This window comes from Miniopterus schreibersii, assembly GCF_964146895.1.
Source record: "Miniopterus schreibersii genome assembly, chromosome: 6".
In the NCBI taxonomy this organism is placed as follows: Eukaryota; Metazoa; Chordata; class Mammalia; order Chiroptera; family Miniopteridae; genus Miniopterus; species Miniopterus schreibersii.
In genome coordinates this window covers 40,683,792-40,827,970 of record NC_138107.1, presented here as the reverse complement: position 1 = coordinate 40,827,970, position 144,179 = coordinate 40,683,792, and the positions used below count along the sequence as shown (strand labels likewise).

Below are 144,179 nucleotides of genomic sequence, written 5' to 3'. Positions count from 1 at the left end.
GATTGAAGGTATAGAGTCTGTGGTATCTGTGATGTACTTGGAATACCAGAGGCTGAGGTTAGCAAATCTGATTTAGGTTGAGCATATTTTGCAGAATAGCATAAATATCAGCTGAACATTATTTTTTCCTGCCCTGGTATATAATGTTTTTCTTCCAAATTCTAAAACAAAAAGACATAAAGGTATAGATTAGCATGATAAAAACATTTATTAAACTGTTTTTAAAAACCCTAGAATTTGAGGGTTAATCCCTTTCTGCTTGGTTAATCTTATTTTTTAAAAAGTGAAGATAAAGCTGTTTCTGTTATTGAAAGCTTTAGCAACTGGGGACTAGGGTTCTGTTTCAAAATCTTCTCTTTATCATAAAGCAAATTCTAAAATGTGGATTAACTTTATGCTCTTACATTCAGTAATCTTGTTATAAATGTTTCTCTCTGAATTAATTCTGATGTATGTTCACTACATAATGCTGAATTTTCATAATATATGAGCTGCAATACCAAAGCCCAAAGTGATGCTAGTTTAAAAAGGAGATCACTGTTAATTCTGAAACTTTCCTTATGGCTTTGTATATCACCTCAGCAGAAGTTCTCAAACTTTTTTGTCTCAAAACCTCTTTATGCTCTTAATTATTGAAGGGCCCAAATAACTTTTAAAAAATCAAGTTATATTCATCCATATTTACTGATTTAGAAATTATGTCAGAAAAAGTTTCAAAATATTTATTCTTTTAAAAACAAGAACATTTTAAACCCATCACATGTTAACACAAATACCATATATTTATAAAAATGACAATTTCCAAAACAAACAAAAAACATCAGTGAGAAGAGTGATATTGTTTTACCTTTGTGCAAAATTTTAAAAAGACTGGCCTCATAGGACATAGTTACGTTCTCCCGTGTTTCTTTATTTAGCCTGTTGTAATATCACGTGTCATGTAGTGTCAAGAAAATTTCTTTGAACTCTTATGAGAGGATGAGAGTGAAAAAGGCAAATAGCATCTTAGAATTACTATGAAAATCATTTTAACCTCTCAGACCCACTGAAAGTGTGTAGGGGCCCCAAATCACACTTCGAGAACCACTGACTTGGAATATTTATTCAGTGTTAATTATGGATGAAGATAAAACCGAAAATTACTTGTGTATAATCATATACATCAGGTAGGAATAATGACCTATACTTATGCAGCCTATTTTTCTGTATTATAAACTGTTAGTTCTGTTTGACAAATCATTCTTATGAGATACGTGGATTGATATGAACATCTAACCAAACCGTGGTCTTATTATGTCAAGAATTGAACGTATTTTTCTACATGAAAAATAACCACAAGTTTTGACTCAATGCAATTTTAAATCTCATTCTGAACTGTCTTTTTGTTTTTTTAACTTTTTTTAAAATAAGTATAGATTTAGAGGAAGTTGAAAAAAAATGTACAGGGAAGTCCCAGGTACCCTTTGGCTAGTTCCCTGCGTAACTATATAGCACGGTGAGAAACCCAGGAGACTGACACTGGTACAATCCACGGAGCTTACGCAGGTTTCACTAGCACCGCGTGCGTGTGCATGTGTGCGTGGATGTGCATGTGCGCGTGTACTTCCATGCAATGCTATCCGTGTGTAGACTAATGTGACAACTACCACATCAAGATGAAGGACTCCCTCCCCGACACTAATTACAAATAAGGACAGTGAGTCGCCTTAAGAAGATGATCTATTTAAAAAGGAACATTTATTGTTGTTATCATTAAGCCCAGTCCTACAGGTTGATGTGAGAAATGAGAAGACTCACTTCCTTACCTCTTCCGTAAAGACAAATTGTTGTTTTATACAGGGCTTTAGAGTGTGATGGGGAGCCGTAAGCAGAGGGCTCAAGACACTGACGACTCTTCGTAGCAGTAACGTTAAATGTGCTGGTGGTTGTTGACCGGCAGGCCGGTCTTAGAGCAACGTCTCCCCCGTTCTGCTTTGCAGGGGAGCCATGGATTACTACAGAAAACACGCAGCTGTGGTCCTGGCCGCGCTGTCTGTGTTGCTGCACCTTCTCCATTCCTTTCCCGATGGCGAGTTCACAATGCAGGGTACGTGACCCAACCTGGGTTTGCAGTAACAAGGAAAACACGTCTTTCTAGATGGACATCAATAACGTCATTAATTATATACCCACATCCCTTTCAAATGTGGTAAACCCTGGCTGCTGGATACGCTTGTAGATTCTGAACATAAATTAAGTTCCAAAAATGTACAATAAAAATGATATCTTACATATCTGTTTAAAAGCAGCCTGTATATTTTCATCTGAAATAGATTCCTGATTATTCTTTATCTGCGTTTTACAAACAGAAAATGTTCCTTATTCAGTTTAGCTCAGTTATTTTAAATTTACATTTCTCCCAGAAGACTTGAGAGGATTTTAACATTGTCTTTGTAGATGAAGTGTCACATCTGTTAACGAGTGAGAAAAACAAAATCATTCTTTTGTGCAGTATTGTTTTTTGCTGTATTGTTTTAAAAGTGTCATAGAGTAGCTGAGGTAATTCCATCTGCTATGACATTGTGAGCTACTATTGGTTCTGGTTTTTCTCTAGACAAGTGCTGATATTTTAATCCCAGATCCCAAATGCAGATGCCCCCTCTAATATCAGCCTCTCTGCTCTCACCAAGCTTTCTGAAGTCTGCCATACTTTTCTCTGTCAATATTTGCAGTTTCTATGGGAAAGAACAATAGCAGATTTTAAAGGGGAAAAGAGTTTGCCTTTAGGCAAAATTCTTTCAAAAGAGCATGATGGTTTCATCTGTCAAATGGCGTTTTCCTATAGGCGTGCTATTAGTATTGGGACACAGAAGTCTTGCTTGGAGAGAGAGAGAGACTATTACTATTGAGATTTTTCAGGCATTTCTGTAGAAATTGTTTTCCCATGAAAATAACTCTAATTAATATAAGTAGATATTATATATTAAGATTAACATATACAGTAGTCAAAAGGTATTTATTTAGCCCTAGCCGGTTTTGCTCAGTGAGTAGAGAGTCAATTGAGGACTGAAAGGTCCCAGGTTTGATTCCGGCCAAGGGCAGGAACCTTGGTTGCAGGCTTCACCCCCAGCCCTGGTCAAGGCACATGTGGGAAGCAACCAATGAATGACACATCGATGTTTTTTTCTCTCTCTCTCCCCCTCCATTCTCTCTGAAAAGCAATGGAAAAAAAATATCCTCCTGTGAGGATTAAAAAAAATAAAATATTTATATTATTTACTATGGAAAAAAGACTATCTACCATCCCCTAATAAGGAAAAATTTAGTTTCTTTTATTCTTTATTTTTTGTGTGTGTGTGTGATAGTTTGCCCAGAGTGCAAGCTAAAGGAAAACAAATACTTCTCCAAGCTGGGTGCCCCCGTTTACCAATGCATGGGCTGCTGCTTCTCCAGAGCGTATCCCACTCCAGCAAGGTCCAAGAAAACGATGCTGGTCCCAAAGAACATCACCTCAGAAGCTACGTGCTGTGTGGCCAAAGCATTTACCAAGGTGAGAATCTAACGGGCCCCAGAAACTTTCCAACCGTCCAACCAAAGAAATGCCCCAGAGTACATCCACGGGGTTTAATGTCAGAGGCGTCTGATGACACGTCCTTGTTGGGCATTAATACAGGGAGGAACTGCATTTGTCCCCTATAATAAAAAGAGCCAGCAACCTCGTGGGTACACGTTGGTTTTATTTAGAGTAAAGAGAATAGGGGCAGAGGTGGTAGGGGGCAAGCTGGGAGAGAGGATAGCATGTCACACAATGCACCCCTCACCTTTTAGAGTCCAGATACCAGAAAGGGAGAAAATGCAAATCTAGCCAGCATCTAGTTAGCTCAGCTGGCTACAGATAATTTTATTTAACATTTTAAATTTTGTCTATCTACCTAACTACCTACCTTCTTTTCCTTCCCCTTTAGGCCACAGTAATGGGAAATGTCAAAGTGGAGAACCACACAGAGTGCCACTGCAGTACTTGCTATTATCACAAATCTTAAATATTTTGCAAAGTGCTGTGTTGATGATGACTGCTGATTTCCTGGAATGGAAAATTAATTTGTTCAGTGTTTCTGGCCTTTCGAGATAAAACCTCCTTTACCTTACCACACCCTTTTTGGCATGCTTCAAGGGTATACTGTAGCTTTATTGCTTTTCTCTACTCTACAGGATAATCAGCAGTTGGTTCTTTTAATTTGGAATGAAATACAGCGTTTAGCATGACTGTAAAAAGCTGGTTCTGCTGGAAATAAAGTCTTTTAAATCATCGTTCTATCACTGAATTCTAATTTTTTCTTCAAAGTTTAAAGTCAGTTCATTTTCATAGAATTAGTTGGAGGGAGTGAGCCCATAGGTGAGCTGGAGCTGCATTCACTGAATGACCTGGCCCTAGAGAACCATGTCCCCACTAAGCCTTCTAGAGCAAGTTGTAAATCATTCAGCCAGTGGACTAGTTATAGACATTCCACTGGGATGAGGGAAGACAATATAACTTGTATTTTTATCCATTTTTATATCATCTATTTCAATGGTTGATGAGCTTTATAAAAGTACAGATACATTAATATGGTGATGCATATACAAAATTTACAAATAGATAATTATGCATATTTGGGGATGTACCAACTTTTTACTGGTAGAGGTTCTCAATTAAAAAAAAAAAAAAGAGAGAAAGAACATTGCCCTAGGGTTTGGGAAAGACAAAATCCTTCCCAGCCTAAAGTTTCTATCCATTTGGCTTATGTCTAGCAACAAAAGAAAAAAAAAAATGCATCTTATTAGTCCCTGGCAGCCAGGTTGTAACTGAATAGGGTGGCTCAGGAAAGGATATTACTGTCCTCAACTAAAAGTAGGCATTGCTCCGAAATTCCCGAGGCCTCAGCTCTTACATTCCATGTTCAGGTCTGAGTGGGAATGAATACATGGTAAGCAAAGTACCCACCGACTGTTCACTGATGGAGTACCAAGCACTTTCACTTAGTTCTATGCAAATGCTTAAGAGGTGCCATGCTTCAAAATCACATTTATTGAGCATTTATACTTAAAAAACAGAGATCGTCCTTACTTTGAGGACCATGGTTTTTGCTCATTAATTTATATTGGCTATGGTAGTGATCAAAGCCACCCAAAAGTTCTAGTTCTAAAGGAGCCTGAAATTGGGGGGGGAGGGGGGCAGCGAATCACACTAGTCACAGATAAGGTTTTCATAAAAATTTTTCAGTCATCACCAATTTGTCAAGATTCCATTTCTGAGTGAAAAATCCCTTTTTATAAGGTTGGTAAACACACCAGTTGTCAAGGTGAAAAATTAAAACGAGTGCATGTACTTTTTAAGAAACACTGAAATCCACATGAACATATTACTTCACTTGTTAATTCATTTATTTATTATACATTTATTTAATGTCTAGTAAGTGCTGTCAGATTGTTAGATCATGGGGATTCAGAGATATCAGGATTCTCTGGAAGATAAGATTGAGAAAATATAACAGCTTAATTTGAAAGAATAACTGTGCTGATCATTGGCTCATTCAAATATTTAACAAATATTCATTGAGAATTTACTATGTGTAAGGTCTTGAGAACTTGTTTTGGTGAGTCAGCAGGAGAGGAGATCTACTGACACACCTTTGACTGGAGTGCCCTTGTCCATCTGGGATCATCCCATTTGACAGAGGGGATGGAAGGAGTAATGAGAGAGGAAAAGGACCTCCTCATGATCATTCAGAGCAGCCAAATCAACCCTGGTGAGCACTAGGGTGAAATGTCTTGGCTTTATTTACCTCCCATCTGACCATGTGCCAGGCATGGTGCTGGTCCTCGGAAGGCCAAAGTGGCTAAGACACAGACCCTGCCTTGAAGCAATCACAGCCCAGTGAGGAAGAGAGACATGAACAAGGAGTTACAATCTAGTGAGATATCTGCTATGGGAATGATGAGGACTTTTGTGGCATAAAGGAAGGGATGGTTAACTCCATCTGGTGGTGTCCTTCACAGAGAGTTCATAGGGCAAGTGATACTTAAGCTGGGTCTAGAAGATAAGTAGATAGATGGAGGAGGGCTCATTCTAGTTCAAGGAAACAACATAGGTAAATGTCCTCAGATGAGAACCAGTATGACAGTCACAGAATTGTAAGAAGTCAGTGTGACTAGACTTCAGGTAGCTGGTTGGAAGTTTGGAGCTGCAGAAACAAATAGACACCTGCCAAGAAGTTCCTTGTATAACATGCAAAAGAAAAATGTGCATTTTATCTAGGACCCTACCTTCTCAAACTAGAGGGCCTGGGAGTTTCTGAAAGCCACACAATAAACATGTATCTTCTTGCTGGATCAATTTTCTTGAGGATTTGGGGAAATGTTATTTTCATTTCAAAACAAAAACTGATCTATTATAAAATAGAATGCAAAATTGCAAAAATGGGATTAAAAATTGTGACTTCAAGATAAATTTTATGTTGTAAGTGAGGCCTTCAGGATCCTGCTCTTCTGACCCTCCCAGACCTCCTGGGAACTTGTCCACACTTCTTACATTAGGAGTACTTAAGTGGAGGAGTCTGAGAAGTTCTATTAAAGGAATAAATGCTCAGCCTTGCACTTTAGAAAAATCATTGTTGCAGCAAGTAGAGGGTGATTTGAGAAGGTAGGAGACTGGACATAAGATCACAAATCGGGACCTTTGCAATTACCTTGGCAAGAGATGGTGATGGATTACTGGCAGTGAGGGTGAGGGTAAGAGGAAGGGATGGACTTGGGGGGAATTAGGAGGAAATAAAGAGATGATTGTGCGTGTGGCTTCTGGTTTTGGGGTGGCTGGTGGATGACTGGGCCAATAACTGGGAAATGGAAAAGTTTGGCATGGCAGCAGAGGGGAGATGACAAATACAGTTGGGGACCTACAGAGCTGAGGCTCTAAGGAGCAGGCGAGCCTGGCTGACGGGCAGCGTGGTCAGTGATACAGAGCTCAGGAAAGGACTCCAGCCTGGGGATACAGGCTTGAGGAGCACCGGTGGTCAGTGGTATCAAAACCACAGGAGCGGCTAGGACTGCTCAGGAGCCTGTGAGGGCATGAGGAGAGAAGATGCTGGACCACCCAGGATAGGTTCTGGACCAGTCTGGCTGAGAAAAAAGGTGCTATGTCTTTTGGGACAGTCAATTAGAAACTCTGATAGGAGCTTTATCTAGAGAAAAGATTATAATCTCAGATATATAAGCAGTGAAGAGGAAGAGAGGCAGGCATGGAGGCTGGAAATGGCACTTCAGGCCTATCTGTGAAAAATGCCTAAAAGAAGTAACGGAGGTAGAGTAAGCACAAGCTTGAAGGGTGCTTCTTCAAAAAATGTTCTGTCATTCACCTCACCCAGAAAGCTGCCTGAAATTCCCCCATTTGAGATTCCTTCCTTATGTCGAAAACACAGTATTTCAGGCACCTTCCTTTTAAGTAGCAACACATCTGACTGAGGCAACACGCTTGGCCATTAACACCACAAGGTAAGTTAACAGACCACCAGGTCTGTCTGCACTGGGGGTCCTGGATTCTGGTTACCAGAGAGAGAGGGTGTCTGGCAGAATGATAAAAGGCTAGCACAGAAGCAAGACTTCTGCTGCTTTGTAGTTGTGTCAAGAACTGACCATGAGAAGAAACTCCTAAGTGATCACAGGGATGTCACTGATGACGAGGGCTCAAGAAGGAGGTCAGTAAAACAGGAGGGCTCCTGTGCACCAGCCTGTGTCCTGGGAGTGAGAGGAAAGGGCAGGAAAAGATGAGAGAGAGACAGAGGAAAGGGAAGAGAGAGAAGAATGGGGAGGGTATACAAAGCAGTGGAAGGAAAACGTGCGAGAGGCAAGGCGGAGAGCCTGGAAGGGCTGCCAGAGGAGTCTGTAGCCTCAGAGGAGGCTGAACTGGGCCACAGCAGAGAGAAAGCCTTGACTCTCCTTGCTTCCACCTCCCCGCCCACTACTGTCAGAGGCTAAGTAATCACCCATAGTCAGGATCTCTAGCCTATGGGGAGGTTTTGTTCAAACAGAAAAAGATGCCCTCTCTGGGCAGGTGGAGCACCTGGAGTAAATGCTTCATAATTAAATGGCACAGAAAAGTGGATACCAGTCAGTCCTTACCCTTGGCTGGCACCTTTGTGTAGTACGCATACTATGCAATCTTCCATGACGGCCCTGCCCATAATCTCACCATCCTAACACGGCCATTGTTGCATTTTGGAGAGATTACATCTTAAGTTGGCAAGAATCTTAGTCGACATGGAAGATTCCAAATATTGATGTGTTAATTATCCTAATAATGCTGGGAGGCTTCTGGAGAAAATATTGCCCCAAACAGTTTTGTGTTGCTTTTGCCGTCTATGGGGAAACTAGAAGAGCTGCCCATAATCTGCTCCCGACAGGAAGGTAAAACCAAAGAATCCATGTGTAAAAGGCCATAGAGCTGACATGAAGGAGTTGGTTAGGACCACAAACCTCAAGAAATGCAGAGAGGTCCTCTTATTTGGCAAAAAAATTAATCGAAGCCAAACCACCTGACTTGAATACAGAACTTTTACTTTCTCAGAACTTTCTGTGCCTAATGTGTCATGAGTCTCAATCAGCCCCTTGTGGACCACACGTCAGGGCAGGTGGCACCACCTCCATTTGACAATTGGATAAATGGAAGAACAAAAAGCTTTGCTTGTACAGGGACTGAGCCTGCGTGGAACGTTGGGTCTCCCCTATCTCTTGTTTTGTGCTGCTTTTTTCAAATTCCAATTTATTCTCAAGGTAAAGAACTTATTTCCCCCTGGATACTGAATAGGAGGGCTCTCTTGGAGATTTGCCCAGGGTGAGAAGCCATCACATTAAAATAAATGAAGTCTGAACTGTGACTTGTCCATCGATGTTTGTCTGGCAGGCTGGACTTCAGCTTCACTCTTACAGCTCCTCTTGATGTACTCAGCTTCCTTCAGACACTTTTTTAAAGCTTAATTAGAAGAAACACAAAGAGATTTCTCTGTTCTGAAAACCAAGTAGGATTTTCATATTCTCCTATTCAAAACTGGATAGCGTACGGGATTGTAAATATGAAACACTGTTTTTACAAAGAACTGAAGATGGGTCTGAGTTTTTTTGGAGCAAAGAGAGAAGTTAATTATTACATCAAACTTCAAAACAGGAGACATAAAAAGAAAATAACTGGTGGATGTTTTTTAATGAATTCTGCTTCTGAGTCCCAGAAGAGCACATGCTCTGAAAAGTACTTTCCTACTGAACCTGACTTCAGGGCTCACCTGTCTAAAGAATTTGAAAGCTCAGGTTTGGGGAAGAGAGTGAGGGAAATGAGGATCAGGACAGAGTCTCTAAAGAGGTAGTCAAAAGTTTGGCACACAATTGAAAATTTGCAAGAATGTTTCCCACAAAGACATTCTGCTGTTTTAAAGCCATTTCCACTAATGGAATATTTGCAGAAAGCAGGCTAGGGGAGTGAGAAGGCAAAAAAAACTATCAATTTTCTCCAAATGCTCTTGATCAGAAAGTGTGTTTGAATTATAGTCACTCAATTGTAAATTATCTGTGAATAGTAATTGATTCTCAGAAAGTATGTTTGAATTATAGTCACTCAACTGTAAATTATCTGTGAATAGTAATTGATTCTCAGCTATGTTGATAGTAAGTAGAATTTCAGCATGTGCAATTTCCTTCTATGCGCTCTTTTCTCAATTGCAAATCATGTTGGGGAGAATTAGAAAAAGCCAGTATGAGGGGTAAGCTGGAAAATGGAGGGGAACTGGGAGGTAGAGCAGAAGTAGTGGTTTGCCCAAGACAGCTTCTGAGGGTTTTCTAGATATGCACTGCAGCTTTGAGAAGGTGAAGGGAGTGGGATGGGTGTGTGCCTAAGGGGTTGCTAGCAGATACTTGGGTTGAAGTTACGGTGGGAGGAAATAGGCCCTAGCCTTGGCTATAAGGGAGAGAATTCCTCAGCTGTCTAAATTATGGCTATTCTAGTGACCGTGTGCCCCTGGTACCGCTCTCTGACATGGGAGAGAATCATTTGCATGGGAAGAGGGGTCTCTGAGGTGCACCCCATGGTTCCTGAGGCTGAAGCCACTAGTACTCAGCCCAGCACTGGGAAGCTTGAGAGTGCCAGACAGAGGCTCTCGGGAATGCCAAATCCTCTGTCAGCTGCAGAGGCACTGCTGCTCCTAGTGGACAGTGTCACTTGGAGTTTTTAGAAGAGTTAGTGGGCGAGGTTGAGGAGCGTGTGTGCTTTTCCGGGGAGCGTGTGCCTGGCACGATGGGTCCACCTGACTGAGCACATTTGTCTTCATATTGATGGGACCCTTCCATTTGTTTGCCTCCAATGTGCCCTTTTAGTGGCATCCAGCTAGCTGCAGGGTGACAGCTCTAATGCATGGGCATTCAGCGAATTACAGCTTCAACACCACTTAGAAATATTTGATAAGCTAAAGTTGAAGCTCAAAATCCATTCACATTATTATACGAATTTCACTTGACATTTGTCAGTGAGACAAAAGGAAAAGGCATTAGGTCCTTTAAATATAATTTAAACTATTTTAAAGTTTGAATGGTTGTGAGGTAACTATTTTAAGAATTTTTTATTACTTACATGTACATCATTTATTTTATTTTTCCTGGTAGTGACTATCAAGAATTTGAAGGGACTGTCATTAAAAAGTCCTGATGATGAATTTCATGTTGCCATTTCCATCATAAAACCTGGCAAAAAGCTCAAATTTCCCACTGAAATATTGGAAAATGTTTTATTTAAAAGTTTTACATAAATCTGATACTTTGTATTTTTCTCATAACTATTCTTTTTATAAACCAAGCCTCATAAGGACATCCCCAAATGCCCTCCAGTTCACTCCATTTTTTCGTTGTGTGCCATGACATGGAAGGTTGGGAAACAATGGGATAGGGAACTAGATTTTTTTTTTTTAAAAAAAAGACTGGTGTCCATCTATAACAAAACACAGCATACACAAAAACCTCTATTGTACATTCAGGAAAGGGAGATTCTGAAATATATTTAGCAAGCTAAGGATGGAAAACAGAACTAATTATATAGTAACCTGTTAGTACTAGTTTAAGGTGTGAAATGCCATTAACATTACTTTCATTCGGTTTGCTGTCCTCACTGTTTTAAATAGTGAACACACAAATATTTATAAATATTTAGAAATGCTTTCCATAGTTGATTCTGCAGAGTCTATTTTCTCTCCTGTGGTTGAGAGAGGGGCCCCAAAATATTTTTTTCATATCTATGAACTTATTTACTAATGTGTCACTTTACTTGAATTTGAGAGCTGAGTTTGGATAGGATGGTAAAAATAATTTGCTATTAAGTCTTCAGGGAGTTCTGAGCCTTGTTTACAGTAGGAAAACTGAAGCAAGACTGGTGACTCCTGATCTTTGAAAGAAATGATTTCCCTCCACCGGTCTATGCACTATTTGCTGTGCTTTATATGAGGGGCTGCAGCTGGTCCCCTCTGGAGCACAAAGGGGAGAGGGCCCAAAGAAGGCAAAAGGCGGGTGGAGAGAGAGGGGAGCCGGGCAGGTCTTTTACTGGGCACTCCACGAACTTCTTTCTCACAGAATTGTACCCCATGCAAGTAGAATTTCAGCACGAGCAAATGACCCCCAATATGATGTGCTTTGAAGAAATGATCACCTCCACAACTTTCCTATGGGCACCAGCCAGTTGCATCACCATTTGAAGTTTTTAGGCTCTTTTACTCCAAATATCAGAACATCAGAAAAATTTTGATTATATTTTAGAAAAGAAATAATATACGTTTTCCTTTTAGTTGAATGACCAATTTCAACACAAAAATGGGGAGCAGCAATTTGTGGTGAAAGTTGGGGGTGAGGGAGGCCTTCCTAAAGGCTTATGCTTACCCCACACCAGGGATATTAAAATCTCTGAAATGCTCCTAGCTCCCCAGACAGACCCACTGTACCCCAGGTGGCCCCTTTGCTTGCTCTCTCACCTGCCCTTATACCCACTTGTAAGAGAGCAGTAGATAATTTAAAATCATAATGTCTACTTTACTGCAGAGTTTGTCATTACCTGAGGCTCCTTCTTACCATCTGATTTGTGCATCCCTTACTCTACTGTACTGAGTTTCTCTCTCTTTGTTACTGATCTGTTTATTTACCAAATTCCATTGTTTTTGTCTCTCTAACACTCTTGGGCTTTTCCTCCTGTAAAAAAAAATATAAATGGAACCACTTCAAAATGGACTCTGAGTTGCCATCCTGGAGGAACTGCCTTGCATGTCTTATGCCTCAAACCTCTGGAATGTTAAAACAGGGCAAAATAACCTTTGAACTGGGCCTAAAGCAGCCTTGTGTCCCAAACCACTGTTTGCAAAGATAACAAGAAAGCCGATATTATAATTCCTAGACTAATGACTACCAGACTGAAAATTCTGTATTTTGCATTTCCCCCCTTAACTCCCTTGATAAACATCTTGAGCATCAGCAAGAGAAAGCAGCATAATTATTGTCTTTAGTCCCTGGAGTTATAGCTTCACTCAAATTAGAGGAATTTCCTGATAGATTCATTTGTCATGTCACTTCACATTTTTATGCAAAAAAAGATGGGTTCTTTTTAATGCATGTTCTTTCTATTAGGACACAGGTAATAAAAACTCACCACCACAACTAACAGCTTCATAAAGTCACAGCACAAATGAAAATGTTTTTAACTTTACTCTTGACCCCAAAAATTCAAGTGTTTCTTGTCTGACCTTTCTCTACTGAGAAAGTAAAATGCTTCACTTAGTCACATTTTATAATCACTCTATTAATCAAAACATCAAAGAAGGCCTAGATGGTTATTTCAACTCAGAGACAGATGTTAATGGCACTCAGAAGAAATTTAATTTCCTGATCCAGGAATTAAACATACTGTAGTCATCTGCTTGGACTCTCTATTCCCCGTGTGACTTAAATTTAAGTACATTATTGAGTTTCCTATACCTTTTCCAGAAGCAACAGGCACTGATATCCATTAGAGAAGAAATTCAGGGCAGTGTGTCTGAGACATTTTGGATAAACACAGGAATGCTCTCCAAGAAGTCCATCTACATTCCCCCCTCACATATAGGTAGAGCTGTGTGACCACCCCTGGCCAATGAGCTGTGAGTGAAAGTGACTTGTCACTTCTGGGCTGGTGTGAATTCCCTTTGCCTCCTACAGGGACTATTCCAGGGTGATGTTTAAGATGATGGAGCCTCTATGAGCCTGGGTGTCTGACTATGTTTAGCAAGACTCCCCCCCTGCAATAGACGTGTGGCACCAGTGAAAAATTAACCTTGCTCTTGAATCTCTGAGATTTTGGGATTGGTCACTACAGTCCTGCTTACCCAGACTTGATCTACGCAGACACTACGAGGTATCAAAAAATACCCTAGGGCATGGGTTTCCTTGCTATGTTTGCCTCAGACCAATGAGTATTTGGAAGACCCAAAAGAAAACTCTTGGGTGGGGGCCAGCATGTAAATTAAAGGAAACACACATTTCATTTAACAAACTTTTCGGCCAGAGGACTCTGATACTTTATTAGAAAATAGCTCCTTATTCAAGAATGTTAAAACCATTAAAAAATATACTGTATGTCCCTTTTTGACCATTTCTAATATTTCTTGGTACTGGTTGTCTCCATTATAACCTTAGAGGTCGCTGGAGTGTTTTGTAGGCTAGCGCCTGCAGGAAAAATCCATCTGTTTGGTGCTCGGTGCCAACCACACTTTACTACCTCAGGAAATCCAGAAGGACCAAGTACCTCACACACAGCTTCTTAGAAGCTTCCACTTAAGTTTCAGGCTCTCCGGACCACAACGACAGACCTCTGTGAGCCTGGAGGAGTTCTCTCCACCTTTGTTTTGGGGGAAAGTTCCTCCAGTGTTTCTCATATACCAGCTCAGGACATTTAGCTACAGAAATAAATATACAATTTTGACAGTCCCTGCCCTCAGCCTGCTTATAACCTGCCATATAAACGAGTAAAATAACAATAAAACAAGTGAACATTTGGGGTGCAAAGAAATGCTTGAGTAGCAATCCCCCCCCAAGAAAATCAAGAATTCCTGCTTCAAAAAAATTACTTCAAGATGGGGGAAAGTAGAATTTAACCTCTGTCTTACATGATGCCACCTTTTGGCAGATGGGGGTGGGCAAGAAGGCATGTGGAATGGTGTGTACAACGGCATGATACGGGCACGAGATATGACTGGAGTAAAGCAAGGATGGGGGAGAAAAGCTTGGAAGATTGGCTGGGAGCAGATTGGGGAAAAACATTGGATTTTAGACTAAAAATATAAACCTTGAGTATCTAGATAATGGAGAGTCAAGATTTTTTTTTTTTTTTTTTTAATATGGAGAGTGTCGTAAACTGGGTGACATTTTGGTGGTACTGGTCTGTCAGTCAGCTGCAAGATTCTTTGCAGAGGTTGGAACCTGGAAATGAAGATGCTTTCATGGTAGACCAGTAGTCACATGTGGAGCGAGGAGGCAGGTAAAGAGGCTGTGATGAGAAAAGGGGGTGCAATCTGGAGATGCTGGCTCGATGATAATATAATACTCAACATTTATTGCTTCCTACAGTGTGCCAGGCATTGGAAACATTATAAGCAGTAACTCGTTTAATTCTCACAACACCTTATGAGATAGGTATTTTTATTGTTGTTTCAAAGATTTAAAATCACAAACGAGGTTAAATAACATGCCCAAGGTCTTACAGCTAGATTTGGGGTGCTTTCCAGTGATTGCCATGGGATGGAAATCAAGGTCAGCAGGGTCAAGACTGTCTGATGAGCCTCTCCACTGGCTGCAGAGGGGAGGCTGAGCTTATTGGGTGACATTGTTTTGGGAAGCCAGGACACGGTCTTCCTTCATCTTCAGATCATAGTGCTGCTCTGTGGGACCCATGGGGAGAGGCCAGCATGACCATAACCAGGACACCGTCCCTCAGGCTGAGTTCTTTAACTAGGACATCCTGAATCTCAGTGAAACATGTTTACAGAAAACGAAGAGCAGGCACTTTGGTGCAGAGATGAATTGAGCCAGGCACTACCTTTTTCTAGCTGTGTTTCCTTGCACAAGTTAATTAACCCTGCTGAAGCTTCATTTCCATACTTGCAAAGTGGAGATGATAATAATTCCTTCCTCATAGGATTGTCGTGAGTATTAAAGGGAGTGAGGAGGAAAATTGCTCAGCACCTGCCATGTAATAAAAGCCCATTATTTTAAGTGTCAGCTATTTTTTAATGACCAAGCACCACCAGCTATTTTGTTATTTCCTAACTATATCTTGTTAAATGTATATTAGGTAAACCAGCATAACAAATGGATACTGAAAATTGGAAAAATGTTAGTATAGTTACCAAAGAAAATGCTAGAGCCAGTTCAGACACACCGGATTTCCATCTTCTCTTTGTCAAAGGACCTTTCAGTACACGCTCTATAGATAATGAAAAGCTCATTATTCTTGCCCCTCTGCTTTGCAGCCCTTCCTTTCAGGAGTTTGACAAAGGGGGAAAGTGCAAGTTGCCTTATCTAAAACAGTGCAATAATTGGTTGTCTGAGCGGCATTTGTATTTGATTTTCCCAAGGGGATAGTTCTGGAGCCAGACAGGCCATCTGAACCTCAAGGGCAGCCCCTGGCCTTCTTTGCAGAAACATGTTTGACACATATTCATAAGATTCACACATACCCACAGTGTACACATGCAAAATATAGCTGCAGAGAGGCAAGCGCCTCTGTGCAACTGAAAAAAGCTGATTAAAAAAGTCCAACAAACCTCTGGGCAACGACCTCAATTCTGTCATTATTGTAACCCGCCAATTACACCCTCAGCTAAAGGAGATTGCACAGTATTGATCTCTGAAACTGCCTCAGCAACCTCTTTCCTCGCTGGCTGTTTCTTTTTTTTCAGTTGCAGAGATGCCTTTTTTTTCTTTTTAAAGATGGCCACTTCCTATCTTTCCATGTTTGTGTTTCTTTATGCATCACTACAAGAGAGAAAATATTTTAAATGTTTTGTGCGTGTGTCTGAAAACCAGTCAGTGGTCGCCTGCTTTATTTACTTGCTTTCTGTAGTTCCATGATATTTGTGGACTTTAAGCACCACCCAGTGGCAATGTGTAGTCAAACACTTAAAAAAAAAAAAAAAAGGAATTTGGAGATGGAATATCGGAAGCAATTGATTGATTTTTCTTTCAAATGAGTTAGAGAAACTGGTGCTTCAAAAGCAGGAATATGACCAAGTCATTACAATAACCATGGCTGTAGTCCTGACCTTTTCTTTCTTCTTGCTTTTGTTCCCCTGGTTATTTTGTGCCATTTTATTGTATTGTTGCTGCCATGTGTAAAAATGAAAACAAAACCAAGTTTTTGTGATGGTTTATAGTTCCTATTCTCTAGGGTTGTTATTATTTTTTTAAAAAAATATTTTTATTGATTTGTAGGGAGAGAGGAAGGGGAGGGAGAGAGAGAAACATGGGTTGGTTGCCTTCTGCACACACCACAGTCAGGGATCGAACCTGCAACATGGGCATATGCCCCGACGGGAAATCAAACTGGAGACCCCTCAGGGCATGAGACTAAGCTCAGCCAACTGAGCACACCAGCCAGGACCTGGGGCTGTTATTGAAATAGACATTTTAGTAGTTTGAAAATTGGATTGATATCAGTGACCCAAGTCTGCATGTTACGACCACCACTTTGTGAGGGTCTCTGAGAAGGGCAGTGGGACTCCAACGAGGAGAGAGCTGCCTGCTCTGTGCATTGCGGCTGGGCCCTGCCCTACCAGTCTTCTCTTGCTTTCTTCAGGACACTGCCTATCTTGTCAAGTAATCTAAATTTGCGTCTGCTGTACAGCTCTCACAAACTATTAGCTCATATCAAACTCAAATCTACATGGGTTTTTAGACTTGGTGCTAGCCCAGTGTCAAGGGCAAATGTCAGAAAGATCAAGCACGGGGCCTTCTTTTTACTCATCAAATTTTACCTTGTTGGTTTTGGTTCCAGTATTGTTGGGGACCTCTGACATGTTTTAGTCATCTGGTTCAGCTTTATATCATCTAGAAACTTCATCGATGTCTCAAGCTATTGACAGACATGTTGAACACGACAGAGGTAATAAGGGCCGTGGCAGCACTCCAGGCTCTGTCCAGGACCCTTCAATCAACATTCTAGGGGGTGGTTTCAGAGTGTAGCTGGGTATCGCGAAATTAAGAAAATAACCACAACTACACCATTTGGATCATCTTTTACATCTAGGCCCTGCGTTAGGCCCTTGACTTGTATTATTTTGAAGGTTCATGGAATTTATGCAAAACAGGAATTATTATCCTAATTTTAAAAGATATCAAGCAGAAGAATGGAGACATTAAGTGATATGCCCCAGGTCACACTTGACTTGGAAGTGACTGAGCTGGATTTGAAGACACCCCTGATTGACTTCGAGGTTATACACTTCTCACTGTTCCAAATTGCCTCACTGATTCATCTTCTGAAGGCATGGATCTCTAAAAGATAACCCATGGTCAAAAGAAGCAGAGAAATAGAATTATAAGTCCACAAAAGTTCAGCTCGAAACAATTAGTATTGGTGTACTTCATTGTGAGAGGAAGTTGGAACTGCGTATTCATAATCGTCCCTGGGAGTATGGCAAAGTCACCTTGTGATGAGAATGTCAGTCTAGCTTCTGCCAATATAACAAATGGAGTAAGTACCAACTGTTCATTATTGAGTCAAACGTTTTCAACTTTATTTAAAAAAATGTACGGCTCTCCTACAGATGAAGACTAGCAATTACCGTGCATCCTTGCAGCTCTCCTCACTCCAACGGGGATGCTTTTCATTTTCTGCTCTTACTTGTACTGCTTAATGCATGTTTCTGTTTGCAAGCCAGATATAGAAAGCTTTCATTGAAATGAAGTTTCTTTCTATATCTGGCTTGCTGAAAGGATTTTTGAAAAAGGCAAATGTCTTTTATGTGTCTAATGAAATGCCATATTGAACATTTTCGTTGTAAAATACATCATATATAGGGGAAAACTCTATAAAACATATGTGTACAGTCCAAAGAACAATATTAAAATGAGCCCCTGTGCCTGAACCCATTTGTGAGGTAAAGAAATAGTGTCATCAGTCCCTTAGAAGCCCACTGAGGTTCCCCGCCCTTCTCCCGGGGTAGTTATTATCCTTACTTGTGCTAATGGTTTGCTTGTCCTTAAGGTTTCACTATCCATGTACGTATCATTAAGAATACATAATTTACTTTGCCTACATTTGAAATTGATACATGGAAACACTGTATTTCATTACTCTTCTATAAGTTCCTTTTTTTGGCCCAACCTTGCTTATGAGTTCCATCCATGTAGCTGTAGCCCAGTCACCGCTGAAAAGCTTTTCACTATATGCCCGTGCCACTGTGTGTTCATTCATGCCCCTGCTGATGGACACAGTTTGGGGTTATTATAAACACTGTGCTACAAATATTCTTGTCTATGTCTCTTAGAACACATACCCCATTTCTTCCCTCTGGCAACTTTGGAAGTGCTCTGCTCAGGTGTCCTTAAGAGAATCTGCCAAGAGGAGTGCGGCTGATTCCCAGCCCCTGCTAGGGCATGTTCAGATCTAGTGGGTTCACAGCAGGCCACGCCTCAAATCCCCCATCCTGAGTTGCTCCCAGCCAATGACTGAGTGCAGTGTAGTACCAGACTGTAGGACGGGGGATTGCTCTGAGACAGAATTTAAATTCAGGGCCTTACCATCAGCCTGGCTGAGATTTCTCAGAATTACACTGCTGACGCTTTTCCTCTCTGATCGATCTTCCTCAGATCTCCTGCCTGGCCCCCAGTTAGGTCCTGGGCCCACACAGGGAAGGGCAAGGGGAAACATCTAAAGCATCAAAACCTGCCCTGCCCCAAATAGTCAAAATGGTAACACAAAATCATATCACATCTTGGGCCCTGGTGCCACAGTGTAGAAAGGAAGCGGTGATGTGGTCCTTATCTTCATTTACATTTGACCCATGAACTATTTGGGTTTGAACTGTGTAGGTCCACTTATATGCAGATTTTTTTCAATAAATATACATTGGCCCTCCTGCCCCCCCCCCCCCCCCAGTTTCACATCCCTGGATTCAATCAACCTCAGATCCAAGACCATATATTTTTTAAATTTTATTTTTTTATTGTTGACATTATTACAGATGTCCCCTATTCCCCCCTCCCCAACTTACCCCTTCCACCCAGCCCCTACCCCACCCCAGGCCTTCACCACACTATTGTCTGTGTCCATGGGATATGCATATATATGCATATACGTTCTTTGGTTAACCTCTTCCCAAGGCCATATTTTGGATCTGCAGTTGGGAATCTGTGGATACAGAGAGCTGACCATATGCATTGTTGTATGCCATTTTAGATCAGAGGCTTGAGCATCCACAGATTTTGGTATCCATCAGGGTGGAGGGGTGGGGAGGTGGGAGGGTGAGGGTGAGGGCTGTAACCAAGGGGCAACTGTAGTTAAGTTTTTGAGGAGTCAAAAGTTATACATGGATTTTTTTTTTTCTTTCTGATTTCCATTACTCAAAGGTCAGTGCCCTTAACTCCTGCATTGTTCAGAGGTCAGCTGTATTTGGTTCTGAAAGCTGATATTTTCTCACTGATGTAGAAAGTCCCTACATTCCCCTTGCAACCAGTTTGCCAGATGGTCTGTTCTGACTCATGTCTCTCCCTCCTCCTTCCCACCTTCCACAGATATAATACATTGTATGTTCCTCTAATTCTGAACCTTTTATGTCACACAAGCTTTTTATACCATCACACAGTAAGCTACATAATTTGCAGGACCCAGTACAAAATGAAAATTTGGGGCCCCTATTTTCAAAAAGCAGGAAAAAAATATGAAGCTCTTTTTCCTTCCTCAGTCTCTCCTTTCAGTTGTTATAGTGATTTTTGCTACTTAATGTCATTCTAAGTAAAGAAAAATTAAAATTTTAAATTGCCATGAATTCTATCATTCATCTTTACATTGTGCAATGCCAGTTTTGAAGTGTAAGCGTTTATCTTGTACGTTGAATCACTGAAATTGCACTATTTCCATTTTGTACTTCATTCATGCATCTATATTTCTTCTCTTCAGTACAGTGGAAACATTTCACAAAATGAACTCAACTTTTTTCTTTCACTTTTGGAAACACATTCTACCAACACTTCCTGCCTTCATTTACTGATGAATAAGGAAGGACTGAAATGACAAAGAACTATGAGATACTCTTTTTTTTTTCTTGCTTTCTTTCTGAGTCACCACTTTCAGCTTACGGGGTTGACTAACACAGAGAAGTAGAGTAAGGAGATTTTATGGGGGTCCTTACTCACTGATGTTTCTTAGAATGCTGTGGCCTCCTTTCTGTGTTCCAAACAAGTTCTGGTGGGAGCAGAAAATGTAGCCCCTTGGCGCTGTCAGAGCCCTACTCACTCTATTCAAGGTGTAACATTTATTTTGTATTTGCTTTTAGTCTCGCTGAACTTCCACATATTGTGGGTCCATTGGAACTCTGTGCTGTCAGATGAATGGTTTAGGCAAATGGAGCAGCAAGGGCCGGTGGACACTCGTGTGCTGTATCTCTGCTGCTCAGGCGCCTGCTCAATTGTCCTATTGGACTTTTCAGAACACAGGTTCAAAGATAAAATTAAGAATTTGAAGACAGTGAGATCAGAATATTAAACAAGCCTGAGTGCCATTGCTAAATTTCCAAAGGGTTATTCTTGTACCTTAAGTTCAAAGGAATGGAAATTAAAATTTATTCATAAATGCCAGATACCATGTTAAATAATTATAATTGATCTTACAGTAATAATAGTGTTGAAAAAATATAGATAACATACTGAATGTTTAGTCTGTAGCAGGTGTTTCATATACACCACAAATTATAAATCTCTCCAAATCCCTGTGGAGGAAACAGGAAACCTCATTTTGCTGAAGAGGAAACTAAAACTAAGACAGTTAAAGAGTGTAGGTCTGTTATTCTTGTTTGTTTACTGGAACCCGGGAACATGTCCCCTTTTATTTTAAATACATGTAAACTTAATCAAGCAGTGCCATCCGACGATGCAATCACACTCCACATATACAGAGGACACCCTCTGGCGACCTCAGCTTTTCTGAGTACAACCATAAAATAAATAAGAGGTTGGCTGGGCAGTTAAAAGATGACTTGAAGTCCTCACTTAAAGCTTAGAGACTTTACTCAGGGGTAACCATTTAAACACCTTAGTTTCTCCTTCAGGTACTATCTGCACAGTCCCTCATGTCCCCCCCCCCTCCCTTCTTCTGGAACCCAGCTATTGATTTACTATGTAGAAATCAGCATCCAAGTTAACTCCTTGGCCTTGATTAAATTTAAACACTCTATTTACTCAGAAATGTGCAGCTTAAGGGCACAGGCTCTGGAGCTCGGTGAGTTCAACTCCAGGCTGGCCCACTTAATTTGCTTGGTAACTGTAGGCGAAGTTACCTAACTTCTCTGAGCTTCAGTGTCCCCATATAAACACAAATAATGGTAATACCTACCTCATAGGATGGAGGTGCTTAAATGTGTAGAATATGTAAAATGATATCTGGCACCTAGTAAGCCTTCAATAAATATTAGTTACTCTTATTATATGTTAAGAATCTGAAATGTGAATTTATATAAAGGGTGCAAAGAAGGAGCAATTGTACCCTTAGTATAAGAGACAGATACAGCATCCCTATTGTCAAGATGTGTTTTGAAATGATCTGGATCATACATATACAAAAAGTATATGTTTAGAAAAGGAAATTTATACATAGGTGTTTGTTAAGCTGTCTGTTGATTTTATTTTTGATGCAATGATCCTCCCATTCCCCCTTATTTTTCTTAGATTCTTTGGAGGCAGCGTGGAGAACCTGGAACTTCTGGTCTGCAGTAGCCCTGAGTCCAATTCAATTGGTCTGGGGTAGAGTCTAGTCAGGCACTTTTATTACCCTTTAAGTCAGCCAGGTTTGACAACCACTGATTGCAGGACCTACGCATTCAGATTATTACTAGCAAAGCTGACAAAACCATTCTCTACCTCAGTCTTTTCATGTGTAATGTGGGACACTGGATGAAACACTTTTAAATTAATTTTTTAGATGAAGCACCCTAAGTTTGGCTAGCAACCATTTCTCTTCTTCTTGTGAAAATTTCTACAAACTTGACTCTTAAAGGTTATATAAGTAATTCATCTTCATTAGAAATAAAGGTAAATAGAAAAGAAAAGAACAAAAACTACTGTTGACATTTCATAAGCTTCCCATACTTTCAGAGTGAGTACATGTGTGTGTTAAATTTATCACTTTTATTATTAGTTGTTTGAGAGATTTTTAAAAACAATATCTGTCTGATATAGTAGCTGAAAACTGAGTAGAATAACAGCAATAGTGTGCACTGTTGGCAGGAATGTAAATTGGTGCAGCCACTATGGAAAACAGTGTGAAGGTTCCTCAGAAAATTAAAAGTAGAACTACCACAATCCATCAATTCCACTTGTGGGTGTTTTTCCAAAGGAAATGAAAACACTAATTTAAAAAGATATTTGCACCCCCGTGTCCATTGTAGCATTATTTACAATAGCCAAGACTTGGAAATCTTAGTGCCCATCAACGGAAGACTGAATAAAGAAAATGTGATGTATATACAATGATATATTATTCAGCCATTAAAAAAAAAAGGAAATCCTGCTATTTGCAACAGCATGGATGGAACTTGAGGGCATTATGCTAAGTGAAATAAGTCAGAAATACAAATAAAGTATGATTTCATTTATATGTGAAATAGTAAAAAACTCATAGATACACAAAGAACAGATTGGTAGTTGCTGTAGTTGGGGGGTTAACAGTGAGTGAAATGGGTGAAGGCGGTCAAAAGGTATAAACTCCCAGTTACAGAATATATATTGTAAGTCCTGGGGGTGTAATACACAGCATGACAACCATACTTAATAATACCCTATTGTGTACTTGAAAGTTGTTAAGTACACAATATATACATATATAAAATTAGTATGTTGTATACCTGAAATTAGCATCATGCTAATATAATATTACATACTTAGGTTATATTTTATTATAATATATGTTATTAATGTAATGATATATGTTAATAATATCTCAATTTAAACACCCTCCCAAATAGTCCACTTTGTTAATTTTTAAATATATATATAGTTATAAATAAGTAAAATCATAGTTAATAATCCGAGTGTAAATACAACTCCAATTTTAATAAATTTATCCTTCCTATTTCAGATGCTATTCACAACTCTGTTCTATTTGCGTTTTTAAACCTTCTTTTAACACCATCCACATGACCAAAGCTGCTCTTCTTGAGGCCACTGATGATGTCTATGTGGTTAAATCCTTGGGCAATTCTAAGTCTGCATCTTATCAGTAGCATTTGGCAGTGGATCATTTCCTCATTCTAGAAATGCTCCTTCATTCAGCTTCCAAGATACCACATTTTTCTGGTTTTTCTCCTACCTCACTAGCCACCTTTTCTCAGTTTTCTTTTGCTGGTAGATATATCAGTTTGGTGAGAAAGGATGAATTATTTAATAAATGATGCTGGTATAAGTGGTTATTAATATGAAAAATAACATTTCACTTCCACTCTTATCTTCATCTTAAATCAAAACAAAAAATTTCAACTAGATTAAAAATTTAATGTGTAAATATTAATATTTTGCAAGAAAATCTAGGTGGGTATGTGAAAAATCTAGGGGCTGGAGATATTTTCCCCATGACTGGAAACCTAGAAACAGTTAAAGAAAAGATAGAATATATGACTATACAAATATGGCAAAAGACACTATAAATGAAGTCAAAATGCAAGTGAAAGCCCTTGGAAAATATTTAGAATACAGAGAGCAGACATAGGGTTAATATTTATAATACTCAAAGTCTTCTTATAAATGAAAACAAATTGCCAAAACACCCCAATAGAGATATAATTAAAAGTATGAACAAACAATTCAAGGAAGAGAAAATTCAGATGGGTATAGCAAACATGAAAAGATTCTCAGACTCACTAGTGATCCAGAAATGGGAATTAAAGTTAACACCAAGATGTCATTTTATAATTCAGACAGATGGAAATGAAAAAGCCCAATAACACCTATTGCCGGTGGAGACATAGGGCAAAGAGTTCCATCATTCACTGAAGGTAAAAATATGCATTATTATAGCCTTTTCGTAATATAACATCTGGCAACAACAACAAAATTACAAATGTAAAATGATAAACACATATTATAAGTACAATACATATAAATATATACTCTGACCCAGAAACTTCGCTCCAAGGAGTCTATCCCTTATAAATAAAAGAACCACCACTTAAAATATCTGTGCAATGGTGTTTAGTGTAGCATGGTTTAGTAACAGAGAAACTCAGGAGCCGTAGTGCATGCCCATCACTCAGTAACCAGCCTGTGGAATTTATGCAGCCGTTATGAGGAACGAATTAGATCTACCTGTTCCAATTGACTTGAAGGGATTTTCATGAGGTAACCTGCGAAAAACAAGGTGCCCAAGCGTGCATAAAATAACCCAGTTTTTATTACACAAACAATTACAAACTCCTGTGCGTGTATACGACTGGTAGCTTTCTCACACGCTTGTATGAGAAGAAGCCAGTTGTGGGGCCTAGGCTGCTAACGTGGGCTGCGTGGCAAAAGGGAAGCAGGCGAGGGATGGGCAGCTAAGCAAGGAAGAAAGAAAGGAAAACGCTAACGTAAAACAGAAGTGTGTCGATACAGTCACATTTGTGCCTTACGCACATTTCTATATATTTATTTGTAAAGGTGAAATAAAACCAAATGTTATAAAACAAAGTAAGGTGGACTATGTAAGATTGTCCCTCCCATGCCCTTTGCTCTCCTCCCACCATTTTTCTTTCTCTTTCCTTCATTTCAATCTGCTTATATAAGTAACCAGTATATTTCATGGCTTGGTAGTCGCCCAGCGCAGACCTGGGAGTGGGTGGTGTGATGCTGGGTGTGGGGCTGAGGAGCTCAGCTGTCACATGCAGTCGAGACCAACTCTGTGAATAAAGCAGAGGCTGTGCTGGTTCACTGGGGACACGCAGTAGGCCTTCCTTAGGGTCCTGCAATCTGGTCTGAATGATGAACAGAAATTAGCTTAAACTGCCCTAAGCAAACCAGTGCTTCTTTTCTGAATCCTGTTTGAGAGTCTGTCTGGTCATTCCACATGGGGTTTTCAGTATGCACTCACACTGCATTCAGCAATCACCCACATTTCCTTAGCACTCAATGTATGCCCAACACCGGGCTAGGCACTATGATCTGTATAAAGATAAATGATGCCCACTGTCAGTTCTCAAGGAGATTTTGGGTTGTGGTGAGAGACAGACACATTTAAATTAAATGTGTAAATGCTAAAATTTACACATTTTAACAAAGTGATTGGGAGATGAAGGAGAGTGAGAGACCAGGGAACACTTTCAGAAGCAGTGACGGCTGGCCTGGCCTGGGTGGCTAAGGGAACAACACGAACAAGGCTTGGGTTCATAATGGTACCCCATGGCTTCAGGACTTGGGGAGCTGTCTGCTGTGTCTGGGTTCAGAGCATATGACAGACAGCAATTGCAGGGTTGTTTGAGAGCAGGCCATGAACACCTTTGGATTCTAGGCTAAAGATTTAGAGCAGGGCCATAATATAATCTGACTTATGTATCTTAGGAACCTTCATTTAGGTCAGTCTTTGGGATGAACTGAAGAATAGAGGTGAGGCTGAAGACGGAGGCAAGTAAGGCTTAAAGTTATGCAGCAGTCTCTGCGATAGACATGGGAGGTGATGGGACCCTGGACCAGGGCTGGGGAAGTAGAAACGGAGTAGGTAGGAAGAGGTGGACCAGTGGGGTTTTAAAATGACTTAAAGTAATTTTACAGTTGACAAAGGGATGAAGAGAAGGTTTGTTGGGAATAATTGAAATTTTCAGTCTGAATGAGTGGGAGGAAGCAGATGCTACTAAGTTTGGGAAGGAAGAGGAGCAGATTTGTGGAAGATGAGGAGTTTTATGTGAGGTGCCAGAGGGGCAATCATTCATTCACTCCTCCATTCACCCCATTCAACAGGCAATAATTGGGTGGCTACTTTGTGCCAGTTACATTTTAGGCACCAGAGATGTAGAATTGAACCAAGGAGAAAAAAACAATTCCCTGCTTTCAGGAGCTTAAGTGGAGAGATAGACCATAAACAAAATAAGTAAGTAAAACATATGTTGTATAAGTAGTAAGTGCTATGGAGAAGTGTAAGGCTGGGAAAGGGAATTGGGAATAGAGGGGTCTGGGCTAGTGTGCGTTGCAGTTTTAAAGAGTGTGGCCGGGAGGAGCTCATTACATTAGAGAAAGAAGTGAAGGGCCAAGGATGGAAGCTGTGAGTATGAAGGGAAATAGGGTTCCAGGCAGAGAAGATGACAGACGCAAAGGCCTCGAGGTGGGAATGAGCCTGGCATGTTTGAAGGACAGCAACAAAACTAGTCTAGGCCACTGCAACGACTGTGAAAATAAACGAATACACATGTTGATAAATAAAGATGTCAGACACAATGGTGGAAAAAACTGTCCGGAGTTTAAGAGGGAAATTTGAGCTGGTGATACAGATTCAGAATCAACTCCACAGACATGGAGGTGGAAGCCAAGAGAATGGGGAGAGAGGAGGAGGAAGGTGAGTGGAAGGCTCTCCCAGAGGTCTCGACTGTAAGATGTGGGCAGAGTCAGAGGAGCTGGTGAAGGATGCTGAGGGGGAGGGTGGGCTACGATGTTGTCCTGAAGACTTTGTATGAAATGCCATGAGCAGGACAGATTTAAATTTGTTTACTTAATTTATAAGCTATGATTATTTAAAATAATAGTATATTCAAAATTATTCTGGAAAATACCTTATAGATAGGGTCTTGTCTATTTAGAGTAAGGTTTGCCAGAATGCCAACTCCAGCATTGGCAAAGATCCCACCTCCCTGCAATTTCTGTCATTTCTCTATGTTTTCCTTTGCACCTCTTGTTATTAGCTTTGAAAGCAGGAGAATTAACTTACTCTGAGCAGTTACTAGGTAAGTGTAGATGGTTTTGTGTGGTTGCTGGGTGGCAAGCTCTGTGACACAAATATATACTCATAAATCGAGTTTGTCCAAAGCGTGGAGAATATCCACCTCTTTGCAGGTGCTCTATTTCACCAATCTGTTTTCCCTTTTCTCTCACCCACTCAACTGCAGCAAAGCACCTGAGTGAATTCTCATGTATCATGATCAATAATCTCTTCCTTACTCCTGGAAACATATCATTTTTTCTGTTTGTTCCTGAGTACTTTTCACATGCAATAAACCCAGCTGACATATGGTTCCATTGATTAAGTGTGTGGAAGCTTAGTGACTGAGGGTGCCAAAGGAAACTATCTATCAGGTCTAATAGATTGGATAGGTTTACTCAGAGTGCAAATCAACTGTTTTTAGATTCTCTTTATGGGCCAAGCAAACTGGTTAAATGTGAGTTATAGGCTCAAAACAGATGGTCTTCTAGTTTCCTCATTGCTACTTCCTGTGTTAAGGGGAAGGTGCTGGTTAAAGACATGTCATTGGCAAAACCCTTCTTTGGTCCAAACGCTGTCTTATTATTTATAAGCTGTGATCATGAGCAAGTTGTCTTAGCTCCTTAATCTCAACTTTCTAACCTATCTGCCAGAGTTAGGAAGGTTAAGTGAGATAAGGCATGAGAGAACATAACACAGTGTAGGCAGCTGTAAAAAGTTTGGAGGAGGTTATGTCTGCCAAAATAAATTCACACTCACCAAAAAGAAAGTCCAACAGAGTTGCTTTTCTGTCAGCCTAATTGCTGGGTTCTGAATATAGGGGCTATAATTATTCATTACGTGGTAAGTGTCCTGAGGGATTGAGTTTATGTCTCTGTAATAGGAAACCACAGAAATCCCAGGTTGATCAGACCTGGCTGGCCTTCTCTTTTTCCTTTGGCTCTGGAAGATTTTCTCTCATGAAGGAGGTTCATTGGATTATTTATTTTTACAGTGTGAACTGAAGCCTGTGGTCATGTAGCACCCAGTTCACTAACTGACAGGAAGTTAGGGTGTTTTAACTGTAGAAAATCTAGAGTATAATTTCTAACAACTTCCTTTTGCAACTGTCAGTATCAATTTCTAATAATCATGAAATTAATCTTAGTCTGTGCCCTCCCAGGATGTAATGAGCTATTAAATAACATTTCATCATTAGACAATGGGGAGAGAGGAATCCACTTTTCATTTTTCTTAAGTGTGTGGCCTTAAATATTCCTTCTCTTCTTCCCTCAGGAAACTTTCCTCATCCAGTATGAAAGAAAAATCACTGCTGTTTTAACATAAAGATTCAGTGCTCTTCAACTCGAGAATGTCAACTCTGTTTTTATTCTACTAAGCTTCTAGTTTTTGAAAAAGCAAATGGCTGGCCCGCATCTCACCGACCTGCCTACCAGACAACTGCATTTTAAAGGGAGCGGGTCTTCCTTTAGTTCATTTTGGCATCACGTGAGCAGAGTTTCTGAAACCCTGGAGGGAAAACAGTCTTCAGAGAAGGAGGGGCCCAGTGTCTCACTCAAGATTCCACTGAGACTATTAAAGCCCTTTTGTCTTTTAATTCCCCCAAATGAAATGAGCATAAAAGTGGCAAATAAGAAAAGTTAAGGAATAATAACCCTGTCTGAAGACTTAACTCTAAAAATGTGGCAAGGATTCTCCCCAAGATATCTGTCTGTGATGAGTCTCCACTTAAGTTGTCCGTTTTTGTCTCCTCATTGGCTGATGAGAAAAATGATTCAGTGTAAGTTTTGGTACGAAGATGGATTTCAGCTTAGAAAACTTTTGGGGGAAATCTATTCAAGTGACCTCACATTAAACAAGAATCGTCATCAAGTATGCAAAATTTTAAAATATCATATTATGTCATGTAAATTAATGCAAAAATAATTATATCTATAAGACTACTAAAACAAGATGATTTTTATCTGTGACATAAATGAATAGTTTATTTTGGATGTGCGACAACTTAGATTTATGACTCCCACCTTGTTCAATTTTGGAATCTCTAGTACAAATATCTCAGATAGTTGGGGGGCTTTGATTCAGGGTTAACCTACGAAACTGTCAAATTTCTGAAATTTAAATGCTCTTTTTTTTTTATTCACCCTTTAAAAAAAATTATTTATTTAATTTGTTTTTATGATTAGTTTTTTTGTCTTTTTTAAACTGTCTTTATCTTTATTGTTGAAAATATTACAGATGCCCCCTTTTTGCACCCATTAATCCTCTCTACCTTGTATCCATCCATTCCCAGGGCTTCCTCAGACCAATGTTTATGTCCATGGGTTATGCTTATAAACATGTAAGTTCTTTGATTAATCTCCCCCTGCCCACTCCCCCCTCCCCACCTTCCCTCTGAAACCCCTCAGTCTCTTCCATGCTTCTAGTCTCTGGACCCATTTTGTTCATCTGTTTATTTTGTTTATTACATTCCACATATAAGTGAGATCATGCGGTACTTGTCTTTCTCTGACTGGCTTATTTCACTTAGCATAATACTTTCCATTTCCCTCCATGCTGTCCCAAAGAATAAAAGATCCTTCTTCTTTACAGCTGCGTAGTATTCCATGGTGTAAATGTCCCACAGCTTTTTTATCCACTCATCTACTGATGGGCACTTGGGCTGTTTCCAGATCTTAGCTATTGTAAATTGCGCTGCTATGAACATAGGGGTGCATAAGTTTTTTGTGACTGGTGTTTTGGGTTTCTGAGGATATATTCCTAGAAGTGAGATCACTGGGTCAAATGGCAGGTCAATTTTTAATCTTTTGAGGAAACTCCATACTGCTGGATTCCACAGTGGCTGCATAGATTCCATACTGGCTGCAAAGATTCCACAGTGGCTGCCCCAGTCTGCATTGCCACCAGCAGTGTACTAGGGCTCCCTTTTCTCCACACCCTCACCAGCACTTGTCATTCATTGATTTGTTGATGGGAGCCATTTGTTGAATGCTCTTTTTTGGATATAGTGTGCCATCTGCTTTGTGTATTTAAGGAAACAAAGAAAAAGTCTCTTTCTACTTGAAAGTTTTCATTGTTTCACTAGGTTTCAAATAAATTTGCAAGTAAAAGATGGTGGACTTTTGTGCTTATATTTCAGCCATCAGTGTTTTTCAGCCTTTTGGGACACATTACAGCTGAATATTAGTAAAACCCAGCTGGTGAAAACTATTGCATTCCATGTATGAGACTATCTTGACTCTCTGAATTGGTTTCCAGACTGCAATACCATAATCCTCTTGTGTTTAGGAAAACTTAAAAGATCTACTAGCAATGACCAGTTTAAACAAGGGAACAGAGGAGTTGAATTGAAGGGGTGAGGGGAATAGTAGGCTGGTATTTGAAATCTTACGGTGTGTCAGCTTTTACTGAGTAAGGAACCACCTCACAACTTAGGGGTTTAAAACAACTCCCATTTATTTAGCTCCCACTTCTTTGCAGCGGCAGTTTGAATGTGCTGGGCAATTTTTCTGGCTCAGGCTGGCGCTCATGTACCTGTAGTCAGCTGTAGTCAGCTCTGCTCCTGCAGGTGAGGTGGTTCTTGGCATGGGTGGGAGGGCTGACCGGACCACATGACTTTTATCATACAAGTGGCTTGTTTGGGCGTCTTCACATGGTGACGGTACTCGTGGCAAGAGGGGAAGCCCCGATGCCCAAGTGATTTCCAAGCCTTTGCTGGCATCACGTTTGCTACCATCTTGTTGATTAAGGCATGTCCCACGGCCAAGCTCAGAGTCAAGTTTGAGGGCATGCAAACTGACATGACAAGGGGGGATATGAGTAAAGTGAGAGGAATCAAGTGTAGCCAGTTTTCCAACTTACTGTTTATGGTTTACTAAGTAAGATCAGCCATTGAACTAAGCGAGGAAACTTTGTTGTATAATTTGGCACAAACTAAAAGCCACCATTTGAAAAATTTTTGGAGATGAGTCAAAGGTAGGCTTTATGTGAAATAACAGATATGTTCAGCTAAAATGAATACTTTGTCCAAAAACCTGTGGGAATGCTGTTTGGATTATTAGACCACATGGAATCCAGTCAGAGGATAGTTACAAGCTCTCTCTGCTCAGAGTTATGTAGTTTGTACTAGAAAGTGCTGAGTCTTTGTTTAGGTTACAGCTTGGTTATCTTAGGTAAGTCAGTGCAATCCATCCAGTCCTTTTGTGTCTAGAATTTTAGTAGAAGTATGTGTTTTTAGCTTAACTGCTCTAAAATGTGTACATAATTATACCACAGCTGACTTTTAGTGAGGTGGTAGTTGTAAGGGCACACTAGAATGAGATACTGCAATTCTAAAGGGTTAAGAATTATTGATTCACAAGGCTAAAAAGCAACTTTTCATCACTGCCTAATATTATGCTGAGCCAAGTGCGACACCTGTAGCTCATTTCCAGAAAGGGGCAGAAACTGCTCTTAGGTTATAGGATTAAACTGGAAAAAAATTTCAATCATTATTCCACTCCCATTCTATCTCAGCCCACTCTACCCAAAACTTTGCTTTAGTACTTCAGAAAATTCAAAAGGTTTGAATTCATTTGGTTTTAAGAAAAGAAAAATTTTGTTCTTATTGTCTAAATAATCAGCACTGATGTGCATAACTCAAGTTAAATTGTTTCTTCCATGTAGTATTTCAAGTAAGAGCTTTCTTTTCTACAGTAAAACTTCTCTAAGTGACTCTTTCTTTGACTAGTGCTCAGTGATCCTTTCCACCTCTTTTAAGGAGTTTGTCAATTTTCCAACCTTTTTTGGATTTCTTCTTGCTTTCACATACTTGTTGGTCCAGAATTGGTTTGTGGTGTCAAGCATGAACAAAATGCCAGCTGCAGCACACCCTCGGCAATGAACATTAGTTGAGAAGATTGATTTGAAGTAGTGAAAGGTTTGAACTCAAGCCATTTTGGAGAGAAAAATATTTATCAAATTATGTTTCCACACTTTGTTGAACTCTTTGGATGTTTAAAAAGCAGTAAAAGTCAGCGTTGCCTGACTTGAAGGAAATTACAGTCCATTTCAAGACCCACTTATGAAAATTAACTAAGAGGGAAAGCTGTACTGTGTAGCAGGATTGAGTGGAGTGGATCTGCAAATTCAGAGAAGAGCAACTCCATAAAAATGAGAAGAAAATCAGCCTTTCTTCAAAGAGGTGGAACTTGAGGTGAAACTTATAGGAAGTGAGAGTTCTCAAAATGAAAGTGACTAAGGAACTGAGACCCTAAATCCTGGCTATTGGAGTCCTAAGCAAGGGAAGCATCTGTAATTTTTAGGTTCTGCTTTGTAAGAATCCTCTCTAATGTGTAAGGTCCTGAGGCACCAAGGACAGAAGGGGCAAAGCAGGGATGGACAGCTATGGGATGCCCAGGAGCCACAAGAAGAGTGGTCTGATGGAAGTAGGGGGTCATAGTGGGGAGGAATGGGAGCCAGTGGTGGGTACATAGAGCTGGATTAAGAAGGGCCTTGACTGTCCAAATGAGGATCTTGGGTGTGATTTCTATACATTAGGAAGTCAGGAATGTTTGAAAAAATATTTTTTAAGATTAGAACTTTGAATTTATAGTTATTTGACTGAAGATAGGCAGTGAGTGCTTGAAGGGACAGCCTGCCAAGCTGCCTTTATGATCAGATAAGGGTAATCAGAAACCAGCTTATTATTTATATACCAATGGCAGAAGTTAAATTTTATTCTCTGTTGGTTTTCCAATTCTTCTGCACTCTTGTTAATACTTGCAATTGCCTCAGTAATTCCTTTTGCCTATATGATACAAATGGAAGGTTCAGATTCTTCAGTGAAACAGCACTAGTTTCAAATTAGTGGTATCTGAATCAATAAATCATTACTTATGTTGAATAGTTATCTTAGACTGCTGAAGAGCTAGAGAACAGAATTAAATTCTGCATTTCTATCTCAGGCAGTCTTAGCATTAATCAGGGTGCTGTTATTGCAGAAAAGGTGTTGGGGACTGAATCATGCTCTCCCCTTACTCCCTCCACCCCAAATAAAATCATATGTTGAAATCTTAACCCCAGTGTGACTATATTTGGAGAAAGGACCTTTAAGGAGGTAATTAAGGTTAAATAAGGTCATAAGGTTGGGGCCCTAATCTAATAGAACTGATGTTTTTATAAGGAGAGGAAGAGATACCTGAGAGCTCTCTCAGTGTGAGTACAGAGGAAAGGCCATTGAGGACACAGTGAGAAGGTGACCATCTACAAGCCAGGGTGAGAGACCTCAGCAGAAACTGAATTTTCTGACACTTTGATCTTGGACTTCCAGCCTCCAGAGCTGCGAGAAAATAAATTTCTATTATTTAAACCACCCAGTCTGTGACACAGTAGCCTCCCCTTATCTGCAGCTTTGCTTTCCATTTCAGTAACTTTGGGTCAACTGCATTTGGGAAATATAAAATTGAAAATCCCAGAAATAAACAATTCATAAGTTTTAAATTGTGTACTGTTCTAAGTAGTGTGATGAAATCTCGTTCCCACTCTGTTCTGCCTGGGATGTGAACTATTCCTTTGTCCAGAGTATCCACGCTGTATATCTTCCCTGTCCATTGGTCACTGTGGCCATCTCAGTGATCAGACTGACTGCCCCAGTATCGCAGTGCTTGTGTTCAAGTAACCCTTATTTTACTAAATAATGGCTCCAAAGTGCAAGAGTAGTTTAAACTTTATCACAGGTATGTGTGTGTAGGAAAAACATAGTATATATAAGGATCGGTACTATCCGTGGTTTCAGGCATCCATGGGGGTCTTGGAACGTATCCCCCCTAAGATAAGGGGACTATTGTGCTTTGTCCCCTAGCAAATTAATACAGGTAGTAACCCTCAAAATGAAGAACATGAGGGCATGTGGGCCGTGGCATACAGCTTCTTAATTTGCCTTGTTGTTTATACTGAGTTGTAAGCATGGGATGTATCTAGGGTTGCAGGTTTCTATTAGAATTACATTAAACAGTGTGAGGTCCCAGATCTTGACTTTGGATCATTATGTACATACAGCTCTCAGGTGTCAGGGGATAATTTCTTCACAATACCATGGCAAGGACTATTGTAAATTTTGGTCACGGATGAGAAATTCACAAGATAATTTCCCTGAGGAAATCTGCACTTTTGTGCGGATGGGGGCAGTTATGCTTCTTAAAACGGAGTGTTGATTCACGGGCTCTAATTGAAGTTGGCGAGTGACTGATTTTTTGACAGTGGTGGGACAGACACATCTGCTTGCATAGCAAGTAGGTTTCCATTTGGTTGATGGGCATTAGTATTTGATACTATGCCAACAAGCTCTTTATGTTGAGCAAATCTGTGTTACAATTTGTATTTGAGTAATAGTTGGTTTCCAGGAAGAATCAATGTGGTTTTGAACAGCGATTCTCACCTACGTATCTTAGAACTCTTTCAGGTTTTCCATTCCCTCCCAAATCAGTTTCTTTGATTCTAAGGTTAAAGCTCATCTGCCAGAAACTATGTATTTTTTGCCACAGGATGTATAATGATAATGATAATGATGATGGTGATAATAATAATAATAGGTAGAACATTGATGATCTTCTCTGACCTAGCCTAGGAAGTCAGAGGATGATTTTGTCCTACTCTTTTGGTTTAGACAATCACCAACCAATCTAGGTACAAAGAAAGAAGACATATGCTCTACCTCAAAATGGGAGTAGCACCATATCATTTGGAAACTATGTTTTAAAATTGCCACCAGCACCAAAATGTGTTCAGTTTTGAATGTATTTCTTACCCCAGCCTATGTAAGTGTGTCAGTCTAGCATCTGAATTTTGATTTTGAATGCCACCAAAGAATTTTTACTTGTCCCATCTCTTTCAAGCATGGGCTAGCGTTCAGGGATGATTATAAGAGAGACAAGGCAGGAGATGGCTTAGCTGTTGTAATAGCTCAGGGGTGTGGGCAGGGCATGGAGGCGCATGAGGCATGGTCAAGAGCATGGGCTTTGGTGTGAGAAAGCCCTGAACCTCAGCTCTGCCACTAACTGGCTATGTGACCTTGAGCAAGCTACGTAATTTTTATGAGTCAACATATTTTTATCTGTAAAATGAGGACAATTATAGTCTTCATTTACTAATTTATTTATATAATTATTGAGCATCTATTTTGCACCAAATTTGCAGCATTATAGTGAGAGCTATGCATGAGAAGCACTTGTGTGATGCTTGAAACATGACTAGAACTCCATCCATGTTTTAATCATTATTGTAAGTATAGTAATATTTTGGCAACATGATGTAGATGAGGAGGTAGATGGACCTGTGATTCAGCCTGAGACCCAGTCAGTAGACCAGAAGAACCAATATAAAAGTCAGTATGAACCACAGAGCTGTTACCAAGGCTGATCAGATTCTGTGTTCAGAAAAGAAGTGTTGGTAGAGTCACGCAGCAATCAGAACCTCAGCTTCCATGGGCAGATAGGAGAGGTTCAATCTACTGGCAGAACAATAGGGCAGGGGATTCTCAATCCTATATGGACACGAAGTCTTGCTCCCTGGGGCCTATTAAGTATTCACTGATGTTATGAGTTAAATTGTGTTCCCCCAAGATCCAGATGTTGAAACCCTAACCCCCACTGCTTCAGAATGTTGACTTTATTTGGTGATAAGGCCTTTAAAGAGGTGATTAAGTTAAAATGAGGCAATTAGGGTCAACCCTGATCCAATATGACCAGTGTCCTTATAAGCAGAGGAAATTTGGACACAGGGAAAGACACCGGGGAAAGATGATATTAGGACACAGCAAGAAGGCAAGCCAAGGAGAGAAGCTTCAGGAGATATCAAAGTTGCTGACACCTTGATCTTGAACTTCCAGGCTCCAGAACTGTGAGAAAATAAGTTTCTGTTGTTTAAGCCACACCGTGTGTGGTGTTTTGTTATGGCAGTCCCTAAAAATGAATACAGACATTGGGCTGGGATGTGGGGGATGGGTAGAATAAGGGAGGCAGGTAGGAACCAAAAGAGAAGTTTGGGACTAAGAATTGGGGTTGACAGGGTTACATTGCTGAGTGATAATTTCAGATCTCAGTAATTATATACATGCCTTAGTTATATTTTGAAAATAGAAGTAGCTCTGACTTATGTTGAATGGAAATTGCTGAATTTTGACATTCCTAGGAAAAAGGTGTTAAATTTCAAAATAAATAGTGTGACTTCTTTCAAAATACGTATATACAGCCTCTTAGTGCCTTAGTTTTTTCATCTCTTAAATGTGGGGGATTGAGGAAGTACTCTCCGCAGTTTATTTTAGTTATATTATAATGTGACAAGCGAGTCACTGTTCATCTTCTGGCATCACCTCTGCAAACAGGAGAATTTAGATGCATCCTGTCTATCAGCCACTGGGGGGCTCCCTTGATCAAATCAGAACTTGTGTTAAAAGTGCCATACAGTTTCTGGACATTGTGTATCTGATTTCTTAGCATTATTTAGCAAAATAGAATCCTTATTGCATTCCATTATCTTATGCAGTTTTAGAGATTTTCTTATTTCACTTCCTTCCCCTTCCACTCTCTCCCCACTCCGTCAGTTTTGCAGTTCACCAAAGCACATTTTTGAGTATTATGTCATTTAAGTCTCATAACAACCTGAGAAGTAAATACTTTCACCCTTGATTTTATGGATGGAGAAACTGAGGTTCCAAGAGATTAAAAACTTTTCCTGATGTCACTCAGTAATTTTGAAATGTATATTTAAATCTAGTTTGTCTTACTCCATGTTCAGTATTTTTTTCAGTCTACCAGAGTAAGTCCCAATTTCTCTTTCAATGGGTTTGGATGACAATTTGCTAGACTGAGTTATATGACCCCATGTCATACAGAGTGTGGTCCTTGGGCCAGGAAAAACAGCAACATCACTTGTTAGAAATGCACGCTCTTGGGTCTCACACCCAGACCTACCAAATCAGAAGTATGAGAAATATCGCCCTGTACTGTCTTTTAACACACTGTATAGAAAATGCTACTTAAATGATCTCTCTCTTTCATTAGACTGAAATTTCAGTCAGGCAAGGGATCTGTATTGTCTACTTTACCATTGAATATCTATGAACTAGCATAATTCATGGCAGATAGAAGGTGCTCAGTAAATATTTGTTGAATGATACATGGATGAGTATTTGCTGGAGTAAGCACTGTTTGCTTAACTGAGTTGTTAATAACCAATGTATTTAGAAGGGCTCAACGAAAGAGTATTGCTAACGGTGGAGATGAATCAAGTGTGGAAGGAATATCTCTGATCCTATTGTTATTTCCTAGAAGAGATTTTTCTGCCCTGTTGACTGTGATTACGCAAAGGGTGGACAGGCTCCAACACAGAAAAAGCATTGGTTTATTTGTCAAAGATGACCCCTGCTCTAGTGCATTATATTCTCAAATCGTGAGTTTATGATCTGCTGCTGAAATTACTCCATGTTCCCCCGGCCATCTGAAACTTTGCTCTCTTCCAGCTTAAAAAAGTCATATTCCAGTAAGATCAACTGGCGTGTCTGCCCTCCAATTCTGTCTCTAAAGTCTAAAATACCCTCTCCCTCCCCTCCCGTCCCTCTTCTTTAGTACAGATCTCCCTTCTCGCTCTCTGGCTTATTCCAACACCCGTCTACCTGGTCCTCATTCTTCCAGCCTCTTTTATTCAAGGATGCTTCCAAAACTGCAGGTCTGGTCCTGTTCTCCTTTGGTTAAAATCATTGGACAATTTTCTGCTGCCTCAGGGTGAGGTCCAATATCCTTAGTGAAGCATTTAACCCTTCATGGACATGTGTGCCTGGCCAGCCTCCACTCCTGCCATTGTCCTTCCTACCCACACGCTCGCTGGCCACCACAGGCCACTTCTCATTCCCCGAACACCATCGGATCGCTGTACCTCCAGGCCTTCGTTCATGCCGTTTATCTGAAGAAATGGTCAGCCTAGTGAACTCTTATATCATGTGCCAGTTCAGATTTTCAGTGAAGGCTCCTCTCCCCATCTCCTACAAAGTGTGTATTTCTTTGCTGTACTTACATAGCACATTGTACACGTCTCTGTTATGCAATGTATCGCACTTGACTGCAATCACTTACTTGTTTGCTTGGCTTCTTCTTCCGATAGACCATATTTTTCTTAAGGGCTGGCTCTGTCTCACTCACAACACAATATGTTGCAAAACTTCACACACAGATGTTAAGAAATGTTTGTTGATTAAATGAACTTTATCTTCAAATTATTTTTTAGTAAATTCTCCCCAGCCCCTGCTGGATTTTAGTCGTTTTTCCTGTTTGATTTTTATTAAGAAAAAGCTCATTTCACTGGAAATATGCCCATTTGCTTGAGTATATTCATACCCACAACATTTTTATAGGCTGAAAGGAGGTAATTCTATCCCCAGGGTAGTTGTGACTGAGCTAAGCCTGGCGGGGTACATAGTGGTTGTTAATGTCACGACTCTGCTCCCCAAAGCCCTCAAAACACCCAGAGAGGCCACAAGTGGAAAGAAGGCCTGACTTCCCTTTCCAATCACACATGTGTACATAGAAACAAAAACAATGTTTTCAACCCCAGTAAGGAAAGCAGAAGAGAGGATATGAGCACAGGAAAGCAAGGAACAGGAGGATATGAAGCCATCAGCCTCATTGGTGATACTTAAGAGAGATCCTGATCAGAGTTTCCAAAATGTGTCTGCACTGAAAAGATCTTGCCTTAGAATGGCTACCTGCCCACAAACTCCTTCTAAATGGGTTACAAGGCAGCCCCTGCTCAGAAAAGCAGCTCTAGGTGGTTTTTTAAGTATAATCCACCATGTAGCACCATGTGACATGATATGACACGCGCACACACACACACACACACACACACACACACACATACTCAGCCCTCCCCTACCTGCAGCTGGTTGGTTGGGGTAGTTGGACTTATGGCCCCCAAACAGCCAGATCTCTAGGCTGGTTGTGTGCTATGAAGTGGTCTGGCACAGAAGCTCCCCGAAAACAAAAGGTGATCAGTTACAGTGATGACATTCTTGCTGCTCAAGAACTTGAACAAAAAATATACGAAGAGACAGTTCATTGTCAGTGGAAGCAAAAGTAGAAAGGTAAGCAAAGTGAGGCTGAAACAAAAAGAGCAGCTGACTTGGGTCCAGGTGCTGGAGACTGCCCTTTCATTCTAAGTCTGGGGTGACTTAGGTGAGACTTTACTTAGGCCTTTCCGTCAAACAAGGGTGTAAGTCAATCTTCGGAAGCATCAATACCATGCATGCATTCCTCTTGGCTGACAGACATTTAGCGAGTCCCTTTTGTTAATGATCTCTGCTAAGGTCATGGGAAGCTCTTTAACCAATTTGGTGTCTGTATTTGTTGGCCTAACGTTCACTTTGATATAGGGCAGATTCAAATCGGCCTTGAGCCTGAAAACCCTCATGACTTGCCATCACAGTTCATAAGCAGCACTTTCACCATGTTCAGACTTTTTCTTAAATAGCCCCTAGCTGAATTAGCAGTAGGCTTCTGAGCATCCCATGTTGATGCTGATACTCCTGAGTTTCTCAGTAGGTGGTCATATTGGCATTTTGGGTGGTGCAATTCTTAATTGAGGGGGACTGGCTTCTTTTTTTATTGCAGTAATACTCCCTGTCTCCTACCACAAAATTTGATTAGTATTCTCTGTTGGGATAACCGAACATGCCCACAGATATTCCCAAACACTGTGTAATGATCAGACATTTCCCATCTCATTAGTCACTTTTCCTTATTTCCTGATTATAGTCGATAATTTAGACAGAGTGCTTTTGCACGTGTAGCATATGGTGGCTCTTGAAAACAGAACATTCGTATATACAATGGCTGTTCTTTTCTCAGCTCTTTTAATAAGAAAATTACCTTTACTTGTATTTCTATTGTAGTCATGCTTCTTTTCACTAACTTTTCTGCTGCTCTCACTGCTTTTGCAAATACTGTCCATAATGAAGTTAAAATTTATTATGATTAAAAACTAAGCAACATAGCAAACACACATTAGCAGACTAAGACCAATCAATGTGAGGTTGAAACTAAAATGCCTTGTGCGAATGACCAGCACAGTTGTTGGACATTGCTCTGGAACTTACCTCATATATAATTATCAGAGTTTGCAAACTGAAGTTCATTAAGTATAGGAGGCCTAGATAGTTATCTAAAGCAGATAGTGGCAGCAATGTAAAGGGGTCCTTATTGCCACCAATTATAATCAAGGCATTTCCCAGGTCTACAAGGGCATGACTTGTGTCTAAGAATTCTTTCACTAAGTGCACAAATCAGGAAGTCTTAATTTATTAGTTAATGGAGGTGATTAAAATTTCACCTCTGGAGTTTACTTTTAATCTATTGATGTTTACACGAGAAAAACTGACTATATCAGAAGATTCTGTTACTTAAGTTTTCATTTAAAGGGGCAAGAATGGTCACTAGCAGCTAGTAATATTGGTTAAACAAGTAAACCAAACAAGAGATTTTTTTAATAAGTTTGATTTATACAGAAAATATATATAGATTCTTCTTTGTCAAAGGCAGAGGTAAGTATGAGAGAAATGCCTTCGATTGGGACTTACTAGTAAATTGGAAATGGGTTGTAAGTGAAAATTAGTTATGCGTCTCCTTTTTGCTTTTTATTTTCTTAGCTCCCTAAAATTTTAAAACTCTTATAATTGTCAAGATAATATGTGGAGGAGGATGAGAAAGCAAGTGAGTTCCTCATATAATTTTTAGAGATTATAAATAGTATAGTCATGATAAATGCTGGATTTTCAGCTAATGCACAATCTCAGTCAATTCACCTGTAATTTAAATCTCGACATCCTTGAACACAGATCACCACAAGCTGGGCACCATTTGACCTGCCCAGCAGTATCTGAGCAGCACATACAGAAACCAGTGTCCCCTTGTGGCAGAGATCGCTCCTTGTCCCCTTGTACCCACTCTCTCCTTCTTCCTTTTATTAGAAGGTTTTTATTTTTAGCAAGGCACATGGCTGCCGAGCTAGAGCTTCACTGTCCCATTCTCTCTTACAACTTGATGTGTCCAGGATACTAAGTTATTGCTAATGGAACCCAAGCAGAAGTGATGTGTACAACTTCTATAAAAAGAAATCGTATGCTCTCTTCCTCCCTATGGACTGTAATGTGGGTGTGATGGGGAGTCAGCTGTGACCATGCAGGTGGGGGACAAGCCCTGAGGGGAAGGCAGAACCACAGATGGAAGGAACCCGAGACCCTGGATGACTTCGTGGAACAAGAGCCCACTCTCTCAGGGCTGCCCTCCTACCTCTTGATTGTTGTGTGTGTGTGAGAGAAACTATCTGGTTTGAGCTACTATATTTTGGGGTCTTGTCTTTAAAAGCAGCTTTGCCTGAACCTTAACTAATAAAGAACATTCATTTATATTCAAATGAAAAGTCCATTTCCTTTCCATGTGAAAGCATTTCTTAGCATTTTTTTTTTTTTAATTTTTTATTTTTTTTAAACAACAACTGGGAATTTGGTGGGGAAAGGAAATCAGTATTGCATCATGAGATTTTAGAAATTTGGTTTTCTCATTGAGAGAAGATGGCATATTAACTTTTTTATCTTTCGGGGACATACTTTCACTCTCATTAACAGACATTTATTGGGTGTCTACTATGTGTAAAACACAGTAGGAGCCCCCAGGGATACAAAGATGACACAGACACAGTTCCTGCCCTGACGAAGCTCACAATTTGGTAGGGCAGACAGCAGGAATACACAAAAAAATTCACTACAAGATAGGATGTCTATAGTAATAGAGATATAAATAGGGTTTCAAGGGAGCAGAGAGCTGGGAGAGAGACTCCCATAGTGACTGTCAGGAAGACTTGACAGAGAGATTGCACTTGAACTACATGATGAAGGATTTGTGGAAGAAGATGGGAAGCCATGGGGTCAGGTTTCTGAAGCAGTGGGAACAAATATTAGGGGAGCTCAGAAAACCAGGAATAAATTTAGAAGGGTAGTTTGAGGCTGCATAGTGAAAGAGCCTTGAATATTATACTAGGGAATCTAAATGCATTTTATACTGAGGGGAAAATAGTAGAGGATTTTGAGTACTGCAATTAAAAATCCATGGTATGAGGGACTGGGGAGGGGGATGGGACGGGGTGCAATGGGTCATTGGGGAGAAAAAGGGGCATCTGTAATATTTTAAACACAAATAAAAAATAAAATAAAATAAAATAAAAGGAAAACCTTAGTGAGCTAAAAAAACCTGAAAAACCCATGGTATGTTCTAGGACTGTGATTCTTAAACTTTAGCATGCACCAGAATCTCCCGGAGGGTTTGTTAGGACACAGATTAATGGGCCCCCCACTCAGAACTTCTGGTTAAGTAGATCTTCCATGGGGCCGTGGACTTTGCATTTAACAAGTTTCCAGATGGTGCTAATGCTGCTGGTCTGGAGAGACCACTCTGAGAACCACTGTTCTAGGAACCACTGTTCTAGATGGAACTGGCAGGTATACCGGGGCAGAGTTGCAGGTTGAGTCCACAGGTAGGTGGATCAGATGAAAAGAATAGTTGAGGTGAGAAGACCAAAATATTGGAAAAGAAGAGGGCATATACAAACATTTCTGTAGAGGTGAATGGGCAAGACTTTAAGACTATCCAGATGTGAGAGACAAACCACAAAGAGAGAGAATCACATTTACCCAATATGAGTGATAAAAAGCATGGCAACCCTGCTATCTGAGACTGAGCAGGTGGAAAGAGGAGAAGGTCTGAGTATGGGGGAAGGATCATGAGCTCAGTTTAGAAAGGCTGTGCTTGAGGCACTGACCAAGCAGTCAGATGTTCACCAGACGTAATTCATGGGTCTGGAGTGTGAGAAAAGGAGAAATCAGGATTAAAGACACACATTGAAGAGCCACAGGCATAGAACTAGTTGTTGAAATGATGGAGGTTGGGATGGAGCACAAATATACAGGAGGTGAGAGCTGAGGACAACGCCTTGAAAAAGAAGGCAAAGAATGAAGAGGTAGAGAGAGAGCCAGGAGACTGACGTGTCTTGGAAGGCGTGGGCTTGCCCAAGAAAGGGATGGCTAGCAGTTTTAATGGATGTGAGAATGGGACATACATAAGGACAGAAGGAAGACCACTAGATTTGCCTATTGGCAAGTCACCAATGACTTTGGGGATACCTGTTTTGAAAGAACTGGGAGGGGCATACTCAGCTGGCAAGGGACAGAAATTCAGTGGAGGGTGAGAAATGGAGCAGAATGAGGGGGCTGATGATTGGAGAAACTTAGGCGAGAGATTTAGGAGTGACATGAAGAGGGAGCTTGAGGGGGAAGTAGGACCACAGGAAGTTTACTCCAGTGTCCGAGAGACTTGAGCAAATTAATAGGTGAGACTGAAGAAGAAGGGGTGGGAGGAAGAAAGGAAGGAGTGGGGAAAGAGAGAGAGGGGGGAGAGAGGGGGAGAGAGGGAGGAAAGAGAGAGAAAGAGGGAGGGAGAGATAGAGAGAAAGGAGCAGGATTACAGAAAAATTGAGAGGGGGGATAAATTTAAAGGCTAAAACATGGAGGTGGAGAGGGGGCAAATAATATCTTCTCAGTAAACAAAGTAAAGGGATGATCTGTGGAGACTGAAGAGATGAGGAGAGGCTGTGGGTGACAGGCAAGGAGCAGAGGTGTAGAGCAGTCATTTCCTCAGGAGTATACTAGAATTTACAAACTTTCAGTCCTTTCTGTCACCACTCTCAATTTAGTGGTGAGCTCCTCCACGTGACTTAGAGTGGTCACTCCAGGCCAGGGGAGGCTGAGTCAGGCCACAGTGTGGACGCAGGTCCCACCTGCAGCCTCCTGGTCCCAGGGTACAGTCTGGCCTGGATGCCACAGAGATTCCAGGAGAAACAATTCCCTACTCACTTCCTGATGGGTGGCCTTTGCTATAAGCATAGATTTTCAACTTTTAGTGTTTTTTTTTTCCCAATTGCACAATTGGTAATTTAATGAGTAACATCCTCCAACAAATTCTTCAGGTAATATAGTCCCTCATTTATCACTGCACCCCATTTAGCTGCTTTCAAAGTTCCCCAAATTTGACATGTACTCTCACCTTAATCCTGCCAGAGTGAGAGAGTGTGTTTGAGGCTCAGCTGGGACACTTCTTAGAGTGGGAGGAGACACCATGTGTCTTTTAGGTAGTATAGCAAACACTGATTATTTCTTATTTGCTTATGTTTCATATTCATAATGAAAGACCTAGGAAAGTGCCAGTGTATTCATTCCAGGTTCTTTTTAGAGAATGATGAAACTTATATAACCACGAACTGAAAAGGCAGGCTATCTGTGCTATTTGTGCTTGAAAGGAGTGAGCTATGTAGTCACAGTAAATGACTTTAGCTCACATCTGCAAGCAGCAGATGGCAGCACACCACTTTGTTTGTGCTTTAAGTAGCCATGCAATGCCTCCGGGATTTGTAAGCATTTGGAAGCATAACCACTGATTTAATGCCACATGAGGGCCAGTTACGACATGTAATTTATATGTAATAAGAAATTCCACAAATGAAGATTTATTTTGACATTCTTTCATTGCAGGGTCATCTGAAATGGCTAAAAAAAAGTATTTGCTAATTCACTTTATTATTACTTCTATGAAATGTCTGTTTTTGTACAATAATGTTTATTTGAAATTATATGCCACAAACAAGACCAGAAATAGAAAACAGCATACCAAATAACAAGCCTCAAACAAAACAGAACAAACAAACAAAAAAACACACAACAAGACCACACATACTTACAAACTCTCCTGAACCAACTATGTTCAAGAATTAAGAAGTTGCACCCCTTACCCAGTCCAGACATGAGGCTGGTCAAATTCACACCTGTTGGTTTTTTACGATCTAAGCATGTTCTCGGCACCTAATGAGCTTTTTAAAAGCCAGCTTAAAGTCTTCATTAAAACTTGTGTAGAGCAGAGGGTTAATCAGAGAATTAACATAACCAAGCCATGTAAAAAAGTCGGCCACTTCAGAGGACACGGTGTAGATGCTCAGACCCACAATCAACTCTTTGATGAAAAATGGGAGCCATGACAAAATGAATGCGCCCAAAATCAGGCCCAGGATGCGCGCCGCCTTACGCTCCCTGGTGCTGGAGATCTGCTGGCGCTCTCCGGGGTGATCTAGATCGCTGTCAAAGGGAGGGATCCTGATGGAGGTGTGGATCTTTTCAAACTCCGTGGTAGGGTCTGAGGTGGAGAAGTCAGACACACAGAAGGTCTGCGTAATTTTACAACTCGCAAATGAGTTTTGGCTGTCTGTGCTTCTGTTGCTTAAGTGCCGGCTTGACCCCCTTTTCTGGTAAAGGCTCTTGGCTGCATGGTAAATCCGGTAATAGAGAATCAGTATCAAAGTCAAGGGGATATAAAATGCCCCAAGGGTGGAGTAAATGGTGTAGATGACATGGTCGTGCTGGATGGTGCACTGACTTGGGGGCGGGCTGAGCTGGCGGTGGCTCCTCCAGAACAGAGGGGGCATGGAGATGAAGACGGAGATAGCCCAGACGGTGAGGACCATCAGGCCTGCCCTCTTGGCGGTCCTCTTCCTGGCGTACTCAATAGCGTCGGTGATGGCCCAGTACCTGTCCAGGGCAATCACACAGAGATGGAGGATGGAGCAGGTGCAGCAGGTCATGTCCACACTCAGCCACACCTCGCAGATGAAGTACCCTAGCCTCCAGCTGTCCATGACAATGTACGTGATGCTCAAGGGCATGACCAGCACGGCCACCAGCAGGTCCGTCACGGCCAGAGAACAGATCAGGTAGTTGGCCGGCTGGTGGAGCTTCTTGGTGGTGCAGATGGCCATAATCACGGCCAAGTTTAGCAACATGGTCAGGGTGGTGATGGTGACCAGAGTTATGGAAATGAGCATCTTCTCGGTGACGGTCTTGGCTCTCACAGCCACACTGGCTTCCGTGGTACAGTTGGTGATATTCATGTTTTCCCCGTTCCAGGCTTCACTGTGGAGAAGCTGTTGGCTATTTTCCTTCAGCTGGAAACTACTTAGACTTGAATGTCCCTCATTTGTAGGGAGGCTGTGATTTCTTCAGCTATGTAGTCTCCTGGGTTCCATTTTGGGTGGGTAAAGGGACGCACCACAGCATTTCTTCTGAATGAAGAGGTCCTGGAAAATAGAATGCTACTGGTTAATGAATGAAAAAGCCATATACTTTTTCCTAGAATATAAGATAATATGTTGGTATTCATAAGTTCTTTACATAATTTTGATATAATTTTATTTCCCTCTCTGAATATAAACTTCATCTTTACATTTACATTATTCTTCAAAGGTTACTTTTTTTTTAAGTTCCCAAACTCTTTCTGATGGCGATATTACCAAATTTAAGTCTATCTTTCCACCTGAATTTCTTTCTTATTTATATTTATTCTTTTATACACAGTACACATTTATATATAAAAGGCTTTTTAAATATTCATATTATATCATGCTTTGAAAATCTTGGGACCATTACATTAAAAAATTACGTTGTTCATAATAAGCAGCCTTCAAACCAGATTTTATAGTTTCATAGCAAAATATTCAACTCCAGAGACATTTTAGTGTCTCAATGGGTTGTTCAACTTTGTCTAATTATTTCTGACATTTTATATATCCCACTGTGCACTCCCCTGGAGAAAAGAGAAAAAAAGCATATCAGGTTACTTTGATGTTTATGGCAAATTGTTCTAAGAGTAATACAGCAAACCAACTGTGAAACAGCATCATCACCAAGCTCAAGGATCTCTGCATTTAAAAAATGTGTTTAGTTTTGGTTAATATTTCTGTTCTATTTCTATTATCTATCTATCTATTATCTATCTATCTATCTATCTATCTATCTATCTATCTATCTATCTATCATCATCATCATCTATCTATCATCTATCTATCATCTATCTATCTATCTATCTATCTATCTATCTATCTATCATCTATCTATCTATCTATCATCATCATCATCTATCATCATCATCTATCATCTATCTATCCCTATTTACTGGATAGCAGTGATTAAGCTGGGTAGTCGATGAGATAGTGATATTTATTGAATGCATAGCTGTAAGAGATTTTTAAAAAATAAAGTTAAAGACAATCAAAATCCACATAGGTATATTTACAGCCAATGGCTGCTGGTTAGAACATGCAAAATCCTCTGATTAGACTCTATGGGACTAGGTCCAAGAAAACTTTGAAGAAAAATTGGAGTTCAGCAGTTTTAAGAAGGGACATAGATTTATGTAGCTTAGGAGTAACAGACACAATGATTTCACCAAAAGATGAGGGCAGGAGCAGGTGAGGCATATGTGAAATGGGAGTGAAAGTGGTGAGGGTCTTTGGGTGGAATGGGGACAGGAAATCAGGGGGCAGGAATCGAAATCTGTGGCCTAAGTGAAATTTAGCTCAGGATTTAATTTCTCCTGCCCGTAGGGCAAAAGGGCTAATGGATGTCACTTATCCTTTAGATATAGAAAATGAAAGAAAATAATAATCATTTCACTAAAGACCAAAAGTAGGGCAATTGTTTTACAGTCTGTATCTTTCTGCTGTTAAATGAGGAACATTTTGCCTCTCTGTTTCCATTGTGCTTTGACAGTGTTTTCTACATATGTACCCAGTTTTGGATGGGTCTCCTGTTTCACAAATTCTTCCACGGTACTTGTTCTACCAAGTCTCCTCCTTCTTGTAAATTTGATGGATTTTTCTTTTCTTTCCCACTGGTACGTTGCCTTCCTTTTATAATCAGTTTAAATGTGCATTTACATTTGAGACCAGGCTTAAAAAGTGAAAAGTATGGGCTCTGGAATCAGACAGACCTGGGTTCAGATTGCAGTTGAATCAGGCGCCAGCTGCTTGGGGCAACCTCTCTCTATTTCTCCTTGTGTCCCATATGTTTCTCAATTTTACCTCTTTCTCTTTAATGAAATTAAATAAAGTTTTTTTTCTGTACATATCAATGCATAATTATGTTTTTCTTGTGTTCTTGAGGTTTGCTGCAATCAGTAGTTCTCAGTTAAAAGGCTTTCCAACTCAGACTGTAAGACTGAGCACAAAGAGCAGCATGACTAAGGGAGAGAAAACTTGAGAAATTTCCATTTGAGAATAGAGGGAATTAGGAAATGTAATTATTTTGAAAGCACGCAGTAAAAATAATCAGAATAACTCAGCTTCATACAACTTCTGAAAGTTGCTCTATTTATCTGAGCTCCCATCACTCCTAATTATAATTTCTCTGGTGACACCATTTTGTCCCTATTTTGTAAGTATTTTCATTTCCCCACCAGCAAACTATACATTTCCGGAGGTTAGGATGTATCCCTGAGTTATTTTTTTAACTGCCTCTAGTTAAATTAACAAAACCATTGCAGTTGCAGGCTCGGTCCCCAGTCAGGGCACATGCCTGGGTTGAGGGCTTGATCCCTGGTTGGGGGCGTGCAGGAGGCAGCCGATCAATGACCCTCTCATCACTGATGTTTCTCTCTCTCTCCCCTCTCCCTTCCTTTCTCTGAAATCAATAAAGATATATTTAAAAGGCAAAAACACAAAAACATTGCAGTTTGGTGGGAATTACATTGTTAGCTCTTTAATGTGACTTCCCGGTTTATTTTGTGCCCAAGCCTTGCAGACAGAGCAGGAGTTAAGTCTTCTCTCCTTGTGCTATCAGTCACCCCAAACTCCTGCGCATACCAGTTTGCCATCTTTTATTTCACAGCATGCACAACACATTCTTTTGAATGGAGGGGTGAGATCACCTGGGGAGCGATGACAGACTGAACAAGTCTGAGAACTGGGCTTGGAGCTCTTCGCTGCTCAAAGGCCAGGGAGGGAGGGAGGAACCTGCAGAGCAGAGACCAGCTACCCAGGTGGAGGAAAAGGGTGGGAGGTCATTCTAGCCCAAGACCGAGTGAAGAAAGTGTGTCAAGTAAGAGAAAGCGATCAGCAGTGTAAATACTGCTGACAGGCTGTGGAGGGGAGAATTGATCCTTGGACTGAACAATGCGAATGACACTAATGACCTTGACAAGAGCAGTTTGGTGCAGGAGGGGAGACGACAGGCTGAAAGTGGTTTCAAGAAAGGATGGGTGGAGAAGAAATAGAGAGTGGACAAGAGCAATTGAAGAGTTGCTGATAAGGGGAGCAGAGAAATAAGGTAGTGATTGCGGAGATGTGCGGTCAAGGTTGATTCATTTTTAAGGTTGTTTTTTTGCCCAAGCCGTTTACCATTTTCTTTGCTGCTACACTCAATGTCCTTTATATTGGGACAAAGAACATTTTGGAGTGAGTGAAATGCAAAAGAGGAAGCAGGAAAGCAGTGACAGAGGCTGCTAGTCAGTCAGTGGGGCCTGCACACCCCAGGTAAGTAGAATTCCTTGAGCAATTTAAGGAATCATATTAGAGGTAGTCGAAGAGGCCAAAGAAACAGCCATACTTAGGAAATGATCGAACCTCAATTGCCTTGGCTTCCTTTTAATCTTCTTAAGAAAACGTACATGATTTTATAGTCACTGCCAACTCCTTAGGAGGTAGTATGATTTCTAAATAGAACAGTGCTAGTTAAATGGTCCCTGAAAATCTCTGAAGTCTCTTTAGTTTTTCATGTAGTAGGGGAAGAGGGACTATATTAATACTTAACTCAAAATGCATTCTGCACAACCAATCCAAATATTAATAATAACACATCAATTGTTATTAGTCCACCAGAATGGAAAATTAACTAATAATCATAGTTTAAACGAACACATACGATCAGGAGTTGATGCAGGAACTTCTTGGGGGTTTGTGACTTTCAGTTTCTGCTCTACTTATGACATGGAAAATACCAGTGTAGTCTAAAGCCATATTTCAATGGCTTTTCATTAAAATGAGGAGCAGGAGAGAATAGCTCTAAACCAAATGGGTTAGTGCATGCTGCTCTCACTTACCAGGATGCTCCAGAGCTTCTGGTGACACTGTCCCAGTGAGGTCAGAGTTATCAGAGAGGTGAGGTCATGAGCACACTCAACTCATCTTTAATTTCACCATCTTATCTAGTCTTCTATTGTTTTTCAATAACTATTAATAATTCATCATATTCTTTGATTTCTTCTTTGTTTTCATTTTGCCCAAATTTCTTCAAATTTTTTTTTTTTTTTTTTTTAGAAAAAAATCTCCAATATGTGCCAATTTCTTTTTTTCCTTTTTTTTTTTTTTTTTTGTAATTTCAGGAGTGGCAACTTGCTCTCATATCACTAATTTTATCTCTCTAATTGTTTGTTAAATGAACTTCCTCAGCCTTCATAAAGACTTGTTGTCCGTCCAAGCAAAGGAAGGATGGGTAGTAATAAGTTTCTCGATTTGATCTTCGGTGGCAGCAAAGGAGGATTCAGAGTGTAGGATTCTTTATTCTCTTTTTCTTATTTATTTATTTAAATTGTGATGGGGACATAATGTGGTTAATATGAGTTTATTATATTCATACTAACAGGAAAGTATTATCATTGCAAAAACTCAAACAAAACAGAACATATAGAGTTTAAGGAGATGCTCATTTGTGTCCAGATTATATAACGGTTTTGTGGACATTTTATTTCATTCTGTGGTCTGCCTTGTAGTTTTTAATGCTGTCTTATGATAAGCAAATTTTAATTTTGATGAAGTCCAAGTTATCTCCTTTTTCTTTATGATTTGAGATCCTTGTGTCCTAAGAAGTCTTTGCCAACCTTAAGGTCACAAAAGTATTTTTCTATATTTTCTTTGAGAAGTTTAATAGCTTTTGCTTTATATTCCTGTCAGAGGTGGTCATAGAGAGAACATGACTACCGGTTAATAGGAGAGCTGGACCTGGGCAGTTGGAGGCTCCTCACCCCACCCCATCCTCAGAATGTGCCTCTGCCCACTATTTTCACAGCTGGAGCAATTTTTAAAGATGCAACCTTGAGAGAAAAATGTGTCATTGAGACCATCTGGATGATGTACGTGACTGAACCCCATTAAGGCCTCTATATAAGCTTTTAAGATTCTGACAGGCAGGTATGGAGACCTATTTGTCCTGGGGTCACCCAAAACAAGCTGCATATGTCATTTTCCTTGCTTATTAAGCCTGCCACTTGGAGTGGTTTGCCTCTTTCTCCTTACCCTCTGTTTACAAGTGCCAATTTCCTGAATTTTTGAACCAATTATTCCTGATCCGTCTTGAATAAAATTTTGCATTTGGATGTGAAGTAAGTGTTGAGGTTTATTTCCCCTCACTATATGGATGTCTTCTTATTTCAGCACATTTTGTGGGAAAGATATTCCCCATTGAAATATGTGTCAGATTATTTCTATGCCCTCTCTTCTGTTCTGTTGACCTATGGTTATGCCAATACAACACTGTGTTTATTATTGAGATCAGGTGATGTGAGTTCAACTTAGTTTTTCTTTTTCAAGATTGTTTTGGCTATTCTAGGTTCTATTAATTTCCATATAAATTTTAGAATCAAACGGTCACTTTCTATAAAAATCTTGCTGGAATTTTAGTTGGGATTGTGTAGAAATTATAAAATAATTTAAGGAGAATTAAAATTTATCAATATTGTGTGCCCTCCATCCATGAACAAAGTAGCATTCTTCATTTATTTTAGTGTTTCTTAATTTCTCTCAGTAACATTAGTAGTCTTCAGTGTAGAGGTTTATTTTACATACTTATTTAAATCTATCCCTATGTTTTAATATTTTTGATATTTTTGTAAGTGGTACTTGTATTTCAATTTCCATTTTTATTGCTTATATAGAAAAATACAATAAATTTTTGGATATTAATTTTGAATCTATAATCTTGCTAAATACCCTTATTGATTTTGGTAAATATTTTGTAGAGTCATGATTTTTCTATGAAAAAAATCACTTGCAAATGGCACCATGCTTTTAATTTCAGTTTCCACATGTTTATTTTTATGATATAAAATATAATTGAATTTCCATGTTGATCTTGTTTTATTAAATCTTACTTAACTCACTTATTAGTTGTAGGACTTTTTGGGTAGATCCTTGGAGTTTTCTACATAGATGATGATGTCAATTGCAAATTAGAATGCTTTCATTTCTTCTTTCTCATCTGTGTGCCTTTTCTTGCCTTATTAAAGTAGCTAGACCTTCCAGTATTATTTTATCAGTAGTGAGAGCAGATATCTTCATCTTATGTCTTATCTTAGGGAGAAAACATTTTCTTACTGACAGAATAGAGATCATTTTTTGGGAATGGAATGTAGGCAGAAGTAGTATGTGCCCCCTTTAGGCCTGGTCTACAAAAACTTCTAATGTACTATCCCTACGTTCAATCTCTATCCACCAGTTGGGTGGGGTGGAAGTATCCTGGGCCCCTGAATGACCAGAATATTAACCTCCCCCTTCTGGCTTGCATTAGTGATATGAGTGAGAAATAACATTTTATTTTATTAAACCACCAATATTTTGGAGTTTATCAATGAAAGGGGCTAATATTACTTACCTTAAGTAACACATCAACTGTCCCTGGGTGATTCGATCTTGGAAGTTTGGTTTCACAATTTGAAAAATGGAGATAATTATATCTACTTTACATATTTATAAAGAGAATTAAATGAGATAGCACTTGCCAAAGTACTTGCACATTTCCTGACACCTGAGAAGTACTCAATAAACATTTGTTCAATCTATTGTTTGCTGAGCACGCTCATGTGTTGACATACTAATGGATTTGCTATCTCTATATTGAACTAAGAAGTATTTACTTTTGTTTGTATCTTTGAATGTTTAATCTATCCCTTTAATATTTATTCTTCAGTGGTAAAAGTGATGAAATGTATTGCAAACCCAATAGGTATTGGTCAAAACATTATGTATTTGTCAGCCCACTTGACATACTTCCTTAGTAAACATTCATAGTTGGCTTGTGAATTAAGCTTTAAGAATAGTTTTTAAGAAAACCCATAGCCCATATATTACAAACTATGCCCATGTTTTTCTTGGATCTTTTGGATACACAATTGTATGTTTCTAAGCAAAGATGAGGAGGAAAAGGGCAAGTTATACAGGTAGTTTCCCCCATTGACATAAAGCTTATATGGAAAGCAGAAATATACCCCCTTATCATAAGTCAGTTCCATTCATTCACCAAGTCATTTTGAAGAGATTATTGTTTAGAAGACAAATCCAGAAAAGTGCCAAATACAAGAAGGTGGTTGAGAATTCTTTAATGAGGCCAGGGGATATAAGTGTAGTGGGTAAAGGGGGAAGATTGGGTAGGGAATGAAATCTTCAGAGTTAAATGCTTGAGTGGAAATAGAAACTAATTTAGAGGACTTGGAGGCATGACCTTGATACAATTTATTCGCCAAATGGTTTTACTACTTTGATGATGATAAAACAAAAGTTGGATATTATCATAATATCTTAAATAACTCATAAAGGAAATTTAGAAACATTCCCCAACTTTGAGGAATTTGTCTAAAACTTATATTCTTCATCAGGTCTTTCCTGCCATTAAACATAGTCATGTTTGGATAGCCAGCACACATCTGTGTTTCTGTGAACTCTGGTAAGCTTATTGCCTTGAGTTTTTACCTTATCATTTTTGCTGACCTAAAAAGGAGGGCCTCAATTTTTGTTATGATCACAACATATTCTGCTTCTCAGACAGCTACACAAATAATACTTAGTTTGTTCCATGAAGAACAAACTTTTGCTTTTTCTTTCGTTCTAGTTGTTGCCACTCCGTCCCCGGCTGTTGAACTTATTCAGCTTTCTAAAGCCTTCTTTAACTGTGGTTTGGCAATTCATTAGCTATAAACTCTGCCATGCTCCAGGCAGGAACACAATAAGATAAATTCGTAGTATCTATTTTTTAATAAACTTTTAAATTTTGGTATCATTTTAGGTTTATAGAAAGGTTATAAAGACAATACGGAGAGTTCCTGTATACTCCTCACCTATTTCATTCACTGTTAACCTCTTACATGATCATAGTACATTTATCAAAACTAAGAAAGCTGCACTGATTCATTACTATCAGCTAAAACTCGAGACCACATTTGGATTTAACCAGTTTTCCCATTAATGCCCTCTTTCTGTTTCAATCCAGGAAACCACATTGTAATTGGTTACTACATCTGCTCAGTGTCCTTCGGTCTGTGACAGTTTTTCAATCTTTGCTTGTTTCTCATGACCTTTATGGTCTTGAGGATTACTGACCAGGTATCCTGTAGAATGTCACCTTCTCAGTTTGTCTGATGTTATTTTTGATGATTAGATTGAGGTATGGGCATTTTTGGAAAGAATGCCATGGAGGTGAAGTGCCCTTCTCATTATCAGGAGTACATAATATCCATGACCTCAATGGAGATGTTAATCTTCATCACTTGGTTAAGGTAGCGTTTGCCAGGATTCTATTTTTCCCTTTCCCTACTCTGTTTTTTGGAAGTGAGTAAATAAGTCTAGTCCACCCTCAAGGGTGGGAGATTTAGCTCCACCACCAGGAGGGGGAAATATGTACATATATTATTTCAAATTCTTCTGTAAGGAGATTTGTCTCTTCTCCACCACTTATTTACTTATTCCACAATTTATATTTATATTTATATGTGTCTACATTTATGATTCAGTCCCAAGGGGATAGTAGCCACTAGTTTTGAGGAAATTACCTTTAGAAAAGTGTTTTTGATGCCTATTTACATTATTTATTTATGTCAGTATGGACTCAGGGATATTTATTTTTTTCTTTGGGTTATAATCCAAGACTACATTATTTGTGTATTGCTCAATTGTTCCAGCTTTGGCCATTGGGAGCTAGCTCTTTTGGTCAGCTCCTGTTGCATCATCTCTTTTATAGGTCTGTTTTCCTTTGTCCCCTGTGGACAGGCTACATCTCTTTAAACAATGATGGGGAAAACAATCTTTCTTGTGAAGTTCAGATAAGGTTTTAGTCAATAGAGAGTCTCTATTGCAGGCAAATAAAGCCTTTCAATATGAAGGATATCTGTAAAAGTGTTATTTGCTTTTCAACTGAGAATAATAAAAAATGAACGTTATGAAGTACCTGACATTTAAGCAAGCTGGTGCTTGAGGTTGTATTAGTAAATTTAAAAAAAAAAAGAAATGACTTTTTTTTCCCTCAGCTTAACAACATAACTGAAGTACTCAATTTCTCAGAAGAGATCTAGGCACCTTCTTGTGCTGTGCACAGATTTTTCTTTGAAATCTGCAGTGTAAGGTGCCTTTGTGGCAGACCCAATGAATGAGCATTTAAGCTGCCTTCAGGGCTAAGGTTTCATACTGTGCTTCCACTTAGGGAAGCATTGTTATCTTCGATCACTTGGCACAGCCCCAGCTGCCTCTAAAAGTACGTTCTACAAAGGGAGGTTTGCAAGTATCTGTGTTTTTTCTAAACATACTTCAGACTGAGAAGCAAGAAATAGTGTGTTATATGGAAATAGAAAGGTCAAGAGTACAGACCTCTTATGAATGCATCTCAGATCTATTGATGGTAGGTTGTGTGTCCCTGAAAAAGATACACCATGCCTTTAGGTCTCAGTTTCTCTATCTATATAATTTGGACTTTATTATTTCTGAGCATCTTTCAGGTCTAACATCCTATGATTTCTATGCTATAATTTTATGGTGGCTGGAAGAAGACTGTGTGCATATGTTTATGTTTCAGTTCCAAGAGAAAAGTAGCTTCTTGTACTGGGGAAATTATATTATAAATGTGCTGTTGATGCCCAATAAAAATGCCATGGATTCCTGACATTTATGTAGTGTTGTTATTTTTCAAATTTACCTTCACATTAATTTTCTGGTTTTAACATTAATTTTCTGTTTTTAACTTTGAACACAGAATCCTTCTGTCAAACACATACATTTATCCCTGCACTTTGACTCTCATGTTGATATTTAGCCACCTCTCTTTTAGTGGCTGGCTTTCTCTCGATTTTTCACTTGCCATGGGTGTTGTGTGGTCTCTCATAGTTATGCAAGTCTTCGAGTCGACTCTTTCAGACTGTCATTTCAAAGGTATTTGTATAAAGAATAGCCTTGAAGGACAGAGACTGGGAAAAGGAGGCATGTTTACTGTCTAGTATGATAAAGCATCCTGCCCCTTTTGGAATAAGCAGGAGGATGCTTACTGCCCATTAGAAAAGATTCGGTTTCCCTAAGCTCAGCATGCAACCTGTAATGCACTGACTGCATGCAAGAGTCATCTAGCCCTCTTTGTATCACTCTATGGGAATTCCAGCTTGGGAAATTGGTGCAAGAAAATGCTAATACCGTGGCTACTGCTATTGCTATAATAAAGTCCATACTCTATGACACAGGAGTCGCCTGTCTTCTGATGGTTCTATGAAACTGTGGCATTTGTTAGTTTACAAGTAGGGTAAAAATCTCAGATTTCCACAGTTAGATCTTTGTAGTATACTGCCCATTGTAAAGTTTTAGTGGGTTGTATAGAACCATTGGTTTGGGGATGGCCCTCTCTTGATTCATACTTGCCTTGAGCTTGATGAGGTTCCATAAAAAGAGCTGAAAACTTGGACTCCCAAAGATCTGGATTCAAGTATACATTTGGTCATGTTCTAGCTTTGTAACACTGACAAGTCACTTAGCATCTCTGCTTCTTTTCCTTCTCTTTTCAGTGGAGAGGGCCTACTTCACAAGGTTATTGTGAAGATCAAAAAAGATAATACATACCTGTGCTATCCAATATGACAACCGTACATGACTATTTATATTAACATTAAATTAAAAATCATTTCCTCAGTTATACTAGCACCACTTTTTAAATGTTCAATAGTCACATGTAATTAGATAAAATAGATGTATGACATTTCTATTACTGTCCTCAGTTCTATTGGGCAGTACTGACAAAGCTCTCTATACAGTGTTAGAGAAAGATAAGATTGGCTTTTTTGTTCTGTTGCTATTATTGGGAGGCTGCATGGAACCAGTTCACCTGCCTTCTTGTGGTGTTTTTTTTTCTCCATTTATCTTCATTGTTGAAAGCGTTACAGATGTCCCCCTTCCCGCCTCTTCCCATTGACCCCCTCCTTCCTGCTCTGGCCCACCGCCCCGGGCCTTCACTGCACTATCGTCTGTCACCTGCTTTATTGTTAACTTGTGGCAAGTTTTAAGACTCACATGTGCCGTGGAAAGCCCTGCTTTCTATATACAGTAAAAACCTAGGTGGAGTTTGGCAATAGAGGTAAGACTGGGAATGAAATCTAAGTCTCATTCCTTGTACCGGGGGCTGCACAAACTGATGTGTTGTTTTCTAAGGTTGCATCTAGGCTCAGCATGAGACTTCTGTGAATGGCAAGTGATATTTGCTATAGGTGTGGGAAGGCGCTAGAGCACATTAACCCTCTATATTTACTTTTTTGTCCTATATTTGTTTGTTTACTTTGTATTTGACCATCTTGCTTCAAAATTAAATGTGGCTTGGCTTTCCTTTTGTTTTGACTTTCCTGTAGTTGTATTGTCTGACTCTCAAATTTAGTGTTTATTTTGTCAATTTTTGCTTCCTTTTCTTCTTTCCTTCCTCAATATTATTATAATTAAGGATGCTAAGAGGACTTTTAATGTTTCTTTTTGTCCCTGATGAACTCTTTTAGTTGCTAAGCTATTATCAGCTAGTCCCTTCCAGGATATAGTTAATTAGATTTCACTAATTTCCAGCAAAGTGTTGAAAGAGTCTCTAAGGATTAGTAGCACTAATCATAATTTGAAAGTGCACTGATAGCTCTGTAAATATTATAGGATTATATTTATTTTTTCCTTCTTCAGCTGCTACAGGTGAAGTACTTCAGATATCATAGGAAAGGCAAATAATTTCAGAGCATATAAACTCCAAAGACCTATTTGTAAGGTCTTTTCTGACATTCCTTTAGGTGTTTGTTTAAATATCTAAGACCAAGTTGAGACTTCAGAGGCCTCAGGCATTTCTAACAATATTTTGATGTTCCTTCTACATGTAATTAAACAGTGATAAACAATATAAGGAATTATACACAAAGTTCTCACTTTTCTTTTAATTACCATTTTAATGTCTTTTAAGGACATATCAAGGATCGAATTGTCTCCAAAATTTTCTTTAGAGAGAAAAAAAAAGAGACAGAAAAGCTTCTATTTTTGGTGCTCCTACATGGAGCCCTTAACTGTATGCTTCATTTATTTTGGCGTAATCTAGCACCGTTTAGGCCTGTCTCCTACACTGGGTTGAAAGCACTATCCTTGTTTCTTTAATTTCCAGCCCAGCAAGTGGCACACAATCCATGTCCAATAAGCATTTGTTGAATGACTAAGTTGAAGTTAATTATTGTCACTTCACATATGCTGTCTTTGATGTAGTATCCAGAACAAAAAAGGTGTTAATAATCTACTGTTTGATGATGTTTATGGAGTGATGATCAGCTATACACCAAATTTGTGCTTCTCATTCCATAGTCTAGGTTTATCACTGGGGAGCTGTCATCCAATCAAGGACTACATTTTCAACGCCTCCTTCCCTTGGTTGATTTTGTCATTATTTCTCATCAGTGAAATAGCAGAAAAAGCAAGGTGTGTTACTTCTGGGCCAAGGCTTTAAAGAAGCAGAGTTGTTTTTCCATGTTTTCTTCTCTTATTGGCTGAATGCAGAAAATTATGAGGCTTTGAATGGCAGGGCCAAAAGACAAAGGAGTCCATCTGAAATCACCATGTAGAGGAGAGCTAATAGTCAATCAGTTCCTTAGTTGGACCCTTATCTGAGCAAGAAATAAAATTCTGCTGTTCAAGCTGCTGACATTTCAGGGATTCTTTGCTATAGTACTTAGGGTTACTCTAACCTATAAAGAACTGCAGTTAAGGCCTTGGCAGGGTAGCTTAGTTGGTTAGAGCATTGTCCTGATACACCAAGGTCTCCTATTCATTCCCTGGTCAGGGCACATACGAGAATCAACCAATGAATGCTTAAGTAAGTAGAACAACAAATCTCTCTCTCTCAAAAATAAGTCAATAAATTTTTAAAAAAATTAAAAAAGAATTGTAGTTAAGTGCTTAATTTAGTGTCCCTGTTTTTTCTTGGTGGTCTTTCCATTGGTTAAGGGCACAGTATTAAACCCAAGTCAAGGGTGGGCTCCTTGTATAAGCCAGAGAGTTGCTCTAAACACAGAAGCTCAGAGGGCTGTGCTTTGGTTTTAAGAGAGGCTGATTAAGAAGAATGCAGATTGATCAGTTCAAATTCACTTATCCACTTTATAAAAAGTATCTTAAAATCTTGGGCTTCCTAATGAGAGTAGAATTATAGAATCCTCTACTCTAAAAGACACTTTGTTTCTTAACTCTGAAGAGGTGGCCTTTTAAGGCCTAAATAACTATGCCCAGTCTTAGAATGTATTAAGGAGGTGAGGCTTTACCTTAAAATCCAAGCCATTGAAGCAAAGGCCCCAGCAACTAAGAGCAATTACCTCCAGGAGATGGATCATATTGGGATTTTTTATGGCAATAGGAAAAATGAGCTATGCTAAAAAGCCCAATTTGGAAAAAGTTTTATAATACTTTGAAAAATAAATGTGAGTATAGATCAATATAAACTTGAAATTAATTAGGGGGATGGATCTGGAAAAAGTATTAATTACTTGAAATTCAAATAACTCTAGAAGTATATACACATTTAAATAACTATACTATTGTTGAAATTCAAGATATAATCTTTGACTTTTGAGTTTTACATATTGGTTATTTTTTAAAGCTAATTGTGAGATAGGTTATTTTGGTCAGAAATAGAAAAAGACTTTGATTTGAAATATTTGCATATTTTTGAAATGCATTTCTTTGATGATTATTTAGCTTTTACTATACTCTGGTTACATTTTCATGGGCAATGAAATTATTCAGAACTATGTGTATCTAATAATGGGTACAACTATAAAACTAACCAAACTCATTAGAAAACAAAATTAAGATGGGGAGCTGAAAGGATGCTCTGGCTCTAAGAGGGTTAGTGGGAACAACTTTTGTTGATTTTTAAAAACAAATATTACATACTTAAATTGGGCCCCTGAACCCTCATGACAAATAGTCAAACAAAAAAACAAGTAACATTTCGGGAGATACGCAGGAAAATCTGTCCATAGAAAACAGAAGACAGATGGGATGAATGTCATTATTTGAAGTAATTTCTGGCTTATTCAAAACTAAAATAATTTTTCTTATGATTGCATGAGGTCTCGAAGTGACTTAACATTTTTCATTTTTTACTTGATCAGGAAACATTTACAGCAGAAACAAAAGTCCCCAGTCTCACAGACACACTAACAGTGCCTGGAATTGGTAGGACTTTGGGATCTTCTTAATTCCCATTCCACCCCACATTGCAAATTCTCCTATAATAAGTCACAGAAACTTTTACTATAATTACACTTGGAGAGTTTATTGGTGGGAGAATAGTTGAAGAGATCAGAGCCTACATGAGAGGTTAGATACTAAAATCCAAATTCCCATAGTGAAATTCTTCAAAAGAACTTTAGACATACAGTACAGAGAATCATTCAAGCTAGTCATTTAAAAACCCACAAAATAAATTAGAGGAAGGACTTCTAACTGCATTAGACTGATAAAGACTTTTTCTTGGTGGAGATGTGGTGATATGCATCCTTACTCATACTCTGCAGTTTGTTAATAAACAGAAAGGTAAATATTACATGAACTAGCACATATTAATTATGTGTATGTCTTTAGTGGGAAATAAAGTAACAGGCAGTTTCGTATTGGGATACCTGTTGAATGAAGACTGATAAAAAATACAAACAAGAGAATTACATTAGTAGCATCTGCTCCTGAATCTGATATTCACCGAAGCAAAATATTAGTGCTTTTGGCACAACTGGTAACTAAAAACTGAATATGTTTTACCCCATTATTCAATATAATAAATACTCATTGAATAATGGAAATGTACCAGAGTCAAAGTCAACTTTTAAATATGCTAATGTGAGATGAAGTACAATTACAATCTCTCACTCTTTTTTGTTGTTCACTCTATCCCTTAACTTGGCTCAGAAACAAATGATCTGAATTATATGTTTTCAGCACATGTGTCAAGAAATGGGTAAAAGAGAATCTGGTTAGGGCCTGAAAGCATTTCTAGAAGAGCGTTCAAGAGTCTCGAACTTTCAGCTTTCCTTAAACTTGTCTGAGGGGAAGGCCTCCAGGGTCGAGCAGACGGAGAATGACGGGGGCTGCTGTCAGAGCGCTAGGACTCAAGACCCGTCTTTGCTACTTGCCAGTTCTTTGATGAAAGATACTGAGCCTCCCTAGTCCTCAGTTTTCCTCATTTGGCTGCTGGAGATATTGGAGTAGGATGGACTGAACCACTCACTTTCTTCCTGCAGTTTCCATGGAGGCACAGGGGATAGCTGCTTTACTTCCCAGGAGAGAGCAGCCTCATTTTCAGTGACAGTTTCTACCCACTGAAAAAACTCTTGAGAGATCAGAGAAATTGGGGGACTCCTGACATTCACACCTGCTCCATCCCCCTCAGCTCAAGGCCAAGCCAGGCCCAGGTGAGGCCGAGCTCACGCACTCAGGCTCCTCAGGACAAGGCCCCTAGAGCACACAAGCCTGTTCCCGTCAGACTCCATTCTCTCTGTTCCCGCTTCACAGATGGCAACGGTGGCCAAGTCAGGTGGTCTTTCCTCGATGATCTTCAACTCAGGAGGAAGGGACAAAAAGTGCAATTTTTGAATCAGGTGGAAACTGAATTTGTCAGTCAGCTTTAATAAAGTAGATAGATGCCTTGACTCCCATTTGGAAACGTGACTGTTGTAAGCAGTAAATGAGTTAACAGATGTTAAAGCACATAGATAGCACTTGGCACGTAAAGAGGTGCAATTAAGGTGCTAGCTATGGTCATTAGGATTATGATTATTGCTATTATTACTATTTTCAATCGGTTAAATTGCAAACGGCTGTGATTAGTATTCCCAAATCTCCAACATGATTCAGTACTATGACCTGAATCACAAAATTGTCCTGAGCATTGATTTAGACTGTACATATCAATGTGCTTTGTGAACTATGGAGCACTTTGTATAATAGTGATGATGATGTTGTACTTACGGTCTTCGTGTGACTCCATGGAGTGCTATTCTCTGACAAATTCTCTAGTCTCTCTTGAGTTTTCCAGGGCCATTTCAATCTCTTGGTCAAATAGCACAGTTAGGCATTACAGCTGAATTAGTAAGTATTTTGTTGATTTCCCAGCATGAATAATTCATGGTAAAGATATTTCACGAACAGACCATCTCTTAACTCTCTATTGAAACAAAGCTGTCATGGTTCTGGGCTTATTATGCCTGTTGTGCTATTTTAAAAGATTTCAGAACATTTATGTAAGAATTGTCCCAAAACTGTGAATAGAATTTGGACAAATGTCAATAGAGTGTTTTAGTGTTAACCCAAACCTGGATTGAACTCTGCCTTAGATACTTCTCTTTCTAAGACAAGATACATTCATTGAATGGCCAGAATCACTTCTTGGTTTTAGTGTTGTCTTATAGTTCTCACTAACCTTGTCCTAATTTACTAATTCAACAGATATTTAGTGAGCACCTACTTTGTGCCAGCTACTGTTCCACTTGTTGAGAAGATGATATAAGTAAAACAGATCAAAAAACTTGCCTTCCACAAGTTTATTTCCTGTTTGTAAAAAAATTATTTAAAATGAAATACTGTGGTTTTGTTACAGGCAGACTTGACAATTCATTTTATATAATTCCTAGGATACTATAAATGATGGGAAATGTTTTAAATACATACACGCACATGTACCCTTTATTCTTTATATGGAAATACTCTTAAAAACTTTAGAGTGTTTATTGAGTTATTAATTTATTTAATCAGATTAACTTAACAGCATTATTTGCATATTTATTACTATAGTTCACCTTTGAATGACCTGGGTTTCAATTGTGTAGATCCATTTATATATGGATTTTTTCAATAAATACTATAAATATACTTTCTCTTACAATTTTCTTAATAATATTTTCTTTTCTCTAGCTTACGTTATTGTAAGAATACAGTAAATAATACATATAACATACAAAACATGTGTTAATCAATTATTTATGTTATAGGTAAGGCTTCTGGTTAACAATTGTTAAGTTTTTGGTGAGTCAAAAGCTATACACAGATGTTTGATTGTGTAGGGGGTCGGCGCCCTCAAACCCTGTGTTGTTCAGGATCAACTGCAATCTCCTATTAGACAAAATAGATAATTGTTTTCAACATAAATAATACCACTTATGTGTTTGATTCAATACTTTTAAGTAAGAGCCTTACATTTTCCTCAACATAATTCAGCAACCAAAACCTCCTATCCTAGAAATTGAGATATAGATATATATTTTGAAAGAATATCTTTAAAGTTTGACCTGAAGAACCTAGTAATAGTGATATGTATGTTCCTAATTTAACAACTCTCAAATCAACACTTTGCAGAAATTGATTATACCTTAGGAAAGAATTTTCTTTTTAGGTTTTGCTAAATTCAGTGGAAGCAACAAGGAGTTACATGTTAAGTTAGATCTGAATATAGTTCTCTGAGTTACAAATTGTAAATGGCTTAAGTTGAGGAAAAGTGAAAGGGAAGGATATTCTCACTAATAGTTTAAGATCAAACCCAGCTTATTTATGGAAAACAAACAATGAATTTCCATCATTTCTTTTACATATTAAGAATGTTTCTGAATTTGCAATGCATTCTGCCATCCTTATTTAAGCTTCTCTTACATAATGCTTCTCTCTCTCTCTCCCTCTCTCTCCTCTTTCTCTTAATCACATAAAACAGACTTTACACTAAAAGGTTTAGGGTGTGAAAATTGCATAGTAAGTAGAATATAATTAAATCATGTGACCTGATAATGAGTCAGTAATATGCTATATTCCACATAGATCTGACTGGCTTTCATTTAAATTACCCAATTTCATTCTATTATTTTTAGAACTTTCCTATTTCATAATCTTTCTTTGTTCCATTTAGTTCCCCAGGAAAGAGAGCTCAGGATCTTTTAAATTCCACATAGTCAGATTCCATACTAGTTTTTAGAACCTTAAAAACTGGAAGAGGAACAGGTAATTAAACTGAAGACACAAATTAGGTCTACCAGTCAGACAGGGTGTAGTGCACACTGTGCTGCTCACCCCAGACCCCTCCCTAGGGCTGACCCACCCCGGGGGCCTCCCCTCCCTCAGTCCTTTCCTCGCTTCCTTGCAGGTGAGTCTCCTGAGAGGACTTCCCAACCAACCTCCTGCACACAGTGTCCCATCTCGGTCTGTTTCCAGGACACCCAATCCAAGGCAGAAGGGGAGTGGTCTAGGACTATGCCTCTAATCTTTCTTTATTCTCAAAGACCAGTAAAGGTGTAAATATTTTTAAAACACATTTAGAAGGTAGATGTTTTCTAGAGAGAACTGAAGTAAGGAATATTTGGATAATTGGTTAATTGTGGTGGAAGGAGAGAAGAGATAGATACTTATGGGGAAAATGTCTATAATTAAGAAGAAAGAAAAGAAATAGGGCTTTTAATGCCTAAAGACAAGCCTAGTTGAAGTGCCAATTGCTCCTTTTACAGACTTGAAAATGCTGACATTTGAGGCCAAGCCCACCGAGTTCTCATGCCTGAGGGATTGGTGGATATTAGAGGACGTGGAGGGGCTCAGGGTGCCAAGGCATCGCTCAACGGAGAAAGCAAAGTTAGGCAGAAAGCTTCATTTTCTATGAAAAACAAAGTGTTTGAGATGTAGTGGATGTGTCTGGCCAGTGTTGCTGGAAACACTGAGATAACAAGAATGAAAGCATCGGCTTTTGAATCTTAGGTTCAAATCCTGGCTCTATCACTTACTAGCTATGGTCTTTGGCCAAGTTACTTGACTTCTCTGAGACCAGTAAATTTGACTTAATATTAAAGGACAGTTGTGAGAATTAACAAGTGAATGCAATACACCTAATACAGTGTGTAGTAGGTATTAAAAACATAGGCAATTGCTTATTTTTACCATGCAGGAATGTTGTTTGAGTACCCATGTGACAGTTTGCACGGAATATTTCAACCTCACAAGTGGTGAATACTCTTTCCCTTGTTCTAGGACACAAGATTAAGGAGAGTCTCTCTGATGCAGCTGAAATACAAAGTCCAGATCTACTCTAGGGCATGAATTATCCTCCTCACACTTCACAGCTCTGTGGAGTCATTACTTAGGCATGTGAGTATTTACCTGTGAAGTGGTAAACATAATTTATGCAGTTCAGAGAAATGCCAAGGTTCGTGAGAGGCTGTAACTGTTAGACTCTCAAAAAGTCACCGAGGATTTGCTGCATTTTAATGTCATCTGCTACTTTCTTTACCTAAATTTTAATTTAAAATAGAGTATTTAGCATTCTCTATATTGGCTAAAAAAAGCCCCTTTAAACTAAAGCCAAGCTGATGGTTCTTATTAAGCATGATAACTAAGTTCATGAACGTGAACCACAAGATTTGAGAGATGGAGATGACATCAGAGTCTTTGTTGCCTCCACCCCTTTTATGGAAATCAAAGAGAAGCTGGAGGCCGAGGAGACTTGCCAGAGTCCTGCAGTTTAGTAATGAAAACACAGATCATAACCAGTGCCTCCAGGTGTAAAGTCTAGAACACTTTCCGCGGCACCACACAACCCATACAATCTGTCTGAAAAGACACGGACGTGAGAGTGGTGGCGTTTCAGGCCACCTGCACACATGGGCTCTCCATCAACCAGTTCAGTAAATCATTTGCACACACCTACCCCCACTCAGACGCAATTTAGGCTCATAGCAACTCAAGAGAGAAATGTGACTCTAATGTGAGCTAGTACAGTTTGGAGATGGAACCAAAGCAAACTGCCTGGTTTACACAAACACTTTGCCGTTTGACACTGACCGAGTACTGCCAGGATTATGGAACTAGAAGAGTGTCTTTGTCCGAGAGGAAAAGATTGGAATTGCTGTCAGAAAGTTAATGATTATGAAATATGTGAATATTTACGTTTGAAGTGTTTATATTCAAAAAGTTATCAAAATAAAGTATGAGGACTAAAACTAACATTAACAAAATTGAAACAATTTTAAAATATACAACTCAGTGCCAAGGCTGTTGTGGAACCAAATATCTCCTTTTTTTTTTAAAAAAAAACCCTCACCTGAGGATATGTTTTTATTGATTTGAGAGAGAGAGGAAAGGAGGAAAAAAGAAAGAGAAAGAGAGAGAGAGACTGAGAGAGAGGGTGAAACATCCATGTGAGAGGGAAACGCAGGCTGGTTGCCTCCCGCGCCCCCCGCCGGGGACGGGATACTCAGCCTTTTGGGGATGGGACAGCGCCCCAACACCGGAGTCACCAGCCAGGGCGCTCCATTTTTTTTAATGAGAATCCCATCTGTGCTGTTATTTGGACAGTGTCTGCGTTGGGTGTTGTCCATTTTTCCCGTCAGATCCTTCTCTAACCTTGACCCTATTGGGGCCTCAGGGACATGTCCTTTTCAGACAGGACAGTCCCGCTCCCTTTCCCTCAGCTTCTGTGTGGCTTTGGTCGGTGAGAGGCGCTGACAGGCTGACAGTAGGCCAGAGGATGTGGGGAGAATGAATGTTCCTGGCTCCTTGTTGGGCTTCAGCGTCAGCATCCCTCTTCCTAAGGTCACAGCTCCTGTCGGGTGCTCTGGTCCTACAGCTACGGCTCTCGAAAGGCCGGTTCCTGAGACTTCCCCCTCTAGCCTCTGCGGGCTCAGGAGGGGAGGAGGCCTTTACGGTTGTCAGTCCAAGGCTCCTTCACCATCCCTGCGATTTCCCTTAATCCTGCCCACTCTTTCGTAAACATTTCTTTCATTAAAATCTCTTCAATTACCCGTTTTGATTGTGCCTTGAGTTTACGTCCAGGACTTTGGCTGATGCAGGCATGCACCTAATTACTACCTGCACTGCAATAAATTGTCATTAAATGTGGTAAAGGCTCCGGTGGCTTCTTATGCAAGTGTTTACCACTAGACTGTAATAGACTCAAATACATATGCTACCACTTCGCCATGTCCAGGAGGCAGTTTCCTTATGCCTGTTCTCCCTTATATCTGTCCATGTCAAACTCTAAGTATATCTTATTTTATTCCTTGTATCTCCTTTCTCCTTTCATGGTAATTTCTCTGACCACCTACAGTTATTACTCAGTCCCCAGCAACAGTTTTAACTTTTTGAGTCATGGATTTCTTTGTGAATGAGATAAAAATATATTTTTCTCTCCCCAGAAAAGTATGTAAAACATAAACATAACAAATTCGTACATGATTTACTTTACTAAATCGGAAATTTGATTTTTGACTACAGAATAATTTATACCTGAAAAAAAAATCATGTAAAATCTAATGGTGACTTTCTGAAAGTAATGAAATAAATATAATTTGTGCAAAAGAAGAATCTCCTCCAAAGTAAAGTAAACATTAACTTTGCCCATATTAAGGCATCTGATGTTGAACTTGAATAAGAGGTTGACATAGCAAGGTGCAAGTTGTCTTGGGAAATAAATTGATTTTGACATTTTTATTTTAATGGAAGCTGGTGCTAAAAACTGTGACTCAGTGGTGTTTTGTCAAAGGTCATCAGAATTTTCCAAGACTCTTATGGGTTGAACTTATGTAGCATCATTTCTTTTGTCCTTGAATCAGTAAGTTTACCTTTGCAAAGCTGGCATCATTGTTTTTCTCTCTAGGCAAGAATAGGAAGAATTAGGGGCCCACATTTATTTTAAAGTTGTCTAAACAGAAGGAATCTGCAAAATAATTCTCCAGTGATTCCAATTATTTTCAGATTTCTTTCTGAAGGGATACTGAGAAGTCCTTGTAACTCTTGACTCCAACCTGTAAAAGCACTCTTCCCAGCACTGCAAGGTTGGCCTGGATGTCTGCCTACAACCTCAACTTTCAGACTGGAGTTTGGACATAGTTTGATCAACTAGGATGCTACTGGCTGCAAATTCAAAAGCCTAATTTAATTAAGAATTATACAGTAAATATGTTTATTATCTCACATAACAGAGAGTCCAGAAGTACAGTCAGATTTCACAGATTGGTGACCAGTAATTCAATAATGTCATCATAGATCCAAATTCTTCCCAATTTTTGCTCTGCCTTCCTCAGTGTAACAGTGCTGAATTCAGACTGGCTCCTCTTATGGTTGCAAGATACTCATAAGCACTATCTGATTCAACATATATTCTTGGTCCTACATCCTAAAAGAGAAACAAACCTTTCCCCCAAGAATGATTGAACCAAAGTAGGCCACGCAGCTTCTTTGTCTACAAGAGCCAGGGCGATGCCATATGCTAACTGCGGGGATGAATTGACGATGAGGTTTGTCTTCCCTCAGTCATTTGGGGAGGCGTCTCCAAACAAAATCAGGGTTCTATTAGGAAGGAAGAAAGATAAATGGATGTTGGGAGTGTAACTAATGTTTTCTACTGATACTTTCAGTAATATCTATAATAGCATCTGTAGGAAGCATGTAGAAAGATTTACCTTAGGTAAAAATATCTGTGAATTAGATCAAACTATGAATTAACTGCTTATCAAGTTATTCTGAGAATGGGTATTCTTTTTCTCTAAAACTGTTGCCTTAAGTTCTGTTGTATTTTAACAATATTTTTTGGAAATCCAGCTATCTTAGGTGAAGTAGAAAATAACTTCACGTTTTGTTAAACTTTTTGAACCCAAACTTACAAGAGCAATGGTTTAATACCCTGGCATTGACAAGACCACGGCATTAGACGAGACATCTCTCTGGATAGTTAGTAGGGGATTGATTTAGAGACATTGGAATCATGAATTACAGGATATGTAGTTTCATTCTTTATCAAAGTAGTAAAATTAGATGTGATGCTAAGAGTTGCAGGCGTTCCATTTATACATATAATATCAGTATTTTTCCTCATTAAAATTTTGGTAAACAAAGACCTTCTCCTCATTTTGCAGATGTTGATGCCGGTGTGGTTTCCAAAAATGAATCTCAAAATAGGGATTATTGCCCAGCTGGGTGTGGCTCAGTGGTTGAGCATCGACCTAGGATCCAGGAGATTGAGGTTTGATTCCTGGTCAGGGCACATGCCCGGGTTGCGGGCTCGATCCCCAGTTGGGGGCCGGCAGGAGGTAGCCGATCAATGGATTGGTTACAAATAGGAGAAAGTGTTTAAATAATTAACTATATTAAGGTTGACGGAAACCAGGTTTCTCACTGTTGGACAAAGGAATTACAAATGTGGAAAGGGAGAAAGCTGGAATAAACTCGGTGGAGTTGGAAGATTTAAGTGTAAACACTTATTTTCATATAAGTAGATGTCTTTTAAACTATAGATGTCAATGTGTGTGGCATCAGTGACACTCTAAAAGCAATAAGAATCCTTCATGCTCAGACTTTGGCTTCTAAGTCCAATTCTTAAGGGAACTAGGAGTCCCTGTAGAAATTGATGGTTCCAAGTCTGGGGCAAAGAAAGTACAAATGAGCTTGGAGCATCTCTCTCTTTTTTTTTAAAAAAAAAAAATCTTTATTGATTTCAGAGAGAGGAAGGGAGAGGAAGGGCAAGAGATAGAAACATCAATGATGAGAGAGTCATCATTGATCGGCTGCCTCCTACAAGCCCCCGACTGGAGATCGAGCCCGCAACCCGGGCATGTGCCCTGACTGGGAATCGAACCACAATCTCCTGGATCCTAGGTCGATGCTCAACCGCTGAGCCACGCCCGGCTGGGCAAGTGTGGCGTGTCTTAGGCCACAAAATAAGGAAACGCTCAGAGAATGATGAGGACTTGTCAAAGGAACCACTTTAAAGAGTCTCCCACTGGTTTGAGCTTCAAAATAAATGAGAGTAATGGATTATAACCCATAGAAGAAAATAAATGGTGAGTCTATATTGATAAAATAATTGAGTGAATAAATTAAAAGTTTCAAAGTACCTCCCCACAAAATATGATTAATTACATAAGGGAAAAGAGTAACTTCAGAGTTGAGAAGACTGGTAGATAACATCTTAACCAAGTGATCAAAATGAACATAATAATAGAACAAATTGCAATCACATACCACTTACTAGAAACACAGCATAGCTTCCATGGTGTTTTTGCTAAAGATGCATAACCTGGGTCTAGTCATGAGGAAACACCAGACAAACGTAATTACTGGCCTATAATTTACTCAAGTGTCAAGGTCATGGAAGTTAAGACTGAGACACTGTTGCAGACTGAATGAGATTAAAGAAACATGGTAGTTAAATGCAACACATAATTCTGAAGAGAATCCTTTTGTTATAAAGAACGTTAGTGGAGTGAGGAATAAATGGCATTAATGTTTCAATACTAATTTTCTGATTTTGATGGTTATATTGTGGTTATGTAGAGAATGTCTTTTTGAAGGAAATGCACACTAAAATATTGAGTGGTGGTAGGGCATTAGCTTGGCGACTTAATCTCAAATGATTTAAGAAAAACATCCTTCTTATTGTTTTGGCAGCTTCTTTTGATAACTTAGATTGTTTCAACATGAAAGGTATAGATACAAAAAAAAAGGTAAGAAGTGAAACTATTTCCATGGAGCACAAGGAGGACTTTTATGGAGAAGGAGGTATTTGAATGGAAGCTTGAAAGGTGGGCGGATCTGATTAAGCAAAGATGAAGGGAAGATCATTCTAGGCAGAGGACACATGTGGGCTGTGTAAACTTGTTGCATCTGCTGCTCAGTTAGTTACAGGCACACACACAGACACATACACACACACAGGCATGCACTCACATGTGCACAAACATGAATATGCACGTGTACACACTGCCACTCCCTTGCCCAGACCATTGCAACAGCCTCCTAACAGGTCTTCCAGCTCTGGACAAGGAACATAGAGTTTACTGTGAGTTTTAAGCCAAAGATTTAAGATGAGATGGTGGATGGTAGAATGGAACAGACTTGGAGGAGGAAGATAGGCTTTTCCTCCAGGAAAGTGAACTCTCCTACTGAACAGCAAGAGAATATTGAACCTTGCTGAAGAGTCTCTGTATCACACACCCTGCTGTGAAGTACAGCTATGACAAGGAACTGGCTCATTAGCAGGAGCAGCTCTAAAACAAGCTCGTCTTGAAGGCTCTTTTTAGAAAGCACCCTCTAAAGGAAGGCTGTGTACTTAATCTACCTGCTCTTGGAACCAGGATTGAGTTATTGAAATAAAACTAATCCTTATAAAAGTTACACATGTTTATTAAAGAAATTTGTGATGGTACAATAAATTGAAAATGAGAAGTAAAACATGCATAATCCTACAATTTTAATAATCACTGTCAAATTTCTTCCATCTGCCTCCCCCCCCCCCCCCCCCGCCCCACCTCATACTCTATACATACTCATCTGGGATAATCCTCTGCATGTGTGTTTTAAACTTAATAATCATTATAAACATCTTGTCTGGTTGTGAAATAATCTTTGAAAACATGCTTTTTAAAATTACAGATATGTCATTATTGTTAGAAATTTAGATTTTTTTCTTATAATAAATAGTACTGCAATTACATATCTTCTTTATGCCTTTAATTGTTTTCTTAAGCTAACTCCTCAAAAGGTAATTGAGTCAAATGCCAAATATTTCAAGGATTTTTATACAAATTGGAAAACTGCCCTCCAGAAATAATACACAACCACCAGCCCCATGAAAAGGGTACCAGAGCCTTGGAAAAGTTGGTCACTTCACTTAGTTTAGGTAACTTTTTTTTTTTCTAAGAATGCTCAAAGTATATTTTCAAATATTCTGCTTGGCCTTTAAACCCTGCATAGCAGCAAATGTAAAGGGTGGAAAAATGCATGAAAAAACTGAATACATTTTACTAACAATTTAAACAGCATTAACTATGAACTGAATGAATAATACTTTAGCCTTCACATTATTTTAAGAAGATGGTAATCGAAACACGAGATTATTCAAATGGTGTAAAGTTTTACAGCTAATGAAATTCGCACTAAGTAAAGTAGGTAAGATTGTTTTTCATTATTGCAAAATAAAAAAATATAATGCTATATTAAAATCATAAAGATACAGTGGAATAAGAAAAAAGTCTTATACTCTCATGCTGACATTCACTCTGCTTCATGGATTATCTGCTTTGAGGAATATACGAAGTAAAATTTTAAAACATTTTAAAGTGGTTTCTGTTCCTGTCCGGCACAATGATTACCTTTTTTATCACCCAATCAACATATGCTCAGATGATCCACACTCATTTTGGTGCCACTGTAGGCAAAATGCAATTAGGAAGGAAAATTTACTGCTGAACACATCATAGAACAAGGTCCCCAAGCACATACAAATAAGTTCAGATTATCCACTACTTTGCATTCGCTTATTAGTAGAGACAATTAGTAGAGACAATTGGAAGCTAAATAAAAACATAATTTCATTTGCAGAAATCAGAGGAAACTCTTATAGCCATGATGCCTTCCTTTCAGAGTTGAGTTTTAAGTGGTTTTTATACTCCTTAAGATTCTGAAGAGGAGAAAAGGGGTGAAATAATCAGTTTTAAGAATAAGTATTTGTTATGTGTTGTTGTTGTTATTATTGTGTTCCAATAAAGCTTATTTACAAAAACAGGCAGCAGGCCAGATTTGGCTTATGGGCCATATTTGCCACCCGCTACCCTACAACACACTCAGGAGATACCTGGCTGCCAGAGGGGGCTACGGCCCACTCTGCTCCTCTGTGAATGGGAACCACTCACGGGCCTGGCCTTGTGCTGAGATTGCACACGTGGGCGGGACAGGACACCGAGTGGGGAAGTTTCTGACCGAATGGTGGGTGCAGGAACCAGAGTGTGGGGGCTGCTCTGGAACAGGCTGAGCCTCCCTCATAAGAAGCACCAACCGCTTTACCCCAGATCAGGCCCAGCTGACCTAAGTCCACACATATTTGGTCTCTGGGGCAGGCACTGTACTCTCTGAGCCCCTAGGAGCCCCTGTGCTTTGGCCTGGCCACCAGCCCCTCTCTGGTGAGGATCCATTTGTAGCTCCTCGGGGAGTCCAATGCTTCTTCCATGCATGGCTCCAGGACTCTCAGGTGAGGAAGTTTTTTGCCTCCTTCAGCAACTGTAGCCCCTCTAGCCCTCTGAGTTGCCTGCGCCCAGGCCTGTCCCTCACAGGTGTGCCAGCCCTCTGCCTGGCCTGTGCCCTTTCCCGGCCTGTCACTGCTCCTGCTCCTGCTCCTGCACCTCCTGCCGCAGCTCCTGCAGCTCCTGGTTCTAGGCCATCAGCTCCTAGCGCTCATGGGCATCCTGCTGGGCACTGTACCCTGCCAGGACTGGGGCCTGGCCTCTTGCAAGCCCCATCTCCAGCCCACACCCCCTCGCATGAACTCCAGTCTGGCAGTACTGCCGTGACACTAGGTCAGCACCGAGAGCTCTGCAGGGTCACCATGGGTGGGTCCCCACGCACATGGACTTGGCCTTCCAGTAGTGGGGGCTGGTAGCTGGCATGAGGGTTGTGCCCCCAGGCCCTATTATCATTATTTTTATATTGAACCTCAAAGTAGGTATTATAGTTACCATTTCATAGATGAGAAAAACAAGGGCTTGACCCAGATGACTCCTGACTTTGAATCCAGGCTCTGCCATCTGCTAGCTCAATGATTTTTTGCAAGCAGAGTATCATTACATGGAAGCAATTGTTATTTCATGATCTAAAAGAACTTTGTCAGATTGTTTATTCCTTTTTTTTTCTTGTGTATCTATTCACTGCTGCTGTGCTCCAGGCACGGTGCTAGGATACAACAGCATTAAGATACAGCTTCTGCCCTTAAGAAATTTAACTTTTAGGAGCTTTTAAGAAGTTGCCCTTGGGAGTGACAGAAAATCCAATTTAAAGTGACTTGAGAAAAAAACAGAGAATTTATTAGCTCACTAAACATTCAATAGTCGAGGACAGACTGGCTTCAGATTTGGACCAGGGCTTCAAGAGATGTTCTCCATCCCTCCATTTCTTGGTCTGCTTTTTCATTTTTGGTCCACTCTGTATCCTTGTGTTGTAAGATGACTCCTGGTGTGAGTTCCCATTCAGGATCCCCAGCCTAAGTTTCACTGTGTCCCATTAGCTGTCCCAGGGCACACAGCATTCCTGAACTAGTCACTGGGGCTTGGAGAATGATTGGCACCAAGTGGCTTTGCTCTAGATATTGTGTGGGACCCCTGGGTGGAGTCAACGGCAGCAGAATCACAGGAGCTTATTGTAAGAGCGGGGGCAGTCCCCCGAGAGAAACTGAGTTACCAGGAGAAAGAAAGAGAGGCTGAGGAGTGCAGGAAAATGGGCACAACAGAGGGCGAGCATAAGAGACTGGACTATTAGACTCTATACTGCACAGAGAGGGTCCTGCAGAGGCACAGAAGAGTTCCTTACTGGGTCTTGGCCCAGCCAGGGAAGTAGGCCCCAGGGAACAATGCTGAGGCTGGAACCTAACAACAAGTAGGGGGTGGAGAGGTAAACAGAGGCCAGATCAGAGAGGTCACATGATGGAATTTGGACTTTATCATGAGAGCAATTAGAAAAGGTTCCTTCTCATCACCTTCTACATCATTAAAGCATTTGTTTTGGAATCTTTCCTATGTTTCCCACCACATTTTTATCTTAACTTTTCTCTGTTTCTATTTGCTGTCTTAATTCCAGCAAGGCACTCTGCCTGTTTCCTGCATGTTACTATTCTGGGTTTCCTGCCACACATAGCTACTTGGATTTAGTAGGTCATATCTAGCATCAGCTCTGGTGAATTGGCTCAGGGGAATTTCTAGATCCCTAAACTGAATAATGGCTTTAATGAAACACTACTTTCTATAAGGGAACTTAATATATGACAGGGTGGCATTTTATATTATGGGGGAAAGGTGAATTATTCATCAATGGAATTGGGAACACTTAGTAGCCATCAAGAAAAAAAACCAAAGTTAGATCATTACCTCACACCAAATAAATATCATCAGATAGATTAACAGTTCACAACTAAAAATCATAGTACCAAATGAAAATGAGGGTGCTCCTTTTAGAAATAATCTTATATTACTAAAGACCTTTATAAATATGAAATAAAACTTAAGGTTGATTAATTCAATAATTTATTAAAACTAAACAATTCTGTAAGGCAAAAATATCATTAACAAAGCCAAAAGACAAATGACATACTAGGAAAAATATATGCAATGCAGGTTATCTACTAACGACTAATTTCATTAATATTAAAAGAGTTCCCTTAAATCAATGAGAAAAGGAACAATTATCCCAAAAGAAAAACAGAGAGAGGACATAAACAGAGTTGAGATTTTAAAAATACTGATGTTTTTTAAACTATGAAAAAATGCTCAGTCTCATAATTAGAAGGAAGACAAATGAAACTACCATGAGATCCTATTTTTCACTTAATCAAACATCAAAAATTTTGATAACACATTGTGTGAGTGACAGTGGGGAAAAAGGTTCTGCAATACATTGCTACTGGAATTTCAATCAGTAGAGATTTTCTAGAGGGGAATTTGGCATCAGTTATCAAAATGACCACTTCATGTATACTTTGACCTAGCAGTTCCACTTATAGGAAATTATCTTCTATATATACACTTGCAGAGTTGTTTCTATAAGACTATTTATTGAATCACTGATCACTGTAATAGCAGATATTTGCAAAAAGAAAGAAACAAACAAGAAAAAGAACCCCTAACTATTTTTTAAGAGCAGGCTATTTAAATAAATTATGGTACATTTATACCTGAAATATGATGCAACCATTAAAAATAATAACACAGCATAAAATAATTTCCAAAGTATATCATAAGAGAAAGAAATGGGTACACAACGATGCATAGAGGGTGATACTACATGTATAAACTGTAGCTAGTGCGTGAATTTGATATCTCTGGAAGTATACACAAGAAATTGGTTACAGTCACTACTTCCAGGGAGGGAAACTTGTGGCTGAAAGACAGAGGTGGGAGGTGCGATTATTTTGTGATGTATTGCCCATCTGAAAAATCTTTCTCCTCCCTCAAAGCACAGCTGCCCTTTGATGCTCTGACAGGCCAGCTGACCCCTCCAACTCTTTTGGTCTTCTCTTGAACTCAAACTTCCTCTCTTTAATATTCACATTTTCCAGAAGCTATATGCTAAGTTATCTAACAAGATATGTATATAAAACCCTTTGTAAAGTATAAAACACTGAACATGAGTAAGGAATAACTGTTACTAGTACTAGTTTCATATCTTGAATTATGTTAATTTGACAAGCAAAACACGGACAAGTTGGAGTAAAAAAATAAATTGCCCTGATCCTATGGAGATCTAAGCTTTCTTCTCTTCTTTATATTTAATCTTTGCTTGTCAAAGATGGAACCACACCTTTCCCAAGTTGAGTACATTGCTTAGCTCACTGTGGGCGTTTAACGAAGGTTAAATAATAATAACAATAGCTATTTAGGGATCACTGCACTACTTGATAATACTTTTCCTCTGTTGAATCACACATTTGAGCAAGCCATTTTTAAAAGGTATTCCTAACTAAATTAAGGTGCAATAACTCACAGTGAGAATTGATATTTACATGCAAAAGAGAACTGGCACAAAACCAATGATTTAAACTGCAACTTTCCAGTTCCTCCTTCGTGGCATTAATAGTGGTGCCCTTTTGAAATGTCTTCTCTTCTTCCAAATACCTTATTATAATGGTGATAGGCTGGCTTGAGGGGATAGTCTGCCCCTTTGCTGTTCTCCCCCTTCCCTTTGCTTTTATATTTTGTGATATGTCATGGGGGAAGGGCATCGAAGGAATAATCATCTAATTTTAACCTTTAATTGTTGTAGCTCTTAAACTAGGGCCCTGGTTTCACAGTCCTCCTGCTCGTTACGCTGTATCACTCCTCAGCGATGGCACATGCAGACAGGGAGTTGAGTTAAATCATCTCCTAGGGCGTCTCCAATTCAGAAGCTTCTATGTTTCTCCAAAAAAGAGGTACATTTTGTGTGCCTGTGGGTATTAAGAATTATGTCTGTTCATTAAGCTAAAATACAATATTAATCCTTTAAAAGGATAAAAAACCTCTAGGTTCTTTAATAATATGTCCGTGGAGCTGAGTTTCAGAAACCCCAATGTAATGAAAATGCACATTCATCTCTCCAAGCCTTCACATGTACCGCAGTCCCCCAGGGCCCCCAGTGGATGCCTGAAACTGTGGAGAGAACTGAGTCTTACATATACTATGTTTTCTCTTATACATGCATACCTATGAAAAAGTTTACTTTATAAGTTAGGCACAGTCATAGATTAACAACAATAAATAATAATAAAATACACCAATTATAGCAATATACTGTAATAAAAGTTATAGGAATGTGGTCTCTCTCTTTCTTAATATGTCTTCCATTTAAAGGAAGTACTTTACGCCTTCTCTTTGGCCTATTGAATAGCACTTTTCTCCATCAAATTCCACATGGCCAAGGCATTTCCTTAATTTGTTTGGGGTTTTTTTGAGTCTGAAAAATTCTGAAACCATCTTATCTTTTTCTCCCTTACCCCCTCCGGGTAAGACTGTATCAGTTGGAAGTACTTAATTATAGAGAAAGACCACTTGCTGCTCATCATTCCTCGAGTTATAGGTATGTGGCAAGCCCTGGATGGACTCGCTGGCTGTTGGCGCTGCCTGGGAAGGCGAGGCTGGGCTGCTTGTGGAGCCCGTCGGGCAGCGGTCCTCGGCCCGGCTGCACATGAGCACCACCTGGGAAACGTCTCCAAAATGCTGATGATGTAACGGCCCCCCCCCCCCCCCACTAAGTCAGAATCTATGTGGGTAGGGCCAGACACTGGTATTAAACACACACACACACAAACACCCTTCCCAGATGAATAAAATGTGAAGGCAAGTTTGAGAGCCACACCACACGGAGGCGCTGTGATGTTTTCAGCTGAGACGCGCTGAGAATCCCTGACCTGGAGCTCGGCAGGGGGGCGGTGGGACAGTCTATGCCCATCGTCAGGGAGGGAACGTGACTGCAGGGTGAGGGGCTCCGAGTTGCCTGGGGCCCGCCGCTAGCTCTGGCCCGGCTCGGGGACAGAGCAGCGGCGAGCGCGCCCGGGACTGAGGGAGGAGCCCCTCGCGCCGCCCCACGGAGAGGGCAGGAGCCCAGGGCGCCGAGCCCGAGTCCGGCTGGTCCGGCAGGCGGCGCACGGGGCAGGGAGAGGGGCCGCGATGGGGAAATCGGCCGGAGAGGCCACGGAAATGGGCAGGAGGTGATATTAATTGAGCAGATTGGGTTCTAAAGCAACAGCCTGAACAGCACAATCTGGAGAGGGATGAAGCAAAGTAAATTCAGAGAATATGTCTCTAATGATGCTCCTTTTAATTTCTTTAGTTATCATTTCTACAATTGAAGAATTCTTCATAATTGCAGAGCATTAAAAAAAAATCTAAGGATACTAAACTGAATAACAGTTAGTTATTTGTGAAGGTGTATTTTACTGTTTTATTTACTTATTCAGTACTGTGAATCACTATTTTAAATTTGTTAAGCTATTTCAAATACATGTGTTCAAATTGTAGCTTATTATGTTCTAAAGAGCAGTCAAAGTAATACAATGTAATCATACCATGTGATCATTTAACTTAGGCAAATCTAACTACCCACGCTTGAAAAAATAAATAAATAAAGGCAGAGGTAGGAAGAAATAATTTAAATCCTGCAAACAGTTCTGCTCTGTCACTAAGTGAGCGTGTGACCCTCCATCTTCCTTGTATCTTTCACACTGAGAGCACCTTGCAAAGCTGAATGTGATTCTTGTGTTTATTGCTTATGTCACATATTATGCATATTTACTACTGAGTATAGTAATAACATAAAACGGCATCTATTCATATACACAATATTTTATGGGCAACATGCGTGAATTTTACAAATAGTTGTAACCTGTAAATTGATTTTTGTCTTGTGTCCTTTTAGGGCACCACCCCAAGATACTATTCTAATGCATATTATTTTATTCCTACAGATGAGATGATCAGTTTTCTTCATTATCACATGGCAATTTAGTTTTTAGAACTGGAGGGCAGAAAGCCATCCCTAGCACATGTTGCCCCAGATAAGGTGCCTCTCCTCTGTACTCCGCAGCACCCAGCCAGCACACGCTTCTCTTCTAGGATTGTCTGGAATTATGGACCAAACTACCCAGCAACTTTTGTTTTCCATTTGAGAGTCAGTTCATAGTGTTTCCTGCCAGGCATAGTGTTTGGCATATAATAGGTGCTCAGCAAGTATTGATAGGATAAATGATTATATTAATCTCATCATGTCTGACCAGTCTCACGGCCAGTTTAGGTAAACTGCATTCCTGTCACTCTTGTCATTTCAGACCCAGGCAACTTCAAGCAAATGGTTTATTTTTTCCTTACGTTCTCCAGGCTTGGAGACCACACAGCCACATTTTATGAACCGTTCCATTGTTTATCACTGAGAATTTCTTAATGTGCAGACAAAATCTCACTTGACTTATACTCCGTCCTTCTTTGCTCATTCTGTGCAGGCAAGTGAAAGGTACGTGGAAGAAGGGCTCCCAGGAAGGCAGTTCTTCCTTGGAAGATTGGCCTTGGGAACTGAAGGCAAAATAGAAGCACTGGCATGGGTTGCCAATTTATTCCTTCCTCACGATTAATGTTATCCTCAGTACAGTTTTAGGTGGCGGTAGTACCCTTCCATATGGATGTATTCACGACCATGCATCTGTTTCCCATACATTTTTAGTGTTGGCAGAAACTCAGTGTATGGGGCTGAGCCATGTACCCAGGATGCGCTTTAGGGGAGTAGAGACCTACTGAGGGCCGAAGTGGACCAGGGACATGTTCACACGCCATCCACAGGTGCCATACATGGCATTTTATATTTAATGTGCCTCCTTTCTTAACTCCAGGCACTTACATCAGTCATCATTTTTTAAGCAGGTCTGTCATTTCCCTCAATGCCAGTCATGGCCATGTATGCCTGGGGCTTAATCTTGTTCCACAAGTTCAGACACTTCTTACTTATCTCCCCTGCTGTAGATGTCAGCGTGTGACTTTGCTATGACAGCAGAGGCACAGAAATACTGAGTGTGAAGGGAATCTGGAGTAATTAGGGGGCCCTGATTTGAAAGGGGTTACTCAGATGAAGCTCTGCAGAGGAGCTGAATTTACACAAGGTTTAAAAATGTGGAATATGCCCTCATCTTCACTCACCAGCTATTAATGACATAAGAATACACACAATGATGCCCACATTTACGTGTGCGTGTGTGTACATTAGAAAGCCTAAGGGTAAAATAAAGGTGACAGTCACTTCTCAAAGCCATGACCTCATCCCTCTTCTGCTCGTCCAGGGTCAGAGCTTCTTAACAGCCATGGAGACATGTCTGGCTACCAGCGCTGCTCTGACGCACTTGGCAGAAGCTGGGCGTGGAAGTGAATCATTAGATCCACTGATAAGGAGAAGAAAATTAATTAGAATAACCAGATGCTCAGGAAAAGAGTAACAAAATTTTACCTGGACTTTGGGCAAATGAAACTCACATAATTGAGTTTAGTCACACTTTGGTTGCGTTCAACTGGGATGTGAAAGAATGGAAAAGAGTTCAAGTCTGCTAGAATAATAAACTTAGAAAAAGCAATCTCTTTTATCTCACACGTGACCTCACATTCACTCATTTAGCATTGTAATTAGGCATGACTTTTAATTGTAAAGGCATGAAGAGAGAATTTTAAAGCAGATGCAAAAACCCAGTTGACTGTCATAGCAACAAGAGATTTTCTCAATTGACTGAGCAACAAGAATATTAAAAAAGAAAAACTGACTCCCCAGGTATTGGGAACTTATTTGAAACTGAACTATTAAAGAATATAATAGAATTTGGAAACATGACCAGGTTCTCCTGATAGTTCCTAGCTTCATTTTTATCACTGCCACAGTATTATTTTCTTTTTATAATTAGACAAATGCAGTTTATGTGTAAAGCAATTCAGAACCTGTATCCTGACTCACCACTTTGGGAAAAATAAATGTTTTTAAATATGGATTTTTACATTACTGAAGTGGTAGAAGTAAAATCAACAGCAGCAGTAGCGGAAATTAGAAGGCACATAGGACTAGCTTTAGACATGAGGAGAGGAGTTTGAGGCCCTTATGGCCAGCCGAGTGTCTGGGATTAGATATCCCATGACATTGTAGGACTGGGAGAGAATCAGAGAGGAAACTGAGGCTTGAAGATTAAGTGACTTGTCCCAAATTACCCAGAGAGGTGTTAAACCTATTGTAGTTCTGTTTCTTTAATGCCCAGTCCAGCCCTTCTTTCATAAACCCCCATTTTCCTGGACTGGTTGTCCCTGATCGACTCCTCTTGCCACCTGCATCTCGACAGAGCCTGACAGAACACCTGTGAAAGCAGAACATCTGCCTGAGTTGAGTCAAAAAGAGAATCTAATGAAGGTCACCAGCTGGAATAATGGAAACCCCAAATAGAAGCTTTTCAAACTTGCCTGCCAAATCTTATCCTGATTTATCCAGACAACTCTTTCAGTGTGCCACTTACATTTGCTTGTTTAGACAGTCGACATTTCAGTTTACTTACCAGTAAATTGGGTAAAATTGGTTGCCTTCCTTACTAGTACTCAAGAATACAGTGACACTGGGACGAGCGTCACTGCAGACAAAGCTGGGGATTCAGAGCTACTGGGTCCCTGCCAACAGCTTTATTTTGGCTCTTGGCTGAGAGGAGATTGGAAAGCTAGGGCTGCCACTGCTGAATTTGGCTCTACCTCCTGATTCTCTTTCTAATCCTTGCATAAGAAGGTCAAAGAGATTCAAAATCTGTCAAGAATTGACATAAAAGTTCCCCTTCTTCCTCACACATGCCCTTCTCTTTAACCTTTTCACTACAGGAATCTCTAAGGGCGTTCCGCCAGCCACCCCACCCCACCCCCGCATCTGTAGCAGCTCTGTCATCCTGCCTGTATGGTTAACTTGGCTAGGCCATGGTAGCCAGATATTTGGTCAAATGCCAGTCTAGATGTTTCTGTGAAGGTATTTTTATAAAATGAGTAAACATTTAAAAGCAGGAGACTCTGAGCAAAGCAGATTACCCTCTGGAATGATGTGTGCCTCATTCAGTCAGTTGAAGACCTTAAGAAAGAAAAGACTGATGTCTCGGAAGGAAGAGAGCACTCTGCCTGCAGACGGCCTCTGGGCTCCAGCTGCAACATCACCTCTTCCCTGGGTCTCCAGCCTGTGGGCCTACCCTGCAGAGATTGGAATTGTCAGCCCCCACATAGTGTGAGCAAATTCCTTAAAGTAAATCCCTATCTGTCATCTATATATCCATTCATCATCCATCCATCCATCCATCCATCCATCCATCCATCCATCCATCCATCCATCCATCCTATTGTTTCTGATTAACAGTATCTCATGCCCTTTGGGAGGCAGGCCGACATCTCTTTCAGAGTTTGTGACTGCTAGAATCCACCATTGGGCACATTTTCTCTGAGGCTCTTGAAACAAGTATGTCTAACAAAGAAGAGATGGGTACTTTGGAAGCAGGTGTAAAACTTGGACAAATGGAATCATTTCCTTGCAGCTCTGTCCCTTAGGAGTTGTGCAGCTGAGAACAGTGGTACAAGGACAAACAGGTGTCTGCCTCACTCACTCAAATACTTATTGGCTCCACGCCAGGCTCTCTTGTAGACACCGGAGAATTGAAATTGAGCAAGATTGATGAGATTTTGCCATCACAAAACCTGGATTCTAGTTGGAGGAGAGGCCAGTAAACATCTATACAAGTGAATTTTGGATTGTGGCAAGTTTTGAGGGGAAAAAGGGAAGCCAACACAGACTGGAGGAGGGGAGGATACTTTAGATAGAATGGTTAAGGAAGATTATTTCAAGGAGTTGACAAGTGCCTCTACTGACAAAGACTACATTGTCCTTTTTTCCAGATAAAACCAACTTTAAAAATTAAACAATGTGTGAATATAGCCTAAATGTAAAAAAATTTAAATGATATAGAAGTATATATAGCTAAAGGTGACAGGTCCCTTCCCCTCTCATATTCCATTCCCCTTCCATGGGTTACCGTCATGCACCTTGCAAACCTTTGCCCATGCAGATCCACGCATATGAAATCTTGCTATGCATATTAGCCTTTGTTCCATCACATGCTTTTTTCTCATTTAATAGTATATCTTTGAAATCTTTCCAATCAAATGCATATAAATCTTTCTTTTTTTCCCCCACTGGGAAAATATTTGGTAAGAAATTGTACAACAAATGGAAAGTGCTAAACACTCAAATCAATCGGCATGGAAGACAGACTCCACTGTGCTCTTTCTCCAATGCCACATGGCTGAGTGGTGGGGCTGAGGTCTCTATGGAGAGTCCTTACAGAGCTAACAGGTAAGGGCAAAGTGACAGTGTAAGGGAAAGCTCATCTTGAATTCTGGAATTTAATCCTGACAGTGTTTCACAAAAACACATATGGCCTTGGCCAGCATCTATCACAAAAAGAAAGTTCCAAATGCCCTAACGAATAGAGGTTATTCTACACAGCAATTTAACAGGGGAAAATGATATTTTCTTTTCTTGCCTTTTTAAAAAGGTTAAAGTGGGAAATTCTTCTTAGATTAGGAATATTTGAAATATATTGCTCAAGTAGTCCCCTCAGAAGGCAGGAAATAATTAGCTTTGAACAATTTTGAATGTTTGTTTTTGAAAAGTCCCAGATGCCAGACCCTCTTGAGCCAAAATTGCCCCTGGATTGGTGCCTAAAGCTGTTTAAAAATGCCCCAAAATATCTGCTTCCAAGGCTCCTTAAACACTGTTGGGCAGGTTTTACCGAGCTGTCTCAGCACTACAGGCTTGCTGGGTATCTGAAGACTGGCTGTTTCAACAACAGTACGAATCCTGCCTTGTTTTATACACTGAATGACAAGACTGACATGTAATGGACCCAGTGGAGAGACCAACACAGAGTCAAACAAACCAGTAAGCAAAGACCCAGCTTTCTAGTCTAACACGACCAAGTAATGTGCTAAGCATACTCATATATCTTAGTCTTAGGTCTTATTCTCATAAACTCTGAGGTTGGTGGAATTATTCCTATCTTCACAAAGAAAGAAGATGAAACGAAAAATGTATACAATGTGTACAAGGCCATAGGCAAGCAAGTAGCATCCCAGCTCTTTCGGGTTATTTTTAAAAAACCATGCTTTAAAAAATGTATTTAGGGTTTTTTAGATGTTTACAGTGATTTCATTTATCTAAGCAACATACATACATGTTCAGTTTTAAGATATTAACTAAATTAATGTGACAAATACGCTTTTTTTTAAATACCAAGAACATTATAGAGTTAATGCAGAGTCTTAAGGATAATCTAGTTATCACTAAGTTTTTCTTAAGTGTATTTAGTTTTTTAATGTGTTTCATTTTTCCTCTTTCTGACACACACACATTCTCTCACTCAAGCCTACGCACACACATACGCACTTAGGATTCTATTATTTAAAATGTTATTTTGGATTTAAGGTTGAACACTGTATTAGTTGTTCACTGCTGTGAAATAAACTCCCACAGATGTAGCAGCCCAAAGCCACACATGTTTATTATCTTATAGTTTCTCTGATCAGGAGTCCGGGTAGGGCTTAGCTGAGCCCTTTCTTAGGGCTTTACAAGGCTGCCATTGCGGTGTCCCTCAGGGCTGGGTTCTTAACACAGACTCAACTGCAGAAAGACCTACTTTCAAGCTTCCTCAAGTTATTGGCAAAATTAATTTCCCTGTGGCTGTAGGATTCATGGCAGCCTGCTTCTTTAAAGTCCACAATGAAGACAGACTCTAGAGCTTCAGTTTTTTGTTTGGTGTGTGTTTTTTTGGCTGTTAGCCAGAGGCCGCCCTCAGTTCCTAGAAGCCACCCCCAGTTCTCTGCCATGTGCTCGCTCTATAGTTCACAGCATAGCTGTTCACTTCTTCAAGTCCAGCAGACGAGTGAGAGTTAGTCTGCTAGCAAGACTCAGTCTTATATAGTGTAAGGGAGTGACATCTCTTTACCTTTGTTCTATGTTACTGGTTAAAATCAAGTCACAGGTCTCACTCATTCAAGTGGAGGAGAGTACAGAAGGAGGAATCATAGGAAATCACCTTAAGGTCTGTTCTCCACAAATACTTTTCCAAGTGTTTAAAATGTGAGATACTGGGCCTGATGGAAGCTCCTCCTTTTACCCCTTACAAACACCAATTGTAGAAGTGGCTGTTAGTTATATAAAACCCAGTTGAAAGGTCATCACATTTATATTAGTGCTTGAATAACAGATAGGCCAATGGAACAGAATAAAAACTCCCCAAATAGACTCAAGTGCAAATGAAAATTTTGATTATGATAAAAGTGGCATTGAAAATGACAGGGAAAAGGGAAAATGATGGGCTTTTAAATAAACGGTGTTGAGACAACTGGATAGCAATTTGAAAAAAGATAAAATTAGAGCCATACCAGAGGGCCAAATTAATCAGAGTTCTAAATGTAAAAATGCATCTTATACAGGAACAGAAGAAAATATAGGTCAATTCCTCTATAGTCCAGGAGAAAGCCTTTATAATGTTGCTTCAGAATCCAGATCCAATAAAATAAAATATTAATAAACTTGATTGTATTAAAAAAAGTTACATAGCAAAACACAGACACACAAACACACAGAGAAAATATTTGTATCATGTATTGAAGATAGGGGTCTAATCTATATAATATAAAAAGAGCTCTTAAAATTAAGTGAAAAAGATCTAAACCCAATATAAAAAATGGGCAAAAGATATGTATGAATTGACAGTTTATAGAAAAGATACACAGATGACCTTTAAATATGTGAAAATATGTTCAAATTCACTCATAATTAGAGAAATGCAAAAAAAAAAAAAAAAAAAAAAAAAAAGCTGCACTGAAATATCATTTCTTACCTAGCAGATTGGCAAACATTTTTTAAACTGACAATATACTTTACTGGGCAAGGTTTAGAGAAAACATTACTCTTCTACACTGCCCATAGGGCAGTTAGACAATATCTAACAAATCTACATATATACTTACATTTAGACTCAGCAATCCAATTTCTAGGAATTCACTGTACAAGTATGTTTAACCCTTGTCTTAGAAATCCTGCTTGTATGAATTTACCTCTAAAAATATAAAAAGCTCAACATTAAGCACTACAATATTATTTAAAAAGTAAAATGCTAGAAACAGGTTTAAAGCTCTTGTATGTACTGCTGGTTGAATAAACCATGGTTCATCCACAAAACTGAGTACTATGTAGTCATGAAAAATAATTGAGAGAAAGATCTCTTTGAACTGATATGGAGCTATTGCCAAGATATACTGATAAACAACAACAACAAAAGGCATGGTATAAAAGAATATATCTTATATGCTACTTTAGGGATAAGATAAAAGGGAAATGTACATCTTTAGTTTATAAAAGGAAACACAAGAAAGGTAAACCAGAAACTAATGTAAATGGTTACCTATGGAGAGTGAGAATGGGGTAAAAAGAGTAGACTTACTTACTTCTCTAAGTGTACTTTTAAAGAATATATTCTGACTTTGGAAATTTGTAAACATTTTATGTGTTCAAAAAATAATGAATGGAAAACATAAATTATAAAACAGGGTATAAATAGAAATAAATGTTTTTAATTAAGGTAAGACAAGGTGAGGTAAAAATGGGTTTATAGTTGTTCATGTGGAAAATAATACAATAATTAATAAATAATAATATAAGAATAAACTCTGTTTCATGTACTCACAACTGTAAACCTGCTTATGGCCACCTTGTATAGTGACACATACTTTATAATACTAAATTATATATATTCTAAGGAAAAGAAAGAACTCAAAGAAATCTTGACCTTACTCAGAAGCTTTATTGCTAGCAGTGGTATTGGTACAGTACTTATGAAACTATATTGTGCATACTGAAGGATACAACACATGAGTAAATAGACCAATGTAGTTGGAAACAAGAGTTCTCACTGTGAAAGATGGGAGACACAAATATGAATGTGATGGTGAGAAAGAACTGTGGGATGCTAGATTTGAATTGAAAACACTAATATAAACTCACAATTTAAAATTGTTTTCTTAGTTCTATTCACTAAGAAGGCCTAGAAGAATGAAACTTTGGTAACAAGTATACCTAGAGCCCAGATTGTGGTTTCCAAGTACCATTCCCCATCAAAAGAAACCAGTACTCCTTTGAGAAATGGATGATTCCAAATTGATGTGAAGAAAGTCCAAAATAAGCCCAGGATATATTGTGACTTCAAATTGTTCAACCTATACATATATGTGTACACATATACATATAGACATATAGGAATATGCATAATATAATTATGTTTCATTTTGTGCATGTGTGTTTGCATATATATATGGAGAGAGAGTCAGAAGGCAAATAAATGTGGGAAAACGACAATTGTCAACTAGAGAATATACCCATGCTCATGCTACTAGTGTTTCAGTTTTTCTGTAGATTTGACACATAAAAATAAAATGTTGAAAATAAATAAATAAATAAATAAATAAATAAATAAATAAATAAATTAAATAAATAAATGAAATGTTGGAGTAGGAAAAAAATGTCAAGTGTTAGAATTAAAAATAATAAGAAAAGGTACTATGTTCAGAACATGATTTAAAGGTTGGGTGTTTTAGCATTTTACAATTTTGAGTGCTCTTGACATTTGGAAGTAATTTCAAGGATGGGAAAGCATCACTGGTTAAAAGTTCAAAGAAAATCAGAGAAAACAATAATGATAAACTTAGGAGAAAACTATCGAAGAGATATCAGAAGGTGGCTGGGCCAAAGGGCTTCTAAACTAGAACAGTGACAAGTCATCATTGAACCCACTGGCAGACTTTCTGCAGGCTTTTTCTGGGAGATCCAAACTTTATTAAGTTCTCCTGCCTTCAACCTTTTTCTGATGGGCTTATTCAAGTGTTTCTACCTGAAGAGGAAGGCTAACAGGAAAAGCCTCCAAGATACTGCAAGGAGCAGCAGCAGACTGGGGTGACAGAGGAAGAATTCCACATGTGGTCACTTACATTTCCAAAGTGGGATCTTACTTCTGTACTATGACACTGGGCATAAAATGACCTGTCACAGCTGATGTCACTACCAAGTGTCTGTGACCGAAGTTCCATTTCTTTACATGCACAGAACATTCTCCTGTTTGCAAGGTGCTACTACATATAGACACTTGATCTTGATAACCAACATATGGAGTATCAGCAAGAGCAAATTTTTTAAAAAATTGATTTCAGAGAGAGAAGGAAGAGGGAGAGAGAGATAGAAGCATCAATGATGAAAGAGTCATCACTTGGCTGCCTCATGCATGCCCCCAACTGGGGATCAAGCCCAAAACCGGGACATGTGCCCTGACTGGGAATCGAACTGGAGACCTCTTGGTGCATGGCTCAACACTCAACCAGTGAGCCTCACCAGCCCAGCAAGAGCAGATGTTTTAAATCTAGATTTTGCAGGTGACAAGTTAACAGAGAGGAGGCTCTGTTGGAGGTCACATGATTGGCAAGTGAAGATGGGAAGATAATCTGCATGGGGCCCATGTTCCCTCTCAATCACTCTGTAGGAAATAAGTGGTGGTGCCAGCAAGAGATACCATCTTCCCCAACAAGAGTGCTGGGGAAGCTGATTCTTTGCTGGACCTCTGGGAAGTGTGGTGAGGAAAGTGTGGTGAGGTCATAAGACATGGGCTCAGGGAAGCTCCTGAAAAACCAGGCTTACTACCGGGAAGCAGAGAGCCCACTGCTTTGGTTTATGCTGCACTCATTTACCAGATGCATCCTGGGAGGGTGCTCAGGAATATGTTTTTCATTTGGGGATGTTCCCAAGATAAGGGGAAAACATCAAATAAAAAATATGCTGCAGACCAAATTTAACTTCCATTAAATATTGTTTACAAACCTTCTAAAAGAGGTTTTTCTGGTGCTTCAGGTTCAGAAGGAATAAAAGAAAATTACAAGCTTGTTTTCATTTTTTGTTGCACTTGCCTGCTACTGGCTTAGTAATAGAGTACTTACTTCACACATGCAGGTTTTGTCATTACACACTGTGATACAAAGTGCCTCTGAGAAGGATCCCACAACATCCCCTGCCACACAGTGGGCTCCCAGCAACCGCCAAGTGAAGATACTTTGTCTAGTATCCTGGATGTTGAGAACCACACGGCCCACCTGCTTCCTCTACACTTGTTGACAGCCTGCCAACCCCAGAAATGTGAAAACACACTAGCTCATCATGCTTGTAACTGACCTGCCAGCTGTGTGCAGAGCAGTCTGAGCAGAGACCAGCTGGACTGGACCAGAGCAGAAAAATTACCCAGTTAATCTCCAAAATTGAGTTAAATAAAGGGTGTTGTTTTATGTCATTAAGTTCTGGGGTCATTTGTTATTCAGTAAACGCTAACTGATACAACCATGTATCCTTCTAATAAACTTCTCGCAATCTATTTTTTCCCCTAAACTAACTTGAAGGGTGTGGTTTTGTATCTGTGTATGTTTTTACTTGCAACCCAAGAATCCTAACTAAGAGAGAAACTATATCAATAGAGAAGGCTATAATTAACAGAGCTACAGAGGGAATGTGGAACTGATGGGCTGAGTCACTCAGGGCAGCACGTAGAAAGGGTACCCTCACTTGCATCATGTTACGATGAAACAGTTGATTAACCCACCCATCCCAATACCAATGGATGCTCATAAAGTATGTCGTTTATCATACTCTTTACTTTATAAGCCTTGTCCTGTGGGATGCAATGGTAGCCAATATATGGTGTTGCAGAAAAGAGTTTTGCTTTTTGCTTCTGTTTCTAAGTGGGAGTGTTTGTGGCTCTGTAAGCTAATTTTCTCCTGTAACCACTGCACTGCAGGGTGGAAAGGAGTGTTGTCTGAGCAAAATGGAGTCTGATCTAGAGAAAAAAAATGGACTAATCTGTAAATCATTCGAGAAGAGGGACCCTTGACAACATTTTTGGTTTCAGTTGCTAGAAATGAGTGATTGGATTAGCTCCCTTTAGAAAGAGGGTGGGGGAGAGTGTAGTTTAATGTAACATGGTTGAATCATGTATAGCAGGTAGAACTCTTAGTAAGTGGAAAGAAAGGTAGATGTGTGTGTGTGTGTGTGTGTGTGTGTGTGTGTGTGTCTACGTGCCAGCCAAAAGGAAGAGTAGACAACTTTTGGGGGAGTATATCTACAATCCATATCCTCTTTTTTTCTGCACACTGTTGCCCTCTTGCTAGGACTAGATTCCCAGCAACCACGTTTGGGTTCCATAACCTCACACCCTGGACATTGTTGACTGGGCCAGGGGCAGCTAACTGTAGCTGGGCCAATCAGTCTCTTTTCTAAAAATTTGAAACTGTGAGTAAGAGACTCTGAGTTGTTTGAATCTGGACATCTAAACTGAGGAGCTTGGAACACCTGCAATGGGCCATGCACATGCAGGAGCACTGGAAGCTAATCCAGGGAGAGGGGAAGAGGGGAAGAGAGGGGGTGGAGAGGAGGTAGAAAAGAGGGGGGGGGGAAAGACAGGCAGATGCACACTGGGTTCTAGGTTCTTGATGACTGCCCAGCGGATAGCTCTGGCTCTTGGACATCAAATGTCCTAGCATCTTCTAATAAATTCCCTTCATGATTAGGATAATTTGAAATGGGAATATGTTACTTGTAATCAAGAAAGCCTCAACCATCAATGAAAAGGCAGTTATTATGAGTTTCTTAATAATCAAATAAAAGGATATTTGCCAGTGCTTGGCTGTGTCTAATTTCTATTTTATTTTCTGGTGTACTTAGGCCAGTAGTCAACCTAGGGGCCAAAAATATTGTGTGCCACTAAAATTCCAATTATATTATTAGAAGGAAAACATTTTTCAGTCTCACAGGGTATATTTAAATAGACATACCTACTGTTTATTCTTCCAGTGAATTGAGTTTTGGATATATCCTTTATCAATCTATAATTCATTTTGAAAAATGAGTATAAACATCAGATAATACATAAACACACCTGTCATAAGAGGCTCATTATTATCAGGTTAAAATCTGCTTAACAGCTAATGCTGTTCTAGCCTATCTTTCCCCCTAGAGCTCGTATATCAATACAACTATAGTTATTCACATAGAAAGTGACACTAGGTTTAAAAGTTGCATCTTTTAAGTAAAAAAATACTTATCAATTTAGATTTAATGATGTGTGGAGGCTTTCGGAATCTAGGTTGAAAGTATGCTATTTAATTTCTTACTTTGGAGTCTAAGCAAAAAAATTTAAAAGCTCTTTATGAAAAGAAAACCACAAATACTTCCAAGACTGTTGGGCAAGTACAAAATTAAGGGCTAATAAGGAGATTTTCAGGTTAGTTTGACCAGTGTAGACAACTAGATAGTGCATCTAACACCCACCCTACCTAAACAATTGGGTGGGAAAAGTCTACATTAGCGGCCCTCATGAACCAAGTTCATTTTGAATTGGTTTCTTTTGTCTGTGTTGTCAATATCATGAAGTCCTTTGATTATGATACAGCTTCATTATGGAATCTGAAATAGTGTCAAAGATACTATTAAAATCATTGTGATGAGGGAAGTTCTGCAGTGAACCATTGAACTTTCCTCCCCAAATGATGTTGAAAAATCTGAGCACTGGATGGACAAAAGGTCACGAGTGGATAAACCTTGACATTCTACCTGAGAAGGTGATAAACCTTGGAGAACGGATGCCACTCAATTTCCTTGTAAAACAACAGGTTTGAAAAATTCTCTCCACTTTGACGCTGTTACAGATGTTTGGTTTACTCCAACACCTACAGGCATTGTCATAGCATTTAAACCTGAAAGGCATTTTATACAGAATATGATACAATATACTTGTAAAGATGACAAAACTGAGGCCCAGAAAAGTTTGGTAATTTTCCCATGGTTACAAAGATAATTCAGCAAAACTCTAGAATCAATAAAAAGCAGCTCTCATTATTTTTGCATGCTTACTATGCAGCAGGTATGCTAACAACACTGTATGCATTTTCTCATTTTGATTCCAACAATCCTATGAGGTTTGTATTATCATGATCATTTTGTGATATTATTACTACCATTTTACAGATATGGAAACTAAGGCAGAAGGTAGATAAGTACCTTTCTCAGTGTCAGGCAGCCAAGGCGTGGCAGGGCTGTATTTGAACGCTGACCTGACTTTCCAAAGCTCCAGGCCATGGACCTTCCCACCACAGTACCATTCCTCCATGTCCTCCATTTCCATCAGAGCTCTGCAAGGCTTTACAGAAAGCTTTAATAACAGGCAATGTAGCTGCCTGAAAGTATTTTTTAATAATAGAATTTCAAAGGCAGGCTGGGCTTGAATAGCATGACATTAAATACTAGGTAACATGTACTTTTTCAAGTAAGATAGTGCGATTTTGTTATAATTGAAGGGAATGACCTGACTCTTTAACAGTGATGAGGAATTTAAATATAATATTCTTATTTAGATAATGTTTTTTTCACTGTGCATTTAGGTATTAGACTAATTCTCGGTGGAAAAATTTACCACGCAGCTGTGTGTTCGTTTGCCATATGCCACATTCTCTCTAAGCCAGACGTAATGAAATCTGATTTCCATTTGGGAGAGACCAGCTGCCTCCCCCAGTAAACACGTCCACCCAGTGCTCAGTGGGTAATGGGAGATTACTGACTGAATGCTGAATGACTTAAGCATTCTGCAAGAGCAACTGGTTTAGTGGGAAGGTATATTTTATTTAAAATAGAAATCAGAGAAAGGCACCAAGTATTTCTTTTTCAGTCACTTGTAATAATAGAAATTATAATAAAATGTATTTTAATTAAAAATAAATTTAACAATAAATTCAATTAGATTTATTATAATAAGAGATGTTGTTACAAGTTATAACCTGGAGTCCTAACAATAGGGTCGGCTCACTGCTGGTAACATACACCTGTTTTGTGGGCTCTAGACTTCCCTCAAACACTTTTGACAAAAATATGCAAATATGTGGACAGAAACCCTCTCAAAGCTTCATGCTTTAATGCTTCAGTCTCTGTCATAAAAATGATGACATGGCTAAGTTTTGAAAAGGTCCACTGAGCAGAGAACAGAAGACACCTAAGTCTGAATTTAGCTTAGCCAGTAAATCTCTGCATGAGCAAAATTTACCCTCCTGTGTTTCACTTTCTGCCTTCCAAATAACAACAGTAGCATCAGGGACACACTTATATAACACTTAAGAGGTGCCAGGCACTGCTCTAAGCACTTTTCACATATTAACTTATCTATCCCTTCAAAACCCCTATGGGGTAAGCATTAGCATTCTGCTCTTTGTAGAGGCAAGGAAGCTGAGGTGGGCAAAGGTCATGCGATGTGACGTGAGTGACAGGACTAGGGGTCAGCTCCAGACCTGTCTTAACCACAACTCAAAAAGTTCTAAAGTATGTACTTGCACTATCTCAACCATAACTCATTTTCATCATTTGAGAGTGGAAGATCACTGGATTAGTAATGATCCTTTCAAACATAAATGGCAGAAATCCTCTTAAATTGTTTTTTGCAAAAAAGGGAATGTATTTGCTTGGGAAACTTCAATGTCCACAGTAGATCAGGCACTGGTGGGTCCAGAAACTCAAACAATGCAATCAAGAATCTTTGATCATTCTGGTCGGGTGGCTCGGTTGGGTGGAGCCTGGTCTTGTGCACCAAGAGGTAGTGTGTTCAATTCCCAGTCAGGGCATACACCTAGGTTGTGGGTTTGATCCTGGGTTGAGGCACTTATGGGAGGCCACCGATCGATGTTTCTTTCTCTCTCTCTTCCTTCCTCTCTCTCTCTAGAAATCAATTAAAAAAAAAAAAAAAGAATCTTTCCCCATATGCCAGGTCCTGGCAGTTCCAGGCATACATCCTTAAATCTCCACAGACAGTGTAGATATAGTGCCTTGATGGCACCTGTAAACCCTGAACTGGGTTACACTGATTCTGATTGGTCTGCCCTGGATCACTGGCCATCCCTAAACCAGCCACAGTGGCTGGGAGAACAAGGTGTTGTGATTGGTCTGGGTCACACGTAACTATTGGAGCAAACGGTATATTCATTTGATCTGAACCATACAGATCGAGAGTGAAGAGGTGTGGTTGCTCAAGGAAGTCAGGGCACTGCTACCACAGAAGGGGGATGGATGCTGGATAGGGAAAAAAATGACAGATGGTCACCCCAATTAGATTGCTGCTTTGGCAATTTCCAACACTAAAAGCCTGTAAATTTTTGTCCAAGGAAGGAAGGGAAGGGGGAAGAAAAAGCTATGATGTGTATATCAATTTTATCCACACTCAAATTACCAAACTTCATTTCCCCCTACTGACTTCAAGAACTCCTTTGCTACAGAATTTTTACTAAAATAATTAGTATAATGAAGGAGAAATATTTATGTAAAAATTTTCTTTTGACACTATAATTTTATAATGCTGTATATTAAAAAACATGGTGATAACCTAAAGGTGCGATAGTAATCATTGGTTAAATAAGTTATGGTATATCCTCACAATCGAATATTATATACTTATAAGAAGTGATCTTTTTTGATTGATTTTTTTTTTTGGTGACAGAAGAAGGGAGAGGGAGAGAGAGAGAGAAACATCAATGTGAGAGCAAAACATTGATCAGCTGCCTCCTGTATAGCCCCTACTGGGCATCAAGGCCCAAAACCCGGGCCTGTGCCTTGATCGGGAATGGAACAGGCAACCCTTCGGTACATGGGACCATGCCCAACCAACTAAGCCACACCAGTCAGGGCTAGAAGTGATGTTTTAAAAGAATATTTAATTATATGTGAAAATATTAAAGATTTAATGTTAATTGAAAAAAGTTAATTAGCTCAAAAATACATACTATGCTTCTAATTTTCTTTAGAAAGAAACATGTTTTCTGCCTTATAGAGGAACAGTACTGTGGGAGTGGGGGTCAGAAATGCATCTAAGTATCAATAGTAGTTATTAGTTATGTCTTGGTGGTGGGGTTTTAGGTAATTTTAATTCCATTCTGTATACTTTTCTGTATTTTCATATTTTCTACATTGAATATGTAATTCATTCATAATCAGGAGGAAAAAAACTTTAAAGTAGTTGAACAGAGGATGTTGAACTTTACTTGTTAAATTTGTCTCAGAGTAGAGTGAGAAAAGAAATGTAGATAAAACAAGAATCAAACGTAAAACATTCTTTGAGATAACCAAGAGTTGGTTATATTTGCCTACTTCAAAAGGCTGTGTGTGAGTTCTTTCTTTAATAACTATAAGGCTTGATTATATGCTGGAAGAATATTTATACAGGTGTGCCCAATTCTAGAGCACTTGATATAATGTCAGAAAATTCAAGCTAATTAAATATAATGATTTATATTAGAAAAACACTAATTATATTACAATATCTCACATACATTATAAAATTCCACTAAATATATGGAAGCCCTCTCTGTACATTTTAATTATGGGTTAGTCTCCAAAAATTCTATTTGCATCCACTTTTCAAGGCAGCATATCTGATGTGCAATGCAAAGTATTATTAAGCCATATAAAATTACTATAAAAGTTGGGAGTAGTATAATTTGGTACAAACATCTAAAAACATAGTGAGGAGGGACAGGAAGAGATTAACCAATGAACTTATATGCATACATGCATAGCCCATGGACAAACAATAGTGTGAGGAAGGCCTGGGGAGGGGGCTGGAGCAGGGTGGAGAGGGTCAATGGTGGGAAAGGAGGGATATCTGTAATATTTTCAACAATAAAGATAAATTTTAAAAATAAAATAAAAACACAACTGATAAAAAAAATCACATCTGTTTAGTTCAATTGTCAACAAAGGAACAAGAAGTAGTAGCTGAAATATAAAATGTTTTTTATTATTGTTATTATCATCTAACTTTTTAGGTTTCAGCATAATTTTATGTATTCTGTCTCACTTTATCCTGGTAAAGCTGCTATTGTCATTGCTCTTATAAGAGAACTAGTGAATGAAACAAATAAATGGTTTTTCCAAGGCCACACACAGATCAGATGTCTGAATCTTTGGTTTGCTGTTTGTATATCACCACTTGCAATTTGGAACTAGATGATCAATGTTAATAAAACTAATAAAATCTTGATAATGCATGAAAATGTGCATTTTATAAATTTCTCTTACCCAGATTATCTTATTCCAGCCTAAGAACAGTACTATGAGGTAATATCTGCAGCTGATACGAAATTGAGCCCTTATCAAAGAGCTTTCGTATATTATTATACTGTGGTAGGCAGCTGTAACATGGGTCTCAATGAACCCTTCCAGAATCTGAAATAATAATGCAGCTGGACCAGAACTTATAAATTTATAACACCTTTCTTCTTCTTTTCCTTTCCTTTTTTCTTTGTTTTGTTTCTATTGCATTGAATGGTCAGATGAATGTTAAATAATGGTGGTATTAGCAGACATCCTCATTTTATCTTTATAGTGCTTTACCAATAAGCATGATATTAGCTATTGTTTCAGAAATATGCTCTTATTGTGAAAAACTTTTCATTTTTAGTTTACTAAGAAATTTATTTCTTCTACTTCTAGTTTGCTAGTGTTGTTTTTTTAAAATATGAATATACATTGAATTTTGTAAACTTCTAATAGCCTTTGAGCTGGGCATCGATTGGCTCATTGATGATATTCTTGCTCACTTTTAAAGGCAGTTTGCTTTCCCCATGAAGATGACTCTGGTGATAAAATATTTTCGACATGAGACCGATATGTTTTCTTGCTTAAAGTTTACATGTCTCCAATCAGGGCTATAGTTCTTTGAGAGTAAGTTCTCCTGTACTTTTTCTATCTCTTTAACTGTAACAAAAACATTTAGTTTTGTATGTCATGCTGACCCATGTAGATCTGTGCTACCTAAAGTGTGATTTGCAGACTAGCAGAATCAACATCACCAGGGAGTTCAGGAGAAATGCAAATTCTTGGCCTCACCTAGACCCTACTGATTAATTAGCAGCTTTGCAGGTGGGGACCAGGAACCTGAGGTTTATGCTTTCCAGGGGATTCTTCTGCACACCAAGGTTTGAGAGGCACCACTACAGAGCATGAAAAAATCAAGTGACTTTCTGCGTGCAGAGCACTTGCAAATGGAACTCCAGTCACATCCTGGGATTGTGTTCTCCTGAATCTATAAAGGAAGTATGTGAGTAAAGTCATTGTGGAGATTCAGTGGTTGGAGAAAGTAGCACCCAAGGGCATTCTTGGGGGCTTGAGAACATACCTGATCTGAGGCAAGGTTTAGTAAATAAAAGAGGAAAGTTCTTGCCAATAGTGTTCAGAAGAGTGGAACTCAGCCTGGACCCATCTCTCTATTTTCTACAAGCCGGCATCACATTCTTCACCTAAATTTAGGTCAGTATTATTTCTACCACACAAGAATAATTATAAAGATAATAATTGTAATAATACAAACATTTCCTCACAGCCTATGTTGCCCTGTCCTTTCTTTGCTCCTCACAATATGTCTATAAGGCAGGAATTATCACTCACACTTTAGAGATGGGACAGCTGAGACACAAGGCAACTAAAGAATTTACTTTAGGTGATAAGAACAAAGTGAGGGGGAGAATAAGATTGCAATCAATAGAATCAAACTGAAGAACTGGAGCAAGAACGTTAAAGAAAATTAACACAACAAAGGGCAAAAAAAAATCAGTGACATTTTCTTAAAAGACCATGTGTCTTTTATCACAATGTTTTGCAGACACTAAAACAGTTTCTGAAAGGAGACCAAACTGGGGGGGGCAAACAGCACTCAAGAAAGGAGCTGGGATGGATGCAGAAAACAGAGTGTGATTCTACCTTTTCTGGGCCATCAAAATTTTGTGGAGTGGCTCTTGGTAAGAATCCAATAAAGGCAGTTGTGGGAAAGCTAGGAGCAGCAGGCCCAGCACTAAGGCAAAAATGGAATGAATCGCGAGGTCAGAGGCAGCATCTCCAGTTCCAGCGCTGCTGTGTCTGCTGGGAGAGCAGAGTTTCCCAGAAGAATCTGCTCTGAGAGGTTCTTCAGGCTGACAAGTATTAGCCAGTCCTTTGTCAAAAGTATACAGCACAAAATCCCTTTGCCGGGTACTGTGTTACTGAGTTGAATAGGCCCAGAAAGTAAGGAGGTTTTTCATGAGCAGTTTTGCAGTTATATTTCAGTTGTCATGCAGGTCCATTCATAAAGGAGCAGTTATAGTGAAGTCTTTTTTAAGTATTAAATATTGGTATTACCAACACACACACACACACACACACACACAGTCCCTTTATGATTATCTAAAATTCCTTCTGGAGACAGTTGGCAGTACACCTTCTCTACCTCCATATGAGAAGTTCTGCATGAAGGGGCCACGTATGTTTATTTTAAGGATTTTTGCCACCCATCCATTTTGAGTGGTTCAAGTGGTATATTTACTTGCCAAAATGGAAGGGAGGAGAGATCAAAGGCAAAATGGAAAATCGTTTATAACAATTTGTAAATTCTCAGTGGCTTAGAAACCTTGATATAATGAAACAAGTAAATGCAGACCTCAGAGTTGGGAGGATCCTAGAAAGTTATTTGGTTTAATCCTTTGTATTTGAAGTCCATATAAAAAATTTCCCGAGCCCAGCCAGTCTGATTCAGTGGTTGAGGACCAGGAGGTCTCTGTTTTGATTCCTGGTCAAGGCATATGGCCAGGTTTCTGGTTGGATCCCCAGTAGGAGGTGTGCAGGAGGCAACTGATCAATGATTCTCTCTCATCACTGATATTTCCATCTCTCTCTCCCTCTCTTCTTTCCTCTCTCTGAAATTAAGAAAAATATATATTTTTTAAAAATTGTCTTGAGATGGAACAGAGACATACTGCTGAGATCCCTTCCTCAAGAAAGGGCAACTGTACACTTGAAACTTATCTAATTTTATTAACCAATGTCACCCCAATACACTTAATAATTTTTAAAAAGTACATGTAAAAAAAATAAAGACGAAAGGGCTTGTAGCCCAGCTGCTAGGACTGGGTCAGGACCATCTTCAACTGTCAGCCTCTTCAAGGATGTCTTCAGAGGCAGAGAACTTCCTCTCCCAAGACTGTGTCATTCATGTGGCAGCCGACATTTAATTCCTGATGCAGGAAGCAGTTTACCTAACCCAACACTTTTGACCTAGCTTGGGACAACTCTGTTGGATCATTTTAGCTCAGAACTCTGCCCCCACAGGGTTGGCTGAGCCTGTTCTTGGTCCCACTTTGCCTCTTAACTGCTCCCTCTGCCCAATCCTGCTTCCTTCCCTTCCTCCACAGTGGGTCCCTAATAAACATCCAGCACAATACGCCCCATTGTAGAATATGTTTCTCTTAGAGTATGGAGAATCTAACCTGTGACCTGCCTCCGAAGACACGGCCCTTCCCAATGCTGCAGAGTCCACACTCACAGGCAGTTTAAGTGCATTTTCAGATAGTATTAGACAATCCTTCCATGAAGCATTGGAATCTGCCTCCCTGAACTTTTGTTAATTGAGTCTGTCCTTCAGAACCAACTAGAACAAGACAAGACTATCTACATTCTATTTCCTTTATTTCCAGTCTCTTACCCTGAACTCTGTCTTGCAGTCTAAAAGGTAAAGAAAAAAAAAGTTTTAGCTGATTCATCATCATCTCCTTCTTTTCTTATGATTATGTTGCTAAAAGGAGACAAAACTGAAGGGAAAAGCAAATGATTCAGAGGTTGACAGTTCAGGAAATATGAAGTAGGTGTTCCTTTTTAGGTGACTACCCATTACAAATTGGGGTGTGAGGGGTGCTGTGAGGAAGGGGCATGGTGGGAACCAGGGGAGAAACGAAGTGCTTTGCAGCAGAAACACAGATTTAGAGTTGCCTTGGGCAATTCTTTTAATCTTCTGAGATCTAACAAATATGTTCTTATTCAGGTTCTTGTGTTCTCAGGCTTGGTGAAAAAGGAAACATTATTTCCCAGGTCTAGACATCTGGGAATTGTCTGCATTCCATGCCTTTCTTCACTCCTTACCTCCATTTACTCTCTGCATGTCATACTTTCTTTCTTCCCCCACAGCCTCAATTCATCTTGTTTCCATTTCCCGCTCTCCGTGTCTACTGCTATTGCCTTGGTTTGGGTTCTCATAATGGCAACTGCATCCTCCAGACCCATTCCATTCCACTCCACACTGCAGCCAGGATGAGCTCTCTCTAACACCAAACTACTTATTTTTGCCAACAGCTTAAAATTTTACAATGAGGCATTATTTATTATAGCAAAAGCCTGGAAACAACTCAAATACCCATCAACAGTAGAATGCATAATTGAAGTGTGGCACCTTCGTACAATACGATGCCATATTACAACAACAAATGAACAAGCTACTGACCAAGCATACACGTAAGTGAGGAGCAACGAGCCAATTCACAAAAGAGGCCATTCTGTACAACTTAGGTGTATAGAAAGCTCAAAATAATCTAGCATGTTGGTGCAGCCGGTGGTGACATCTAGGGAGCAGGGTGAAGTAGTGACTGGGTGGGGACAGGAAGGGAACTTGAGTGGTGGTGATGTTCCATTTCTTACCTTGGTGGTGGTTAGTTATAAGGGTGTGTTCACTTTGGGAGAAGTTGTAGAGCTTAACACTTAGGATTTGCACACTTTCCTGTATGTACATTATTCTTTTTAAAAAATGTGTTTTTATTAATTTTAGAGAGAGGGGAAGGGAGAGGGAGAGAGAAATAGAAACATCGATAAGAGAGAAACATCAACATCAATCTGCTGCCTCCTTCGGTGCACACCCCCTGCTGGGGATCCAGCCTGCAACCCCGGGCATGTGCCCTGACCAGGAATCTAACCCGGGACCTCCTGGTGCATGGGCTGATGCTCAACCACTGAGCCATGTCGACTGGGCTACTTATATTATTCTTAATAAATACATTTTAAAATCCTATGATGATTCCTAGAGGCCTACGGAGTAAAGCCCAGATTCACACGATCCCCTCTTATGACCAGCACACTTCTCAAAACTTTTCTTTTGCTAATCCCCTTGTGTGTGCTCACTTCACTCACTCTGGCTTGTTTGTAGTTCCCTGAAGAGGACAACAGGTCAGGCATTTGGATGACAAATACAGGTTTTTTAATGAACGAATAAATTGTGGGGCTGATGATACTTATCCCGCATCGCTTTCGTGAGGATTAAATAAAAGAATACATGTGCAGTTCTTAGCAAAGCCCTGAGGCAGAGTGGACACTCATCACGTGCTAGCTCCTTCCCCTTGCTCCCCTCCCCCAGTGCAGATGAATGGAGTTAGGATCACTCTGAACACTAGTAAGGTATCGTAGCTGAAGTCACTTTTTGGAAGGTACTGCTTATCAATCTCACTATCCATTTGGTGCAGTTTACTCCCCAAAGACACTCTGGCTTGTCTTCAATTACCAAGAATACAAACCTTAACACAGATTTGACTTTCTTAGGCAAACTGTCCCAACAAAAAACACCTTAACATTCAAGTTGGATCCTTCCCAAATCCCTTGGAAGTATCAGCACGTGCCTGCCGATATCTGATAAAGGGATAAAGAACAGCTGCAGCTACGGAAAGATATTTCATGGAGTCCACTGTTGCTTTATTTGGTCACTTTAGGTAGATAGGGTCACGGAAGGATCTGGGAGTTTAAAACTGTAAGCTGCTGCTGCTATTGGTTTCTGTTTTTCAAAATATTATCTTCTTGCTATGAAAATGCTTTTCTTCTTATGTCAGATTTCATAAAGACCTTCCGTCTGGTCTGTACTGATAACCAAACTCTTGAGGTTCTCATTCCTCATGCAACTTGTAATTTAAAATGAACCAAATTGGGTTTTTACAGGTTCTTCTAAAGGAATTTGTCTTTCTAATCCTACAACTGAATGTGATCAACAGGAGAGAGTTCTAACAATAAACCTATTACACATGTTCTGCTGGCTATTGTATTTTTCATTTCACATGTCTTAAGGGAATACAACAATGAAAAAAAAGTACTGATGTCTATTAGGACATCAGTCTATAAGAGCCACAGTAAACCAGGTAATCAGTCATCCACAGTGGGTGAGACCCCCCTCCCCTCACCCCCCCAAAAAGAAGAAAAGAACTAATAAAATTAGAATCAAACTGTATTAAAATTCTCAAGGATTTTACCAATTTGTTGTGATCCAGGAATATGCCAATTGACTGAATGGTCTTTATAAATTCTGGTTCTCAGTTTCTTAATTCATAAAATGTGGAAAGGTTTACCAAATTATAAAAAGTAGATTGGATACTGATGAAAGTCCTTTCATTTCCAGGAAGATGAACTTTGGAAAGTTGACTCACCTGGGCCCTAAGCTTTCGGGGGCCATAATTCTGGTTCTAGAAAATGACTCAGGGAGGAGAAAACAAAGAAGTCAGCCACTCTCAAAAGTTGCTGCCCAATTGCAGATTGCCCCCTTTTCTCCTTCCTGTCCACCCATCTCCCCCCCACTTAGCATACTCATCTTCAGTGTTTCCCTGAAGTTTATGTTCATATAATTTCACATGTATAAAATGTGGGAGGTGGAGAAGATAGAAGCATAAAGCATGAGATGCCCAGATTCACCTCTGCCTTGAGATGACCTTGATAACATATAGTATAAACAATAAATCCCTATTTGGTTGAAATTCAACTCTTAACAGCCTCAAGCTTATTTTCTTATGTAAATGAGCTGAAAGAAATAGAGGGAAGGCCTCCCCATATTAAAGTATTAGATTTAGATCTTTTACTGTTAAAGGGTAGCACAGAAATAAAATTCCAAGAAGGACCACAGAAACATTAAAAAAAAGAGAGACCTGAGTGTAAAGGTGAAGAGTAGGGAACAGGATGTTTGAGTAATGAGCAGATGACCTAATGGGTCAGGGCCTGAGGTTTTCTGAAAAGGGATCTACTTTGAATTTGAAACCTTGGTGGTGGTAGTGGTGGCGGTGGTGTAATATGTTGATAGAGAGGAGCTTGAGCCAGTTGGGGATGAGGTGCTGTTAGTGAAGCATCTCACTTTGCTCTCCAACAATAATCTCATCAAGCAGGAGGGAGTGGGAACATACTGCAGTGTCACCTGGGCTAGACATGTGTCCTGGATGTTGTCTCTCCCTAAATATCATTTCTGAGAAATCCTAACTTTATTATTTTCTTCCAACGAGTAGAAATTCATTTACATGATCAATGCTGACCAAGCATCAATAAAAAGAAATGGGGAGCAAATGTTCTGAATAGATACCACAATAGCTAATGAAGGTGACATCAGGGGGAGTTGCAAGGGAGGCTGTGACTCACGTCTCAACACATGCCCAAGGGAATAGTGTGTCCAGCAGGATACATAGGAGTACTTGGTCTAGGAATGTAACCCCAAGTAAAGCCACCATGGGCAGGAGAAGAGAAAAGAATGAAAACTTGAGTTTACTATGTTTGTGATGTTGATTTCTGTAGAATTTTTAACTTGCCAGCTGGTGGATATAAATGGTTAATTTGAATACTTTTTAATATAAAAATAATCTGTGAAGCCTTCATCCCTGGAAATCGTCACGAAAGGAACACTGACCACCTAAAGGGATATTTAGGCATGCATATCCCAATGCTCTGAGGACCAGAATCTTGGCTAAATTATTTTTTGAGCTTCTTTCCAGCTCTGTCACCACAAGGCTCAATTTATACAGTGGTCTGTAGCAATCCTTGAGCTTCAACAGCCCATATTGGGTGATGATGACATAATTGTTAAGTTCTATCAACAATGATGAATCAGGATTTGAAGGAGTTTCTCTAGATAGCTCTCTAGTGATGAAATACCTGAGCAGAAGCACTTCTCCCACCTCTAGGCAGCAAAATGGTTAGCTGAGGAGGTGCTATGCAATTTCAGAAGTAAGCAACACACTTTGCTTTAGACGCAATACAAAAATTGAGCTGAATCCCACTTAGGTGGTCCACTTCGTTTTCAGAGATCTGTGGTGTGGGGGCTAAAGTTCAGAAGGGAGAAAAAAGGCAGGTGGGCATATTTTCTGAAATTGCTAAGTGGGCCTCAAATGCCTCCACTCGTTTATTTGTTGAAGACGGGGCCATGTCATTTAATTCAGCAGGAATACAAGTGCACCAGCAAGAGAAGAAAGGCTGGCTCATAATCTCCTCTTTGTATCTGAAATATGTATTTCAAAGAGACTTCAAATATGCTCCCCATGGAAGAGATGGCACAGGGAGCCAGACCCAGCTGGGCCCCTACTTGCTGCCCCATGAACAGGGTTAACTCAGGAAAGCCCCACATTCACAAGTCCACCCTGGGTGTTTAAGGTCATGCATGTTATGTCTGAATGTATAACTATTGGCAAATTTGTATTCTAGAGCAGTGTCAAGTTCAGGCCAAGAGCATATACTGCTTGGAGCTGGAGGTAAAAGAAGAATGGTAGGAGAACCCTGAATAATTTGGGAAAAGCACCCTTCCCCCAACCCATTTGTCCATCTATTATTTCCTCCTGGGCTGGGAGATTCGGTGCAGGAGGCAGGGAAGGACAACTGGGAAGGTTAAGAAGAAACTCCCTAGGATGCTGACACCCTCTGCCTCATCCTTCTAAGCCAAGGACAAGCAGGGTTGGGTTGAAGACAAGGTCCTATCCAAAACTGGACGCAGACAAAAACATAAAGCATCTACATTTGAACACTGCAAAACCATGTACGATTCTGAGGTAGCAGGAACCACTTCCATTTAGCCTCGATTCTCTTTCATTTTCACTGCGAAGGGGGCCAGCCTCTCACCTTGCAGTATTTCCTCGAGTGGAAATAGCTTAAGACAAAACTTCCCTTCTTAACTTGCACTTCCAAGCTTTGTTTTGTAATTTAAGGAAACGAGTCAGCCCCACCACCTCTCCACCCGAGTATTTTCCTTATGAGGACTGTGCGCCCCATTTCTCGGTGAGGGCTGGAGAGCCCGTGCCATGCTCCCTAATCACAGCGTTTTCCATCGGCGTTGGCTTTGCAAACGCCCCCACCTCCGGCCGTCTCCGAAGCACACCCCACTCCGCGTGATTTCCACTCAAGTTTTTCCTCCTAGAACCCCTTTCGCGTTTATTTGATCTCTAAACAGCCTCAAATCTTTTCTCAAGGGAGCAGGATAAAACCGGTAAACCACAGTTACACACGATGCCGACGCGCAGGTTCTCACGGTGGGGGGCGGGGTGTCTGACCGTAGGACGCGCTCTTCACGAAGAGGTCCCGGGGGCAGGCACAGCGCCGGGGCGACCCCGCGGTCCCCCGCCCCCTGCCCCAATCCCGCCGCCTCTGCGCCACAGAGAGAGCAGAGCCTCCCCCCAAGGCAGCCCCGAGCCTCTGGTCTGGGGGGGTGAGCCGGGAGGCGGGTGGGCGGGGAAGGCGCGCGCCCCTCACCTTGCGGACGGTGCGTGCAGCCGCGGCGCACGGGGCGAGCCGGGGCGTTCCGCCGGCTCCAGAAGTCTCGCTCGAACCGCTCCTTTCCCCGGAGCTTTATCAGAGCACCGCTTCTCGCGACAGCCGGCCCTGGGTGCGCTGAGTCCCGGGGCGCTGTCCCTTGCCCGCGCCGGTGCGCCCGGGCTGCGGCGAGGCGGAGCCCCGAGCGAGGCGCACAGGGCGGCGGGCGCTGCGCTTCACCAAGTCTGCGCGCCCCGAGAGCCGGGAGGAGCGGGAGCGGGGCGGGCGCCGGTCTGTGAAACCAGCCGGCGGCTGCGGCTGCCCGGGCCACCCCTGAGCGGAGAAGGGGCGGGTGGGACGAGAAGGGGAGCCGAGGTGCCGTGAGGGCGGCGGCGGTAGAGGAGACCTGGAGGTCGGAGCTCAGCGGAGCTTCAGGTCTTGCTGAGGCTGTAAGAGAGAAATTCTGGAGCTGATGGCGCCCTCGGGGCTCCTGGTCGGGAACGCTAGAGGGCAGCGCTGTCCGCGCTATAGACCTGGCCCACGGGTTTGGAGGTGTGGACAAAGGGTCACACCTCTGGAGCGCGCTGCTGGCGGCGGCTCAGGCAGAGAAGGGGCAGTTAGTGCGAGCAGGGGCGGGAGCCGAGGCCTCTTCTGGGGCCAGCCGCGGGGGGGGGGGGGCAGGTTTGTTTGCACTCTATACTCCTCCAGGCAAACCGGCTGTGGCCAATCTCCACAGGATGCTTTAAGGAGAGGGAAGGGAAGAAAAAAAACGTGAGGAAGAAGTGCGGGAAAATTGGGGAGGGGAAAAGTAAACTGGGGGGGGGGGGGGCGGAGCAGAAAGGTGGGGGAAGCAAAGAAAAGGAGGTGGGGTGGGCTGCGCTGGGCTGATATTGCAGGTTAGCTGAAGGCCTCCTGCCCTTCCTACTGCTCTAGGAGCGTCCACCTGCTGCAAGGCCAGAGGAGATAGCTTGGGAGGGGCCTTGTAGAATCCTGGCAGCTGATGGAAGCTTCCTGAGGGCTCCTTGGTTGCTTTCTGTCAGGAACCTGGGTGGCTCTGAAACCCTGGAGCTTTATATAGACTCCCCGGTATTTTGGAGGGAAAACTCAGATTATTTGAACTACAAACTTGGCAGATGGAGGAGAAGAGATAGGCAGTCATAAAATGAAATAGGAAATCTTATGGAGATAATATGATCTGTAGACAGCCTGATACAATCTTTGGGTTGAAAGGAACTTGGAACCTCTGTAGACAATCCATGTTGTTCCCTCAAATTCCTGCCTCACACTTGCCTTTCTTGTGTGTAGCCTCATGGCTGAATTGAGAAGGCTTTCTCTCTCTCTCTCTTTTTTTTTTTCTAACTTGGTAATTGTGAAAAAAACGTTAAATCCTATTTCAATTCAGAAAGCAAATATGTGTGCCTTTCTTACTGCCGTCTGGAATGTCTCTCAGCGTTAGCAGGGCCGGGTGATAGGTGTGAAGGGGGATTTTGCTGAACAAGAGAAAGGAAGGTTGGCAAAGTGTAGTCTTGAACTCTGATTTGCTCCTACGCATCCTACTGCACTAAGAGAAAAGACTTAAGTGGACTAAAACCTAGCTGGAGGGTGGGACGGAAGCTTGTTTTTCTACCAAAGAAAGATGGTGCTTCCTAGTCATCATTTTGAAGTGTGTTTGGTGGTAGAGGTGTTCTATAAAAAGAAACAGAACAGGAACCACATAGGATCAAAGTTTTTTAGCTATCTCAGGAGCAAGTAAGGACACTGGCAACTCTGGAGTCCTTCCAAAAGATGAAGGAAATTCGAGTTCATTCTGTTCTTTTTTAGGAAATTAGCTTGCCTATTCTTTGGTTACTGCAGTGTAAGCAACTATAGAAACATGTATGAGGCTTGGGAACGTTCCTGAACATGCCTCAGAATACCCTACCTTCTCAAGCTATTAATTAACTTCTGGGATATATTTTACCAGTGTTAATGAAAGTCAACATCTGCTTAATTAGGAGCTGATAATTCAATTTGTGATTTGTTTATTTGCATGGAAATCTATGAGTGCTTTAAGGTTGTAGGTAGATGAAAATCACATGCCAGTTTCATAATGAAGAATTCCTTGTCTGTTAAAAAAACATCTATAAGGATTGAGTGGAGCCCTGGGCACATGCTATAACAAATTCATCAACTTTCAGTGAAAACGCAAAAGTCATTATGAAAGAATTAGTTGATCAAATTTATTCATTCAATCAAATAATGTCAGTTAACATCCACCCTGTACCAGGCATGAGTCAGCTTCTAGGAGTACAATAAAGAATATATAACTTCTTCTTTTTCAGACCCTAGGATCTCGTGGAAAGACTGATTCATAAACTAGTAAATCGAATCCGAAGCAATGGCTGGGAGAAGGGGGCAGCTCGGGGTGCTGTGGGAGCACAGAGGAGGGCGATCTAAACCAGCCCGGAGGATCAGGGAATCTCAGCTGGAGGTGTGTGTGTAGGAGGAGGGGTGGTTGGTAGTGTTGGGAATGGGAAAAATGATCAGCAGTGGCTTGTCTCCAGCCGCAGGACACATCTCAGTCATGTTTGTTAGCTTTCCTCTTGGATGCTGGAAACTTATTTCAATATATGAGGAAGCAAGTATGCACATGGTGCATTTTCCTAGGAGGGGCCAGAAGCTTCGTAAGGTCAGGACTGCGTATGACCTGTTCATCTCGCCAGTACAGAAAAAAGTCAAGACCCTAGTAGACATTTGCCTGTGGTTTCCCCCCTCCACTATGGAAGTGGGAATAAAATGGGAAGGGAAGGAGTTGTGGTGGGAGGAGCTCACACAATCCTAGGTGCTCTCCATGTGTTATCCCACCAAATAATTCCAATAACCTTATGGCATAAATTTTTAATCTCTCTTACTGTTGCTTTCAAAGTATGAGCTTCAAATTTCATTCTATGTCTGTGGTGTGACAAAGGCCAGAGGGAGAGTGTGAAATGTCTATAGGAAGCTTTCTGCGTGAGTCCACCCTCAGTAAGTTATGCTATGATAACAAAGCATAACCCTTCAGATATCAGTAGTTTATGGTAGCAAGGGTTTAAATCTTGTTCACAGTACATATTAGCTATGGACTGACTGCAGGTCTGGGCTCTGTAGAGATGGGCGTGGGAGTAACAAAATATTGGGAGCATATTATTCAGTTGACAACAGTTTTCAGCAAAGCTTTTGAGAAAAGCTATTTTCTCTTTAAAATATTTATTTGTTGACTGTATTAGCTAATGGTGCTCACTAACCTCAGGATACAGGGAGCAAAATAATGAACCTAGGTTGATTAACTTAATTGATTAGAACATGACATCAAGGTCCAAACATTACAGAACAGTTGGCTTTGCACTAAGAAAAAGCTCCATTCTGTGGCCCAGACTGGCTATTTCTCCATGTTGGCACATGTTAATATTTGTCCCCATAAGAAAATAAGACAGCCCGGCCAGGTGTGGCTCAGCGGTTGAGCGTCAACCTAGGATCCAGGCGATCGGGGTTCAATTCCTGGTCAGGGCACATGCCCGGGTTGTGGACTCAATCAGCGACTCTCTCATCATTGATGTTTCTATCTCTCTCCCTCTCCTTTCCTCTCTCTGAAATCAATAAAGATATATTAAAAAAGAAAGAGAAAGAAGAAGGAAGGAAGGAAGGAAGGAAGGAAGGAAGGAAGGAAGGAAGGAAGGAAGGAAGGAAGGAAGGGAAAGAAAGAAAGAAAGAAAGAAAGAAAGAAAGAAAGAAAGAAAGAAAGAAAGAAAGAAAGAAAGAAAGAAAGAAGAAAATAAGACAGACTAGGTGAATTAGGATCAACCTAACATGGAACAAAACCTCAAGCTCCAGTGCGGGTAGTGGGTCATTCTCAACACATTTCCGGAGAGCTTGTTTGGAGGTTTTAGCAGGGGAGCACAGTTATTCGTGTATACCTTTGACTGAAGAACTGTCCTCAATGGGGGAAGGTTGTCCTCTTTGACCAAGCCCATAGCGGTGAGGAAGGAATGGGACACCAGCCTAGCCAGCCAGATCAGCCCAATCAACCCTGGCAATCAGTGGGTGACAGATACCAGCCAGACTGCCTTCACATTCAACACACTTCTTCATCGAAAGTGATCGTGAAAAACAGCTCACTCAATGAAAAGTAGAAATAGTTGATATGCTTTCAAGAAATATTCCTTGAATGCCTCCAGACTGGTTTGAAAGACATGTACCTGGTCCCTGCCCTCAAGGAGCTCAAAGTAAAGGTAGGTGAAGGCGCTTTCATGAATTACTACATAAAAATGCTGAAGGAGCAGAGAAGCGTATGTGGAGGCATTGGGGCTAACCTGGCCTGGGAAAGGTGTGCAGAGTAATACTAGGCTTGCTCGGGGAGGGCAGTCTTTCTGCCTCAGTGCTTATCTTCCTGCCCTCCAGAAAAGGGGTAAATACTTTGCCTCTGGACTTGCAAGTGGTATGTGGCTGAGGAGAGGTTTCAACCCACGACTGGCTCTAAAGCCTGTTTTTGTCTATTCCAATGCAGTGTGTTCCAGGGATGGGCTGAGGGAGCTCCAAGAAAAGCTTGGCTATGGGAATGAGAAAGCTGTGGGGACTCAAGTTCACCAAAGTGGGGGATTTCTGTGGGAGTATTTGGTAGTGAGAGTGCACATGTGTACAGGCGGTGGTGATGGACCAATCATAGAGTCCCTTAAAATGTGTATATTATCATTTATTTTATTAGTAATATTATTACTTTGTGTAGAGACATAACTTTCAAAGCACTTTCACTGTTTTCACAAAACCCAGCACTTCTTATTAGGCTACAATAACACCTTAACTTTATATTTCCTTATTTATTTTAATAGCTCAATTGAGGTAAATTTATATAACATAACATTCACCCATTGCGAGTGTACAGTTCAATGGTTTGTTAAACTATAGAGTGGTGCACAATCACCACAGTCCAGCTGTAGAGCGTCTCCATTGCCCTAAAAAGTTCCCTCATGCCCGCTTGCAGTCAACTTTCCTGTCCTGGGCAATCACTGATCTGATTTCTGTCTTTAAATGTGCAGACCTGTGCATATAAGTATGCAATATGTTGTGTCTGGCTTTGGGTTCACCCGCATATAGCATGTACCAGTACTTCTTTACTATCGATTGCTGAGTTGGTTTCCACTGTATGGATTTGGCACATTTAAGAAAAAATCCAGTCGCCAGTTGCTGAACATTTCTATAATTCCTTAACTTGAAATAGCAAGCCGCTTTGACTTACATCATCATGAATCACGGGAAGAGGTCAAAGCAGGCTGTTATTCTCATTTTATCATGATAATAAGGGTGGTAACAGTAGCTGACATTCACTGAGCTCTTACTAGTTGCAGCACTGCTCTAAACATGTTTGTGTTAATTCATTTAATCCTTGCAACAACCTTTGGGGAAATTGCTATTATTCTCATCTTTAAGTTCTGAAATCTTTGCAGCCATTAGGTGGCAAAATGGGGGTTTAAAACTAGGCAATCTGGCACCAGTGGTGAGGCCTAGGGAAGTGAAGAGGTGATCTGACTTCTTCAAGGCCACTACTAGTAAATGCAGGTGTTCCTCCCTCTCAATATAAATACAATTGATGTAAATTTATTTATCAGATCCCAGAGAATTTCAGACACCTTAGTCATTAACATATAGTATACTTCCTTTTTTTTGGTATAGATAAGGATACTGCCTGAGAAAAGAAAGATGTATCTGACCTTTTCCAAAGTCACACATCTGGTCAGAGGCAGGGCCTGGATTAGATCGCAGGTCTTCTGACTCCAAAGTTGGTGCTTTCGTCATTAGCTTCCTGCTTAAAGATTGATACAAAGTCTGATTGATGGGAGAGAGAAAAAGAGTGAGCTTATATTGAGGAGGAGGGTACTGAAACGGGAAGTAAAAGCGCGGAGGAGACAATTGCTTGTCTTTGAGTTTGGGACACAAACTCAGCCAGACTTCAGTCCTAGTGGCTTCTTGAATTCACAGGTGACTGGGCCAGTTCAAGAATTCCAAGGGTGCTGTGTGTGTGTCTCTAAAGAGGGAGATGGCCACAGTCCCTTCAGAAAGGGTTGGTGTTAAAAAAGATTTTTAAATTTAGCTACATCAGTCTCTGGAAACTATTATCAACAAGTACTTTCCAAAATGTGTCTTTGGAAGGAAAGTAGATCTGGTTTTCTATGAGACCTTCTCTCAAATTTTCAGCTCCAGAAATTTCAAATATCATGAATACAGTGCTGACTGGAGTACTGCAATATTCTACCTTTCTCTCAGTGAATTCTCAGCTCTTTCTTTCCTGCTCACATTGTGGTCAGGGTCCCTAGTATTACAGCTTAAATGGTCCCTCCCTTGGGACAGCAAGCCTGCCCCTCACTGCTGTATTGCATGGTGGGGGGAGGTCTTTGCGTTCCCAGCACTATGGGGAGACAGAGTCTGCAGAGCTGACTCCAGGAGCAAGTCTCTCCTTCACTGAGGCTCCATCAGACTCTTGGTTTTACATCCCAGGCTCCAGAGGTACAGACCAAGGTTGGGTTTTACCTCTCCCCTTGTTCTTTTCTTAGCAAGAACAGGCCTATCCAGAGATTTGAGTTAATGACAAAAATTATTATTATTTTCCTGTTAACCCTACAGGGGAAGATCTGTAGCATTTCACAGAGGAGGCAGTGATTAGGATGGTCTGGCAGGACTGAAGATCATGATTGGACAAGTTTTAGGGAAATCATATTCCAAGCAGGGTGGCAATTTACGTTAGAAAATGTGTGAAATTCATCTGCGTCACCAGATAAGATGTTCAGAGACTAAAATAGCTCAGCATGACTGGCCCTGGGGTGTGTGTTTCTGGATCAGGGCTTGGGTCATGCTGTGCAAGTTAAGCCTGAAGGTAGGAAAACCCCTGCCCAAAGCTGTAAGGGCTATGAAAGATCTCAATCTGGATTAGATCAAAGAAAATCAAGACTGTAAGCAATGAAAACCAGGGCTATTGCAATAAACACATGTGAAGTTATAAGCATTGGAAATAAGCCAGAGGTTGAGGGTAGATTTTGTGGATAGATATAGAGGTAGGGGAGAATTTGAGAGAAACTTAACAAGGCAAAATATATAGAATTTGGTGACTGACTAGAGAGGAGGGACAGGAGGGAAAAGCGATGTTGAAATTTTCACTTGTTTCTAGGTTGGAAGACAAAATTCTACAGTTTTAAAGTGCAAAAATGAAAAGAACATAAACAGACTAATCCAGAAGGCCTTTTGAATACCAGCATCTAGAGATCTGTAACGGATCGGCTGAGCAGACAGCACTGATTCCCTGGCTTCCTGAGGTATTTGTCCTGCTCTTGTGCAGACCATCTAATTGTTGGACCAGAGAGTTTCTTATTCATCAGAAAATTTCTACTACAGAGTCCAATTCAACACTTATTAATTCAAACTCATTTTATTGGTTAGAAAAAAAAGTGGGTTGAGGATAGGCAGGTTTAGAGTGAAGAGGGCATTTCATTCATTACTTCTATTGTTTCTGAGGTGGCACAGTGGTTCCCAAACTTGGCTAAGCATCAGAATCATCTGAAGAATGTAAAAATAAAAAAAATGAAACCCGTACCCTGCCCTAGACCTCCTGAATCAAAATCTCTGAGCCTGTAGCCCAGAAATCTGTGTTTTTCAAAGTCTTCCCCAAATGACTCCTTAATGTGTTAAAAAGAAAACCAAAATATTGCTAAAAGACTCAGATACAATGTCTTTTCAAGATAGTAATTTTGCCTTAGAACAGGTTTTCTCAAACTGTTCATCCTATGCAGCCCTTCTTTCATCCTGCCAGACTTTCCACATTTGTCTTAGCCTGCTCAGACTGCCATAAAAAAAATAACATAGACTGTGTGGCTAAAACAAAAACAATTATTTTCTCATGGTTCTGGAAGCTGAAAAGTCCAAGATCAAGGTTATAGCAGGGTTCAGTTTCTGGTGAGACACCTCTTTCTGCCTTGTGGATGACTGTGTTTCTCTGAGCTCCTCACACTGGGGAAAGGAGGGGGGAAGAGGGAGAGAGAGAGAAATCTCTGATGTCTCTTCCGTTTTGTAAGAACACCGGTTCTATTGGATCAGGGCTCCACATTCATGACTTCATTTAACCCTAATCACCTCCTTAAAGGCCCGCTCTGTAATACATGAGGGGTTAGAGTTTTAACATGTGAATTTTAGGGGGATAGTTCAGTCCATAGCAGTGGTCTACAAAGCCATACTTATTGTCATAGTGAGATTTTCAACATTAATAATAAGACACACATACATGCAAAGTGTTTTCTAGCTTCTCTTCATTATAGTTGTTAACACTTTGCTTCTTTTCTTACCACTGTTTCAACACATTTGCAAAGCAGAAATTTCAAAAAGAGATCAGTGAAATCAATTAACAAATTTCTTTAAAAATTGTCAAAGTGATACAATCAATTATTAGGACCTATCAGAGTAATGCTAGTAGTTTAGAATAGTAGAGCATTCCAACTCTTGATTCTTGAACCACTTACACAGAATTATATACTTTTATAATTTGTTTAGGGATTAAAATAACCATTTTGTAATTCAGGTTAAAATATTTTAAGTTAGTATATAATAATAACCATAACATACATGTAGCAGGGTTGTGGCAAAACCAAGACCCAAATCCAGGGTTTCTAGATACATTTTATGTTGGTTCCCAATTCAGTCTGTTTCTCGTTTCACTCTTTTGTTATAATACAATATTTTATTAGTTTCCTAGAGTATTGTGACAAAGCACCACAAACTAGATGGCTTAAAACAACAGAAATGTATTCCCCCACAGGTTTTGAGGCTAAAAGTTCAAAATCAAGGTGTAAGCAGGGTAATGTTGATCTGAGACTTTGAGTAGACTTCTTTCTTGTCTTTTCCTAGCTTTTGGTGGTGGTGGGCAATCCAGTCACTGACATTCTTGGCTCACAGCTGCATCACTCCATCTCTGCCTGTGTCACCACACAGCGTTCTCCCTGTGTGTCTCTGTCTTCACGTGGCATTCTCCTCTTATAAGGACATCAGCGATACGGGATTAGGGCCCTCTCTAATAACCTCATCCTACCTGTATTATATCTGCAAGGATCCCGTTTCTGAGTGAGATCATATTCAGAGGTACAAGGAACTGGCACTTCAGCTTATTTTTCTGGGTACACAGTTCAACCCATAACACCTGGTAACCTAGTAAGAGCTCCTGAATTTCTGTACCAGACAGTCACCTTTGTCTCCATATGAACACAGTATGCTAACCCACTGAGGACACTGTTCTGTAATTTCGAGAACATTATTAATTTTTAAAAATCTTTAAACTAAAAAGAAAATGTCTAATTAATTTCTGTTTGATGGCTATGCATTCCCTTTAGAAGTAGAAAGTATTATTTTGTGGTGGAAAAATGATAAACCAGAATGCTAACCTTTACGAGCTTAGGTCAAGCCAATCAAATGCCTGAGTTCAGAAGGGTTTTTATGTATCTGTGGGAACACGAACTATGGAATTATGAAGTTAGAATTTTTGTTCTCAGTATAACCATGGACATTGATCTTGATGGTACTACTGATAGTACGTTTCTTCTTATTTTTAAAGCTTTTATCAAATCTCTGCAGTGTGCAAGGTTTCTAACAGAACAAATAGGAGGTGGTGTACCTTCAAATGACACTCACCATTGCTTTCTCTCTAGAGGTAGAAAAGCACCAACACAGACTATCTTTGTCCTTGGCAAAGCTTAACTTCAAAGGATGTACTGTACCAAATAGGAGAGGGATAGAAGCTAAACAGAGAATGGGGAGGCGTAGATAAACTAATAAATAGTAAGATTCCTGTTACAGTCATGTTTGGATCATTTATTCTGTTGCTTATAGAGGCATTAATATTTTTTTGTTTCATTATTTTTAATACTCTTTTTACACTTGAATCTATTTTTGCTTCTAATCCCTTTTTAATGCCAGGACTGATGTTCTTTCTCTGTGACCCAGCTTTATGAACTCACTGGGAGATAAAATTTATAATCTGGAGCTGACAGTTCAGAGGCTGAGATGACTGTACTGATGTGGCTATAAGGGTTGTTCTGTCACCCGAGATTACACCACATTTCAGTATCACATTGTCTAAAATTCAGAGAAATCATAGTACATTGTCAGAGTGAGAAAACACAATCCAAGAGACATAAATGAGATCAAATAAAGACAATATTTTCTATCTTATCTTGAGTAAGGCTTGTAAAGAGTACTATCCAAATTGCTGCAAAAAATTCATGGTTGCTTAGTAAGATCAGAAGAGCTTCTGCCCTTGTATTTTGTTAGTCATTTTCAATACATCCATAAATAGTCAGTTGGCCAGGAATTTGAACAGATTTTGATCTAGATGGACAAGACTCTTGATGTTCCTAGAAGCACTTCAATGCTGACCTACTACCAAAATAAAGAAAAAAATCAAGATTTAAAAAGCTCTCTACTATCAAGGATCATGAATCATGTTACCTATGTCCCCAACTGGTTAGTCTGATTCTGTAGAGATACAAATGGCAGAGTTTTTCCAAAAAAGCAGAGCTGGCCTTGGTTCATCCTGCCATCGCAGCCAGTGCTGGTGAACACTGAAGTGGCTGGCTTGCTAGTTTACCCACTGATGTATTCCAGTTGGAGTATTCCCTCTCCTTAGTTGAACTTGGGCTGTTTTCTATAGGTCCTAGCTGACTCCATGATTTAACTTTGGGAATTGCTATATAATTCATTCAAAAAACAGTTATTTGCAAACATCACCCATTGTTGTTTTTTTTTACTAACACTTGTTACCTACAGGACAAAGTCCAAATGTCTTTGCACTCAATGCCCTGTCTACGTGTATCCCTTTACCTGTGCCTGAAGTTTCAACCAGGCCAGTCGGTTGTTCTTTGGACATGCTTTGAGCTTTCTCTACACCAACTCTTTGTGCATGCTGTGCATCCCACTTGAAATAAATCACAGTTAACTTAAATTCTACCCATCCTTCATGCTTTACCTTCTTCATGAAGTCTATTAGCGATATCTCTTCAATTTAGCCTTGAGATAATCTCATCTAGGAGATTTATTTGAAAAGGGCAAAGCAGGCTCTAACCTTGACATATATGTTTTCTTTTGAAGATATTTTTCCTTCCCTTGAAAAGAGTCAAAGACTAGCATTCAAGTCTTTTGGCTCCAAAGGTGTCAGGGATTATGAGGTAATGTTGCATTGGTCAGCAGTGTATTGGTCAGGAGGGCCCAGCTGAAAGAATGTCTGATTTAGTGAACTTGTCATTAGTTCATTCAATAGCAGCTTGACCTTCTGACCTCCTCTTGGTCTTAGGAGGAAGAAAACCAATAACAGATTTCCTCCCTTGCAGCATTTCTGGTATAACTGATTTAGCGTAGACACTTGATCATTAGTAGCAGCTGGTTTTCCTCTGGAAGAGAGAAGTCAAGGAGGCAGGAACAGTTTTCATGGTCACACCCCTGGACTGCTTTAGCATTATATTCATTCCAAAAAGGACGATACTACTCTCCTGTAGATACATTAATTCTAGAGCCTGAAGAGTCCTATCCTTTAGGCTTTGGTATTCTCTCCAACACTCTCAACTGCAAGGCTGAAGTCCTGAGGACATTTGAAATAGTGGCTCCAGTGGGAAGTCACATCTTCATTTTGTCATTGCCAGCAGATGCACCTTCCATCTGAAGTCCTTTTAAGGCTATGGTATACAAACACTTGAAGGCTTTGAACTATGGGTCTCTCATTCAACTTAGATTGCAGACCTCAGTCAGAGAACTCTTTCCTTACTAAGGCCATATTTCTTTTCATCTCAGTTTGCAGACTTGATAGCTCTGGTCTGAGTTTATTTCTCCCTTGTAGGTTCCACTAATAGTGACATGAATCATTATAAACATTCCAACCATTTCCCTGAACACTGGAGTCTCTCTTAGCACATGGACATTCTTCCAAAGTACAGAGGCAAGCATTTAACTAAGCATTTTTGCTACCTCATTCTAAGGAACGCCAGCTTTCCAGCTGATTTGTGTCCACTAAACCTTGACATATTTTGGCTTAAGGTCTTAGTAGCACCACACTTTCAGGTACCAGTTTCTGTATCACTAAGATTTTGTTTGTCTGTTTATAATGAAAATCCAAATGCATAGCTCACACATACATATAGAAGTGAAGGAAGTCTGAAGGCAGACAATTTAGTAACAGAATTCAGTTTACAGTTTATCCACTATGCCATCCTTTGTACATAGATTTCGGCTTTTTTAGGTTGCCTCATGGTGCAAAGTGGCAGCTGAGGTTCCAGACATTTTGTTTGAATTTTATACAGAAAGAATGCAGGGAACAGAAGGGCAAAAGGGATCGCCTCCCTGTTGAGTCTGCCTCCTTAAGTGTGAGTATGGAGGATAGTCTTCCAGCTGGCACACTGAGGTCTATAATTAAACCAGAATTCTATTAGTAGGTAGAAGAAATTGGATATTGTAGAGACAACTACCACACTGTCTTACTCATTTCTCTAGCATTTAGCCATCTATTATGCCAAATACTAAAAATATTAGTAAGCCCCTGAAGATACACCTTACAAATACAAAACAAGAATGCCCCAAACTACTAATAGCAAAATGACTTGTATTAGTAAAATATTGAAAACAACTTAAATATCCTCTGTTAGATTAATTGAACAGTCACAAAATGGAGTAATTTTCCACCATAACTATGACAAACTCTTTATAAAACTATATAGAATGATTTCCAGAATATTTTGTGAAATAAAGAAAGCAAGGTGCAAAAAGGGCATGTAGTGAACTACATTTTGTGTAATAAAGAATAAATAAATAAGAATGTGTGTGCGCACGCACACACACACACACACACCCCACACACACAAATGCTTCTTAGTTTTTCAAAGAAGAAACACAAGAATGGCAACCTAGAAACTAATGAAAGTGGTTCCATAGCAGGCAGGTGAGAAGTGAAGGATAGGGATGGGAGCTAGAATTGATAGCTCTGGTATATACTGATAGCTCATGAATATACTTTTACATAGTCTGACTTTTGTAATATTTTATATATTCATGTAAAATTTTATATGTTCATAATAAATAAAATGATGAAATAAAAGGCAAACAAATACTAAAACTGAATACAAACATAATCAATCCTTATTGTGTATAAAGCTGACATCATTATACCCAGAAAGAAGAATTAATCAGGTAACTTTTCAACACAGTGCTTTGCTCATAGATACTTAGAAGAATATATTCCAAAGGACAAAAATAATTACAAAACATTCTTGAGCTCTTCTTGGGTTTGCTGTTGCTAGTGATATTGGTGTTGCAACTCTCAAACTCTTTTGTTTGTGTAGTATGACAGAGAGATGAGTAAATACATAGATTTGGGGAGGAAACAGGATTTTCATTGTGGGAGAAGGGGATCACAAATATGGAATGGGAGAAGCTAAGGAAGAACCCTGGGGTGTTGGAGTTGAACTGGAGATAGCAGCATGGCTAGATGCTCAATATAAAGATCTATTGAGTAAAAGAAAAGAAAAAGAAAATACGGGTTAAAAAAGAACAAGCCTTTTGTATTCACCAATCTTCTCATTCATCCTTAATGATTCCAAATTTTACAATGCTATAACCTGGCGCATATATGTTACCAGGTCTGGGACACACACAGAGGCCATTGTCAGTATTGACACAGCCACCTCTCATCTCTGGGAAACTCTGTAGTAGCATTTCTCTGGACTTCCATTAGTAAACATTAGGGGAAGAAAAGGTTGGCCTTAGAGACTCAGTCACACAACTTAGAAGGAAAAAATGCAGCAGGCAAAACTTTGCATCAATACTGGCCCTTAATTACATACAGTTGGTCATGTATGTGATTGACTTAATAATAATTCCCTGACAGACACCCAATACCTAATTATTATCTTGTTTCTGAAGTTACAACGTACTTTTTGAGCTTGTCTAATAATGTCTTTTCCAAGATCGCATCACAGCTCAGAAAATATTGACATATCCTATATTAAAATAACTTTTCAAATTGTATTTTAATTTAAAATCATTGATTTGAATCCATCTTGGACACAATAGTGAGGAAATTCTCTCATGGTGAAATGATTGTGTCTCTTAGAAGTGGGGAGGAAAAAAGAACAGGTGTGAAGGGATTTAATGGGGGAATGGGTCCTCCCATTTCCATTTCCTCTCTAGAAGTACATGAGGATGGTGCCTCAGAGCTCTGATGAGCTGTTATTTATTTAGTTTTATGTAATACTCTGGGTTTCCTTCCTTGTTATCCTAGTGTCTTTTAAAGTCTTGGTGAATTTTCAGGGTGTTTTTTTCCTTCCTTCTGTGTTGTTGGTTATTAGTGGTGGTCAGTGCTTGAAGCCAGCAAGGTGGTGGCAGGAATGTTTAAAGGGGGATCTTGAGATGAGAGCTGAGGCTCCCCTCTCAATAGGCGATTGTCCCTCTATTGTGAAGCTTGCAATAGTTGGCTGATATGTTTTAAAAGAAAGGAATAAGTCATCATTCAAGACATATGGGTGAAGAGCTTTAGCTAACTCATGAGTATAAAGCTCAGAAAAGATGTTCATCTCTACTTCTAATATAATTTAAAACCTGAACCATGGAAAATAAAATTTTAGTCTTCTGTTGCTATAGAACTACAGTGTTCTTTTAAAAAGATTCTTTCATGCCAGCAATAATGAATGACATGTTTTGTGAAATTAGATTCATGTCAAGCAGTCAAGGCACCTTGTGATTAGAAGGCAGCCTGGCTGTAATTACTTTGAACTAACCATTTCTTCTCCCCTGCCAGACAGTATTTCATAATAAATGATTCCTATCCAAATCAGAATATTGTAGAGAACATTATGTTAATTCATTGTCAGATTCCTTAGACAAATTTTTCAAGGTCTTTGACAATAAAAATTAAATAGAAGTGAAATTAAGTAAACATAAAAGGAACTTATATAAAAGATTTTTAAAAACACAGGATTATTATTATTTTTTAAACATTTGAATTAAAAAATTCAAGTTATCTAAAGTACTTCAAAGGGGATAAAGATTTCAAAGACACATCTAACCTTTAAGGTTCAACTTAAATATCATCTCCTTTAGGAGTCTTCCAGAGTCCCTATGCTATCTCCTAACAACCGTAGCATGTTATCTGTACCCCACATAGCACTTCTCACTAGCTACTCCCTAATGTGGTTATATAGATAAATGTTACTTTTTTCTTACAAAATTATAAGTTGCTTGAGGATGGAATCCATGTCCTGGTCACCTTTGTTTCTCCCTTCATATAGTGAACACTAAAAAAAAATTGAATGATTGAAGAGACCATTCAAATCGCCCATTTTGTAGAAGAGAGGTCTACAAACTTTGCCTATAAAGAGCCACATAATACCTACTTTAGATTTTGTGGGCCATATGGTCTCCATCCCAACTACTCTTGTGTGGATGCAGCCATAGGTAATATGTCAATGATGAGCATGGGGGTGTTTCTATAAAAATTTATTTACAAAAACTGTGGGTGGGTAGTCTGGATTTGGGCCATAGGCTGTAGTTTGCTGATTCCTGTTGTAGAGCATATATTCATTGGATCTTCAAACTGGAATTATGTGGACAATTTTATAAAACAGTGTAAGTCCTGTATTTCTTTTTCTGTCCCCCTCAGTTGTAATGGCACAATTCTCCCTGACTCTCTTAAAGCTCCCCCTTTCTAACACACACACACACACACACACATACACACACACACTCACACTTTTCAGATGTCTGGTGGGCTTTGACTCTCTCCTCATAATTAAATTAGGGGATCTAGACAGCTGATTGGAAGCTGTGTGCCTGTGGGCAGAGACTTTTGATGGTGCACTTCACTGTTGGGAGACATGACTGGGCCCTTTCATCAGGAAATTTGGATGGTACCTTTAAGCTTTTTCCTTGAGCTGATAAGATGCCCCAGAAAAGAATCTTCTAAGTGATTTCATATATGGGGGTGGGGGTGGGGGAGGCAGGGAGAATAAGTAAACACAATGAAGAAACTGTGGTAAAAGTCTCAAAATATGCTTAGTCCACAAGCACAAATTGATGTCCCTTTTGTGTTGTGCCACTACCTAGCATGGTGTCTGACACAGGGTAGATGCTCAGCAGATGTCTGTTGGATAATCGAAGCACATAAGGCTGGGAATGATATTTCCCTAGTCCTGATCATTGGGAATCTAGACATCTGATCTTCTAATTCTATCATGTATTTCACATCTTTCTTAATTGTAATTTGAAATGAGAATGCCAATGAATCCATACTTCTTACCTGTATATCTTCTTGTGGGGCTTGTCATTCTCCTAATTCTAGGAGAATGAGCAGAAATTGGAAAATAATTATATTCAAGGAAAATGCTGATTTATATTTATCCTTTCATTAATTTATATTTTTAAAGCGCTGTCTTACTTCTTAATCAACTGTTTAGAACCACTTACAATCATTACTTAATATTAATTCAAGGTACTTTAAATTTACTTAAACAGTTTCTCATCTATTCTTCAAGATAATGAAGAATTGGTAATTCAATTGGGTTTCAACTATGTGTCAAATAAAATGGTAAATTAGAATAACTCCACTTCCTTTCCACAGTCAGCTCTCTCCCATTTTTCACATGGGTATTTCCCACATTCTCTACTCTTCTCATATCTTCCTATGTGCCCCTCCTGCTCTCTTCCCAATAGTCTGGGCAGATGGCCTTTCCTTCTGTTTTGTACAGAGATTAGTTGTGAGTGAATCTACTACAGACTCATTGCTCCATCCTTACACCCCCTTCCTCCTTCCCTCCTGTGACAATGTCCCTCCTCCTCTCTAAAGCTCTTCCCTCCACCTCTGCTTGGCAACGCTTCCTCTTCTCACTTTCCACCTCAACTCTGGTGTACTACATCTCTCTTGTCTTAAAGCATTCATTGCTCTTGTGCACAGGCTTTCCTCATCATTTTAAAACTGTCCAAATCCTTCTTATGTTAAAAGAACATGCCAGTAGAATTTTAATGGGGAATTGCATTAAGTCTGTGTATTGCTTTAAATCTGTATATTGCTGTTTTAAACAATGTTGATGCTTCCAATCCATGAACACAGAGATATCTTTCCATTTCTTTGTATCCTCCTCAATTTCTTTCAACGTCTTGTCATTTTCAGAGTATAGATCCTTCACTTCCTTTGTTAAGTTTATTTCTAGGTATCATATTTTTTTGTTGCAATTGCAAACGGAAATGATACAGGTGATGTATTATAGAAATGTGCACTTGAAGCTTATATAGTGTTATTAACCACTGGAACCCCAATAAATTTAATAAAAGTAACTTCCCAATACAACGGCCTCCTTGAGCCCATGCTTCCTCTCCACCCTTTCATATTCAAATTTCTCCTCTTTTGTCACCTGCCATTACTTCTCAAGCCACAGCACTCTGTCTTAAGTTACCAATGCAGGGAGAAATCTCTCACCAGCAAATACTTTGCCACACATTCAGTCCACATGTCTCAGACCATTTTTTACTCTCAACTTGGCAACATTTTACACCTTTGATACCTTTTTTTGGAAGCACTTGCTTTCCTGAGTCCCACCCTACTCTAGTTTTTCCTTCAGTCTCTGATGGTCTCTCTCAGTTGCCATTGCAAGCCCCTGTTTCTCAACCATCCCTGTAATGTTGGTGTTCCTTTCTTAGCCCCTCCCCCCACTACACAGTTTCCCCAGTTTCACACTACACTCACTCACACAGCTTCAACTATCATCTCTATGACAGAGATTCCCCACTTCTATGTCTGGCCTTGGCCTCTCTCCTGAGCTCCAGACGCCTGTGTCTGACTGTCTCAGTCTATGTCCCAATCTAAACTCTGTCTTTTACTCCAAGTCTGTTCTCCTTTCTTTTCTTCACCAGTTTGGTGACTTTGCCATCCACTCCTCTGTCTACATTCAACAAATTCTCAAGTCTGGGAGACTCCAACTATTACACTTGTGAACCTTTTCATTTCTCTCTCTCTTGTTTTTTCTAAAATTTATCTTCATTGTTGAAAATATTACAAATGCTCTCCCTTTCCCCCATTGATCCTCTCCACCCTGTACCCTCCCCCAAGCCTTCACCCCCCTATTGTCTGCTTCAATGGGTTATGCATATATGTATATAAGTTCTTAGGTTAATCTCTCCCCACCCACCCACCCCAGCCTTCCCTCTGAGATTTGTCAGTCTGTTCCATGCTTCTATGTCTCTGGATCTATTTTGTTCATCAGTTTATTTTGTTCATTAGATTCCACATATGAGTAAGATCATGGGACACTTGCCTTTCTCTGACTGGCTTATTTCGCTTAGCATAATACTCACCAGGTCCGACCATGCTGTCTCAAAGGGTAAGGGATCCTTTGTTTCTATAGCTGCATAGTATTCCATTGTGTAAATGTCCAAGAAGACGCTTGATATGATTTCAATCTTCTTGAACTTGTAAAGGCTTGTTTTGTGTCCTAACATGTGATCTATCTTTGAGACTGTCCCATGTGCACTTGAGAATGCCTATTCTGCAGCTTTAGAGTGGAATGTTCTATAAATGTCAATTAAATCCATCTGATCTAGTGTGTCATTTAGAGTCGCTGTTTCCTTGTCGATTTTATGTCTGGAAGATCTATCCAGTACAGTCAGTGGCGTGTTAAAGTCCCCTACTATGACTGTACTGCTGTCAATTTCTCTTTTAAAGTCCTCCAGAAGTTTTTTTGTGTTTTTTCCCCCCCAGCCTTTGTGTCTTTTGTTCTGAGGTTGGTCTCTTATAGATAGTATGTATTTGGATCTTGCTTTCTTATCCATTCAGCTACCCTATGTCTTTTGATTGGGACATTTAATCCATTCAACTTATTACAGCCGTCCCTTTAACATTTCTTGCAGTGCTGGTTTGGTGGTGATAAATTCCTTTAACTGTTTTTTTTTTGCCTGGGAAGCTCTTTCTTTCACCATCTATTTTGAATGATAGCCTTGCTGGATAGAGTATTCTTGGCTTCAGACCCTTATTTTGCATTACCTTGAATACTTCATGCGATTACTTTCTGGCTTGTAGAGTTTCTGATGAGAAGTCAGCTGACAGCCTTATGGGTGCTCCTTTGTAGGTGACAGATTGCTTTTCTCTTGCTGCCTTTAAGATTCTCTCTTTGTATTGAATTCTTGGCATTTTAATTATGATGTGTTTGGGTGTGGGCCTCTTTGGGTTCTTTTTACTTGGGACTTTCTGTGCCCCTTGAACTTGTGTGACTTTTTCCTTGACCAGGTTAAGGAAGTTTTCTGCCAATATTTCTTCAAACAGGTTCTTTAACTCTTGCTTACTTTTGACCTCTTCTAGCATTCCTATGATGTGAATATTGTTACATTTCATGTTGTCCCACATCTCCCTTTAACTGTCCTCCTGTTTTTTAATTGTTTTTTCTTTTTGGTTCTCTGATTGAGTGATTTTTTTTCTACCCTGTCTTCTAATTTGCTGATCTGATCCTCAGATCCCCTAGTCTGCTGTTCATTCCTTCCAATGTTTTGTTCTGTTTTTTTTTTCTACTATGTCATTCTTAATATCCCTCATAATTTCTATATCTTTTTTCATGCTGCTGAGCATCTTTATGATCAGTATTTTGAACTCTATATCTGATAGATTGCTTATCTTCATTTAGCTTTCCTTCTGGAGAATTCTTTTGTTATTTCACTTGAGGTTTGTTTTTTTGTCTCCCCATTTTGGCTGCCTGTTTGTATTTGTTTCTATGTATTAGGTAGATCTGCTAGGAGTCCCAGTCTTTTGGATGGTCTCTGGTGCAGGCCAATGTCAGATGCTGTTTGTGACTGGCCTTGAGTACCTTGTTTGAAGTTTTCCACACTCCACAGCTTCTGGTTTCCTCTGCTGGGGCTGAGTGTGTTTATACAGGACAAAGATGTGCGCCAATGTCTGCTTTTCCAAGCCCTGGGTTCAGAAGAAAATCAGGCAAAGATTCAAAGCACCTAGAAGTTGTTATTCAGTCTCTTAATGAGCCTCAGGCTGTAGAAACTCCATGGAGTGGGGTAGCAGATTGTTATCAGTCTTTTAAGGAGTCTCAAGCTGTAGAAACTCAATGGGGTGGGGCCAGAGGTTTTCCAGCAGCAGGGTGAGGCAATTGCTCCCCCCCCCCCCCCCCCCCCGGCAAAAGCTGCTTAGAAGGTAAAAGTCTGCCTGAGAAAGATGTCCTCTGTTGTATGGAGGAATGAGTCAGCAGCAGGGGCCAGATAAGTGCCCTTTGAGATCTATTCCTTCACCCAACCCCCCTGGATTCTTCTCATACAGCTCTAGTCCACTCTGCCCTCCCTCTGCCAGAGCCCAAGGTGAGTGGCTGCGCACAAAACTTTGTGTGTTGGCCCTTTGAGAGTGTGTCTGCATTTCCAGCTGTCTCTCCCCTGTTGCTTTTCACAGCCAGATGTTATGTGGGCACCTTTCTCAGTTCTGGTGCTCTTTGTTGGGAAGCCCAGCCTGGGGTTTAGGCCCCAGAATCCTCAGTGGGAACCCCCCAGAGCTGAGATCTCCCTACAGAACTTCAGCTGCTGCCTGTGGGAGCCCAGCCAGCCCTCATGCACCTCCGCACTTCCTACCAGTCTCAATGCTGTCTCCACTTTTCCTTCTTGGTTATGAGGGTGCTCTCCAGCTCGTCTTCAGTTGCAGTTGATTATTCAGGATGGCTTTTCTATATTTTAGTTCTAATTCTAGTTTGGTCCCAGGAGAGTGTCAGTGTAGCTTCCACTCAGTCTGCTGCAACCTTGGATCCTCTACTTCTCTTTATTCCCACTACAAATACTATTATTATTTTGGCTCAACATTATCTTTACCCTAAAATGCCTCAAGTTTCCCAAGTGCTTTTCCTGTTTTACTGCCCTTTAATCTACCTATTCCCTATACTGCCACCAGAGGGAGTATTCTACAATTTCAATTGGATCATGTAAGAAGATTAAAAGTCAGATGGCTTCCATTGCCTTAGGAATCAGTCCCAGAGATTGATTACAAGGTCCTTCATGACATAGTGCCTGTTAATTAGTCCAGTCTTCTCTTTACTGCTTACTCTTTTGCATTTTATTTTCCAGCCATACTAAAATTAATTCACTCCTTTAAAAAAAGCATGTGCATTCTCTTCTAAGCCTAAATGAGTGAATAAATCTTATTTGTCTCAGTCAGTTGAAAAATACATACATTTTCTTCTTATGTAGGGTAAATTTGCTTACATTTACATATGATACACATACAAGATAAAGTAAAAATCTTATGCATATTTAATTTATTTAAATCCTCACCCAAGGATATGTTAATTGACTTGAAAGAGAGAGAGAGAGACAGAGAGAGACAGAGAAACATCAATGTGAGAGAGAAACATCAATCGGTTGCCTCCTGTATGCACCCCAATCAGGATGGAACCCAAAATCTAGATATGTGCCCGACCAGGAATTGAACCTGCAACTTTTGGTGCACCGAACAATGCTCCAATCAACTGAGCCACCCTGCCAGGACATCTCTTTTAAAAATGGTTCTTCTTTGGAAGGTCCCTACATTCAGAGTTCCAGGAACCAATGGTTAGATAACTTGGTAGCATTAAAATAAAATAGTTTGGTTGGGTCGTTCTGACTTGAATATGGGAGGACTGATATGGCATTTATGCTCACTTCTGCATCCTGTCAGATATTGCTAATCAGCCATGGCACTATTTTCTGAAGAGCTTAGTCTCAACATCACAAATCCATCACACACTCCAGGAAGTCACTGCCAGTAGGAGTGGGTCCTAAGATGAAACCTCTTTGTCATTTGTGTGCATGAGTATGGCAAGTAATTTTGTACTGAGGGCTCGAGAATAAATGAGCCAAAGGGATTGAATTCTTATTTTAATTGATTTCTGTCTCATTTCTTCCAATGAGGACACCCTAACTTGCCAAATATAGTTGTTGTTTTTTAACCTTAGAAGAGTTTCAGTCCAGATAATCTTTAAACAAGGCATACATACCCCTCAAGGGAACTGAAGACTCTGTAGGGTACACAGCTTGGGCAGCTTTAGGCAAATCATTTTGTAGATGCTCAACTTCCATTGTGTCTGTTCCTGAAGCTGATCTCTCTGAGAACCACTCCTTCAGTCAGTTTTTCTCCTTTCTTACCTCCCTTTTCACAGTTGACTGTCTCATACCTTGCAAAAAAATGTGCACATCTCTGAAAATTATTTTGAGGCATTTCCTGGAGTATAAAAAACTTAGGGGCACTAACCATAAGGATGTTTGAAAATGTAGAGCTCCTGAATGAGAGTCCCTATATTTGGCAAAACAAACAAACAAAATGAAAGAGGCCAGTGCCTGATTTCATTCAGGTCACAGTGTCATGGCAGGGCTCTGTGCCCACCTTGTTTCTTACTATGTATGTTAGGATTAGGATTGACAAATAAAAGTATTGCTATGGAGCACATATTGACATTTTTACTTAAATCAAAAGATACTCTTGAAATTTTTATGGCAAAAAGAAATTTTGATTTCACTGATTGGTTTGACTATGAGGACTGACTTTGCCCAGTGAGGTTTTATATAACAAATATGGTGCATTAATTGAATGGGCTAAATCTGTAGCTCCAAGTATATTTTAAAACATATTTAAATATTACACATACTATGCAATATACTAGAAATTACATCTTTGCAACTATTGCATTTGAGATAAAAATGTAGTTCAACTGAAAAATATATGAAGAGGCATATAATTTTTCAAAATTGCAGTGTCAATTAACAATATTTTAGGGACATTGTGAAGGAAAACTTCAAGTTTAGTATCTTATAATAATTAAACCACAAAACGAAACTTCAAATAACAGGGCTTGAGCACTTTCTGAGACCATAAAGACCCTTTCAACTTGAAACTAGGGTGCAGAGAAGTCAGCAACTAGCCCACACCCATCCTCTAAGATAAGGGCATATCCCATCTATTTCTCTTAATTTCTCAGAATATTTACCATTATATTCCTTATAAAAAGCCTATACAATTGACATTGACATTCACAAACTTTAATTATACAAGAAAGCACAAATATACTTTAAAGTGCAAAAAGCTCTACTGTGATATAAACCTAGCCTAATGACATATCTATAATAAGTATAAATTAAACATTTAATTAACAGCAATTTTCTTACCTTCTTAACATTTAGAAGGGCTTTTAGAAGTTATTTTTATGGTACAGATCTTTTTAAATGCCATCGAGGGAGCTATGGATTGATTTTTCTTTCAATAATTTTCCCCTTGACAAATAAAGGCATTTCAAGCTGTTACAAATATCATTACTTTACTAATAAGCCATCACAATACCCTGTGGAAAAAAAGAGCACTAGTCTCAGGAAATAAGAATCCTGGACCCTAGTTCTAGATCTACCAATATGTTCTGTGATCATAGACCTCAGTGTGTGTGTGTGTGTGTGTGTGTGTGTGTGTGTGTGTGTGTGTTTAATTGTCAGAATATTAAATAAGTTTCACTCTAAGGACTAATGACAATTTCTTAAAGTTTTACATAAAGAATGAATCCATGGATACTATAAGCATTTGTGAGAAAGAGTGCTATGACTGATTGGTTTAGAATATCTGCTATAAGCATAGATGAAGTATGTTGTATATTTATCAACTCATATAATAAAAAATTATTATTTTGTCAGTGTTTGGTCTTCTGGTACATCTGGTGTGTGTATGTGTGTTTCTTTCTTCTAAATAGGGGTTCATTAAAGAAAATAAGAAGTCAAGAGCAATCATATTTCTTTAATTGGTGTTGGAGTGGTTGCCATTTAAGAGTTTTTTTAAGAATAACTGGCAAGATCACCTCACCGTTCCCCTAAATTTACAGCTCTCAAGAGATATACTGAAGAGAATTAGAAATGCATGTATAGGAGTTTAAGGGAAGGCCAATGCGGTTGCCTTCCCTATTTGGGGGACAATTCAGTTGCAGTCATTGTTTTCTATTGTTTGTCCCATTCCTTACAGGTCTAGGAACAAGATTTGCTTGGTTAAACCAGAGATTACTGTCTCTTGATGACAGACTCACTGTTATTAAATGCATGTGCATCTTATGCGTAATAACATTATTTACAACTGATGCTGGGTGGCCGACCTTTCATGAATCCCTTATCCAAGATATGCACTTCCCAGTATCAATGTATCTGGAAAGTGAAGACATTACTGATCAGAAGTAGAGAATGGAATTATAGTCCTGAATGTAGAATGTGTTGAAATAGCATTAAAAAGTCTCAAATGGTATATGGGGCACCTGGCTTAAGGTACAATGAGCTATAACCAGTAGGGGACTTGCTTTCTATTTTATCTTAGAATGTTGTCTAGCACATTTATGTGACTGTGTTCTGAGTAATAATATTCCCATGAGTCATGATTTTAGTGTTTGGGGAACTTGGGGAAGATAATATCTGGGCCGAAAGGTTGGCAAAACCTAGATCCACCTGAAGACTGTGCTGTTGCAAATGGGTAGGTGCTGTGTGACACAGAATTTCAACATAAGGAAAGGATATTAAAGGCAATCTTCAGACTACAGACATTCTGGATGGAAGCAATAGACTTAGATGCTCTGTTGCTTCCTTCTTTCCTCCTTTTTATGCGATGTGAAATATTATGGTGAATGGGAGGCTGAGCTGGGACTGTGTAATGTGCGGCATTTATAATTTGTGAAAACTCATCAATGGTAAGTCTTTGGGTCTCTCTTTGAGATACTACACTGCATACTTTGCTTTCCAGATTCTTAGAAACCCATGTTAAAACAATGAACTGAATCAATGGAGTAACAGTAGGCTGGGATTCTGAAATGCCCATGTGGCGGAGACTACTGATTGCTTTTTACTGACCAATTTATCTTTTCTTTCTAGTAATACAGTCCTTCTCCTGCCCGTGTTAGTGGAGCAGGTGGTAACCCAGCTAGAGAACACATTTGAATTGAGTTGTGGCTATGTGAATAAGTTTAAGCCAATGGGATGTTGAGTGGGAATGTATATAATTTCTAAGTCACCTCCTTAAAGAATACTTTGGGTTGTATCAGGTTGTCTCTTGCTCCTTGCCTGCTGGATGGGAAATGATGGCAACTGGAGCAACCTTAAAGAGTATATGTCATCAATGATAGAGCCACCATGCAAGCTCTAGACTGCCTTGTAGGAAAGTAATGAACTTCATTCTTAGTATAAGCCATGATGTTTTGGGGTCTTTTGTTCTAACAGCTAACTAATACAAAAATGATACTCAGAAGTGAGGTTCTACATAACAATAAATAAAACTAAGCTTAGCAATCCAGCAGTGGGTTGTAAGGCAACAAATACTTCAGGTTCTCATGCTCTGACTATAGACTGTTGAAAAATAGTTGGCAAAATTTAGTCTATAATGACTTGGAAGACAGACTTCATGTTTACTGAGTCTGTTGGTCTGTGGTAACTACATGGAAAAATTCAAGTGTTTGATGTTTATTGGCTTCTTCTTGCTGGTTTTCACAAAAGAGAGATGAAAACAGATAAGATTAGTCAGTTTTGGAAGCAGAGATGGAAAGGAATATAGATATGTTAAAGGAAAGTCGCTCTGCCTATGACCTGCAGGTTAAATATGGGATTCACAGGATTGGAAGTGTAGCAAACTTTTGAAGATAAACCTGTCATTTAGAGTTTTTCCTCACTAATCTGTTAAGACACCACATCCAAATCAGGGAGTAACTCAGTAGCAAGGATCTGATTGTGGGCATTGTTTTCCTTCTCAAGCTATTGTTTTGAATGGCCTCAGGGTAGGAATAAATACAGGAAAGAGTCACTCCGTTTGAGAACAATGCTTAAAGAACTTTAGGAATGGTTATTGATTGCAGTTGGAACTTGGCAGAGGCAAATCCACAGAGCCTACTACATGTTTAAGAAATTTTTTTCCCAAAGTAACCACAAACCTGACCTGCAAAAACATATAACCTCTCGTCCCCCCATGAAGTATGTGTCAAGGACTCATACTTTGGTTAAGGGGCCACTATAATGGTGGATAAGAGAAAACCATCCAGAAAGCAATGCCATTGGCCACAGAGAATAAGTGACAAGGAGATGCAAATCAAGAGAACTGTTGAGCAGAAAGAGAGCTTCTATACTTCCAGGACAAGGAGTCTCCATGAATCCCACCTAGCAGGATTCATCATTGTTGTGGACCATTCATCATTGTTGTGGACCATTCATTTTGCATGTGCCATTCTTGTCTTCTGTGGATAGGCAGCTATCTTGTTCCTTCTCTATTACTGTTGTGTGTTTGTGTTTGTGTGTGGTGTGTGAAGAGAGAGAGCAAAAGGGAGAGAACACACTTGTGTATTAGTCTACATTGTAAGGAGCCTTACTTGGACCTGATGGAAAGGACTTTGTATCACTCAGAGACCCAGGGCTTTGAGATGGATGGAATGCAGAGGACTTGGGGAGGGTGTGAGTGTATTCTGTATGTGCAAAAATGACTATGCATGAATACTTGGATGACCAGAGGGTTGAAATGTGACAGAGACTAATAACTTACTTTTAGTATCCTTTCTCCCCTTCTTTTTTTAAAAATATATCTTTATTGATTTCAGAGAGAGGAAAGGAGAGGGAGAGAGAGAGATAGAAACATCAATGATGAGAGTCATTGATTGAGCCCACAACCCGGGCATGTGCCCTGACTGGGAATCGAACCTGGATCGCCTGGATCCTAGGTCAACGCTCAACCACTGAGCCACGCCCAGCCGGGCTCCCCTTCTTTTTAGTAAGAAAACCTACCCAAGCTAAGGATGGCATTTCCTTCTCTCCCTTGCAGCTAATTGCTGACCAATTGGATGTGAGCCAAAGAAATATATGATTCCTGGGCCACCTCCTTCAAGATTAATTATCTTGTTTGAGACACTTTTTTTTCTGATACTGCCTGGGGTATGGTGAGAACTGGGACAACCCTAATCGCCATATATAAGGGGTGGCAGAGCGGGCTCCACCAGGCCTAGGTTGTTCCCATCCAGACTGCTCTGCGAGGGGATAAGAAACCTCGATCTTATTCAGTCCACTATATTTTGGGGTTGTTTGAGATCCTTTGTTAGAGTAAACCAATGCCTTTCTCCTCATGTTATTCAAGTAACTTGGGTGTGCTAAAGGTAATAATAATAGAATGGCTTGTGGAAATGTTTCACTAAGCCCTGAGGAGGTATGATAGCATGTTAGCAGATCTCAATGGAGAATATCTATCTAGTGGTGGGATTGCTTGTGGTGTCTTGACCAGTGCTAGATAAATGATGACATGGGTTGCTCTTCTGAATCTGGTATTACTAGCTTGATTACATTTTTCTGGTGAGACTTTCATTAAAGGTTTACATTACTGATTATATTCTTTTAGGGCTGGAGGACATTCTGTGCAGTCCCAATATGTGCTTATATAATTAGTCCAACCTCAAGCATTCTTGGACAGTCTTATTGTTACAGAATAAATTAATGAATTAGTATGGGATGACCTTTAATGAGCAGCAACAACAAAAATGGAATGGGATGGATCAAATAATGGGAGCTGTATGGAGTCTCCAATAGTAATAATATCATAATAACACTGCTCACATAAGGTTATAGAAAGTAATTTTACTATAATTTTACATTTGGAATAAGTGGAAAATGTACATTAATGATATTCTTTAAATAAATTATGGTTTATAATAGAACCTGACTCCCTTGGACACGACACCTAGGAGATGACCTGTTGCCACATTGGTATTGGAAGAGAGAAAGAGAAGCGGGGGAGGCTGAAGAGACTATTATTTTAACTTAGCCAAAATTGTTGTGCTCTACTTTGAAGTGCGATTTTAGTGAGGGAAGAGTCTGTCATAGTTATTATTAACTGATTAATTTGAGGGATATAAGGAAACTTGTTTGTATAAGTATGATGCATGCTGAGAGTTGTACAGATTCTTATAACCATGACCACATTAATGTTCCCAAGACTATACTGTAGTAGGTAGACTTCATATGTACACTAACAAATGGATTAATGGGGGGTGGGGGGGGTGGGAGGTGGAAAGAGATTAACCAAAGAACTTATATGCATATATGTATAATCCATGGACACAGGCAATAGTGAGGTAAAGGCCTGGGGGCGCCGTATGGTGTGGAGGGGGTCAATGGGGAAAGAAAGGGGACATGTGTAATACTTTCAAAAGTAAAGATAAATTAAAAATAATTATAATATTTGTAAGACTTAACCCAGCAAGTATTATAAAATTGGCACTCCAAGATGTTTTGAAATAAGTCATAGCTGTACATGCCCATGGAAGAGATAAAACAAAAGTGGATCAAAATAAAGATAGTTTTCTTGTTATCGAGAAACTTTTCCAGTCTGAGTAACTGATTTCCAAGATCTTGGATTATTATAATCATAATAAAAAAGTAGCTTTGAATATTGGTTATGAGGCTATGTCATATGAAATATGACCATGATCTGCTTTTTATGTACAGAAATCATGATGGTGTCTGACCCACTGCTCATAGAGGATGTTGAGTGAATTACTGTTGGCAGTAACTGCACTGGGTGTGATGCTTTGTCCAGACCTTCTTCTCTTTCCCTCTCATGGTGAGGGGCACATATTTATAAAACAGTGGGTGGGCACTAAAGAGAAACTGACTGGCTTTAGTGTTAGGTTTGAACTTACAGTATTCGGTTTATAAACTCAGGTTCTAACTCACTGAGTTAGCATATCAGTCCAGACACTAAGTAATTACTATGCATTTGAATCTGGCACATACTGTTTTTCTGTAATGAAAATCTAGTTAATCTGGGAAATCAGACATAACAGGAAAACATCACTTTGTTTACAGCTCTGTCCTGACATCTTTCAAAGTAGTATAAAGACACATAAGTGCACCTTTACTTTAAATATTTTCCTGTGGTAGGTCCCATATATATTATTTATTTTAATGCCCTGAAATTTAGAAAGGTCATTTTAACTGAGTAGAAGAGCCTCTTCAATTTTCCATATTTGAGCTCATTGACATTTAAATGTCCTCAGTACTCTTGTGAAAACAGAATAAAAACTTTTCTTTCCTATTCCAGTTTTTCTTTCCACTTCCTGGTAACTTTTGGGGAACTGCTTGGCCTGTATCTGAGGCCTGCTGATGTGGTTTTATGTACAGATGTCTCAAGGGGCAGAATTGGAAGTTTCGCAATCTATGATGCTTATGTCATATCATTAAATAGAACTCAGATACAAATAAAGGTGTTTTTTTGTTACATGAAGGTAGTGTTATTGTTTATTTGTAGCAGATAACAATCTTAATTAAACTTCTAGGCTTATAGCTCTAAAGGCCTACATTCTGAATCACTAAACTGTGACAGTTCAAGCTTTCTTCCTGCCCAATGTGTTGAGATGGCCCTGAAAGAATGCCAGAGATGTTGAACTTGATTGATGTTTTCTTTCCCTCGACACATTCCATGTCATGAACTGCCTTGGCTTTGGTAGTGAGTTTATTTTATATCTCTGTAACTATGGAAATTGATGTTAGAGAAGGGGAGTTAATGGTGATGGAGCAAGGAGGTATTTTGGCCAATGCTATACTTAGGTTAAAATGTATAGGGCCATAGAATTTAAAAATGCAAAGGGCCTCACAGACTATTAAATTTCTCACTTTTTAGGATTGGTTAAATTGAGCTTGTGTGACAACCCACTAGTCCCAGTGGTTAAAAAAGATTGCAACAGTGCATAGGTCAAAACCTGGGCATGTGGCCTAAAAAGTTCAGGCCTATTCTCTCTGCTGGTGTCTGGTTTGTCATCTCCACGTGGCCACCTCTTCCATCTCATCGTTGATGCAGACCTGTCTTCAGTCCATTCATAATGAGAAGTGTGCAAGCGGAGAGTTCCCTTAAGCCTTTCATATGCTTAATGTCCACCCACCAAAGGCCTCATTACCATCCATCTTTTCTTCCTAAGAAATGTGTTAAGAATGGAGAAACAAAGGAACAAGGAGGGATGTGTCTTGCAATGATGACTTTCTATCTCAAGGGAGACACAGCACCTCTCCTTCCTCTGCTTCCTTCCCCTCTGAGTGGAACCTCTCTGTACTCCAGCACAGTGAGCGCTCTGGCTCACGTCCCTCCGTGCCACAGACACTGACCTGGAATAGGCACTAGTCATCCCTTGATTGTCAAATCCAATGGACAATTTTTTAGGCCTTTGCTGACTTTTCTGTACAGTGACATCTTTTGAAACTTCTTCCTTGAATTGTCCCTCCTTTAGCTTCTGTAACAAGACTGGCTTTCTCCTCCTGTTCTTACTCCTTAAATATTTATGTTCCTGCTCCATGCGCATCCCTCCAAAGACTGAACGGTTAACTGGGGTGCAAGATAATACATAAAATAGTGCCTAAGAGCTTGGATTCTGGAGCCAAATCACCTGGGCTTGAATCCTGGTTGCCTCACTTGGATCAGTTACTTAGTTTCTTGGTGCCTCAGTTTTGTCATCTAAAAAATGGGGATATTACTAGTGCTTCACAGCATTGTGAAATTAAATTATTTTATATACATAAAGTGCTAAGAATTGTGCCTGGAAAATAGTAAATGTTTTGTAAGTCTTAACTGAGAGAGAAAAAGAGAGAGGGAGAGAGAGGGAGAGCAATTTGGTTAAGGATATCTGAAAGTTTACTGTGCTAAACAAGATTTCAAGATCCATGCTTAAGAGACACAGGAAACATAACTCACACACACATTTATTTTTCCTTTAAAATTTCAAAGTTATGTTACTGGGTCTGGCTACTTTTTAATAATTTCACCTATCAGATATTTGGGATCAATAAACCACAGAGGCCCGGTTACTGTGTTCCCTATGTATCAACCACATCCTGACTGCCTACTCATATCCCCCATTGAATGTCAAGCCAGTCTTCTCTGCCTTCCCCAAATTTGGAACTTTCAACTTACTATATTAAATCTAACCTTAAATAAAAGTGATGGGATAAAAAATTATTAACATGGAGTCTACAACTTTCTCTCATCCCTACAGAAATGAAGAGGACAGGGGAGATGTTTGTCACAATTATCACAGGAAAAATCGTTGGGAGCAGAAGACAAATGATACTTCCCAGAGGTCTGGGTGCAGGAGGCTGTTGGTGGTGGTGGTGGTGGCATGGCGGGAGTGGGTGGGTAGGGCGTGCTCCCAGATGCTCGGACCTCCAACTTCGTGGTGAAAGAGAGGGGTGGCATACTTCTGGGCTACTTCTAGCAGAGTAGATGATTTCCAGATGAACAAGAAATATCCTCTGGGGCTGCTGTGGTGTGTGAGTTAATGCTGAGAGGTGAATAGAAAGGAAGAATTTAACAGTTTTGCTGTGGTATAAATATACCTCTCACGGTGTTCAATAAATGCAAGTAAAGAGCTCGAGATATTTTTGAAATGACATTTGTCTGTTGCACCATTGAAACGGAACCACGTGGTTCTTCATAGGTGCCTCATAGGTGTTATATAAGCCAGTATCTTCTCAAAGCTTAAAATGATCTTTTGTTCATCACCAAACCATACTCCCCTGTTGGTGTAGCTCCAGATCTCATTTCTGCTTTGCAGTTGAGTTGTCCACAATCCTCTCACCCTGGCTCTTTAGCCAGACAGCTTCGTGTCTGTGTCTGATTCTTCCCACTGAGAGTGATTCATCAGTATGAGTTTTTAAAATTCATTTTGAAATTATAAACTTTATGGATAGGGAAAATGTTTGGTATATTCTCTACACGTTTTTTATAATTTATTTTTGTATTTTTCTTAGTGATTTTAGGGCATGTTTTACATATATTATCTTAGTAAATCCTCAACAAACTCTTTTGTCAATAATGAGGGGAGTTATATACCACATTTTAGGTGGAGAAACTGAGTCTAACCATAGGAGGAGAGCTATCCAAGGTCACGTGGCTGATAAGTGGCAACAGTGTCTGTTTCTGAGTCTAGTGATCAGCTTTACCCAGCTATCTCATGAGAGGTTGGACCAGACACCTGGGGCTTTCCTCATCTGATACGAGGACCAAAGAGGAAAAAAAAAAAAGAAAGAAAAGAAAAAAAGAAAACTCTCAGTCAGTGAGTTACGTTCCTGTGAGTGCACAGTGTCTGAATATTATTTTAGAATCTCTGGAAACAACTCGATTTCAACCTTTTCATTATGCTCCCACCTCATCTTACACCAAAGATGAATCACCAGGCAGCTTCTCAGTATTTTGCAACGTATCTCAGTGCGTGTGTGGGAAAATTATTGCGCAAGAGAGAGGAGCATAAATCGTGTAAAAATTGTGGGGAAGTTTAATATTTTAGGTTTCTAAAGAGATAGCTATTAATTATCGGGTGTTGGGAAAATGTTGATGGTGAGAACTTGATGCTGACACTGAATTTCAAAGTCTGTGATTATAATGGGTATTTAAAAGGGGAATTTACATCGTTTTGACACGTTCAGTAGTATTGTAGTAAACCAGCTTTCCAGGAAGGCTGTTATAGCTTTGCTGACACTTTGATGATCTGTTGGGTTTAATTGAGCACCTCTGGTACTTAGCCTCGGAATCAGAGTGTCATCAGCCACTAGGCCAATTAATGATAAGTACATTGGCTGTATCGGTAATAAATATTAGAATCACATGACTCAGGGAGGACCTAACTTCACTTGTTACTGAATGAGTCACCTAGCCCTTAGGCTTGCCATAACGATTTAAATTAATTTCAGCAAATAGTACCTATTGCCTTTAAAGCTTTTTTTAAGGTGATGCCAGGGCTTACCAGAATAAATGACACAAAACTGCTGTCTTCTAGTGCCTCACTATTCAGTGGGGAAACAGGACTCATGCAAAATTCATTAAAATAGAAGGACTAAGTTGGATTAAAATGGCAAAATGAACCCATACCATGTGTTTATACAGTCTAATCTATTGTCCACATATTCAACTATTTGTTTTACTTTTCTTTTTTTAATTGACATGTAACATTATATTAGTTTCAGGTGTACAACATAATGATTCAATATTTATATATATTGTGAAATGATCATACAATAAGTCTAATTAACATCTGTCTTCATACATACGTACAAATTTTTTTTTTCTTGTGATGAGAACTTTTAAGATATAGTATACTCTTAGCAACTTTCATATTCAACTGTTAGGACACTTCCTGTAATGTGCAATAGAAAACTTAAGAGGTTTCCTAGGTTAGGTGTATACATAAATCTTGCACTCACGGTGGGAAGGGCAATAATGGGGTCTGTGCAGATATAGACGGAGCACAGCGAAGAGGTGACCAGCTACTTCTGGGCAGAAGGGGGGAAGTAAGGAGGAAAAGAAAGGCTTTGGAGGGAAGTGAGTTATGATGGTGAAAGAGGAGCCTACCAGTGGGCAAGGAATAGAGAAACATTTTGGGTGGGAGGAATGGCTCGTGCTTTCCACATTATACACCCTTAAATGCACACTTAAAGGTAAATCAACTTCATTTTACATTTAGAGTTTACTCAGAAAAGTCTTGATTTGATTTCTCAAAGCTTTATAATCTCAGAAGCAAAATTATTTCACTCTCATTCCAGTGTGAAAATGAAATTATAGAGACATTGGAAGTGAACCTGAAGATAAGAATTGAAATAATGTTTAGGGTAACATCTAGATAATACATTGATTGCTTTATAAGTGCTGAAGTTTTTGATAACTATGAGGTACAAGGTGTGACGTTAAGTGTCATATTAATCCCTAGTATTCATTTGAGGTATTAAACACTTTTCTGGAAATGAGCATCTGGTGTTATTTCAGCCCCTCAAATATTTCAGCCCCTCAACTGTACAAACAGTTGGCCCTGCAGTTGACACCAGTGTGCCCAGCCCATGGGATTTTCCTCAGGGACTTGACCATGGTCAATACTCAGCAGACATTCATTCAATCCCTAGAAATGCCGAGAGAAGAACTGTTGATTTAAAATCTCACTTGTGCCTAAAACAGCCTTTGTACTTCAAGATCTATGGGGAAAATTCACTTTCCGAAGATACCCCTCCCCACACCGCTAATAATAGTATGCCATATTCACTTAGTCATAGCAACCAAAAATTCCACTAATTAGGGATTCACTTATGTTAACAAAAATCCTTTTTAAGATGCAATTACCTCGGAATGGCACTTGCTAACTCTCAGGCTCATGCAAATTATCTTAATCAGATTGCTTTTCTCCTTAACACCTAGCTTAGTGTCTTTGAAAGAAATGGAAGGAGAATTTAGAATTTGGTGGTGTTGGGGGTGGAGGGTAGAGACAGGAGAAAAAATGGTAATTAAAAACATGTTTTTCCAATTATGAAAATCCTTCACACAGTTCAGTGGAGTGTTTAAGAGCGCAGGCTCTGGAGCCAGCCCACTCTTGCCAGCCCCCTGACTGAGCTAGCTGCTTCACTCCCAATTTCCTCAGTAATAGGATAATACAGGTGCTTACATCGGAGGGCTTTGTTGTTGTTGTTGCTAGACTAAGTGAATTAATGCATGTAAAGAGTTTAGTGTATAAGAAGCACTCAATAAATATTAGCTATTTTGAATAATATAGAAAATGCAAGAGAAAATGAACCCAAAGTTCCATTGTATATCTCCAGACCATCATACCTTAAAGAAGGCACTGTTATCTATTATAGCCTATATCTATTCAGTATGCTTATATACCACATGCAGATATACATATAAATTGGGATTACATTGCAGTTACTGTTTAGTGTTCCGATCCCCCCTTCCCCTGGATAATATTAGCTTATGACCATTTTGGTGAGAACTTTATGGAAGAGGTGGTCAGTAAATATATGTGAGTTTCCAGTCAGATATGAAAGGGGTTTCCAGTCTAGGGGTACAGTATAAACCAAAGCATAAGGCAGGAAGCCCAGGAAGAAGTGAGCGCATGGATGTGGGGCAGGAGGCCTAGGAGGCTGAAGGAGAGCTTGGGTCTGATTGTGGAAGAAGAGTGCTTACTCTTTAGGCACTGAGAGAGGTTGGGGTGGAGAAAGGGTTAGGGAGACCAGTTAGCAGTGAATTGTAATAATCCATAGCTTCTTATTTACTCCAATAGAATAAATAGGAAGCTATGGATATGAGAGGCAGTATGTGAAAGACTTAACAAAATATTCCAACTGATTAGATAAGGGGCTGTTGGAGGAAAAGGAAAGAGATAGAGATGACTGAGAATTCTAGAAAATAGGACCAGGAGGGTGTTACACTATTCAGACCTTTGAGAGAAGACTTTTAGAAGGTCAGTGAAGATCAGAAAAATAGAAACAAGATTTCAAGATTAATAGCACAGGACTAAAGAGTTCAGGAAATGAGTATAGACAGTTTTTTTTAAGGGCTTGATGTCAAGGAAGCTATAACTGTATGGTGATGTAAAAAAGAAAGAAAATGGAGGCAAATCTGTTTTGTTTGCTTCTGGTTTCTTTTTTTATTTTCTTAGGGATAAGAAAAAGTTTCACCCCATGGGAAGGGAACACATGAAGGTGGAGAGAAGGAGAAGATAGGCAGTGTGGAAAAGAATGGGACGCCTGGTGGAAGAGTCCACTTTGGAAAGGAAGGAATTTCCACATTTCCACCCTTTTCTGAGAAGAAATGAAGGGAAGGCCAGGAAGGGGGAAGGGCGGTGCTTGGAGCAATATTGCCCTGGAAGGAGCTGAAGGAGATCAGGGCATCGGTTAAGGGTAGAAGGCAATGTGGGGTTGGAGATTTTCATAGAATGGAAAATATTTTGAATAGCCATAAGGAAAAGATAGGCTAAGGTTGAGGATTTTTTTTTAAAGGAGATAATGTAGAGCTTTGAGGCTTATTTTATTTAATTGAAGGAGCACATATGCCAATTTTGAACCAGACTTAAAATTAGATACGCTACACAAATGCTTTAGTTACATCAACCTAATAGTTGTTGAAGACATTTTTCATTGCAGCAGCAAGGGGAAATGTAAATCTTCACTGAAGCTATATGTTAAGTCCACCTTAAAAGTCCTGCTTGGATGAGGTGTGCAGAGAGGAGAGTGCCTTCTATGTCTATCTTAGGAAGCAATTACACGGAGTCCTTCCATTTACCTAGTGCTTTTCAGTTTACAGAATGTGTTCACACATATTATCTCACATGCTAAAGGACTGAAAGGGGTAAAAATCTTGAATGTAAATCATACTGCAAAAAATATTTCCAAAGAAATGGAGGAGTCTCTTTATGCTGAGTAACTGCCATTTCCAGAAATGATGTACAGAAAAGAGAATTAATACCCAAGGGCAGGTCAGAATTCCTCTAAGGCCTTGTTAAAGAGGTCTTTTGCAGTGAGGCACATGTTCTTGGCTTGTGATTATTTGCCAATAGATATAATATTTCCTCCTCCCTAAATTTATGTAGGCTGTCCAGAAGACTTTGAGTTTCTTGAAATTTCAGTTGAGGCTTTCAGATAATACAGCCATAATAATTTCTTAAACAGCTTTGTTCTATTTTCTAGGAACTGGCCAAATTTCTTTGTAAGCATTTTGTTTGACATTTTGAATAGGCTTTTGGTCCTTATAATAAATCAGATTCACTAATCACTCTTTGGGTTCTGAAGGATTACCTCTGGCCTTAACACAGTTATCAAAAACTGAGTCAACATCACTGTGGAAGGCTCTTTAAGGCCTTTTATGCTAGTCTATAATGCTACTTTTTCTACTTTTCACATTTGAAACTTGGAAATGTGATTTGTTGAACTTTCCATATGTATAACTGTTGTTTATAATAATCACTTTCTGTTTTGTACCCTTTACAGTTTTATATACTTCATTTGCTCTTCACCAAGATTTGAATCCACATCCTCTGACATGTGTTCTTAAACTTTTAATCTGATATTTTGATGCTATTTATCATAGGACTTGATTAAAGAGTAATAATGGAAGCTAATTTTATTATATTAGCTAGAATCATATAAAATTTCCATTTTTCTGTCTGAAACAGTTGACTATTGGCAATATCATGTGGTTCTACGCAATATGTGGAGTCCTGTGTGGAATGAGGGCAGACATTGGAGTCAGAAGAACCTAGGCTAGAATGGCAGTTTGGCCCCAGGTAAGAATTATTACCTCTATAACATTATTTAACCTCTTTAAGCCTTTGTTTCCTCCTCTTTAAGAAAGGTTGACAGTGCTACCTACTTTACAGGTTCTTATGAAGATCACATCATACAATATTTGCAAGAAAACCTGTTTTGGTATATTGTACATTTTAAGTTATAAATAAGTCACAGAAATATTATTGTCAGTAAGAGTTAACAAATACTACTTTGGAAAATAAAATGAGCATTTTAGTAGTTTCCAGTGTGTTTAGCATTGTGGTTTGAAATAAATAATTTGTCATTCTTCTTGTTTAGTACTGGTGTGCTTTTAATTCATAGATTACTTGGATGTATGTGGGAAGAGAGGGCATTATGGATTATTTTACTGTTCTTACATATATGCATTTTCTTTTTTCTATAATAAACAAATTGTGTTTTTATAGTGAATATGAAGTTATAAAATAAAAATTAGTTTAAACACTAAATGATAAATTATGAAGAATATGAAAAAGGGACATCTCCCTAAAAAATCCTTTAAGTGTACAGGTGTGTTTGATGTTTAAATCTTATACATTTGTTCATTCATTTAACAAATAATATCTAAGTGCCCACTATGTTTCATGAACTGTGAGGAGAGAGAAAGATGGAATTCTTAATTTATAACTCATGATGGACGACTTATTCCAAATGTGGAAATACCACAGGTTCCACTGTCTTGGGCAGCCAGATGCATATACTATATAGGTATATGTGAGCTCATAAAAATGGATCAGGGCATAGAAACTTAGCCTCAGGAAAATAATAGAGTGTGCCGATCACACATTCAATGGCAACAGACTAATTTATAGAGATAAGTTGTATATTTGCCATTGAAAATCTTACAAAAGATGCTATGAGTAGGTATTTGCTGCCATTGAAAGCCTTGTGCTACGATTAAAGAAGTTAATGATCAGAAGAACTCACACAGGAATAATAAAATAAGATTATATGTTTCTATGAAAAAAAAAAATGTTTACCTGTGATAAAGAAAACCATAACTAAAATTTAAGGAATTCTTTAAATGATCAACAGCTATTGACCTGCTTCACCATGCTTGACCCAAAGAATATATATTTTTTTCTTCCACGATGTAGGTTAAAGTAAAGATATTATCTGGTTCAATGTTTTAAGGCTGATTTAAATGGTATTGGTATTTATCAATGTACTTTTAATATTGTGATTAGAAAACAATATTTTTAGATGGTGCCTGCAGCATAACAAGCAGCGGAGTTTGAAT

At 39.6% G+C, this 144,179-nt stretch overlaps 2 protein-coding genes across 2 annotated transcripts in view; one reads left to right on the top strand and one right to left on the bottom strand.

Annotated features, from left to right (window-relative positions):
• CGA (glycoprotein hormones, alpha polypeptide) overlaps positions 1-4,290 on the top strand; it is an 8,535-nt gene extending 4,245 nt beyond the window's left edge. The window contains exons 2-4 of the mRNA XM_081140430.1: positions 1,980-2,086; positions 3,345-3,529; positions 3,945-4,290. Coding sequence (XP_080996556.1) covers positions 1,987-2,086; positions 3,345-3,529; positions 3,945-4,022 — 363 coding nt within the window. The 5' untranslated portion in view covers positions 1,980-1,986 and the 3' untranslated portion in view covers positions 4,023-4,290. The remainder of the gene's footprint in view (positions 1-1,979; positions 2,087-3,344; positions 3,530-3,944) is intronic.
• A 40,503-nt stretch (positions 4,291-44,793) lies between these two features.
• On the bottom strand, positions 44,794-106,004 carry HTR1E (5-hydroxytryptamine receptor 1E). The gene is made up of 2 exons (XM_081140601.1): positions 105,815-106,004; positions 44,794-46,354 (listed from the first exon to the last, which is right to left on the bottom strand). Exon 2 carries the CDS (start codon positions 46,166-46,168, stop codon positions 45,071-45,073), a length of 1,098 nt encoding a protein of 365 aa, XP_080996727.1. The 5' UTR covers positions 46,169-46,354; positions 105,815-106,004; the 3' UTR covers positions 44,794-45,070.
• Positions 106,005-144,179: the final 38,175 nt, after the last annotated feature.

What these genes read in the sequence shown, in the direction of transcription:
- HTR1E (XM_081140601.1), bottom strand. Translation starts at nt 46,168, where the DNA reads ATGAATATCACCAACTGTACCACGGAAGCCAGTGTGGCTGTGAGAGCC.